Source organism: Cydia splendana, chromosome 26, assembly GCF_910591565.1.
Source record: "Cydia splendana chromosome 26, ilCydSple1.2, whole genome shotgun sequence".
NCBI lineage: Eukaryota > Metazoa > Arthropoda > Insecta > Lepidoptera > Tortricidae > Cydia > Cydia splendana.
In genome coordinates this window covers 10,954,191-11,098,369 of record NC_085985.1, presented here as the reverse complement: position 1 = coordinate 11,098,369, position 144,179 = coordinate 10,954,191, and the positions used below count along the sequence as shown (strand labels likewise).

Below are 144,179 nucleotides of genomic sequence, written 5' to 3'. Positions count from 1 at the left end.
TTTAGAATGTTCAAAAATTATCTGCTCTAGCTCTCTCTGTGTTAGGGCCTGGTTGAATATACATATAAAAAAACCGGCCAAATGCGAGTCGGTTTCAAGGGTTCCGAACATTAAGTCTGACTCACGCTTGACTGCACATTTCTAATAGGTTATAGGTAAAGAACTATTTTGTGTATTTTTTTTTCAAAATTTTTGACCCAGGGTACAATAAAGGGGGGGAGGATTGGTCATTTTTTGGCTACTTTCTTAAATAACTTCGAACCTATGTATTTTAAAATTATAAAAAAAACATGTCCATCTTTGGTCACTAATTTACATATGTGTACCAAATTTCAACTTAATTGGTCCAGCAGATTCCGAGAAAATAGGCTGTGACACACGGACAGACAGAGTGATCCTATAAGGATAATGGTTCAGTTTTTTCGTTTTGAGGTACGAAACCCTAAAAAGACCATCCATCGAGCAATATGTTGCGTTTTACTTACCGTAGTTGCGGGCCCCGGGCGTGTTACCAGCATGCACCACAGCTCATACTGTTTGGTTCTGTACATACTACGTACGCCGTAGCGCTGCGATGAGACATGTTTATAGAGACCGGGTACTTTACTGTGCGATTCAAAACCGGTGCGATTCTGGCGCGGTGTCGTTTGGAACCGCTGTCAACTTGCATGCGGGCATGGAATGACACCTTTAGTTAGAATCTAAAGGGGTCCACTGATTAACAGTCCGCCGGACGGTATCGGCCTGTCAGTTGTTTGGAACTGTCAACATTTTGTTCTAACTGACAGGCCGATACCGTCCGGCGGACTGTTAATCAGTGGGCCCCTTAAAACAAATAATAATAATTTTCTCTTTTATATTGTGGGTACCGCTTCTATGCAAAGCTTTGCTTAGTTTTTGAAGCGATTTTTTTATTGAATTTTTAAAACGTATAACACACAGTAAAGTGCCCGCAGTAGATCCGGTCGATGGCGACCCCCCAAATATTTTACGCCAACTAACCCCACGTTTAAATTGTATTTTATTATTATTACGTGTACCGCATGCGATCTTCCTCACTTTTGGATACCCTGTGAATGTGTTCCGTGTTCTAAATGTATAATAATTTCCGCGTCCGTGGAGTTTCGCCCCGTGTGGCTCGGCGCTCGCGGCCGGCGGTGACCAATCAGCTCGCGCGTCGCGCCGCGGCTCGGCCCACACTAGGCGAAACTTTACAGGCGTCTTGCCACATTTATTTACCATTTTGGCCGCTAGCAACTCAGCTTTGGTATTTTGTAGATTGGTTTTAAGATATGAAATAAAATATTTGGCTGGTCGCTTTCATTATTAGATCTTGGCTGTTTCCTAAGAATATGCTCTTGTGACAAGTAACAAACAGAATATTGTTATTTTTATGAGTTTTGTTAAGGGTTGCGGTTATTAACACTAGCTCTTACAATTGTATGTTCGTTTGTTTTAATGCAGGTTTTTCTCTCGTTCCTGTATTATATATACTTATGATAAATATGTCGTTCTGTTCATATTTCTATATTTTATACTGTTATTATTATGTTTAATATGTTATTTTAAAAAGTTATAAGGAATTTTCTATGCTAACATTGTAAATTCTGGAAATGAAACTAAAAACATAAAAAATAAAAAATTCCTTATAATTTGTCATCCATACCTACCATTCTTATAATATGTATACTTTTTCGGCTATTTACCTACTCATTTGAAAAGCTCAGAAGAAAAAAAAAAGTAAGAAGTGCATCGATGAATATTATTTTTGTAGTACCATCGGCCACACTGTTACCTGTCCATCGGTGGACCTTATTTCCAAAGGCATATGGGCCATTTTATTAAAAGTTGTCCCCTAATCTTTTTTTCAAATTTTCGAATTTTTATGTTATTTCTACTCAGAATCATGAGCTGTTTTGATCCTAATAGGAGAAAAAAAGTGTCCCAAAATTTCCATACAATTTTCGATCTTTCCATTCCGTGATCGCCATACAAAGTCTATGAAAAAATGGCAACGGAATGGAAATAAAAACCTTGGGACCCTTTTTTTCTCCTACTAGGATAGAAAGAGCTCGTGATTCTGAGTTGAAATAACATAAAATTACACAAATTTAAAAAAGAAAGTTGTGGGGGACTACTTTAAATAAAATGGCACATATAAAGTACACCGATGGACAGTTAAGAGTGCTGCTGCTTGTACCTACAGTCAAAAATATCGAACACATATAATATATTTATACCTTTATACCTAAGTTGAACTGTCAACTATGTATTTATTTATTCTTCACCGTTTTAGCATAGAGAAATATAAGTAAAGAAAGAGTGGTAACTCCATACATCAGTTTTCTTACCAAAACGCGAGTTATTTCGTAGGCGACATCTAGCGTCAAGTAGTGGAACTATCAGTACCGCTACCACCAGATGTCACAAGTGTCGCTACTGACGAAAGATGTACTAATAAAATAATTTACAACTGATATTATAAGCAGAAGCAGTTGAAAATAGACTTCCGGCTAATCCGGTTATAATATTAGCTGAAAATTGTTGAGCATTAGAGTTTTCGTTCGTAGCGACATCTAACGTCAACTAGCAGTACTGATAAATTCCGCCACTTGACGCTAGATGTCGACTACGAAATAACTCGCGTTTTGGTAATAAAACTGATGTAATGGAGTTCTCTCTTTCTAAACTTATATTTCTCTATGATTTTAGTTATTATTTTGTACCGTTTCCGTTATGTTATATTATGTATATCGAACGAGACGAGAAACACGCTGCTACCCATCACCCGCCTTAACGTTTTCGTTTGGTTTATGGTTTAATAGTTCATGTAGAGTTGGTGCGACACTTTACCGATAACAAAGAGAATAGAGTGTATAGAGAGTTATTGTCATGGTAAATTATGTAGCCACAGTAAATTTACTGCCATCTTTCGACATAAGATTAAAAATTTTAGAACGCCATTTGACTTTGATCCTTATTCTTTCACCGATACGTGTTAAATTTGTTAAATGTCAAAAAGTAACGCCATCTACTCGAGACTAGGCCAAAGGTATGGCGACGTCGCTCCAAAAGATTGCACCATGCCTTTAGCCTAGTCTGAAGTAGATGGCATTACTTTTTGATATAAAGAAATTTAACACCTATCAGTGAGAGAATAAGGATCAAAGTCAAATAAATGGCGTTCTAAAAGTTTTAATCTTCTGTAACACTTTAAACTCTCGCGTTTTGTACACATATTTAATGATACAAACGGGTCTACCGCGATATAATTTCATTGTTTTTACCTTATATTCCGACGTTTCAGCTGAGTTTTAATCTTCTGTCGAAAGATGGCAGTAAATTTACTGTGGCTACATAATTTACTTTGACAATCCGCCTCTATTTAATATTCTCTTTGATAACAAAGTCGTGCCGGTTCTGTATGTCTTAACAAAGTGATATAAGGGCGCCCACAGCTTGTCGGGTGCATAATAAAGTAATTGATCTAAAATTGGGATACATTAAACGAGATAGTACTCTAATATTATAATTGAAATCACGTATAGTGCTGCCACCTAGTTTGAAAAGGTTATAATCACAAAAATGTATATTAAATTATTATTTTGTATTTCGCAGTTAAAAATTAAGTACTTACTCTGTAAAGTTGTTTATGTAAATTTTAATATATTTGAAAGTATATAATTATGATTATCTGATGACAGGAATAATATTATAAAGAGTTTCCTCTCAAATATTTTCCTACTTGACGTCATAATTTATTTGAACCTTTGGTATTTTTTTTAATGATTTGGTTACATTCATTTAGAAGTCTTTTAAAGAAATATGGCCAAAGATCTATTAAAAATTGTACAGTAGTAGCACTATCCATGATCCCGGCAGCATTATACCGATATTTGTATCAAGCTTTCGTCACACAGGCGCGTTTTCCGGGCGGGGCGTGAGCGTTTTATATACCTATAAAACCACGCGCCGCCCGCAAACGCACCCTGTGTGACGGAGCCTTCAGATCAACCCGCTCCGCGAACCCGTTCGGCTGTGGCGTCCTTACCGAGTGTGGAGTAGACGAGTAATGTGGTGTGCGTTGGCAGATGGGCGGCGTGTACGCGGGCCTGCAGTACCCGCCGCGGGGGCCCTTCGCGTCTCCGCCGCACTACATGTCTCACACGCAGGTGACTATACTTTTTTTAACTAGCCTATAACTCCTATAAGGTGTCCCACTGCTGGGCAAAGGCCTCCCCCCTAGACTTCCAATCCTCTCGATTATAGACTGACCGCTTAAATGAGTCCTCGCCTGCGCGGTACGGGGGCGACACCCGCACCTTCCCCGCCCCCGCACGTCGTCCTACCCCGCCGCCCCCGTACCGCGCAGGCGAGGACTCATTTAAGCGGTCAGTCTATAACTGCAGCATCCGTCCAGTTGCGCTGAGAAATGTGTCCAGGTCGTCCCGCCATCTCTATACTTTACTTTCAGTATAAGTTTTTTGATAAGAATGCGTAGGTTATATTGAAATCTTGGTCTTTTCCGATTCGTATAGTCTTACGATTTTAAAATGTCGGAATCCACTTGAGAGATCTGCCGATGAATGGCATTGTTTTCTTTTGTTAAACCAAACCTCTAATTACGTGTGCTATCTATTGTCAACTAGCTGTACTGATAAATTCCGCTACATGACGCTAGATGTCGACTATTACGAAATAACGCGCGTTTTGGTAAGAAAACAGTTGGAGTTGCCACTCTTTCTTTACTTATATTACTCTATGTTTACGGCCAGCGAAATGTGATGCCATTAAACTACCTTCACGTTAGCACTTTTTTATAATATAGAAGGCAAACGAACAGAATCGCCTGATGGAAACCGATACTTAGTCTCAAAGATGACCTTTTTGAGTATTGACATATTGTTTAGGTTTATTTTATCCTAAAGGGGCCCACTGATTAACAGTCCGCCGGACGGTATCGGCCTGTCAGGAACTGTCAAAATTTTGTTCTGACATGTCGATCTCGATACCGTCCGGCTTTACGCGAAAAATGTTAATAATGTATAACAGTTTTGAATGATTCACGGTTATTCATATTTCGACGCAGTTACATGCATCTTGTTCACGGGTAACTGATGATAGCGGGTGGGTGTCAAAAGTTGTGTAGACCGCGCTCGGCCTACCCTCATTCGTGCGCGTCGGCTGCGTTCGCTTTTAACGTTACCAACAGACGCGCTCACACTCGTTGGTCTGGTCACGTTCACACTCGTTGGTCTGGTCACGTCACACTCGTTGGTCTGTCCAAAATGCATGTAGCTGCGTCGAAATATCGGGAGTTCGAAAACAATACAAAATGTATAGTTTGTAGCTTTCTTATAGACCCCGATGGCTAATCCTTTGTCTATTGTTAAGTAAAACCGCTCGTGCCACGTGCCACAACCACCTGCATAAAAAAATCGTTCGTTCACTTTGCAGGTAATTGAATTACAACTCCTATGGAAATTGCAATAAGATTCAAAATTAACTAATGGATAAATATTTTGTTAGGATGTGTGTGGTCCGTTCAACTCGCCGCACCCAGTACTAACCAGTCTAAAATGTGTCATCGAGATGCGTAACAAAAGCGCGTTATCGGAGAGCGCACCTACACTGGTTTATTGAGCGTTGGACTAGCCCGCGCTCAGGTGCCAAATAGAATAATTAAGACCCTTTTTTGCAGGTAAGTAGCAAGTGCGGCTTTACTTAACAATAGACAAAGGATTAGCCGTCGGAGTCTATTAGAAAGCTACAAACTATAATCACGGTTGATATCCCGGTCGATATAAGTGGGTTTACTAATATGTGGCCGAAAATTGTATGGCAAATTATCACTACCCAAACTATTTTTCCCATAGTATCATTTGGCAAAACTATCAGATGGCAGACCAATGTTTCGCATATATAACATGTCGCAAATGATTATTTACAATATTATTGTATGGCAAAATATTTAGTTGGTCGTGTTTCAAAATGTCTTTTATTGTTATGTCGAATGTATTGATAGGCATAAATTATTTTTCGCCTAATATTGTGAATAACCTACCTATCCCTGGGAGCAGATTCGTTTTTAGGGTCATAAAAAAAATAACCCTAACCTACCTTCCTACCTATCTCTGGGAGCAGTCTCGTTTTACGGGTCATAAAAAAATAACCCTAACCTAATTATCTCTGGGAGCAGATTCGTTCTTAGGGTCACCAAAAAAAAAATAACCCTAACCTACCTATCTCTGGGAGCAGATTCGTTTTTAGGGTCATAAAAAAAAAATAACCCTAACCTATCTATCTCTGGGAGCAGATTCGTTTTTAGGGTCACCAAAAAAAAAACCCCTAACCGATCTATCTCTGGGAGCAGTTTCGTATTTAGGGTCATCAAAAAAAAATAACCCTAACCTACCTATCTCTGGGAGCAGTTTCGTTTTACGGGTCATAAAAAAAATGCTAAATATAGTTGTGATCCAATAATAAGTATGCGAAATTTCAATTTGGGCAAACGTTATTTAACAATAAATAGTTAGGTAAAGCCTGACAACAGTTTATTTGACCCTCGCCATTTTGCGGATTTTCAATGGTACTAATTTCTTTTACTGGCAACAAGTACTCTTTGACAACGAGCGTTGGATGTCATCGAATGTCACCGATGTAAACAAACGGAAAATATCTACGAATATATTCAAATATAAACGGTTTTATAACAAAAATGCCAAAAAAAATTACCAAAGATGCGAAAAAAATTGTAGTGAATGCAATCAAATACTTACAGCTTAAAAAAAGACGAAGGATTACATAGCATTCCAATAAACAATGTTTTAAAGTTGGTTGTTGACATGACCGGTATTGACATTTTATAGTGCGGTTTTATTGAACTGGTTAGTTGTTAGGTTTGAACTTTAATATTTCATTTAAGGTTTATGTAGATCGACGATAAAAATCCTATAATCGAATTGGAGACTGAATGTTTTATAATCGAGGTTGGTGGTCCTGAAAGCGACACAACATCTGATGAAAATCAGACTTCGTCAGAGTCAGAAAACGAAGAATATAATAATAATTATTGAATATTTAAAATCAGATTTTGACGAATAGGTAAATTGAAAGAACCGAATTCTCTGTAAGCAATGTTTCTGACATTATACGAGTATCAACATGAAGCCAATGCCCACTACCCCGACTATACATGACGTACGCACATTATTGCCATACGTAAGCTGTTTGCAGCGACACTATCTCAGGGTTAAATAAACTGTTGTCAGGCTATATAATAAAACATTTGCTTAGTAACAATTTTTCTAAATAAATCGTGGTAAAATGAACATCTGCTAAATAAAATTGTGTTCAAATAAAAATTATGCTAAATAATAATATGCTAAGCATTGGTTTGCCAACTAAAAGTACTGCAATAAGTTGGTTGGGAAGTGAAATTAGGCGAAAAATATTTCGGCGAGATGGCAGTACACCATATAAGTGTGATAATGTATGTTGTTCGTAGCGGGCTGAAGGCGGGCGGCTAGAGCTAGCGCACGGCGGCGACGGCGCGCTGTCCCCGCTGCAGCCCACCCCGGACTTGCACCATGCTCCTCTCTTGTTACATACAGAGGTACAGTACATACATACACAAGTTGACCAGTCAACAAGCAAACAGACGTTTTTTTTTCTATGGACTTGAGGGCGGTGCTGCCCGTAGCCAACGTCACAAACAGACGTTGGTTTTTGTAGTAATACATATATTTATAGGCCGGTGAGACACAGGCTACTTTGGGCTAAAAACGTTCGACTCAGGTACAGGCAGCAGCAGAAGTTGCTAAGCGGGCCAAGTGTTCAAAATGATGTTGACACGACTTTATTGTTAACAGAATAAGAGCGTGTCAAGGTAATTTGGAACACCTCGCCCGCTTAGCAACTTCTGCTGCTGATGGTACCATGTTCATTTGCCTCGATGGTGGAAGTGGAAGGTAAAGAATTAAGTTCAATCAAATCATCAATCATTTGTCTTAGGCCCCGTTCGCACGACAGCTTTTTCGACGCGCGTTAAAAAAGCGTTTGAATGACACATATGGATAACCATGTATGTATTCACACGAAGGCGGTTTTTAAGCGCGGCGCTTTTTTATCGAGCACTGTTCGATTTTCGGCGTTGAGCGTGTATCTGTTCTCACAAGCGTTAAAAAAGCGCTGGCGCTGCTGTCAGTTGGCTGTCAAGTGTCAATTTTTGGTGTCGATCGTAAAAATTATTATTTGTTTCACCTTAAAAATGTCAACTTATGCTTACTAATTCCTGACATATTCAAGCTATATTCAAATAATACGTCGTAATAGCAAATAAAGTATGGCTTTGCTGAGATGCGTACGTGGCAGTACGACTCACAAGTGATTTTTAAGCGTTCATATGAACACAAATATTAGAAACTATAAAAACGAGCCAACGTCGGGTTTTAACGCAACGCTGTCGTGCGAATGGGGCCTTAACGTCTATTGCAGACGATTTATGGTGTAACACCGGAGAGACACCGATTTTGATGGCTAAAAAGACCGATGCGAGACCGACATGGTCGACCGCAGGCCTGACAAGAGAAGTTTGGCACGGCACTGAAACGCCTTGTTGTCGTTTTTGCCTCTTGTCAGCGAGTGCTCATCACAAAACTCGAGACGCGCCACAACACATTTGCGCAATTCCGTCCGTTCTGCGAGCCTCTCCCGGTCTCTGTGAAAAGCAATCATGTCCCTCTTTGCGCAATCTTTAAAACGAAGCAATGGTCTTCCAACGTTACGTTTTGCATTCGTCCGCACCAAGAAAAACACGACGACGTAGTCGAGAGGGTTCCATCCTGTGCACATACATGACCTGGCCAACGCAGACGACTCTGTTTGAAAATAAAATTAGTTCAGATCCTAAATGAATACCAAATATTCCTAATATTACATTTTAACTATAAATTAATATTTTCGGAAATACCTAATTATAAATTAACTTAATAACACAAGAGGAACACGAATCAGTTAAAATTTGGTGCCGTGACCAGGGTTTGCTGATGAATTTCATGTCTGCGGAACTTTACCTATGTCCACTAGAGTATTACGAGTAAGAGACTCTTAGTTTAGTAGAAGAATATATGGACTACTTGCATTTATATATATAGATTATCTATTATAGACACAGCTAGAACAAGCCGGTATCGTCTCGGGTCGTTCCATTCGTTTTTCGTCAAGTTCTTAAATTAGTCCTATTCTGCTTTCGTCACGCATTCTACATTGAAAGCCACCGACGATTGTGACGAATGTAGAATGGGTGACGAAAGCAGAATATGACTAATTTAAGAACTTGACGAAAAACGAATGGGACGACCCGAGACGATACCAACAAGCCTTCGTTTTAGTAAGATAGTTAATTTCCTTTACTTTTTGCGCACAACCTTTCATAGAGTTAGACTACCCAACTAACATTAGGCGCTAAATTTAAGGGTTAGAAGAGATTTATATAAGCGCCTATTTACTCTTTAGGTGTTGTTAGTGCTCTAAAAATAGGAGTTATAGCCGGCTATAACCCCGTTTTAACCCCGGATTGGGCACAAATTTTATCACCATAAGATTTATAACAGTGCTACAGTAGGGTTAGCGGATAAAAAAAGAGACATAAGAGCGGTATAGTGGAGCTACAATAGTGTTAATTAATTCTTTAGGAGCTAGATGGGTTGCATATAGGTGACTACAAACTGTTGTAGTAGAAGAGCGCTAAGGTAGTGTTGTAATAGCGTTGATTAAGTATTAGGATTTTAAAGGGTGCCAAATAAGCGAATACTAACTACTTGAGTAGTAGTGTAGGGCCATATAGATGATACTTTCAGCTTTAGATGGTATATTAGCATTTAAAGTCAATATTTGTAACACTCAAGAAGGTAATTGCACATTTTTTCCTTAGCCCTATCTGCTTTGGTTGCAGATGTTTCCATTTTGTATTATTATTCGTAAGCTTGCTCTGTGACAGCTTGAAGTGAAATGCAATGGCGGATAATTAAAAGCAAATAATTATTTTAGTTCACTGATGCAGGAGTTATCTGCGGATTTATGATCGCGAAATTAATTACACTGTCAAAAACTATATGTATTACTAACAAAATTTTAATGGGCCTCTGATCCTTTGCATATTTATCTGAATATAATATTGTTTTATTTGTGGTCCACCGTATTTAATTTTCGAAAAATTACTCAATATACGTGAAGTCCGGTTTTAAATATAACAATACTAACATTAGGTCAATATTGAGTAAAAGTATCGATTTTTATGAAGTATTTACGTTCTAATTAATAGTTTTTGTTTTGCTTATTGATTCATCGGTCATCTTAACATGGCGCTATAGGCTTAGGTTCTAAGTAAGACTCTAATAACAGTATAAGATGTACTAAGGTATTGAATAACGCTCGTCTGCGACTACATGATCGATAATGGTGACTCATAACTTCTCTTTTCGACTGTAAGTGATACAAGAGAGTTAAGTAGCGATTATGATACACGGAGCTATAAAAGACTTTTTATCGCCTGTTTAGAACCTCAAGTGAAAATTGCAGCTGCTTATTACTCATATAGATATTAAGGTGGTAGAATTCACTTTGAGCTATAACACTAGCGGCTTAAGACGCATTATAGCGGCCAAAACGGCTACTGTGGATCTTAAAGCTATACATGGACCTCTTAAAGACCTTGATGTCACCAGAGCCTGTAAGCTTAGAATATGTTGCTATTCTACAGCCGTTCTATGTCTTTAGGTGATAAAATAAGTGCTAAGTGTCGCTTAATTGTTTGTTGGGTATGATAAGTCTGTAATGGCTTTGATGGCACACGCAGTGCAAGTGTTATTTAAGCCCTCGTATGCCGAGCGCGGATCCGCGTACGAGGAAAATATTAGAAAAAAATAATCACGGCACACGAGAGGTTAATACGTCATAATTTCTTAGACGTTTGACATTTAAAATAACACTTGCACTGCTGTGTGCTTACACAAGTCTGCAACGATTTTGATAGCACGTCAAAATCGTTGCAGACTTATGTTGTTTTAACTCTAGTTACACTTTTTTTTTTGATTTTAGCCAATATTTTTCTGATTGTAATCTTTTTCAAACTGCATTAATAAGTGTACAAATATAGTCCATATTTGTTTTCCTTCGTGTTTACACGGAAACGTAGGAACGTGTCTTGCTATGTCAGTCAGTCTAAGTACACAAAGTACTGAGGTTGATTGAAGTAGCATGACAGATACGAACGTTTCCGAGAAAATACGATGGAAAACAATTTCGCACTACATCTGTATATATTGTTTGTATTGTAGCCCCGAGGCGCGGCGTTAGAGTTGATGCCGCAGCACGCGCGGGCGGCGTTGCCACACCACCACGTGAGTTTTTTACAAGCTTTTATTTACTCACATTTATAGACGGGTGTAACCCGAAAATTATTCAATTACTTGTATTTACCGACGTTTCGACACAGGTTTCACTGGTCGTGGTCGCGGCTAACTGATCTGGTGATCTCCCAAACTTTTCGTCGGGTAGTTGCACAAATCTGTTTTGACGTTTTGCTGGGACATCAGTTAGCCGCGACCACGACCAGTGGAACCTGTGTCGAAACGTCGGTAAATAAAGGTCATTGAATAAATTTCGCGTTAGACCCGTCTAACTATAAATGTGTTCAAAACGCGAAAGTTTTAAATATTATTAAGCTTTTGTTTAACTTGCAATGTATGTCACTCTTAAAATCCCTGTTTTTTCGTATTTAAATGAACCAAATTTGAAGTTTTTGGTAGTTATAAGGCCTTTCCATAATGGGACATCTACTAAGCACGTTTGTAGAACATGGTACAGCAGCTCTTCTAAGAAACTGTGCTACTATTGTCTCCTGGCTGATGGGACAGAATAACAAGTAATAGTTGGTCGACCCACCTATGTACTTAAATTTGTAACTATGTTTGTACGGGTCATTTTCCGACTTCCAATGAAGCTGAAAATTTTGCATACATTACATATACAAGTCGGGTGACAATCTGCCTGCGGATCAGAAGATTCCAGGTTCGAATCCTGGCAAGGTCGCCATGTAATGTGGGGCGTTCGGGTAGTAATGAATACTGTGAAAGTCTGCTGAATACTGAACATCTTTATTGAGTAAATTGGTGCTTATATACTAGTGGCCTACGTGAGTGGCATTTAGGTGACCTTTATGAAAATGTAATTAGAATTATTGTTTATTTTATTAAATATATTTTCTATTTATTAAATGTCACCTTAAATGTCACATGACGTGTTGACCTTAATACTCAACACGTCATGTGTCTGTCAACTCACCGTACAGCAATATTATGGTACCATCGAGCTGATCTGATGATGGAGACAGGAGGTGCCCATAAGAACTCTGTGTTAAAACAACGCAACCTAATTGTTGTTGGGGTTTTTAGAATTGTCTCGATGAGTATTAGTTGTCTGTCGTAAGAAAAGTACAGTCAGTTTTGGTACAAGCTTATTACTTTGACTTTATTCTTATACTTATTTTATTTTTATCACTAAGGGTACCTAAGGGGGAATTTCTTATTGGAATTCCTTCTAAATGAATGATTTATTTATGTACGCGGGACGAGTTTTGAGGCGAGACGTCATTAGACGTCATTAGACTTTGATGTCGAGACTTTAAACTACTGAAGCAGCGGTCGGCAACCTTTTAGCAGCCAAGGGCCAATAGTAGTTAACGGAAGTGACGCGGGCCGTACTTTGTTAATATTTATGACTTTATGAGACATTGTCGTTTGTCACTATTACATATCAAATAGCCAAGGCGCCTCTCGGGTCGCAAGTGACAGTTTCGCGAGCCGCATGCGGCCCGCGGGCCGCAGGTTGCCGACCGCTGTACTAAAGCATCGTTAGTGCTCACTAGTAGTTTTAGGGTTCCGTACCCAAAGGGTAAAAACGGGACCCTGTTACTAAGACTCCACTGTCCGTCTGTCTGTCTGTCGCCAGGCTGTATCTCATGAATCGTGATAACTAGACAGTTGAAATTTTCACAGATGATGTATGTTGTAAAACAAGAAATACTAAAAACAGAATAAAATAAATATTTAAGTGGGGCTCCCATACAGTAAACGTGATTTTTTTGCCGTTTTTTACGTAATGGTACGGAAGCCGTCTTATCCGTCATGCGCGAGGCCGACTCGCACTTGGCCGGTTTTTTATCTAGTGCAGGGGTCTCCAAACATTTTTTACCTGAGGGCCATATTTCGCCTCAGAAAATTTCGCGCGGGCCACCGTCGGTTTTTGCGCCGGGGGAGGGTGTCCGGTTGCTGCCGTTAGGAACAGTTCCACTCTCAATGAATGCTGAACCCCCGGAGCCTGGCTCCCGCGGGCCGGACAGTGGGCACTCGCTTTGGGGGTCGGCGGGCCGGATTGGAGCGCGTCGCGGGCCGGGGTTCGGAGACCCCTGAACTAGTGTTATGATATTCGTATATTTGACGGGTAAAACTCGTACCTTGTACCCTGAATGCTGGGTGTGGGGTCGGCTAACGGGTGCAGTATGTGCCGCAGCGGCGGAGCGCGCTGGGCGGCGTGGGGGCGGGCGGGGCGGGGGTAGCGGGCGCGGGCGCGGCGCTGCCCCCGCCCCCGCCCCCCGGCCTGCACGCGCGCGCCGCGCGGCCCTACGTGCGCCACGCGCCGCGCTGGCCGCACCAGCACCAGCACCAGCACGCGCTGCACATACACGCGCAGGTACGTACATCCTCCCCACTGAGCACGCTGGGCTGTGGCCGATTCCCAGACCCTTCGGGGTTGAGTAATCCATAGCAACCATAATGTGATTTATAGTGTTGAGTTTTAAAATATATTTTTATATAATATGTATGCTAGTTTTAAGGTATTTATGTATGGGCCATTAGTTGCCTGTGAAATAAGTATTTTCATTCATTTACTCCATTTTCGAGTCGAAAGTATCTTTGTGTGACGACCGTGCCTTTGAACGGACCGATCACGGCCCGGGACCTCGCTCACCTCGTCCCCCGCACCCCCGTACTTTTGGCTGCATCGGTTTCATGAAATGATTGCTCTAAACTCCGTCCAGAGGATTCCTAGTCTATTCTGAACACTGACGACTCTGACCAGTCAAATGTCAAATTTTCCATGCAATAAAATTTAATGAATTAACGGTAATTTGATGCACCTGGGGTTACCAGATCCAGTTTTGGAATTTCCTGACAAAATTCCTGATTTGACAGTATTTTTCCTGACGCTCATATCGCCGACGCTCATAAGCGATACCTAATATCTATGTATACTTCATACATTGTTTAAATTTGATTTGTTTAGGATTTATGTAAGTAAATTAGAATAATATCACTTTTTAGGTACATAATAAAAAATCTGTTAATTCGCTTGTAGTGTGCGCTAAGCCACGCACACTCTTACGTAGCCTTATTATTATATATACGCTAGCACTTAGGAACATTAGCCAAAATAAAGACATACTTATAACCGATTGGTTGTCATAATTAACGTCCCACACCACATGGCGACCCTGCCAGGATCGCCATGTGAGGTGGGTCGTAAAGACAAACAACTGCTTGCTATGATATTGGTATAATGCGCTCTCAAATAATACATGTGTCGCCTTATATACTCTAACACTGTACATGTGTGGGTAAGGTATAACACACACTACACACTAAAATTCCTGACATTTTCGTATTCCGGCCGCCTTCCTGACAAACAGCCAAAATTCCTGACATGTGGTAACCCTAGATGCATCTGACCCTTATAACGAATTTTTTTTTAATTTAAACGCCTAAAGGGATGAAATGAGGTTGAAAATGTATGGATGAATCCACTTTTAAGTCACTCGTTGCCGATTGCTGTGATTAGGTATATTCTCTTGTTCCAGTCGTTGTTACATGTTTCATGATATTTCAATGATATAAATGCATTTTTTTATTATAAGCTATTTCCAATAAAGGCGTTAACAAAACAAGTAGTGTACTAAATAAAGGTAGTGGACCCCGCAGTAATTCCTCAGCCAGAAAAAACTTTACAGTATGATAAAGTATCAATAAATAAAAAAAATTGTATACATTTCCAAAGAATAATAATAATAGAATTAAAGTAAATACCTAAAGTCTTAAATCATTAATATCTTTTTATGGAAAAATGCTCCGTTCAAACTTTCTTCACCGGACATATATTCATGTAACGTATCAAAAAAAATATCCCAGCAGAAATACCTATATTAATAAAATATAATTTTTTGGCGTGTCTTGGACCGGAAAATTGCTCCGTCAAATTTTTTCACTGGAATGCCATTTTATTGCAGTTTATACCTACAAAATGAAAATCGAAAAAAATTATTATGTAACTGTACTATTTTCAGAAATTACCTTTTTACTCGCTGTGGAAAATTTCTCGATCCATTTTATTTACTGAATTAAGTTCACAGTTGTCTTTCTATTCAACTATAAAAACATCAAAAAAATAACGAGCGTATTAAAAACTAAACAGAGCAGTGTATAGGGAGCGGGGTGTACAAGGGATGATATTTCTTTTGGATATTTTGGATTTAAGTGTATACGTGACTACTTAGTACATATTTAAAAAGAATTCAGGCTGAGAAATTTTCTACTCTCAGTTTTTAATAGTTCTAAAATACATAAATTTGGGTATGCATTTTTTTTTTATTTTCTTACCCACTACGCCATATAATATTCTAAGATCATATAAGTGAAGAAAAAAATGACAGAGCAATTTTCCGATGAAAATGAGCGACAACAAAAGGAATTATCATAAAAAAATATTCTCATGTTTGACAAAAGTTTTAGATTTTTTTCTAGGATTACATACTGATACAAATAACTTTTTTGGTAAAATAATTTTGGACGGATGAATTACCCAGTTCAATATATAAACAGATTTGTATTTTTACGTATAAATACCTAACTTGTGTTTTTTTTTTTGGATATTTATATGTTAGTTTCGGCTCATACTATACAATAACCAAGCAAAATTTCATCGACTGAGAAATTAATGCATGGGTTCCATACAACAACTTGCTTCATTTACTACACTAGAGTGTGTTAACAATACTTCGTATTATTACTATTTATTTGTGTGTTTTTATTATTTTTTGTAGTATGATAAGTACAGAATAATGACAAACTAGTTATTTACGATACAATTGCGGAAAAGAGGAAATTCGAAACGAGTGGCGATAAATTAAAACACAACCGAAGGGAGTGTTTAAAATCGACACGAGTTGCGAATTACCTATTCCCACATGTATCGTACAAGGTTTTACATTACATTTACATAGCACATTACGTAACTATTACAAATATTTAAATTAATAAAGTATTGTAAAACGTATGATAAATGCGCGAATAGCTAATTCGCCACTCGTTGCGAATTTCCTATTTCTCGTAGTTGGGGAGCCGACGATGCTAAATGTGTAGTTACTCGAGCGTCGTACAGACCTGTTGGAATCGAAATATTAAATATAAGAAGAAAAAAAAGTTATATAAAGTTTTTTTTCCAGCGAGCAGGAGTGTCTACAATTTTTTTTACATTTCGGGAGGTTAGTGGAGGGTTAAAAAATCGTTAAGCAGTTTGTGGGTTTGGTCGTTTTTGTCCAAGTTAATGCTATATTTTTTCTATAACTTAATGTAACACTTATTTGTAGGCATTTTCTTAATCTGACGAACACAAGTTTGACGCCATATTTTTACATTGTAGCCGTCAGTTTAAGGAAATGCGTACAAATAATTATCAGATTTAGTGATAGCACAATTATAGCGTTAATTTGGACTAATATGACCAAATCCACAATCAGCTTAACAATTTCTTGAACCCCCCACCAACCGATGGCTCATCATAGACGGCTAAAAGGGGTAAAGGTAGACTATACGGGATAGCAAGCGCTCGAGTAACTACAAAAATCCCCTCTTGGGCTCCCGTACTATCGCGCTTGTATCGTAATGCAGTAATAAACGTTGTGTGTGTGTTGGTGCTGCAGGGCGGCGCCGGCGGCGGCGCGGGGTCGGGCGCGGGGCTCATCACGGCCGTGTCGCACGTGCCGCAGCTGCACGTGCCGCTCCCCCCACCACCCCCCACCTACCAGGTCACTACCACTCATTAACATACCGCAGGAACACACTCCCTAAAAATATGGGTGCACAAATGATCTCAAAAATATATCCCATAGCTCTTATGTCAGCGAATTAAGAACTATGGGACATATTTTTGAATAAGTTGGCTACATCCATATTTTTACAGTTGACTGTACGTATGTTGGCGACAAATGTCAAATTTCAAGATTAAGCTGAATCGGACCAAGAGGCAAACCCTCCAGTGTACGACGGCGTGCGGAGTGTAGGGAACGTGCATGAAGTGTAGGCGGCAGCACCAGGGCCCGAGAGAGTTTACTGGCGCAAAAGGTAAATGTCAAGCTTAAGTTTCTGATTTACGCCACTAGATGGCAGAACCCACAACGCGCAAGTTAGCGCACCAGAGAAATAACTCTTCTATACTTCCCCATGCCTTAAATTCCAAAAAAATACATCTTACCAAATAACATGTAATTCTCAACGCAAAGAACTAAAGGTCAGGGCGATCGGACCACTGTTCCAAAAGGTAACTACATACTTGGAATTATGTTTCAAGCGATGAATTATTCCACTATTTCTTTCAATTATATATTTTTTTTGTTTACACTAATATTTCTTGTAACATTAAAGGTGTTCCTGAACCTCTTGGCGATGTTCCCGCTGTCGCCGTACGCGGAGGCCCGCGCCGGCGGCAGCGAGGCCGGCGACTCGCCCGAGACCGAAAACTACGAGGCGCTGCTCTCTCTGGCCGAGCGCCTCGGCGAGGCCAAGCCGCGCGGCCTCGCGCGCCACGAGATCGACCAGCTGCCCAGCTACAAGTTCTGCCAGCAGACGCACCAGGGTGGGTACATTGGTACGCGTAACTGCGAGGCCGACCTAATTATACATACTCAACATTTGCACTTTTGTTCTTTTGTTTTGTGTTGTCACTCATCTCTCTCGTAAAAGCGCCCGTCTTCTTACCACAGACAAAAAACGAATTTAACCGATTTTCAAGACCAAAATGATGAGAGTTTTGTAAGGAGCACTAATTAGTATTACCAAAGACATATGTAACTTCGTATAAGACGAATAAAGTCTAAGGAAAAAACGTGCCTCGGAATTCAAGTAAAAGTCATTCTCGAATAGATGCCGCACACACCTTTGGCCTATCCTCGGCTAGATGGCGTGACGACACCGTTTCATATTTAACAATTTTAACACATAGATATCAGTGAATGAACATGGATCAAAATGATATAAAAATAATAAAATAATTTATCCATATATATACATTTTTTGATAACTTTATACGTTTTCATTTTGAGTTTTAGTCGTGTGTCGATAGATGGCAGTAAATTTACAGTGACTACACAATTTACAATGACAGGACCCCTCTATACTATTTATTCTTTTTGGTATTACGTAATACGTACAGAAGACCTCATTAACGACCCCTGTTTAGGTAGGCTCAAATAACAAGAGGGGACTTGTTATACAAGGTGTCCCAAGAAGTAGTGATATACTGAAGCTGGGAGGTAGAGGACCTAGAGGGCTATCTGAATCACCCCCATGTATGTTCCGCGATTTTTCGTATTTTCGGAGTTATGAATTTTTAATTTTTCACCTATCGCCGAGTACGATGAGATTTTTATTTATGGTGACGTGAATTATTGCGGTAGATGCTTGATTTTTTTGTGTGCTAAGCTGATCGATAGGCCAATTCAGTATGGTAACATTTACTATCGTTAGATCTTTGAATGGAATAAAAAAAAATATACAAAAAATCGCGGAACATACATGGGGGTGATTCAGATAGCCCTCTAGGTCCTCTACCTCCCAGCTTCAGTATATCACTACTTCTTGGGACACCTTGTATATGATTTAAATTTTTAACAAGCAGAAACGTCTGCTAACGATGCTACTAAACTTCGAATAAATTTAAAAGTGGAAAAATGACTGTCTTGGGTGAGACTTGAACTCACGGCCTCTGGATCGATACTCCAGCGCGCTGCTCTGCTGTTGTATAAGGTTACGAGCAGGCGTTGGGAGCAGTAGTTAAACACCTTACGTCTGATAGTATAAGAACGTATTAAGCTAGGGACACACTTATCCCACGTACGCAACGTATGCAATGCATTATGAAATCTGGACCCTGATATTTGTATGCTTAGAAACATACTTGTCATACGCAATGCTATCCCACGCGTCCCATGCAACGTTCGACCTGTCGCGCCAGATCGGCGTGGGAACGTGGAGGGGATAATCACACGCTTTCACACGCGTACGATCAGTGTGTTTCTAGATCTTACGTTCCTAGCGCGTCAGACATCAAACAAACCACGCTCGCGCTGCAAAAATGGGAGATGAACAACTCATCGAATTGGTTAGGCGATATGCCATTTATGTGTGGTATTCGCCAACATTTTCTCTCTCCTTATTTATATCATGAACTCAATATCTTCTCTCCTTTCTTTTTTTTTCTTTGTGACACGGAGATATTCATTTAAAAATAACAAAATCGTCTTCAAATTCACTCTTAGAATCGGAAAACATTGCACATTAGTGCACCCGGAGAACTAACAACAGCGTCTGATGTCAATACACGTCGTATACGTGGGACAAGTGTGCACACAATCTCTCCCACGTTGCATTGCATACGTTGCGTACGTGGGATAAGTGTGTCTCTAAATGCCTGCCTATATGCACACGTTAGGTTGCGCTGACACAAGCAATATGGGTTTATGTCACAGTCAACCACAGTGTTACTGTTAAACACTGAAAGTGGCTAATTGCCATATTGCAGTGCCAATGTGGTCATCTCTGCTCTGTCTGTCGCTTACAAATCTCTTTGATTTTAAAACAAACCTGAATTGTTTTTTGTGTACGAATTATGAAATTAACGTGATGTGTGTGTGTGTGTGTGTGTTGACAGGCGAGCAGACGTCGTGCGTGGTGTGTATGTGCGAGTTCGAGGCGCGGCAGACCCTGCGCGTGCTGCCGTGTGCGCACGAGTTCCACGCCAAGTGCGTCGACAAGTGGCTCCGGGTGAGTACTATACTAACAAGGAGGTGTACCCAACTGGCCGGCTCCGATTTGATTAATATTTATAGATGGTCAAGCAAATCTTGTCAGTAGAAAAAGGCGCGATATTCAAATTTACTATGAGACGATATCTCTTCGCGCCTACATTTTTCAAATTTGCCGCATTTTTCTACTGACAAGATCTGCTTGACCAAGTATATATATGTTATAGAGTAGTCTAAAATAACGGACACGTATTTTTTTGTAGCTGCTCATACCTAATTTCCTGGGAGAAATTGGCGTCCAAAGTAATTAACTAGAAATTTGCTTGAACAGAACTCTCTACAGAAGTTAGAGCGTTTTGTCACTTTTCAGTACTTTGGAGGCCAATTTCTCCCAGGAAGTTGAATATGGGCAGCTAAAAGATACCTTGATGCGCGCTTTATTACCGTTCCTTTCCTTATTGTATATACCACATCGGTGGCAAACAAGCGCATCGGCCGCCTGATGGTAAGCAGATCACCGTAGCCTATGGACGCCTGCAACTCCAGAGCAGTTACATGCGCGTTGCCGACCTTTTAAAAACCTGTACACTCCTTTTTTTGAAAAACCCCCCATACTGTAGACTCTCGGGAAAACGTTTCCTTGTCGACATCACTGTTACTGACGTCACAGGCCTCCATAGGCTACGGTAACCGCTTACCATCGGACGGCCGATGCGCTTGTTTGCCACCAACATGTTAATAAAATAAAAACTCCATTATATCACCAATTAATAAGTACTTATTTTGCGAAGCTAATGACAATTGTCACAAGAAACCTTGGAGCCGCCATTAACAGGCGTTCCCCTCTGTCGAAAATAGGCGGCCAATGGTCAACCACATGTCAACCATATGTATGGACTGACGTTTATCTGATATGACGTACCTATACATTTGATGTGCCCCTCCCCCGCAAAAAACGGCAGACTATTTTGTACCGAAAATTTTAGACATGGCGTCTCCGTTGGTTATATCCTCTAAGCAAGAAACACAACAATTGGGTACTTTCCTCTACTTAAAATAAATTATTTCACACCGTGCACGAAATAAAGCACTAGATCATTATTAGAAAAACATAGATAACAGTTATTTTAAAACACAATTTCTATTTAATAAATCGGATGGAAGTATAAAAAGCAGGTGAGGTTACTGTGACGTCACTACACACTCTCTTCATATAAATTCCATATTAGCAAATCGTTGTGACAGTTCTAAAAAAGAAGCTTATTTAACTAGTAGGAAAGTAGCCAATTGTCGGTAATTCTTGACAGCAAATGAGTTCAGTGTCGGAATTTCGTGACAATTGTCGCACCTGTCACCGTGGTGGAATAGGGGCCTGATTTGTCTTTTAGGTACTCCAAGTTCAAGTACCTATTTTCTATGTATGTATAGGGTCATTTGAAATTTTTTGTACCTTTGTCTAATTTTTTCTTAACATTCTCAGTTTCTCAACGAAATACAAAAATGCAAATTTTTATAGCTAACATTCGTAACGAAACTGAGAAAATTAAGAAAACATGTGATTATGATTAAGTTTATGATACAAAAAAATTGCAAATGACCCTATAATGAATATTACTGTGTCCTCAGTCAAACCGAACGTGTCCGATATGCCGCGGCAACGCGTCCGAGTACTTCAACAACTCGGAGTGACTCGCCCTCGCCTCGGCCGCGCAGCTCCACTCCCGCGCCTAGTGCCCTGTGTGCCCCGAGTGCCCCGCGTGCCCTCTGCGGCCTCTGTGCCCCTGTGGCGGACGGCTACACTCTTACTATTACTAGTTCTATCACAAATAAAACGTATCAAAGCCTTATCTCACTAAAATAGATGTTCAACTTGAGAAAAATTTCCACATTTTGAAAACTTCTCGGAAACTTCAGGAAAATTTAACAAGAAACTGAGGAAAGTTCCATTTTGGAAGTAGAAAATTACGATTCCTATACAGAAATATGATAATTTCTTTTTTATTTAAAAACAGAATCTAAACAAAAAAAACAAAGTTCGTAATTAAGCATAAAAAGTAATTTTCTAGAGTAACACAAATATTGGATATTTGTTCCTGAGTCATGGTTGTTTTCTATGTATTTAAGTATTTATATATTATATATATCGTTGTCTGAGTACCCACAACACAAGCCTTCTTGAGCTTACCATGGGGCTTAGTCAATTTGCGTAAAAATGTCCTATAATATTTATTTTATTTTATTGGATTGGGTAAAAAATATAATAAATGGATATGTATATGTATTTATGAAAATCAAACTTAGTTGAAATGAGAAAATACCAATTCACATTACAAAAAATATGATATGTCTGACATAATATTAAATCTAAGGTCAGTTTTTAAATATTAATTAAACTATAAATATTTAGTTCAATCCAGTATCTGTTATAGCATAAGTTTTGTACTCCAAAGTGTTAGCCGTCCGCCTTACAGTTACAAATAAGTTAAACAATAGATATAATGCTATTTTTACGAGTTACCGTACCCGGATAGACCCTCACAGAACTATATAGCGAGTGTAATGTAAGTATACATCCCCCTAATTTGCGGGGATACTGGCAATTTCCATCCAAATCCCCCCATCTTGGGGGGTTTTGGTAAATGTGTATTATAATGATAGTAACGCTGTAAATACGTGTGTGTGTGTACGTCATCTATTTTGTTGTATGTAGTGGGGTGTGTCGTGTATTTTTTAACGTGCGAAGTGCCGCCTCGCTACGGTCGAGGTGACGCTTTTGAGCAATAATTATGTTAGAATTATTAATTATTATATGTTATTTCTTATCTGCATCGTTTCTTAGATTGATCAATGTATTGAAGATTCATTAAAAAATATATTTGTCCTCTGTGTAGGACAAATTTGAATAAGATCAAATTTTAAGGACATTAAGTCCAAGACAAAAAGACATCGTTGTGTGCTAAGACATTTAACTATGTGATTCGCTGTTTAAAAATCTCCTTGGCAAGCTTTCGTCGAGACGCAAAGTGGTGCAAAAATATCTTGGGCCTGGTTTGACAGAACTATACAGTATGTATCTGAATGAAAAGCAATTACTCAAACCCGTTAATGTTTAGGTCACACTAAGCAACTTTTACTATGGGACCAACCCCGAAATCGCGAAAAAAAATTGAGTCTCCCATAGGAAATTTCAACATCAGACCAGCAAAATGTATGAAACATCCAATTATTTTGCCGCTTTTTCGAGGTTGGTCCCATAGTAAAAGTTGCTCAGTATGACCTAAACATTAACGGGTTTGAGTAATTTCTTTTCGTTCAGATACATACTGTATATTGCACTATATAAGGTGCTAACAAATTAGTCACGGATATTTTTACAGCTGATAGTACTCGGTTCTCGGAGTCCATTTAAGTATGAAACATCATTGGTTTCGTTGTGTTTTTTTGGAGAAAACTGGGAAACAAATTTGCTACGTTTAAACACCCTGTTAATAAGATAATTAAATGAGACCTCTTTAGACATTCTAGAACCTTTTTAAACTTGACGTGACGTGACATGACAGACAGTGCTAAACATCTTGACAAGTGCATAATAGGGATGATTATTTTAAAAAATAATTATAATATTTTTTTTTGTTCGGTAAATGAAAACAAAAAAAATATATACAAAGGTTCCTTAATCACAGTTAAAAGTCAATTGTTTTAATGTAATGTATTATCTCTTAAAATATCCGTGACTAATTTGTTAGCACCTTATATATGTATTTTACCGTTAAAATCGTGCCTAAAATATTTTGCACCACTTTTCACTCATTCCTTTGCCAAACATTAAACTGTGATGTTAAAGCCTTGGCTTTAGGCGCACCTCTGGCCGAAGACTCTGCGGCAAGGGGCAGCGGACCGGCGGACTTAGTGCACCGGCTTTAGTCTAACCTAAGGTCCCATTTGTTGTCTAAGACAAATTTCGTGGCTCGATTTTGACAGGCGATATGGATAACGCTATCTAAGGCTGCGTTCTTTCTCTTTTCTTGGCAAAAAAAGGTGAGTTCAAGCCTCGATCGCACCCAGAAGAGTAGAAAAAAAAATCTTCAGAAAAAATACAAAAAGAGCGTTTCACACTATGATGTGTAGATGTAGTACATAATTATTTTCCATAGTATTTTCACTGTAACGTACGAACGTGTCTTGTTATTTCAGTCATTTTCGGTAAAAACTACTGAGGTTGAATGAAGTAGCATGACAAATACCAACGTTTCCGAGAAAATACGATGGAAAACAATTATGCACTAGTGTCATTCTATGGAACTTGCTAACTATGTAAACAACCCGCCATATTGAAATTGTCTCTGAATGATGAATTTACTAGTGACTTTTGTTTACATAGTTAGCAAGTTCCATAGAATGACACTTTACATCTGTATCTCAGATACAATGTCATAAAAGGGGATATGCGGTAATGTTAGCTGTCAAACGTTGACAATGGATGACGGTACCAGTCAGCAGCAGAAGTTGCTAAGCGGGCCAGGTGTTCAAAATGATCTTGACGCGACCTTATTGTTAAGAGAATAAGAGCGTGTCAAGGTCATTTTGAACACCTCGCCCGCTTAGCAACTTCTGCTGCTGACTGTACAGCGGCCGTTTGACTCGAGGCACGATGTTTTCTTAGACGTAGCCTCAGTCTTTGGCCTAACCCTCCTTCACCTTTTATCACGCGTTGTTCCGATTGCCCACTATCGGTGTGTCTCTGACGTTTAAAGTCATCACAATTTTTTGTCCTTTATATAGTACGTGACGCTACATTTGTTTGATTGCCAAACGTCCTTTTGGTGGGACAAATTAAATCCTTCGATTTCAAACGTTGATGGTGATTCTCGATATAATTTCGTATAAAAATCTAATAAATTGCGATTATTTTGTAAGACATTTAGAAAAGTTCTTTAAAATACGTCTGTTCAGGTCGTTTTGTTTAGTTTTTTGTTCGGTCAACTAGTTTCTCTTTCTTTATCCGATTGATTGGCTGAGATTGACGGCCGCCGGTCGAAACGTGCTCGTGCAATAATGTTAAGTTTCGTTTATCTGTTTGTTTGTCCCGAGTTAAAATGTCCAACTTATTATTACTAAATATGCGTCAGCTTAACGTATGACATATCGTTGCTAAGGATTTGTTTGGGCTGAAATGCGTTAGTTGATCTGGTTGTCTACGTGAAAATCATACACAGAGGATGCTTAAAGTACCTAAGTAGTGTAAAATATTATAACACCATGACAACTGCCATAGATGGTGCTATACGTTTTCTGGTAAATGCATTGGTGAACGTTAGCGCTTAATAATATATTTACCGCCTAATGTTAGATACTGTGTATCGCCATCTACATCAGCCGTCTTTGCGGGTTTAATATGTTACGCTACTTCTTTTCGTATTCCTTTATATCGTCGGGTGACAAGCAAAAATCACTAACTAACACCATTGAAATTATTGGACAATAAACCGTGTTACAAGTGTAATAAAGTGCATTGTTACTTTAATTTTTTGATAGCACTTAGTGACTTTTGCTTGTCGCCCGACGATATATAGATTAATTAAAAAGATATGTCCATTTTGCTAACAAATTCGTTGCAAACATTGGATAGCACGGACATATTGGTTTGACATTTCAGTTTGAACACGCTTTAGCGTTTTTGTTTTCGATGTGTAGCTGGCAATAAGTTACAAGCTAGGATTATGGTTAATGTACAATATGGTGGAATAGTTCTTGAGTCGATCGTTGGGGGTCATCCATTAATTACATCACACGTTTAGGGGGAGGGAGGGGGTCAAGAAAGTGTGACATGTTGTGACAAGGGGGAGGGGGAGTTACAAACTTTGGGACGTCACTTTAACTTCATCAGTAACCGAAAATGGATTTAAATTATTTAATTCCCTGTACAGTTAAATAACAAGTTTTTGGAACGATAATCGTTTTTATTACCTAGTTTAATTTTCTTTCCTAATCAGTTTTGGGCTATAAAATTACTAATATTTCTTGTCAAAAATATGTTGATAAAATGATTTGCCGACTGCGTTGAAAAAAATTGTGACGTCACACCAGGGGGGGAGGGATTTGCCAAATGTGACCAAGTGTGACAAGGACGTAATTAATGGATGACCCCTTGTGCGAAACCGATCATGTGTGGACAATATTAAATTGTTTTCTATGCAGCCGGTATATTTGTATATAACACTAAAATACTAAATATAATTGATGGAATTTAATATTTCAAATTACTTTCACTATTAAATACTTGGATAAAAACTGCATTACCAATACATAAGTCCTTGTATCTCATCATCATCATCATATCAGCCCTTTATCGCCCACTGCTGAGCATAGGCCTCTCTTCTAGTACGCCACTTGTCCCGGTCCTGAGCTAATCTCATCCAGAAGTGACCGTAATTTTCCGGATGACGTCCATCCAATGAGCCAACGGACGCCAGGCGCTTCTTTCATCCGAAAGCGACCATTCTGTTAACATTTTAGTCCACCTGCCATCACTCTGCCTAGCAACATGTCCCGCCCAATTCCACCTCCTTCCTTGATTCCTTTATATTATTATACACCGTGTTTTTTTTGATTTCCGTTAATTTCAAGGGTGCATTCCTGAGCTTAAATCAAGTAACTTTCTCAAAGACACCGATGTTCTAATTAAGTCCATTTCGGAGATAATCCATAATTTATTTTTTTCCTATAAGGCCTCTACAAGCGTGTACACTTGCCTTAGGGCCGGCTTACATATTGATTAGTGTTTAGAATGAGTTCATACATTTGCTACTAAACTTAAGTACAATCTCGGTCGATTGATGTACGAAATGACATTGATATGTCACAGATTTCAATTGTTTGGTTGAGTTAAATGTAATGCCCGTGTTACAACAACGCTATATGCTACATTTAATTACTTTTTAAACAAAAAAAAAACAAAAAAGAAAACAAAAAAATTTTTTTTTTTGAAAATTAACTATGCCATTTAGTTCTTATAAACGTACTTAACTATACCCCGAAGTTAACGGAATTCAATAAAAACACGGTGTAGATACATAACCTCCCAAGTCCCTGCGTACAATTTTTGTACATATTCCAAAATTTATTTTGAACTTTTATTGTGTTACTAAGGGTTCCAATTTCAAAAACAAAATAATTGCTTCTGGGTCTCAGGGGGATAAAGTACGTATTTTGAATGATTGTAGAATAAAATAAGTCCCACAATTAATAAAAAAACTATTGTGCTATTTGGCAAAGCTGTATGCCGCTACATCTGTTTTAAGGTTATTGAATTTTAATTTTTTTAATTCCTACTTTTTTAGCCCATGCCCATTGGGCTTTATATGCCAAAACTTTTCTATGGAATAAAAGAATAAGAATAATTTCATTTATTCATGGCAAACTAAAACTACATTTCATACAAACGTATTACAAAATGGCTTAATAGTTTCACTAGACTTATATCGACCGGGATATACAAACGATAAAAACGGTTCATATCCCGGTCGATATAATTAAGTCTATGCAAGAGTATGGGGCTGTCCATATATTACGTCATCTATTTTTGCCGATTTTTGTGACACCCCCCCTAAAATCATCCAAAAATCATGCTTCAAATGACCCAGTTTCCTTCTACGTCATACTACCATCATCCGATGTCCAGACCACCCCCCCCCCCCCCCTAATTTGAAATGACGTAATTTATGAATAGCCCCTATTGTTGATATGAATCGATTATAGAAACCAATTTCATATTTCCACGCGTCGGTAACCCTGTAAACCCTTCTCCGAGTCGCACAGATACGTTCAATATTAAAGGACTGAGGTGAAGTACCTAATAATGTTTGAAATGTATTCAATATATTGACTCTTGACGTGTAAGGTCACAGAATAAATAATAGTACTACCGTACAGAAAGGAAACTTCCTACAAAACCGAAGTTTGACAGCGGTTCAGGGTCGAATCATGCTGCCCTTTTCTAATATATGGCACTATCCCTTTCGGCTATTTAGGGTTGTCAAAATTCAAGCCATTATTATCTGTGGTCGTGCACGCAAAAGGACGTCATGTTGTGTGTGTAATAATTGCTCGGAGCAATGCTGAGCCGAGCGGAGCCGAGTTTGCCCGAAGTCAGGAGTTTCGCACCCCATCTTTACAAGCCAAGTTCCAAAAATATTTGTACATACCCTTATTATTAGTGTATTAGAGGCGTGTAAATATATTTTTGGAACGTTGGCTTGAAAAGATGTGTGAGCTCGACTGTAGCCAACAGCCTATATGATAGGTACCATATGTACACATCTCTTAGAGCATTTAGTAACTGGAGATGTCATCGCTGTCATTTTCTTTACGAAACAGTCTGCCGATTTTTGCGGGGGAGGGGACGTCAAATGTATTGCTATTTCTACGTGAATTGTACGTAACGTACAAATAGCCATACAAAAGTTTGCACAATTGTGCAAGTTTTTCGGCAGAGGGGTAAGCTCTTAATGGCCACTCCAGTTATTAAATGCTCTAAGACACACCTACATTAATAGACTCCAGTCCATAAAGTCTACATATCATCTTCATAGAGAAATGGGTTGTGTAATAGTCCTATCTGAAGCACAGTGCGGCTCGGAGGCCAGTGCCATGTCCCCAGCCCCTGCCCGACTCCGGCTGTACACAAACAATCGTCAATTCAATCATTCTTTATAAAGGACAAATATCGATCTCCGTATTTACGGTCTAAAACATCCGTGTCCTTTAAAATAGACATTTATGTCCATTAAAAACTAAATATGACAATGTCCTTTATGTAGGATTTTCTGACTATGTTGTGTACGGTACGGCCGGCGCGCGGCGACGCTAGCCGTAAGTCCGCCTCTAACACTTGTGTAATATCCATGTTTAGGGGGCGTTTGTCAAAGCTTCTATTTACTTGCAACACTCAATAAAACCTTATGTGATATCCTTGAACAAAACAGTATCACTATTTTATATGGTCTTCAACAACAATTCCACTTTACTAAATGTTACTTTGCGAGATTATATACAAATGTATCCAAATTAGTTTATTCTTAAAGAGTCCCCTCAATCATTGAAGAACAGATACCATCATCATCAATTCATCAGACATCTGACCTGCTGTAAATGGGACGAACTGTGAACAAAAAATATCCCAAACCGGGCTAACAGTCTTCGAGACACCTGAAAACACAAAGTGTCATTCTATAGAACTTGGTAACTATGTAAACAAACCGCCATATTGAAACCGTCACTGAATGATTTCAGTGTGGCGGTTTGTTTACATAGTTAGCAAGTTCCATAGAATGACACTTTAAAGAAAAGTTTTTAAAACGAATTGAGAAATATCTAAGAAGAATAATTTCTATAGTTATTTGTACAACAAGAGATCAAAGTTTGATATTTCTTCGAGTGCTTATTTTGAGTCCCGTGCAAGCGAAAGATTCTATAATAGATTCACGAGCGTAGTGAGTGAATCTAATTTAGAATCTTGAGCGTAGTAAGGGATTCAAAAGCGCACGAGATGTAAATAACTTTGATCTCGTGTAGTACACAAAATTTTTCACCCTAAGCAGTGAGAACATACCTAGAGGGACAGAGATAATAGAACCCAAGTATCGAACTTGTATTAGACCCCGCATGTTGAAATGACATTTGGCTATAAAGGTCACTTAAATGTCATTTTGCCTCACTCAGTGAGCAAAATGCGATTTTGCTCACTGAGTGAGACAAAATGACTCAGTGAGCAAAATCGCATTTTGCTCACTGTTTTTAAGAAGCAAAGTACCCTTGTTCGAGCTGCTGAGGTGAAAAGAAGTTTTGACAAACGCCGCCCGCGTCCCCCGCGCCGCTTCCTTACATTACGTTACCTATTTTAATTCGTTGTGTTAAGTTAAATACTTTAGTTAGTTAGGAGGTTAAATGCATTTCCATCGTGTAGGCTTTCAGTATTTCCTTTTGTTGTTTGTTTTTCGGGTGGCGATTGTGTTAATATTGTTTTAAAAAAAGAATCAGATCAAGAACTTACACATTTTGTATTGACTTTTGGCTAAGTGTGGTCGTTGTATCTGCTCAACTATGACTGCGTCTCTTCACTGATTTAAACTTTCACGATTATTAAACATTATCAAAACTACACAACGGGACTTAATCGCGTATTTAAGTTTTGAGATTTACCTCCGACGTTTCGAGGACGGCGTTGTCCCCGTGGTCTCGGAGAAGACACCACCATCTTCTCCGAGACCACGGGGACAACGCCGTCCTGAACTGACGGTCCGGTCAGTCCCGTTGTGTAGTTTTGATAATGCGTCTCTTTTGTTTTCGATTTTACAATCACACTTCCTCCAAGTGACTTTTTTCGTACATAGTTACTTATTTTTTGGCTCCGTCATGCTTCTTTCTAATACCGTCCGATGTTTGCCTGTCGCCCCCGTTGATTCCTGTTTTCCCCTTGTATTTAGGCTAAAAATCGTACAATGAAAGCAATAATATTATCGCGTGGGCTTGTATCTAACCGCTAGCGCTTTAGTTCAATACTGAGGTATTTAGGAATATGTCCTTCATAAAATACATAACATGCGAGATCAGTTAACATTAATATGTAAGCTTCGGTGGTTTTACTCACCATTAAGTGCCAAAAATTATGATAAAAATATTGAATGTTCATTCGAATAATTATAAAGGGACAGAGCTACGCGTTATTTTAAATGTTAATTTATTTAAAATCAGTTGTACATATATACACAAACTCTCTGTATTGAACTAACGCTCAAAGACATTTTATGAGGAGAATGTCAGAAGAATCATTTCACAATATGTATTGAATTTGAAAAGGTTGTTCATACGATCTCCTTATACATCTGCGTGTTACTAAACCACGCGACTGCGTGTACAGCGTGCGTAGGGACCCTTGGGAACAATAATATCAGTTTTGTTAAATCAGAATGATTGTGATTATGGTGAATTTACAGGCATTTATTAATGAATGGCAATAATGTTATGGTTAATGGTGACATTGGGGTTGCTTTGCTGTTTACCTAAACAATCTTGACGTGTCTTTTAATTGAAAAACACATTTTAAAAATAAGTTACGGTAAATATGTAACAATTATGAATCTAATACGATCATTTATATTCTTCTGCTTTCATGAGTAATAGTTACTGATTTATAAAAAGCGTTTTTCAATTAAAAGACATGTCAAGTTCGCTTACCTTCTTTCAAGTTCTTTCTAATGCTAAAAAAACGAACTATAGTCAAAACCTCTTGTCCTTTATAAAGGACAAAATTGGATCATGTGCGGTGTGATATAAAATACACTCTCATCGGACCGGGTTGTTTTATAATTTATTTTACCATGGAGTAATATAAGTAAAGGAAGAGTGGTAACTCCATACATCAGTTTTCTTACCAAAATGCGCGTTATTTCGTAACTAACGTCAAGTAGTGGAACTATCAGTACCCCTACTTGACACCAGATGTCACAAGTGTAGCTACTGACAAAAATGTACTACTAAAACAATTTAGTCAATTTACAACTAATTGAACTAATATAAGAAGCAGAAGGAGTTGAAAATAGAGTTTTGAGTAATCCGGTTATAATATTAGCTGAAAATTATTGAGCATTAGAGTTTTTGTTCGCCGCGACATCTATTGTCGACTATCAGTACTGATACATTCCGCTACTTGACGCTAGATGTCGACTACGAAATAACGCGCGTTTTGGTAAGAAAACTGATGTATGGAGTTACCACTCTTTCTTTACTTTTATTACTGTATGATTTTACTTAAGAAACTGCAATGTCCTTTAGTACTTTCAACCGACAACGACAAATGCCTTGTTTTTAAACAAAGTAACCCCAAATCATCCAGGTTTTGTTAACCTGCCCAGAACTGTACTGGAGTTGATTATGTTTGTTTAGCCTTATGTTTTATACTGGCCAAAAAAATATAGATTTATCATCATTTTAATGTCAATTACCTACAGTTTGAAATATCTATGTTTGTAGTAGAATATTATGTTCTATTTTGACGCCAAATATTCTGTTCAGTAAAATTTCTTTTATTGTTTAATATGTTCTAAAAATACGATTTCAAATGTCCTTTATATAGGACATTTCAATTGTAACATCATCCTATATAGATGCTTAAAAGATTTTAAGGATCAAATTAAATAATTATTGAGCAGAGTATCATGGACAAGCATGTCTTATAAAAGGTGTTACTTTATTAGTTGCAGATATTTATACAGCTGATAGTACTCGGTTCCTGGAGTATATTTAAGTATGAAACATTATAGCTTTTACGATATTTTTTTGGAGAAAACTGAAAACAAATTTTCTACATAAAACACCCTGTTAATGTGATTATTAAATGTAAACTTATTGAACAGATTCTAGTACCTCTTTTACCTCACCTAACTGTCTAGCCACTTCATCCTATAACCTTTTGCAGTTTTCCCGCCGAAACATAATGAAATTTAATTTTTTTGTTCGGTAATTTAAAGTTAATTGTTTTAAAGTATCATCTGTTAAAATATCTGCAACTAATAAAGTAGCACCTTATATACTCTTACCCGAATATGTACCTTATAATTACAGGATTTAATCCGTTTTTTTCTTTTAGCCGAAGAATACTTGAACAATCCTATGTCGGTGTTCCAAAACGAAACTTCGCTGTCACATTTATTTGAAACTAAGCATCACGTGTTTTGGAACGACCCCTTTAGACGGCGGTGTCATTGACTTGAGTTGTGTGAACAAGACAGATAGTCAATGGTCCTTGTCGTTATAGAGTGTTATAAAAGTCCAATCCAGACATTAATTCATTATATGTATGTAAAAAGTAAAAGAAATGAAGTTTAATTAGGTCTTCGCATAGCATCGTTCACAAAATATCAGCTGGGTGTTTTCATTTTAACGTACCTACAGTCAGTTACGGCCAAAGTGGTCAAATATAATTACACATACATATTTTAACAAGCCCATGTCTAGCTGATATTTTTGAACAACTTTGTGGCTAATTACTTGAGGATAATATGAGGTCATTTTTATATTAGATACCTACTTATAGTTATTCGTTTTGGAACGTTGCTCTAGCCAATGTTGTCAGCCGTAGTGGAAGTATTAATTGTGCTAATTTTTTATTTTATTAAACGCACTGCTATTGTATTTACAGTTATTTCATTTCCCTCGTCTTTCCTTCTTTATTTTAAAGTACTGTGATGCGAGCTGTACACAATCGTCGAGAGACCCTGATGGCTCCTCTACACGAATGGCCAACGCCGGCCAATCAAAGGGACGCAGCCATGCGGTAGACTGAGATAGCAATATCACTTGCTCCCTCTAATGCATAAATGCGTCCCTTGGATTGGCCGGCGTTGGCCATTCGTGTAGAGGAGCCATGAGACAGGCCGGGAACCAGTGTGTACAGTCAGCAGTAAAAGTAGCTACGCGAGCCTAGTGCTCTAAATCAGCGGTCGGTAACGGGCGGCCCGCGAGCCTCCCTGGCTATTTTGTATATATGTATAAACGACAATGTCTGATAAAGTCATAAATATTAACAAAGTGCGGCCCGCGTCATCTTCATTAACTACTATAGCGGGTCAAACAAGTTTGTCAGTAGTCAGTAGAAAAAGGCGCGAAATTCAATTTTTCTATAGGATGACAATCCTTCGCGCTTTTTTAAATTTGTCGCTCTTTTCTACTGACGGAAATGGCTTGACAGAGTATATGTGGCCCTTGGCTGCTAAAAGGTTGCCGACCGCTGCTCTAAATGATTTACACACGGACTCTAATGCCATGAGAATAAGGTTCTGTGTAGATTATTGTGAACGTGTTATTCTGCTTAGCTACTTCTGCTGCTGACGGTACAGAGGGGCTACCGCCAAAACCGAAATTCGCAAATTACGGGGATCTTTCTCTTTTACTCCAATGAAGGCGTAATTAGAGTGACAGAGAAAAATGCCCGCAATTTGCGAACTTCGATTTTCGCGGTTATAGCCCTGTACATGCCACTCCCTTCTCGTCTCGTCTCGCGATTCTCCGATCGGGTCGGAGCGGTGCAGACAGCCGTATTCGAACAATGAGATACGTCAAATACTAGATATTGAAACGATATGGATTGGATATGTCAGTGTCAAACAAGTGTCAAAAGTGACGTTTTTGTTTCAATATCTAGTATTTCACGTATCTCATTGTTCGAATACGGCTGAGAGACTGCAAGAAGCCCTCGACGAGTGTGGAAGCGTCATATAACTAGTAGCAGCATCCAAAGTATTCAAATAGTTTGGTACGCGTGTACCGACGCTGTGGGTATTCCCACTAGTTACCACCAAGTTGTTACCAGTGGTAACTACTGGGAGTTTTTTTCCCACCTTTAACCACTGGTAATTAGTGTAATTACTGGGAAAAATAATTCCCAGTTATCACTGGTAAAAGTTGGGATTTTTTTTTACTACCAAAATTTTGATAAAGTTCAATACTAATAAAGGCATATCCAGACTAGTAAATTTTTCGCCAATCTGATTAAATTGGCCCATCGAATCAGGACGTGCGGACGCAAACACGCAAAATTGCTCGGAGCCATAGAAGGTAGGATCGTATAGAAGTGGTATGTATACGCGTGCCTCCGTGAGGGACAAACATACGCAAATGCGACACTGTGATTGGTCGAATTCATTGGTTGCCCACCATAATCCATACTAAAAAAACGGTGGGGAACAAATAAAATGTGAGACTGTGACAAGGACAAACAATAATAGCTCTTTCGCTGCTACTCCTACTGAATGATACATAACATTATCCTGTTCGGTCACACTCCCCACCCTCATGCCAGATCCAGTTTTAATACTAGATTCATGCTCGGAGCAATGCTGAGCCGAACGGAGCCGAGTTCGACCGAAGTCAGGAGTGTCTCCCCACTGCCCGTGCGAATGGGGCCTAAACAAGCGCCGACGCTGCCGTCAGTTGGCTGTCAAGTGTCAATCCTTCGTTTTTAGGGTTCCGTACCCAAAGGGTAAAACGGGACCCTATTACTAAGACTCCGCTGTCCGTCCGTCCGTACGTCCGTCTGTCACCAGACTGTATCTCACGAACCGTGATAGCTAGACAGTTGAAATTTTCACAGATGATGTATTTCTGTTGCCGCTATAACAACAAATACTAAAAAAGTACGGAACCCTCGGTGGGCGAGTCCGACTCGCACTTGTCCGGTTTTTTTTAGTTGTGGACCATTTTATGTAGATTACTTATGTGTGCATTGGTCATTACACACATCCCCTTTCTTATTGCGCGCTCGCTTACAGCTCGCGCGCACAATATCGCCTCGTGTGTAATGACCAACGTAGCACACTTGTATCACAAGGTACTATTATGTGACAGCTACTCCATATAAAAACTAACTGTCATAGGAAGTATAGGCATAGGGAGCCTCATTCGACGCGAAAAGTACCTATAGAGTTTGACCAAGATAAGTCTGCAACGATTTTAATAGCACACGCAGTGCAAGTATTATTTATTTATTTTTATACGTCATAATTTCATAGAAGTTATACGTTTAAAATAACACTTGCACTGTTTAAAATAACACTAATAACATAATAGATAAAATTTATATTCAACCATAACTTGTGACACAAACAATGGGGTTGGCAACCGTCAAAGGTTTGCATAGATGGCGCCATCAAAGCTTGTCCCTGTCTCTAGTTGAGTTCTATGAGATTAAGCCATTAAAGGGCTAGCATCCAGGGCATAAAATTATATTTAAAAAAAAACAAGAACTTGACACAATTCTAGGGATTGACAGGGCAAGCTATGCTGGCGCCATCTACTACTTCGCCCGGCAACCCCATTGGCAAAGAAAAGAAAAAGTAACATACAAATTAAAGCTAATAGAGATTTACATATTTTTAATTTAGTTTAGGGTCGTGTGTTGTGTTATAGAATAGGAAGATACTCGAGATATTGGGAAGGGTTCCGCCGTGACGAGGTAGAACAGACCTCCTCAACTACTAGACGGAGCACACAAGTCAATCGAGGTCACCACACATATGCTCTCCCGTACAAATTTAGTATGGCAGAGCGACCACTTATTTCAGTTGCGCCCACAATTAGGACCACTCCTCGAGTATTTTAAAAACTATTTATATTATTAAGCTTTAGGGGTGTTCTTGGATTATTAAAATATAAAATAGCGGAGAATACAACTCTATTGTGCTGCTGGATTCGTAGCATTTTACATATAAAATTGTACATATGTGTGCTGACCTCATGCTCTTTGTAAACGCTTCATAATCCGGTGTCTGTGTAGTCTGCGATGTAGCCTACAGCAGGGGCCTTACCATGATGTCCTTATTGCGATTCTGATTAGGACCTGAACTGAATTGCTAAAGGACGGAGCTATATAACTTATATACTGCCCTCCTAAGACCCACTTGCACCATCCCACTAACCCGAGTTTAGGCGGTTAAACCGTTAAGTTAGTGTCAAATTGTACCATGGTAACTCCAGGTTTAATCGGTTAACCCCTTGTTAGTGAAATGATGAAAGTGTGCCTAAGTCGAATACGGCTATCTCAAAAACAAATGATTTTGTAAATGGAATTCTCAGTAATAGAAACTAAAGTATAAGTTAGCAATGAATTTTCTTTTGAGATAGCGCTATTTGGCTTAGCAGGGCAGTATAGCTCCGTCCTTTAGCGATTCAGTTTAGGTCCTAAACTGACATCATGGTAAAGCCCCAGGTCCAGGGCGTTAGCCGCGATAGCTGAAGATGTTGGTTCAAACCCGCCCTCCGCCACTGGAGGGATGTCACTTAATTAATTTTATTAGTCATCTAGCTCTTCATCTGTATGTTCCGCCTCATGATTTCGCAACTGACGTTTATGTCTGCATTTGTAGTCGCAGTAGTTGCATTTAAAGGGTTTTTCACGTGTATGTGTCATCTCATGTTTACTTTCTGACGGCACCTATAGTCGCAGTACGCACACTTGTAAGGCTTCTCGTCTGTGTGGGTCAAGAGATGATGATCTAACGAAGCTTGCGTACAACACTTTTTATCGCATTGATCACACTTAAACGGCGTTTGACCAGTGTGTGTCATCTCGTGAATTCGTAAATGTCCTTTGCGACGGCTCTTATGGTCACAGTACCTACACTGGAAAGGCTTATCGCCAGTGTGAATCATCAGGTGTAACAGTATACCTGATTTCTTTTTACACTTGTAGCCACAGTGGCTGCACCTGAAAGGTTTTTCACCGGTGCGTATAATCAGGTGAGCCTGTAACTCCTGTAAGTTTATTTCATCATCAGATGTGTAATCAAGAAACTGCTTCTTACTAGAGTGTTTCATTCCGCTTCGTAGATTTATTTGGCGATCACTTGTGTATTCCTTATCCCTGTATTTAGGTTTTTCGTTTTCCAACCCATAATCTTCTCCGGTTGAATTGTGTAAAGGTGAGTGAATGTGTACGTGTTTCTTCAAAACCGACTTGTTCCTGAACCGTTTGCCGCAATGGTGACATTGAAAGATTGTGGTGGTGACGTTAGGTGTGGGTGCGGGCTCGGTGGTGCGCAGCTTGTATGTGCGGCGCCCGGCCCAGCAGGTGCGCCGCTCCGCGTCCATCAGCAGGCGCTCCAGCCTGACCGAGCACGAGCGGCCCCAACCAGCCGAGGCAGTCGACCTTCTGCCCCGGCTCGACACTGCCGCAGAGGAGACAAGAGTGGATGCTGCAACATAAATGGATATTTGTAATAACTATCCAAAATACCAACCTATTAAACGTGTAGGCGGGGCGTTACATATTTCTCAATTTGAGCATCATAATTTTTATTTAATTCTAGACCACAGAACTGGTAATTTTCGTGTGAAATTAGGAGTATAAAGAATAAACTGAAATAAATGTCATATACTAAGAAAAAGTGACCAAGGCCTGCAGGTGCCTGCCGTGATAGCAGAGAACACTGGTTCGATTCCAGCCTGGGGCACTGGAGGCCTTGGTCACTATTTCTTAGTATATGACATTTATATCAGTTTATAATTTATATAGTAGTGTTTCTACTTGAAATAAAAAACGGTCACCCATCCAAGTACTGACCACTCCCGACGTTGCTTAACTTTGGTCAAAAATCACGTTTGTTGTAGCCCCATTTAAATCTTTATTTTATTCTGTTTTTAGTATTTGTTGTTATAGCGGCAACAGAAATACATCATCTGTGAATATTTCAACTGTCTAGCTATCACGGTTCGTGAGATACAGCCTGGTGACAGACAGACGGACGGACGGACGGACAGCGAAGTCTTAGTAATAGGGTCCCGTTTTACCCTTTGGGTACGGAACCCTAAAAACGAACTAAAATACTTTCTGAAAATAATTTAATTTGTTCTAATACTTCTAAGAGTAAAAAGAATACCTGAAATGCTGAATATTCATAAAATTATTTATTTATTTATTATTTGTGAAGCAGGCAGGCAGTTGAAATAACTGATAATGCCTGTATCCAGAGCCATCAACCGAGTTTTCAGTGTTGAGTCGAGTTTGCATTGTGCTTGTCTAGTTTATTCTTAAACTCATTGACACTTTGCCCACTAAACTCATTGAAAATGCGAGGGTTTCAAAGCACGGGGGATAAATGTACTTAGCTGCAGATGTAGTGTATAATTATTTTCCATCGTATTTCCACGTGTCTTGCTATTTCAGTCAGTCTCAGTACAAAAAGTACTGAGGTTGACTGAAGTAGCATGACAAATACGAACGTTTCCGAGAAAATACGATGGGAAACAATAACGCACTACATCTGTACCAAGTGAAACACAGTTTTTAGTGGTAAAACATTCCTAGTCTCAAAAAACCTGGTATCTCAATCTCAACACAACAACCTGGATACTTATAAGTGACAATTTTAAATGCTACCTACTAGAATTAATTTGGATTCAATTTGTAATATTTTATGGCTCAATAGAATTGAGATCTATATGGGTGCCAAGTTCTGTGCTGTGTAGAAAATCCTGAAATTATAAAGGATTTTACTTGGCTAGTTTTTACCAATAAACCAAATTTTAGAAAAGTAACATAGATAAATATAATAGCATTAATAGAATATACATAAAAACTAGCTAAGTCTAATCCTTTATAATTTCAGGATTTTCTACACAGCACAGAACTTGGCACCCATATAGATCTCAATTCATTTGTTGGCGAGTCCACAACAACACATATTCTTAATATTGAACTTGGCTCTCATTCCACATTTATGTTTTTGTTGGGAATAAATCTGGAAACAAGATGGCTAGGTTAGAGGTGGAGTAGATGGTAGTATGTTTACATGCCTGCTGAGACTCGGCAAGCATCAGGGATGCAGTTATGTGTCAGAGGGAGCAAGCCATATTGCTATCTCATTCCACCGCCGCATGCAAACGCATGTAGAGTCTGTGTGGAAAGAGAAGAGTCGTAGAACGTATTGACTCCCATACATTTCACAACTCTTCTCTTTCCGCTCAGACTCTAACACACGTAAAAACCGGCCAAGTGCGAGTCGAACTCGCGTTTCAAGGGTTCCGTACAATAAGTACGACTCACGCTTGACTGCACATTTCTTATAGGTTTTCCTGTCATCTATAGGTAAATAACTATGTTGTGTATTTTTTTCAAAATTTTAAAGCCAGTAGTTTTGGAGATAATTGGTAATTTTTTGGCTATTTTCTTAAATAACTTTTAACCTATGTATTTTAAAATTATAAAAAAAATATATTAGAAATTCTCAAGATGAGCTGTTTCATTTGATATACAGGGTGTCCCTAGCCATTGGACAAAGCCGAAATGTACATATGCATTACGGTATTTAGAACCAGTATACAAAGTATCATAACAATCGGTGTAGCGGTTACGAAGAAATTAACAAATTACGATTTTTTTACTTTGGAGCAACCTGTATGTGTTAGTAGCTCCTGAGGTAATAAATAGTATGAAACCTTTGACCGTTTTGATTATCTTTTTTATTTATGACATTAATAAGATTCTGACTTTTGACAAATGTCATCATTGCTGCACATTTTCAAACAAATTGTCAAAAGCACTGCCAATGATTAATACAATACTGTTTCTTTTTGTTGTCGATTATTGGAAATAACTTTAATTTTTTTGCTTTTGTTCTAATTAAAAAAATATTACCATTAGAGCATTTCTTAGAAGTAACCCTACGTGGGATTTCCAATGGCTAAGGTCACGCTGTATAACACGATATAGTTTGAAAAACTTTATTTTTTAACCTTCTCATTTTCCCCCAATAGTGGCCCCCATGTTTAAATTCATTTGTTTACGTTACATATCCATCTTTGGGTCACTAATTTATATACATATGTGTACCAAATTTCAACTTAATTGGTCCAGTAGTTCCAAGAAAATAGGCTGTGACAGACGGACAGACAGACAGACAGAGGCACGAGTGATCCTATAAGGGTTCCGTTTTTTGCTTTTGAGGTACGGAACCCTATAAACATAGCAAAATAGGGCGTAATAATATAATAGGTTAGTGTAATATCTTTACAGCTATACGTGCTTGGGTATATTTTATGAACCCACGAGTTCCGCCTGGTCCGTGGCTGCACTTGCGGGCTCCTTCGCCCGTGCCGGCGACATGCTGCCAGTATCAGCGCCACTTTATCTTAACTTTATCTCTCACAACACAATGGCCGCGTCACAACTCTTATGCAAAAGTTATATTATTATACATAAGGCTCTTACTCACCAATACGCATGATACTGATGATGTTTATGAAACAAGAAAAATTATAAAATAAACAACCACGCTATGTAAAATGGTTTTTGCTGTCACGCCCATGTCACTGTCAACGTCAGTCCTCAAGTATTTATAGCCATAACAGACAGGCGTACCGGACCGTGATCTTGGTCCGGTTCGATCGTGTATAAGGTCCGTCGCACTTCCGTTAAGGACACAGCTATAAGTCAGAGCGAGAAATAGATATTTTGACCGGACCAAACTCGCGGTCCTGCACGTCCATCTGTTACGGCTTGATAGGTCGCAACTTGGTCGTAACGCATTCGCAACGAAATTGCAACGGTTCTTGCAAAAATAACCATAAAATAACTTAATCTGCCGTTGTCTAACCTGTGGTGAACGAAACTGTCAAATTGAATTTGACAATACAATTGCCATTATTGCCGAATTTGTTCGCGAGTCATGTCTAATAATCGATAGTTTACTTCCCTTTATTATCTAAGTAACTATAATACATTACTAGCAACCCGCCCTAGCTTCGCACGGGTTACCAAATAACAAACAAAATTTTAATATAAGGACATTCTTACACAATTCCATAGTCGAACCCGGATCGCAAGCCGCTATAATGGAGGCAAGCAGCGTGTCCACGGAGTTTGTCCGGGTAAAGGAAGAGCCTGTGTGGGAGCATAGCGCGGACGAGCTGACAGGACCCACGGAGCATGCTGTGTTGCTGCCTGAACAGAGTGAGTTTTCTTATAGGTAAAGTAGTTTCTTGTAGGAGAGATAAGCAAGAAAAATGGAGCAAAATCGTAACGTATTGGTACCCAAGAGGTTGCACACCTCCGTGTGCAACCTTCAGCCAGAGGAGACCTCGAACAAGATGGGAGGATGAACTCAAACTCACAGCAGGCCAGAACTGGAGAAGAGTGGCCCACGACAGACCCCAATGGAAAGAGCTGGAGGAGGCCTTTGCCAAGCGGCACACTGAGCTTAGAGACATACTCTAACTCAGAATAAAAGGGCTTAATAGATAGATAGATAGATAGGTTTTACATTAATTTAGTGGAACACACTAGGCACTAGGCTAAGCCTGTCCCGTAACTGGGGTTAATAAACAAACAGTAGTAGTAATCACTTTATTGTGCACAACACAGGTAGGCTTGTGCCTGCGCAGTCACTACAGAGAGCGCTCCACTCTCTGTCAATGGGTCAAATGAACTATTTTGGTCTTTTAGTTCAGTTCAGTCATTAGAGCTGGAATGAATATGAATCGATTTTACAGTAGTTTTTTAAATATCTTTGTCAACTGAATAGACTAGATAGCAGTTATTTTTAAATCCAATATCTATTTAATAATGAGCCTGTCAGTTAAACGCAAAATTTGACAGCTCCGAACAACTGACAGGCTGATATCGTCTGGCAAACTGGTAATCTGTGGGCCCCTTAAGAGGCCGTCAAGTAGGTATGTTTAAAATGTATATGTATTACAAATTACAACTAACATATTTTTCTTACAGTAAAAATCGAAATCGAATTTGAAGAGCAAAGACCAGTGCGTGTGAAGGAGGAGTCATCGTGTGAAACTAAACCTGTCGAGGGGCTGGCAGTGAAGCTTGAAGGGACTCCTGAACTTTCTGGTGAGTAGGTGTTAGCATAGAGAAAAAAATACATAGATTGCTCACTCCATACATCAGTTTTGGTACCAAAAAGACTAATATTTTCATAGTCGACATTTAGCATCAAGTAGCGGAATTATCAGCACTGTATTAACAACAACATAAGACTTTCCGGTCGGTGCTACATTGTCACTTGACAGTACTACTACGGCTACTTAGCAGTGCTAATAATTCCGCTACTCGATGCTAGATGTTGACTATGAAAATATTAGTCTTCTTTAGTGTTATTGTAAAGAGTGCTCACTGAGTGAGCTCAGTGAGCAGTGAGCATTCATGTCTTACTATATTTCTCTATGGTGTTAGTAACAAACAGTACACTCTACCTGACCATTCGTGCACCTTATATCATTGCTAAAAACTTAAAAAATGTCAGTAAACAGTTTGCACGATGGTAATGATATGTGTAGCCCCACATCAATGGTAGAAATTTCACCTTCAACATTTATTCAGCAAATAAGCCCACTTAACAAGGGCACTTCTACATTTTAAGCGAGCACAATTTTTATAGCATTAAGAAATAATTAAATTTAGATTTTTATTGTGACATTTTATTATTTATATTCTTGGCTCTATTTTCATTGTAAATATTAATAAATTATTGTTATTCTTATCTTATGTTATTGTAATTGATTATGTAAGTTATTGTAATATAATGTAAATAGGTTTTAAAATATTTTGCATGCCTTATACTAGTATAAGGTATTGTCATTATCAGAACATAATACTATTGACTCTACCATCTTATCCGTACATAATGTTAAGCAAAATGAACGCATTTAATTTCATTAAAAAAACACAGTTACATAAAAAAATAAAAATCTGAATAGACGAAATAGTGGTCTTACGTATAAACAACAATGTGTTGCAGGTTTAAACCAACCAGTTGTCATCAAACAGGAGCTCGAACCCCCAGAGGCAGTAGAATCGCCGCCCACCAGCCCTCCGGATGAATCAGAAGTCGCGAGCGCCGGAGCGGCTGGCGACCGACAGACAGACGACAATAAAACCGGGACCTACATTTGCGATACCTGCGGCAACACATACCAACAAATACACTACCTAATCCAGCACATTCAAAGGAAAGCTTGCAGTCACACTGCAGATAAATGCTACGCCTGCGATATATGCGGAAACAGATTCGCAACCAGATCTAGTTTGAACCAACATAGACACACACACGCCAGCACAAAGCCGTATTCGTGTGAAACTTGTGGGAAACAGTTTACTATGCCAAGTTATTTAAAAGCTCATGAACGAAGGCACGTAGGTGAAAAACCATACAGTTGCGATATATGCCAAAAAGCTTTCGCGAAAGTGAGTGATGTGGAAAAGCATAAACGTATCCATACAGGCGATAAGCCGTACTTTTGTGAGGACTGTAATAAGAAGTTCGCGCATTTGAGTGATTTAAGTAAACATAAACGAACTCACACTGGAGAGAGGCCATACTCATGCGATGTTTGTAATAAGAAGTTTAAGATTTCAACTCATTTAAATACACATAAGCGAATCCATACTGGTAATAAACCGTACACATGTGACTCGTGTAACAAGCAGTTTTACGATGAGGCCTCTTTAAGTATGCATAAACGGGTTCACACTGGGGAGAAACCATTCTCGTGCGACATATGTGAAAAGGAATTTACGCGCAACAGCAGTTTAATTACTCATAGACGAATTCATACTCATGTGTTCTTTTGCGAAATATGTAAAAAGAATTTCAAGCAATTAGCTAATTTAAAGAAACATTCTAAGAGACATACCCGAGAAAAGACCACTAAACTAAAAGGTAGGAAAAAGGCATCTCCTGAAATTATAGAAATCCTATAGAGAGTGTAACAAAAAAAGCATATTTGTAACTATGTTTTCGCAGGACTGATCAGAAACACGGAACTGCGCTCCAGAACTAGAGTTGTAGATGTAGGTGTCAAGACCGCTAAGCTTAAGTGGGACTGGGCTGGACATGTCTGCTGCATGCACCCTGAAAGGTGGGCCAAAATGGTTACGGAGTGGGACCCACGGAACACCATAGATGGTGCTAGCCGGAGTGCAGGCAGACCGAAAAGGAGATGGCGGGACGACTTGGACGCATTTTATCCGGATTGGCGGGAAACTACAAAAGACAGGGCTGAGTGGAGGAAGCGAGGGGAGGCCTTTGCCCAGCAGTGGGACACTTAACCAGGCTAATTAAAAAAAAACTATGTAATTGTTAATTTGACATATACATTATTTAAAAAAAAAAACACGATTATTAAAATCACGTCGAATAACAGTTGCAGAGAAAACCTGCGCGTTAAGGTTCAACACATGAACACAGAACTGAAAGACGAACAGTTAAAGTGAACATTTTATGAATTATAGTTATTTTGTTTTTATTTCTCAACTTTTCGTCTGTGTTTGATAAGAATCTGGACTGTTCTGCTCTATACGGCACGACCGCGTTGGACCCATGATTTATGACCACCAACCACACCACAGGGCGGACACGCCATACATAGGGTTGCCATACGTCCCGTATATACGGGACTGTCACCGTATTTAAGTACCACGTCCCGTATTTTTACTGGTCAGAGCCCTGCTCAAGTAAAGCGACTTACCCACACATACACAATGACGCGTGTACAGAACGTGCCGCGCACACATATAAACGCAAATGATTTTTGATGTATGGCTAGGGTTGCCATAATTGTGGTATTCACAATTATGGCATGCATTCATGTCGCGGCCAGTCGCGGGGCGAGGTGATGCGAGTCGGGGCGGGGCGGTGCGTGGCCGTTCTGTATGATAATACTATTGCTATTACTTATTCTGTGACCACACACATGGAAGGTTAAGGTGTTAATTGACATCTGAATTCTTTTATCCTAAAATATTTATTTCTTTCCTATTGTGATATTATGTAATTTAAGCCAACATATTGATTTATGTTGAGAGTACCTTAATTAGATACTATAGTTAATTAAATTAGGATTTACTTGTGTGTTTCTATATCAATGTGGATTTATAAAGTCTAATATAAGTAAAGATACATGTCGATTGTTGCCTTTTATTTACTCACTAGCTTTTGCCCGCGACTTTGTCTGCGTGGAATTAGTGACAGCAGCTAAAGTAGTAGGTATAGCGCCTGGATAATGCTAATAGTAATCATTCAATTCGCGCATTGCTTACTTCAATTATTAGGCAATTCATTAACTCTTTCAATTCCACCCTCCTTTGCACTCTCTTCAGGGATGATTTCCGACATAAAAACTATCTTATGTCCTTCCCCGGGAGCCCGGGACTCAAACTATATCTATACCAAATTTCAACTAAATCGGTTCAGCGGCTTAAGCGTGAAGAGGTAACAGACGGACAGACACACTTTCGCCTTTATAATATTAGTATGGATTTGTAGGCTTGTGCCTGCTCGTTGACTACAGAAAGCGCTCCGCTCTCGGTCAAACGAACTAGTTCGGGCTTTTAATTCCTTTAGTACCGTTCAGTTGTTGAGAGACGAGAATGAATAGGAATCGTTTTTACACTCGATTTTTTTTCAGTCTTTGGTAACTGAATATAATTCAAGTTGTACGATATGATTTGTCGATATTAAACATTATAACAACTTACCACAATAAAAAAATGGGACGTAATTAAATAATCATTGATCAACAACTGAACTGCAAAAAAAAATTGCCATTAAATAATTTGGGCAGCATACAAAAATTTTGCTGACAAACAAAAATCGAGCTACAACTCTTGTTCAGTAAACAATTCAGAAACGGTCAACATTATAACGAATATCGATCTGCTTAATAAATAGTTGAGCCGCGAAATAATTATAGCTGCTTTGTTACTGCACACCGTTGTATGGGGACCTTGCACTTTGAGACTATGCGCTGAAACTTGGCACAGTTGATTCTTAGCTGGTCTTGAGCAGATACAGATCGGGAGCCGTCGAGAGCCACCTCTCATTTAGTGAGGGGGGAGGGGGAAAGTTCGATGCTGCCGCGCTTCACATGGAGCAACATTTCTCTAAAACTATACCTATTAAGGAATGTAATATATCATTTTCGGATAAATTAAGGATGAGGAATCTAGTTTCGGAACAAAAACAATGCACTTTCTAACAAAAAAAAAGCATAAAGTAGAAAAGACTAAAAAACGTATTTTTGATTTTTTCATAATTACCAATTTTTTTTTAAAGTGTAGCAGGAATCTGAAAACAAAAAATACAGTCGTAAAGCTACACTTATTACGTTTAAGAAAATATATAGTTTAATATACAAAACTGTTGATAAATGGGAGATAAAAAATAATATTAAGCGTGGGTCAGAGTGATCTCAATACAAAATATTATGAATGTGGGAAAGTTACTTATAATTTGTTCTACAATCGTTTATTTTTCTTGTTTTTTCGTAAATAACTCGTAAATGGTAGCCCACAGCAAAAAAATATCTTTTACGTAAATAATCTGTTTCAGATTTCTTATAAAATAAGTACTACTGTTTTTCGGTACCATGAATATTAAAAAAAATATTGAAGGGAGAAAATAAATACTTAGGTCCCCTTTTTTAGTCATTCGTAAATAACTCGTAAACGAAGGCCAATAGCAAAAAAAATTTTAGTACATGAATAATTTACATAAAATTTCCTACAAAAAAGGTCATTCGAACTTTTTCGCTAGGATCAATATTAAAAACGATATTAAAGAGAGAAAATAAATTCTAAGGTCCCCTTTTTAAATATTGATCCTAGCGAAAAAGTTTGAATAACCTTTTTTGTAGGAAATTTTATGCTAATTATTCTTGTGTTAAAATATTTTTTGCTATTGGACATCCTTTACGAGTTATTTACGAATGACTAAAAAAGAGGACCTTAGTATTTATTTTCTCCCTTCAATATTTTTTTTAATATTGACCTTAGCGAAAAAAAGGAGCACTTATTTTATAAGAAATCTGAAACAAATTATTTACGTAACAGATATTTTTTTACTGTGGGCTACCGTTTACGAGTTATTTACGAAAAACTAAAAAATAAACGATTGTAGAACAAATTATAAGTAACTTTCCCACATTCATAATATTTTGTATTGAGATCACTCTGGCCCACGCTTAATATTATTTTTTATCTCCCATTTATCAACAGTTTTGTATAATAAACTATATATTTTTTTAAACGTAATAAGTGTAGCTTTACAACTATATTTTTTGTTTTCAGATTCCTACTACACTTAAAAAAAAAATTGGTAATTATGAAAAAATCCAAGATACGTTTTTTTGTCTTTTCTACTTTATGTTTTTTTTTTGTTAGAAAGTGCATTGTTTTGGTTCCAAAAAAAAATTCCTCATCCTTAATTTAACCGAAAATGATATATCACATGCCCTAATAGGTACAGTTTTAGAGAAATGTTGCTCCAAGTGAAGCGCGGCGGCGTCGAACTTCCCCCCCTCCCCCCCACTAAATGAGACGTGGCTCTCGAGGTCTCCCGGTCTGTATCTGCTCATGACCAGCTAAGAATCAACTGTGCCAAGTTTCAGCGCATAGTCACAAAGTGCAAGGTGTCGTGCACTAACAAACTAGCTATTATATGGTCCGCAAGATTTAAAAATTGGTTGGTAGAAAAACATGTCTCTAAGCAGTTTAATTGAGACGTATACATATTAAAGGAATGGTCCAACCAACCAACTGCTACTAGTAAAGTGGGTTAGACTAGAACTGCGACCTTCACAGAAACCAACTGCTACTAGAAAACAAAGTTAGTGGGCATAAGTTTTTTGAAGGACAAAATGAAAGAGACGTAGGTAATCAAATGATAGCCAATATTTTTTTATTTAAAAAATCAGCTGATCCGCAAAGGGGATAGGTTAGGTTGGTTAGACATTTGCTGATCAAATGATTATTCAGGTAACCAATTTATGCGGTGCGGATCAGTTAAATTGTAATCCAAAATTAAATAATCCGTTTACCCCCTGATTGCTCAACAAAATTTGATTAATGGTGGATCGCTTACTGCCGCTCAAATAATGAATTTGCCAAACAAATTAATTTAGAGAAGCTCAGTACCTATGACATTAATAGCGAACTGGTTTAGAAATACTTGCTAACCGTAAGTTACTGACCAAGTATATCTTTTGGCTTACCAAATATATATTTTTATTCATCAAAATAGGAATATTTTGCAGATCGATTAAATGACACCCAAAAAAAATTAATGTATAAAGTGTTATTCTATGGAACTTGCTAACTATGTAAACAACCCGCCATATTGAAATTGTCTCTGAATGACACTGAAATATGAAACCTCGTCTCACGGTGTTATTTCATCTCGTTCGCACAATTTGTGTCAGCGACATTGTGAACCGTTTCATTCCGTTCGTTTTCTGTTTCACTCAGTCAAGCGCTCTCCAATCCCACGGGACTAAAGGACCTAAAGTCCGATTGACAAGAGCATACAATAAGATTTAGTTCCTTTCGGTCCTTCACGGGCTTTTCACGGGATTTCATTCTTAACAGTTTTTAGTTTATGACTGACTTAAGCCTATTTTTTATTTTATTTAGTTATTTATTACACAAGAAGTTACAACTTTTTTGTTAAAGACAATGCTCCCAAAACTACATTTTGTTTGACTGTGGAGTCTCACTATACTATACTTAATTAAATTTAAATATTATCATAGTTTACATTCGGAGTTAAAATAGGTAGGTATATCATGAATACACTGTAGGGTAATACATGACTGTTTTTAAATCTACAAGACTGTTTTTAAATCTATTTTTTTTGGGCTCTTTTACTATGTCCGTGGGCAAAGTGTTCAGTAAATAGGGTAAACGTTTATTTAGTGTCCTCATTAGAGAAATAGGTAAAAGTTACTCATTTACCTATTTCTCTAATTTTCACGAGTAGGTACCGGAAGCTCAAACCCGCATACACAAGTACTTTTCCAACTTTTTAATTATATAGAACCGTAAAACCTCCCACATATAGTCCAATACTGCAACTATGGTCCCAAGTTCAAAAGGAAATTAAGTTATCAATACCAATGTTCCTTTTGGTTTACTCAGAGTCTTTTCTTCCATTTATTAACACAATAAATACAGTAAAAGACACACCTGAACGAAAAAATTAACAGTTAATTTTGGAGGTTTTTTAAGGTAGGCAAACGACTACTAGATGGCATCAGGCGGCTCGTACTCGTATGAATTTTTCGGAAGTTAGGTACGAAATATTATTTGATATTTACCAGTCGCTCTTTGGTGAAGAAAAAAAACATCGTGAGGAAACCGGATTAATCCCAATTACCCTCTGGGTTGAAAGGACCGTAAGGTTCGTAATCGCTTTCGTAAAAAGTAGTGCCTATGCCAATTCTCGGGATTAGTTGTCCAACGAACCCCAGGCTCCCATGGGGGCCGTGGCAAAATGCCGGGACAACGCGAGGAAGATGATGACATACTTTTATTTTGCTTATTTTTCACTTTATCAACTAAACGGCAAATGGTGGCCACATTTTTCGGTTTGGGTCCATACAAAATGTATGTGAAGTACGACTTTCACTCAACCGATTTAATTAATCTAAAATTTTATATAAATAATATAAAATATAAATATATATTAGGTATTAAGTATATTCAGTCAAAACTACTAATAAACTTGTGTCATCCTAGTATTTCCAACACGCGGAAACTGACATGCAAGACCGTGTTTGAAATATTAAATAAAACCACTATATTAATATAATTATATTTATTTATAACCTGGGCATTTAAATTTTAAGTTATACGGCTAACTTAACTAAGTTGTTTGTTTTCTGTCAAACCATTTACGTTTGACTGACTGAGCATCAGTCTTTGATGGAGCCTCGCCAACATGTAATCGTTTATGAGTCTTTAAATAATCCGGTCGGGCAAATTTCTTTTCACATACGTCGCATGAATACGGTTTTTCGCCCGTGTGTATTCGTCTATGAAGATTTAAATTGCTTAATTCACTGAACTGCTGCTTACATACTTCGCACGTAAATGGTCTTACGCCAGTGTGGGTTTTTTTATGTCTAGTCAGGCCATTGGAATTTGTGAAGCGCTTTTCGCATATTTCACAAGTGTGTGGCTTCACGCCGGTGTGTATTTTTTTATGTCTGATCAAGTAACTAGAATTCGCGAATTGTTTATTGCATACTTCACAAGTGTACGGCTTCACACCACTGTGTAGCTTTTTATGTCTGGCCACGTGATCCGCACTCGCAAATAACTTGTTACAAATGTCGCACAGCAATTCCTTACATGTATTTTCTCCTATATGGCTTTGTCTGTGTTTCACTAAAGCGTTCTTGTCATCGAACTGTTCTTCACATATTTTACACAAATATGGCTTTTCACGATTATGCGTCAGTTTATGTTTCTTCAAATCAGTAGACGTTACAAATTTCATTTCGCAGAGATCACAAGAATGTGACCGGTCACCTGTATGATATTTTTTATGTATAACCAGGCCATTCCATCGCGCAAAGTGCTTATTGCAGATATCGCATGAGTATTTTTTCTCACCTGTGTGAATGCGTTTATGTAAATGCAAAATACTTGCATGCGCAAATTTCTTATTGCATACTTCACATTCGAAGGGCCGTTCGCCGGTATGTATCCGCCTATGGTTTGTCAATTCCATTGAACGCAAAAACTTCTTTTCGCAAAAATCACACGAGTAGGGTTTCTCTTCAGTGTGTGAACGTTCATGTATAGTCAATTCACTTGGGCGTACAAATTGTTTTTCGCACATATTGCAAGAGTAGACTTTTTTGCCTTTATGCAGCCGTTTATGTACAGTAAAACGATTGTAGAATGGTTTTGTTTGTTTGCTATGTTGCGCGTCAAGGACGGCAGAGGGCTCTGGTTCCGATCCTGGCTCCGGTTTCACGGCTATTGGTTGGTTAGAATCTGAAACCAGACATATCTATATAATTATCGAAACTGCTCATCGAGTTTCGCGGGAATCTGTTTATAAATGCGACCTGTAGAGGAGATCATCCGAAATTATGAAAGAATTTTGCCCGGAGACCTTCGCTTTCGCTCCATCAATTATTATTATATTATTAAGAGATCAGGTAGGTAGTGAAATGGAAATCTAAAATCATCATAATTTTTAAAAGTTGTTAAAAAAAGTTTTATCATTTGAAGAGGACAATGTGTGTTTTAATTATTTGCTCGTGTTACAGATTAGATTACATTAGATTAGATTAATTTATTTCTTATTGAAAATTACATGATATTTAACAATGTCACAATGTTTCCAAATAACATGAATTCACAAAAAGATCGTCAGATTGTAAACAATAACACATTAAAATAATTAAGAATTAAGTAAAAAATATAAAACAATCAAATAATCATAACAAAAATTAAAAGTAAAAGTCAAATACAGTAAAATAAAATGTCAGAGCATAATAAACATACTAAATACAATGTCAAAATATGACCAATGTATGTCAAAATATAAACTATGTCAAAAAATTATCTCTTGCAGAGTATAAAGCGGTCAAAATGTATACAGGGCCCACCTGTCTCCTGTATCTCAAGTCCTTATTCATAGAAAATCACATCGAAAAATCATCAATAATGTCGGGAAACTTATCAAAATATGACTGAAAAAAAATCCACAAAGCTACCAACTCGGTTTGGTAGTAACTAACAGTGTTTTTTCTCAGTAGTTACCAAATAGTTCTAGAATTGTCGCCAGTGTTAACTGTAAACAATTTATTGACAAAAAATCTTTTGCGACACATTTTTATTATATTTTTATTTTTATTAACGAAACAATTTCACTAACATAAGTGTCGTACTTTGTAGTGGTTTTTTCCAATAAAAATCAATTTCACTAACATAAGTGTCGTACTTTGTAGTGGTTTTTTCCAATAAAAATAGTCAAATTATGCACTATACTTTTTATTTAAACTATATAGAACAACGCACAGTACATTTTAGGAATATTAGAGAAAAAAAAAATTGCAAATTAACGTCCGTTCGGTATGACTCGCATTCGGATCTCTGGTTGGTGGGGCAGTCGCTGCCCCGCGCGCCCTCACCCCGAGCGCTCGGTACTTGTCGGCAACAATAAGTATGCACTTTTCTATACAATTAGTATGGCCATACACTTGGGTATTTAAGTTAGGGCACCGACCGTACCACGAAAGCGAGTTGGTGGTAACCGCTGGGATTTTTTTTCTCAGCTGTTACCACTGGAAACCAGTTCCAATACCAAATTTCCAGTGGTACAGTCAGCAGCAGAAGTTGCTAAGCGGGCGAGGTGTTCAAAATGATCTTGATGCGACTTTATTGTTAAGATTTTTTATTTTTTTTATCATTTTTTTAAACTCTACCTATGTTACTTACTATCAGATTTTTTTTAAGTCTCTATGTAACTTAGTAATACTTAATACATATGTTTAATTTAAGATTCTAGAGATAGTTCGAAAAGTGTATACATGTTTATGAATTGTATGATACTGACTATGTATTAACAGTATAAGGGCCAGTTGCACCAACCACACTTGACAGACTGATCAACGTCACTCAGCGGTTTACTATGAAACTTTACATACAAACGAACGCTTTACCCTTGACAGACGGTTTGGTGCAACCCACCCTAAAGCCCCCCATTCACACTCCTAATACCTTGTAGCCTGCCTCATTGGGTAGGATTGTGTATGGGGGTCGCGGACTACGTGCCGTCCTACAACACCAAGTAGGATGCCTCTTGGGTCCTACAAATCCTGCAAGCCCCGCCCACCGCTGTAGTCCGCCGCGTAGGATTGTTTTTTAGCAGTTTCTTTTCCCACACTCTTTTTTATTTTTATCCAATAACAAGAAAATACATAGCAGAAGAGCTATTTTCTTTTTTTGAAATTGCACGTAACATTTTCAAGAGTAAGTAGACCGACACTTGTAAGAAACGAAGCAGTATTGAAGATGGACGGCAAAACAGTACCGTGTGTGAGCTATTTCTTGCTCCGTAGTCCTGCAAGACGTACTACAATGTAGGAGGGTGTGTGAGCTATATCCTACGCCGTAGTCCTGCGAGGCGGATTACAATGCAGGAGGGTGTGTGAGCTATATCCTACGCCGTAGTCCTGCGAGGCGGACTACAACGTAGGAGGGTGTGTGAGCTATATCCTACGCCGTAGTCCTGCGAGGCGGACTACAACGTAGGAGGGTGTGTGAGCTATATCCTACGCCGTAGTCCTGCGAGGCGGACTACAATGTAGGAGGGTGTGTGAGCTATATCCTACGCCGTAGTCCTGCAAGGCGGACTACAAGGTAGGAGTGTGAATGGGGGGCTTAAGTGTCTTGGCATCCTGCAGCTGTAAACTTAACCTAGTGTTTGTCTGAATAAAGAATTAGGGTTTGGATAACAGTCGTGGATAAAGAAAAAACCGGGCAAGTGCGAGTCGGACTCGCGCACGAAGGGTTCCGTACCATAATGCAAAAAACGGCAGAAAAAACGGTCACCCATCCAAGTACTGACCCCGCCCGACGTTGCTTAACTTCGGTCAAAAATCACGTTTGTTGTATGGGAGCAGCCCCACTTAAATCTTTATCTTATTCTGTTTTTAGTATTTGTTGTTATAGCGGCAACAGAAATACATCATCTGTGAAAATTTCAACTGTCTAGCTATCACGGTTCGTGAGATACTGCCTGGTGACAGACGGACGGACGGACGGACGGACGGACGGACGGACGGACGGACGGACGGAGTCTTAGTAATAGGGTTTTACCCTTTGGGTACGGAACCCTAAAAAGATAAGAGTGTTTCAAGGTAATGTTGAACACCACGCCCGCTTGGCAAGTTTGCTGGCTGTACTGGATCTTACTTGGTGGTAACTGGTCGGAATAACCTGATTGTCTGATTGGGTCAAATACAGTAAGATAAGAAAGACATCTCACCTTTGGGCCGTGCACTCTCCGTGCTCAGCATAAGATTGTCCTTGACCTCATGGTCGTCCTTGACCTCATGGTTGTCCTTGACCTCACGGTCGTCCTTGACCTCATGGTTGTCCTTGACCTCATGGTCGTCCTTGACCTCATGGTTCGTGTACTGCTCGGAGCAGGAGGGCTCTTGCTGTACAGCTTGCCCCTCATACTCTAACTTAACCTCAACTGTGAATAGTTTATGTCATTACAGGGTGGCCCAAAAATACGTTGACAATGGTTTATCTAATTATTTTTTTAAGTACTTACGTAACTAGTACAAAGTAAGTAAAAAAATAAAAGTACAGTCTTTTTATGCAACAAAAATTGATTAATTGTCTTCAAAATAGCCTCCTTTCGCTTTGATACACAAACGCAAACGTTTGTTAAAATTTTCAACGAAATGCCGCAGCTCCTCCAAGAATATTTTGTCCCATTCTTTGGTAAGTGATGCTTTTAGAGCGTTTATACTTTTGTGTTTAGTAGCAGGGATGTTGCAGATGCAGATTTTTTGACATCCGCGGATGTGGATATTTAAAGGCTCACATCCGCGGATGCGGATGTCAAGATTAGGTACTTAAAAAACGTCAAATACTACTTTTCTAGTAATTACTATTTTAAAAAAACGATACGTTTAGTATTTGAGTAAGAATATAGAAGCGTTATATTTAATAAACAGTAACTTGGCCGACTTTTCTGGCTTTAGACGATTTCGTTATAGGTAACGACAAATTACCTAGCACTTACGCCGCCGCTAAGACGTTCCTGTACCGACTTGTTCGACATCCGCATGCAGATGTAGAAAATAATGCGGAAGTTCCGCGGATGCGGATGCGAATATTCGCAACATCCCTGTTTAGTAGCACAGGCCCTTGTCTCTAAGATTGACCACAAACTATAATCCATTAGATTTAGATCAGGCGAGTAGGGTGGCCACTCTTTTGAACTTGTGAATCCAGGAAAATTATCTATGCAACACTGCTAATTTTCCCGGATTCATAATTTAATTATTTTGAAGACAATTAATTTTTGTTGCATAAAAAAACTAGTTTTAATTTTTAACTTACTATGTACCAGTTACGTAAGCATTTAATAAAATAATTAGAAAAAACGTTGTCAACGTATTTTTGGGCCATCCTGTACTGAAACTTGTATTTATTTAAATAAGACTTATAAATACACATCGGTAACTCATGGCATTTAGGTAGCACTTAAAAGATTAGTTTAATTAATTTCCTTTTTTTAGTGGTTTCTTTTTCTCGACTCGTATAGGAAGAACATTATCACATCACTAGTCTGTGCCTGTTACCTAAATGCCACGAGTTACCGATGTGTGCTCATCACTAATCTTTTAAGTGCTACCTAAATGCCACGAGTTACCGATGTATACTTATAAATGAAATTGTATACTATACTTTTATTTAGGGTTCCGGACAGCTGTGTGGATTTTCAAAATTTAAATAAATATTATAGGACAATTTTACACAGATCGACCTAGTCACAGTGAGCTCAATAGGGCTTGTGTTGTGGGTACTAGACAATGATATATTATACAGATATATACAAATACTTATATACATAGAAAACATCCAGAACTCAGTCTCCTCTGATTCCTGGCAGAACCTGCATGTCGCATCTTGTTTTTCCCTATTTGGAAAATGTGTTTGTTCAACTTACAGTGTCCAGTCAGAATTCTAGTCACCGCGCAAGTTTTGTGCCTTTTGATGGTGTTAGAAAACTCACTATATGCAGGTGACGGCACATTTGTCTCCTCTAGACCATTCTCCCCCAGTTCCATCTTCACGATCACTACTTCCACGGACCCACCGTTTTCCTCCATTTCAGTGGTTGAATGAGATCATAGATCTGTAGGTCTTATACTCTGTAAAAAAAATTAAACAAATAGTTTGTACATTTTCGGGTGGTTATAACATTTATTGATTAACCAACCAAATACAAAACCACCTGGATCTGTCACTGAACGACCTGACTTTAACCTACATTATTTGATCATGTAATGTTTTCATCTACCCTCAACTGGCTTAAGGAGCCATTTGAGGATAGATCTTGTTCACTCTTTTTGAAATACCTAAAGATACAGACTATAGGTGCTGGAAAAATATATTGCCATCGATAACTTCGTTTTAATTGGGTAAGATCATAGAATTAGTTTGAAACCAGCGTGACAATCACAAGTCTGTGGGTAAAATACGATTTTATGCGATAATAATTTGGAAACTAGGATTTAAGAACTGACGTCGGTACTGTGAAGAGCGGACTCCCAAATGGTATGAACTGTATAGTAACGGATAAAGTGTACTATTATTAAAAAAATATAGAATAACAAAATAGAAAATAGTATGAAAATCATATGAAAACACACTTATATTTACATTTTCGCATAACCTCTACACAAGCAGTTGACAAGTGATATGACCATAGATCCATAGATGGTAGGATCCATGGATATACTAAATTTTTTTTTATATAGTTAGCTGGCCGTAATAGTGGTAACACACTATCGCACCGCACCAAGGTCATTGTGCGACGCACCGATAAGTAAGAGCGAGAAAGAGATATCGCTTTCTCGCTCTTACTTATGGGTGCGTCGCACAATGACCTTGGCGCGGTGCGATAGTGTGTTACCACTATAAGCCGAGCACTTTTATTTGATACCAAACTCGACCATATTTCCTTGCAAATAAAATGACCAGAATAGCAAGACCCCTCACAAACGGCTTTTTGGCCTTCTAGCTCAATAACCCCTTGATCGAGACTGCTCATAATTTAATGACTAAAATATAATGCCCTCGACTACACGTTTACCCAATTTCATTCAAATTAATTTAAGTTATTATGTATCAAACTATCTTCTGACAGTTCAGCTTCAATCAATCAATCAATCAATTTTTGTGTATTATGGCTCCATCAGGGCTTGATGATTCCGCCAGTGTCGAGGTTGGATAACACACGGCCAGTATGATATAGATCGTCGGTGATGTATATACGGTGTTCGGTTGAGTATCCATCCACCCTACAAACAAACACAAGCCATTCAACCTACGGACAACACGACCACTTCCAATAGTTAAAGACGTCATAAACCAGACAACGTTTGTTGTGTATGTATATAGATATATGTATGTATATATTATTAAGGTTATTATAATATTTACTAGATTCATCACCTGTCAGTATACCATACTTCACAGTTTGAACTCATTCTTAGTTAGGAATTTATTCAAAATATCACCAAATGTGGAATAAACTAGGGTTAGGAGGAAGTTAATATTTATTGGACGGCTTATCTCACGTGGGAGAAAATCATATATTGGATGACGTATTAAGGGGCATTCCAAAAGTATATGGCTAGTAGTACCTTCGTCCAGTCCACACTCACAGATCGAGCTGTCCCTTATTCGCATCTTGGCCAGTTCAGCTTAAAAACATCGAAATGCCGGGACGTGCCGCTAGCCAGCCGCGTGTTCAAAGTTAATGTAAGAACTTCGCTCGCTCGTTCGAATACCTTTTTATTTGTGTTTATGCCCAAATCATGAATCTAGTATTTTAACTGGATAAGGCATGATGGGTGGGGGGAAATGAGCGAACGGGATAGTCTTATGTACCTTTCAGTAGGAGTAGCAGCGAAAGCGCTATTATTGTTTGTCCTTGTCACAGTCTCACATTTTTAGGGTTCCGTACCCAAAGGGTAAAACGGGACCCTATTACTAAGACTCCGTTGTCCGTCCGTCCGTCTGTCACCAGGCTGTATCTCACGAACCGTTATAGCTAGACAGTTGAAATTTTCACAGATGATGTATTTCTGTTGCCGCTATAACATCAAATACTAAAAACAGAATAAATAAAGATTTAAGTGGGGCTCCCATACAACAAACGTGATTTTTGACCGAAGTTAAGCAACGTCGGGCGGGGTCAGTAATTGGATGGGTGACCCTTTTTTTTTTGCCGTTTTTTGCATTATGGTACGGAGCCCTTCGTGCGCGAGTCCGACTCGCACTTGCCCGTTTTTTTTTATTCCCCACCATAAATTAGTATGGGTTATGGTGGGCAACAAATAAATTCGACCAATCATAGTGTCGCATTGCCTTTGTTTTGTCCCTCACTTAGGCATGCGTATACCACTTCTATAGGATCCTACCTTCTATGGCCCAAATACATCAATAAGATATATTTAGTTCAGACTTCCGGTTTGAGCGCCATCTTGAATGGAATCCTTTGTGATAGATTACTTTGTTTTTTGCTCATTAATATTGTTTAAAGTGTAATATCGATAGCCTATTATACAGTAAACTAATGTGGTAATGTGCAGTGAATGGAGAATTAATCTTGAAGCACGTTTAACCATCATTTTGGAGTTAACGGCCGGTTGTCCATGTGTTCCTTGTAAAGTTCGCTATCGCTTTACAAGAGCTAAATCACCAATGAGAATGGATGTGTAATGGATATGACCAAATAACTGGAAGAAGCTTTTACTTAAAGTATTTTGAAAATGAAGACTACTGAAGACATTACTATCGGAATTGACCTAATTATTAGGTCAATTCCGATTATTATCAGGCTAATATGAATAGTATTTACTAAAGGCCGAGCCACACCGGCTGCGTGTGCAGCACGCTGCGTGGCGTGCTCTGCGTGACGTGCGCAGCACCCCTGTCACACCGGGTGACGCGCACGTCACGCAACGCACGCCACGCAGTGTGCTGCACACGTCACGCAAGCGCACGCTGCAGCTCAGTCATGCGTGCAGTAAAATAAAATACGCCTGCGACAGTACCTACATCATGTTATTATAACTCCCGTTGCAAATGGAAGCAGCTCAACTAATGCCGCCATTGCAATTAGAGGAAAAAAATGTCTCATATTTGAATCGAGATAATTGAGAGTACATAATATTATTCACCAACGCACAATAGTTCACAATACAACAACCTTGTTTTCCAATAGTATCGTTAATACCTAACATCGATTTGTTCCCACAGGCCAAATAATTTTTTTATAAGACGTATTTTTTGTAATCTTTGTGCTATGTTGTAAATATACATTCGTATTGACGAACGATTTTAATTAGTTTTTCTTTTATCACTGAATCCATATTAAAAACCAGCACGCGCACCGGCCGAGTTGTAAATAAATACAAGCGAGCTGCGCGTGTACACGCACAGCACCTATGCAGCACCGAGCTGTGCGTGTCCGAACCTGCTCGGTTCGCCCTCTCATAGGGAACGCAGTTAAACACAACGTCATCACTGCACGCAACGAAGCGACGTTGCCGCTCCGCTGCGTGGAAGCGTGCACGCAGCACGCAGCCGGTTTGTCTCGTCGGAGCTGCGTTGCGTGCAAGTCACGCGTACGCGCACGTCACGCACACGTCATGCAAGCTGTGTGTCCTCTCGTATGAGTTTTCGTATTATACAACGCATCGGGACGCGTACGTGCACGTGCACGTCTACGCACACGCATCCGGTGTGGCTTGGCCTTAAAGACGTTTACCGGATTGAACTTACTGAAAAGACAAAAAATCTACTTATGACTAGGCAGTATGGCTTAGAGCTTTAGCCTGTCCTGATGGACGAAAAAGAAAAAATATATATATATATATTTAGTTCACATGACGACTACTAGATGGCGCTATTAGTCAAGCATAGAGAAATATGTACGCATAGAGTGCTAATTCCATACATCAGTTTTCTTACCAAAACTCGGGTTATTTTGTAGTCGACAGTCGGGAGGCGATGATTGACGAAAGAACCGTGTCCCGATTTGGGCCATGGTGCGTCCATTAATGAATCGCATACTAACGGATAGGGCTTTACGCTTCGAGCAACACCGGCTTCCGAAGGCTTTACGAGTACATTCACGGAAAAATAGTTTCATTGTTATGTGAAGTGGGCATACGATTATAGGCAACCCAACACTGGTGGCTTAATTGCCGTTTATATATCTGAAGATTCTTCATGATTTGGATACTGTCAAATCTTATAAAATATGTCTCCCATTTCTAATCATGGTGGTTTTATTGGTTGTGTTAGATGCCACGCTTATTACCAAATAATGTACTGATTTGGCCCGGTAGCAACGAGATCGTACCGTGTATCAAAAAAAAGGGAAGAGGGGAAATGGTCGGCTCCCCAGGTCCAATTTATTCTATATTTCTTCATGCTCTTAGCAACTAGGGCAAGTTATATATAGTCGCACCAATAAAAGTCTGCAGCGGATTTGATAGCCCACGCAGTGGAAGTGTTATTTATACGTCATAATTTCATAGAAGTTTGACGTTTAAAATGACATTTGCACTGCGTGGGCTATCAAAATCGCTGCAGACTTTTTACGGTCTAACTCTATCATTTTTGTATAATTTAGGGGCGAGAAATTCATTTTTGAAACAATCGTTATACCTTTTCATACAAATAAACCGATTTTTGCACAAAATGAAAATTATATGTATTTTTTAGGACTATTTTGGCCTTTACCATCACAGTGTGGCGATTTGTACTAAATAAAAAATTGTACAATTTAGCTTATTTATTCCTCATTCTAAGAAGTATCACTTTAAAATAGGCACTCACATATTTTTTTGTGAATAATAATTTGTAGCGCGTGGCGGTGACGATTTCCATTTAAATTGAAGTATGGCCAAAGTCAAACATAAAAAAAAAACTGAATCTGGCATTTGTAAAGCATGAATACAATATTTTAAAATTTTACAGATAAATTACAGGCGATATTTTTTGCTAGCAAGGTATGCCCACCAAATACGCACATAAGAACGATATAGGCTATGCACTATCTAATGGTATATAAGTTACTTCGGGACGCGTCATGGCCCAGAACCCATACTATCCGGGACACGGTTCTTTGCGACTGACCCGCGATCTAGTAATTCTTATCATGACAACACTTTTCATCGTAAATTAGATCCTTGCATTAAATTATCGTCTCACTGTACGAGTTCGTTCTATTATAACCCCGCGATCTTTCTGTTGACGCTTTGGCATTAATTCTTGCATTAATATTGCCATTATTTGAAATAATACCATTGGCTTTAATTAACATAATCCGCACGATCTAGGTAAAGCTTAGAGCATTTAATAATAACTGGAGTCGCCTTTAAGAGCTTATACCCCTCTGCCGAAAACCTTGCACGGTTGTGCAATCTTTTGTATGGACTGACATGGTTATGGTACGTTATGTAGAAATCATGTAGGAATAGCAATAAATTTGACGTCCCCTCCCCCGCAAAAATCGGCAGACTGTTTTGTACAGAAAATGACAGTCAGCCAGCGTCTCGAGTTACTAAATGCTCTAAGAGCTTAGAGCGATTTTTGCGGGGGAGGGGACGTCAAATGTATTGCTATTTCTACATGAATTGTACGTAACGTACAAATAGCCATGTCAGTCCATACAAAAGTTTGCACAATTGTGCAAGTTTTTCGGCAGAGGGGTAAGCTCTTAATGGCGACTCCAGTAATTAAATGCTCTAAGTCTAAGAGGTAAAGAGAAAGAGGGAGGTAAATAAAACAAGTATTACTTGTAAATAGTCACCATTAGTATTAAGATTATTGCCATGCCCTAACAGGGTATCTTGTACCGACTTTATAATGTTTTAATACCATCCTACGTAAAAATGAACATGGACGCAATATAGTATTTTATACAATCGTGATATAATAGAGAGCTTTTCAGTCGAGTACCGTGTTTAGACAACGAAGCTTGCTGAGTTGTCTAAGTATAAAGGTACGAGATTGAAAAGCTTGATTATATCAGTATTGTATACAATACTTTTTCTACGCATCAATAAAAATGCCTAATACTTTAAACTAGTAGAATCATACAAACAAACCAAACCAAAATCTAAGATACGCAAGCAGCCGCGATACCTTCATACTGGTACGCGCCCCGGCGGGTGGTCAACGACACCTTCTCGTAACTCATGAGGCCCTGGTACTTGCTCCGCGCTAAATTAAATTTTTAGACAGCTGTTTTCTCGATTTCGGCCACCGTAGCCTATGGAGACTAACAAGCAACGCTAAGTGGTTTTCGTAGTCTATGGATGTTGCTATATTAAGGGTGTCACATGCGCATTTCTGACTTATGAAGCAATTGTTTCTACTATACAACCTAAAATAAATAATTATTTTGAGCTATGGTTTTGTTTCGTCCTCTTGATCGCGGCTAGCTGCATGTGATTGGTCAATTTCATTATAGTTGACTAAACTGCATCGAAATGAATATTATAGTTGAGTTGGGAGCCCATACATTAAAAATACCCAATTGTAGTTTGGTATAAGAAATCTTAATTCAAGAATTACAGTCCACGAGTAGAAAAAAAGATATATGCATATATGTGTCGCTTAACTTCAATCAAACTCGGGTAAATCCATTCGACCCTCTCAGCAAATATCTACCCTATTACCTTTTCTTAATACCAAAATCGCATAATCTGACAGATGGATTTACCCGAGTTCGAAGTTAAGCGACTCATATATGAAACCAGTGTATTATTTTGACATTATATAATTTTACAGACATATATAATTACAAATTATATTTTTCAGTGGTTGTTTAGTGGATTTCAATACTTTGTGAGTTTCTTTAAGTATACAACAACATTTTAAGTGATAATTATTGTGTAATTCCAGAGAAAAGCGTGATAATGTCTTCGGGAAGTGTTTGTTTACATGATAGCACAAGTAAGGATGAATACATTTTACAGTGGTTCTAAACTCTTAGAGGAATTAGTAACTGGAGACATCATGACTGTCATTTTCTTTACGAAACAATCTGCCAATTTTTGCGGGAGGGGACGTCAAATGTTACTATTTCTACATGATTTGTACGTAACGTACATAGCCATGTCAGTCCATACAAAAGTTTGCACAATAGGCCTGTTGCAAGTAACAAAGAATCATGGAAATAATGGTTTCAAAGAAACATATATGTTAATATGATTCTAAAAAATGGCCTAATCTCAGTATAAACTGAAGGATTATTAAGATATTCAATAAAATAAAAGTGCAAAATTCTCCAATCGGCCATTATTACTGAAACGCCAATCAGAAGCGTTCCAAACAGTGACGTCATCAATCCATAACATATTTCTTAGAGCAACATAGACAACCTCATTGACCGAAATCTATACGTCCTCACCAAAGAGTTCGAAAGGTGCAAAAAAAATATTATTTCGCCACTAAACATTTATTACGTACAATAAATATTATTACACGATATAAAATAGATATCTATTTGTTATTATTTAAATAAAATGCTAAATAATACGATATTTCAACAACAAACTTTTAATTATTTGGCTGAATGGAACTATCATTGCCTTGTTGGCTGTCGTAATTAGAAAAAATGAAAAATTAAAAAGTAAAACCGGCGCTCGGTGATTTTCACTCAAAATTTACATGTATCTAAATAATTCATCTTAAACTGCAACCGTGTGAGAGTTTTTGTGTAAAATGAGTTATTGTGATAAATTGTTGTAATGTATTTATCATCCCTAATCGTAATATATGGTGCTGAATTAACAATATCATTCGGATTCAAGGGAAATTCGTAACTGTAAGTATGTAAACAATGTCTACCACCCTACCACCAACTAAATAATGACGTCACAAATGGCATGCGAGGCGTTTTCGCGCGATGTTTAAACTAGCTATAATAAAATGCAATTATCTATGTTAAATCTTATGAGTATAGCTGAAATATTGTGTTTTTCGGAACCAATACAAGTGTACCGACAATAATAAAAGGGATTTCAAAATTTGTCATCAGGCCTATTGTGCAACTTTTTCGGCAGAGGGGGTAAGCTCTTAAAGGCGACTCCAGTTATTAAATGCTCTAAGACAAAACTAAATTATTAACTAGCTTAAATTTAAAATCTATTTAATATTCAAACATAAAATATCTAAAAAAAAAGGTCTCTTAAACAAACCCTGTTAATTAATATTGGAATTCATTGGAAATTAGGGATGGCAAAACTATCTACCGCGGAAAACCCTAACTTCACCGTTCGTGCCCGACTTCCACCAAGTAAAATATTAAAATGATTTTAAGTAGGTATTCATTGAATTCACAATTAATATAGCTGCATAAATAGCGTTGTAAAATCCCGCACTTCGCCTATTTATAAAGAAAAATATACTAAAACGTAATCTAATTAATTTGTTGAATTACCGCTTATAATACGATTTACAGTGGAAATCGGAAATTAAACTTACGATTTAATACTAGTTAAGGCGAAGTTATGTACAGTCACGCTACGTGATTCAACATTTAGGGTTCAAACTAAATTAGACGTTTCATTGGGGGTATCGTCTTGGGTCGTCCCATTCGTTTTTCGTCAAGTTCTTAAATTAGTCCTATTCTGCTTTCCTCACTCATTCTTCATTGAAAGCCACCGACGATTGTGACGAATGTAGAATGAGTGACGAAAGCAGAATAGGACTAGTTTAAGAACTTGACGAAAAACGAATGGGACGACCCAAGACGATACCTCATGGGTATATATTGGACAACCAATTTAATTAGTACCCTAAATGGCTCAACCTGTATGGTACCTGTTAGAAGCGAATTTAAGGTACAGTAGGTATATAAAAGGTACATAATTTTTGCCAACCCTTATTTTTAACCTCCTGAGACTAAACGTACATTACAATGTACATATTCGTGCAATCTAATTTGAACCTTTCATGAACCAAATAAAGTAGCATTCCTTATGTTTCAATGCTTTTTAAAACAAACGAAATTCGTTCCTATTTACTTATAGAATAAGGTTCAAACTAAAAAATTTAAGACTTTATATGCTGGGTCTTACGAGGTTAATGAACTGTAACATTGATAACGAGGTTTCCTCAAATATTTATTTACAGCTAAGAAGTCTAAATTTTTAACAAGCAGAAACGTCTGCTAACGATGCTACTAAGCTTCGAATAAATTTGAAAGTGGAAAAATTACTGTCTTGGGTGAGACTTGAACTCACGGTCTCTGGATCGATACTCCAGCGCGCTGCCATCTTGGCCACCAAGACCTCATCCAGCCAGCAAATCTTTCCACCATATTACGGGTCAAGGGGACCCTGGCGACATCTACCTTAAAAGCGTTACACTTCTTAAACGGCTACCGTGTTACGGCTATGGTGGAAAGATTTGCTGGCTATGGATGAGGTCTTGGTGGCTCAGATGGCAGAGCGCTGGAGTATTGATCCAGAGGCCGTGAGTTCAAGTCTCACCCAAGACAGTAATTTATCCACTTTTAAATTTATTCGAAGCTTAGCTAAGTAAATAATAAAAATAAAAATCATTTATTTCGTTCCACAAAAATCCATAACAAACAGGTTAGTCGAACATATACATGCAGGAACTTGTTTAAGACTATGTTAGTACTTACTCAACTTATTAGATATCTTACTACATTTCGTAAGGAGCTAAGGAACGGTGCAGGTTCGACCAGTGCTGCATATAGCGACTATCGAGCCTACCCGCTATAACACTCAGGATACTGTTGCTACTGTCAAGCACTCTGCGACTTTCTTATTGTAGCAGAGAAACTGTCTACCTGTGCGTCCGCGAACATGCCTGACGCGCTGCAGAAGCGTGGCAGACGCAACAGCACCCTGAAGGTGTTGTTGTTGAAGTCGTTTCGCGGGTATGTTTTCTCCTATGTAACCTTGATTAAGCTGATTGCGCAAACTGCTTCTGGCATATTTCGCAACTGTATGGCTTCTCGCCAGTGTGTGTTCTCTTAATTATCTTCTTCTTCCTCGCGTTATCCTGGCATTTTGCCACGGCTCATGGCAGCCTGGGGTCAGCTTGGGGGTTGTGCACAAATCACGCGAGGTGTTTTCGGCTACTTTTTGACCCCCCTGCCCCTTGGTGACATTTGGTACGGTTTTTGGCTACCCCCCTCCCCCCTATATAACCTCACGTGTATTTTTTTGATTTTTTTCTATCCGACCGGTCAAGGCCACGCGCTCCAAAATTCGCTATTTTGAAGTGCGGAGTGAAGATTTATGTTTAACCGAGAATACCTTCGAGGTCTCCTTACACCCCCCTCCCCCAACGTGATCTATCGTGATTTTTTCGATCGTCTCCTATCGAACCTCGCGTGATTTGTACACAAGCCCTTGACAACTAATCCCAAGAATTGGCGTAGGCACTAGTTTATACGAAAGCGACTGCCATCTGACCTTCCAACCCAGAGCGCCTAGGCCCCTAGGCCCCTAGGCCTTATTGGGATTAGTCCGGTTTCCTCACAATGTTTTCCTTCACCGAAAAGCAACTGGTAAATATCAAATGATATTTCGTACATGAGTTCCAAAAATCTCATTGGTTACGACCCGGGACCTGAACCCGCGACCTCCGGATTGAAAGTCGCACGCTCTTACTGCTAGGCTATCAGCGCTTAGAGAACATCTTGAACTCGTGCTGATACAACGACTCTACTATTTACCATGTTTGTAACACTCCTTACATCTTTTTTCAATTTTTCAATACGTTCTTGAATATCTTTAGGCAATGCTCACTCCATACATTAGTTTTGTTACCAAAACGATTATTATTTTCGTAGTCGACATCTAGCGTCAAGTAGTAGAATTATCAGTACTGCTACTCGACAATAGATGTCGCGACGAATGGAAAGACTAATGCTCAACAATTTTCTGCTAATATTATAACCGGATTAACCGGAACTCTATTTTCAACTCCTTCTGCTTGTAATATTACTAATATTAGTTGTAAATTGTCGAGCGAAACACTTCGTCAGTCGCAACATACGTGCCATCTAGTGTCGAGTAGCAGTACTGATAATTCCGCTTCTTGACGCTAGATGTCGACTACGAAAATAATAGTCGTTTTGGTAACTGATGTATGGATGGCAATGTCTAACTGTGATACTTTTTGGTATGATACTTTAAACTACTTAAATATGAGTATGTCGTTTTACATATGTCGCACGAGTACCCGCCGCTATGAGTTTCACCATGAGCGATTAAACTAGATTTACTTGTATATTTTTTTCCGCATATTTCGCAGACGTAGGGTCGTTCGCCAGTGTGAACCCTCGTATGAATAGTTAGAGAATAATTATCGTAACATTGATAACCACATTCGTCACAGGAGAACTTCTTTTTGCGTATGGTATGAGTCTGTCTATCTTCTTCTTCTTCTTCCTCCTCGCCTTTTCCCGTTACACGGGGTCGGGACGGGGTCGGGGGGGTTGGGGTGGTATGAGTCTGTCTATGTCTAGTCAAAATACTGTTATATCTAAAGCGCTTATCGCATACATTGCAAACATACGGTGTCTGCGCAGTGTGCCTTCGTTCGTGTTTAGCAAAAGCGCCACGCAACGCGAATTGTTTTGAGCACATAGTGCACTTGTATGGTTTCTCACCCATGTGAACTCTTGTATGATTCGTCAGTTGATACATAAAACTAAACGTTTTATCGCAAATTTCGCAAGGGTACTCAAGGGGTACGTGTGTCAACTCGTGCTCGAATAAAAGCTTATTAGTCGTAAATTGTTTTCCGCACGTTTCGCAGGAGTATGTTTTCGTTTCTGTTTCAACGATTTTCAAGTTGTACTCGTGTAGTTGCATATGTGAGGTAAAGTAGAATATTTGATTGAATGTTTTGCCACATGTCTCGCATTCGAAGACTTCGTCGATGTCTTGCGGAGTGCCCGCTACAGCCATTCGTTGATCAGCAGCGTTCTGTGCCTGACTCTCTGGTGATTGGTTCTGGTCAGAGATGGACTTGTGTTGAACTTCGCACTTCTGCAGTGGATCTCTTTTGGTGAATCCTGTTTGGTTTGCAACTGAAACAAAGAACGTGACGTTTTCAACCAAAAGGTACCACATAGTCGGTTGTCAATAAGGCTGATTTCAAATTGAAGCTATATGGAAATAGTGCCTTATTGACCGACAACCTTTTGGTTTGCAACTGAAACAAAGAACATTTTAACATTGTTAAAACATAAAAGTTATCTACGAGTAAAACAAGAATTTTGTCAAGGAAGTTCCGGTATTCATGTCCGTGTTTTTAACGTATAAATAAAGTCAAAGTCAAAATATACTTTATTCACGTAGGCCTAGGAACAAGCACTTACGAATAGTTATTAGGTACATATTATCTTAATCTAATTATCAGAGCAATTTATTGATGTTAATATTATTCCATAATAACATTGGATTATTATACAGATCAAATTTAACACTAAGAATTTCACAAAAAGATCGTAAAACATAAAAAAAATTGTATAGCAACTCACCTCTATGCTGGGTCTCTATATACAGCTCGGGCGCAAGCTCTGCCTGTGCGGAGTATAGCCCGGGGCTACAGGGTCCTGTGTCGGAGCCCGGGGGCTCCTCCTTACATACTGATTCATCCTTTACCTGTTCCTTTTCTACTTTAACTGCGAATAAACATTATGGTATTTATTAAGAAGCTTGGTATTATACTGTATTTATTAATTAATTTTACAATGGAATTATACATCTTAAATAATTACAAAGAATAACTATTAGTCAAACCCGTTCTTTATCGCTTCTGGTGCAAAAGTGCCCATAATACTGACGGCATTACCCCGCTGGATGGCTATGGACAGCCTCTGCACCAGAAACGATTCGGAGCGGGGATCCTCTCCCTTTTGCCTGAGTCGACGGCCTATGTCACGCATAAATTGTTTCGCGTCAGCACCCCAGCAGCCCGCCGTTTCCACCGCAAAAGGGACGAAAATATACCCTGAGCCCAAGGGAACATACTTTTGGCGCTTCATCGCCGCCTGAGACTCGGCCGCCGCTCCGGCCGCGCGTGCCGTGCGACTGACATGAGAGGCGGCGAAGGTGCTGACGCACGTAGCGTCCCAGACCAGGCACCGTCCTCTCTCCCACGGCACTAAGGTTAGGCCATCAGGCCGCTTGCCGTCCGTGCGACTTAGACCCGGAGGCTCAAGTACGGATGGAACACCCGCTGACCTGAGCGCCCTCTTATAGAATCAAACTTCAATTTCTATGAATTTAATTCAGTTTTATTAATTATTCTTATTTTGATGAGCTTATTCATGTATCTCCAGTAACACAATCGTATTCCCTCCGAAAAACATATCTGACAGTTCTCCATAAAAACTGAACATAGTCATAAACACAACAACCACAGATTATAAAGCCGGGTGCATACTACACGGTTTCACCAGTATAAGGCCACGTACAGGATATTCATTACTGTGATGCTTACACTCTGGACGATGTAGTTCAAGGCATGGTCACGCGGATGCCTCCCGACGCATCGACGGTAACTCAATGCACGATGTCAGTCAGCCCCCACCGTGGAACCGCAGATGCATAAGTGTGGTCGACATACATCGCAGCCCAGGCGGAGAGCGACGGACACCCGCAACGAGTCACCGTCGAGTAACGCACCCAACCCAGTTGAGGTGAGGGTAACGCCTGCAGCCAAGCCCCTAATTCCGGCCGCGACACTGCCAGAAGCCTTGCGCGGTCCACACCCGAAGCGTTCCCCACCAGACCGTCCAAGGTGGCCTTACACCCTACATCGTCCCACGCGCGCTGGAGTCTTGGGTTCTCCGGGACGGACGCACCTGGGTTGATCGCCAATGGCCTTACGAGGGTATTCATGTTCGTGTTTTTAACGTATAAAGGCGACTTGCACCATTTACTAACCCGGGGATAACCGGTTAAACCTGGAGTTACTGTCGTTACCAGTACAATTTGACACTGGGTTAACAGTTTAACCAGTTAACCTTGGGTTTGTGGGATGGTGCAAGTGGCGCTAAATAAAGCAACTCACCCCTATCCTGGGTCACTATATACAGCTCGGGCGCAAGCTCTGCCTGTGCGGAGTATAGCCCGGGGCCACAGGATCCTGTGTCAGAGCCCGGGGGCTCCTCCTTGCATACTGATTCATCCTGCACCCATTCCTTTTCTACTTTAACTGCGAATAAACATTATGGTTATTTATTAAGAAGCTTGTGGTATTCATTAGTAGATTATATAGGAATGACATAAAGGACTATTTTCCAATTGTATTGCCTTAGATAAAATATTTATGAAATGAAAGCATTTATTTCGGATACAAATACATCCATATTATGTTGGCAATTCCAAATTATTTGTTGAACATAGGTAGGCCTTAAATATACATATAGTAAGTATGTATCACTATGCTTCGCCATATGGCATACAAAATAACTTATATAATAGTCAGTTTTTTTAGCATTAGAAAGAAGGTAAGCGATCTTGAATTAATGACGTATCTTTTTATTAAAAAAACTTGTTTTAAATAAGTCATAGTAAATATGTAACAGTTATAAATCATATACGATTATTTACATTCTTTTGCTTTAACGAGTAATATAAACTAATTTTTAAAAGCGTTTTTCAATCATTTTCAATAGAAGGACACGTCAATATTGTTTACCTTTTTTCCATATTTTATACTAGCCTATTAAGGTGTCCTACTGCTGGGCAAAGGCCTCTCCCCTTGTCTTCCACGACTCCCGACATAGCGCCTGCTCTGGCCAGTTACTGAGAAAGGTGTCTAGGTCGTCCCGCCATCTCCGTCTGGGCCTGCCGCGTCCGCGCTCTCCTTCTGGCATCCACTTGGTAGCTACACTAGCCCATCTGTCTGGATGCATGCGGCAGACGTGACCGACCCAATCCCATTTGAGCCTAGCAGTCTTCTCGCCGACGTTAGCAATACGGGTTTTTGCGCGCAGCGGTTACCTTTTTTTCTAATGCTAAAAAAAAACGAAGTGCAGAGCCGCGAGGCGCGCCAGCTTTTGGCCTTTATTGCTAACACAATAAGGGTTGTATTAGATGATTTAATAGATAAAGCAACTCGCCTTTATCCACTATAGACTGTACGTGGTCTGGCACGAGCCCTGCCTCGTCCTGTTCATAGTGCCCGGGGCCTTCACGTCCCGTGTCGGAGCCCCAGGGCTCCTCGCATACTGGCTCTTTCTTCACCCGCTCTATTTCTAGGATTGCAAATAAACATTTGAGTTTAAACTTTAAGTCACTAGGTTTTTCATTTCATCACTTAACACATTCAGTGCCGAAAACCCGACTATCGGGTATTTTATGATTTCGTTCCCAGGCCGGATGACCCAATAGTCAGGCTCGTGGTACTACTGCTTTATATGACGAAATTGTTGTGGCGGCGCGGATGTCTTATTTGGCTGGGTGGCAATTAATGTGTTAAATCTTGATGCCTTATACAATGTGGAAAGATAAGTCGGGCCCTGGAGGGAAACTACCTTAAATCCTTAAGTTGGCTCATTTTACTTAAAGGAGACATTCCTTTATTTTTAAAAAGAAACAAAACTGCATTTAAAGTTTTTTAAAAATTTGCTTGTCTCGACCGGGAATCGAACCGAGTAAAACTTCCAAAAAATATACACTCGGTATTTTTTTCCATTAATCGATCCAGTTAAAGTTAATGATAACATTTCTCCAAGAAACATTAGATCTTACACTCGTCTGTCGTACAAAATATCCATAAAATCGAATATTTAGTACTCAAGAATATTTTTAGACAAGCGAAATTGAAGAAAAAAAGAAAAATCTTTGAATGCAGTTTTGTTTCTTTTTTAAAATAAATGAATGTCTACTTTAAGTAAAATGAGCCAACTTAAGGATTTAAGGTAGTTTTCCTCCAGGGCCCGACTTATTTTTCCACCCTGTATAGTGTTTGAAAGGTTCGAATTAGATTGAAACAGAGTGTAGGTGCATTTTTTTAGCACAATGGGCCTTACGAGGGTATTCATGTCAGTGTTTTTAACATAAAGCAACTCACCCAGATGCTGGGTCTCTATATACAGCTCGGACGCAAGCTCTGCCTGTGCGGAGTATAGCCCGGGGCCACAGGATCCTGTGTCGGAGCCCGGGGGCTCCTCCTTGCATACTGATTCATCCTTCACCTGTTCCTTTTCTACTTTAACTGTAAAGTAAAAATGTATTTGTGGAACACAGGTACAGTTAAGGTCTTATATATAAAATAATAAATAGAGCTCTGTGTTTTGCCTATTGGCGTACAAATATTAAACTTAAAAATAATGGTGACTCATTAGTCTCATTACAAGTATGTTAAGAGGGGGTAGAGAAGGGTAAATTTTCAGATTTTGTCAAATTATTCTTTGAACCTTTATTTATTTATTTATTTAAACTTTATTGCACAAAGTATATACAAAAATGTACAAATGGCGGACTTAATGCCAAATGGCATTCTCTACCAGTCAACCATAGGGCCAAACAGACATCTACAATTGGTGCAGAGAGAGAAATATACCTATTCAGTGAATATAAAAAAAGCAAACTATACATATAAACTACATAAATAAATAAAATATATATAAACTACTACATATTTATACAATACATACTATAAATATAATAATGATGGATATTATTCGAACTCTTGTTTTAGCAAATGCTTACGCAACAACCGCTTAAAAGAAAACTTACTTGGAGCTTGTCTAATATTTAGAGGGAGTGAATTCCAAAGACGACTAGCCTGGACGGCTATCAACTCAATGATATCCTTAATAACCATTTTCCATCTCTTTCTTTTAGGCATTCGGGAAATACTGAATAGGCGTTTTTTAATTTCTGTATCCAGAATTAGATATCTTAACATAAATCGTTATTTTTAATAAGTAGCAACGGATTGCTGATTTCCTAGTTTTAACTTATTTTATATGAGGCTTTCGAAAGATGATAGTAATTCCTATTTTATTGCAGGAAGGTACATGTGTCATACCATTTTTTGAATCTGCATAACATGCTCAATAGCTTGACGTTATTCGCCCATTACTTTTTTGTAATTTTATTTCACGACAGGTGGTCAAAGTCGAAATTAATGTTTCGCTCTGAATTTAATTCAAGATTAAACCCGTACATTTTTGCATTTTACATTGTTTATCGATAAAAAACCTATTCTGTTATCTCAACTAACTATTCATGATGCCGTACACATAAAAAAAAAATAACGTTGAGACCTTTCCGAGTGCACACTAGCACTAACAATGTTAAAACGAGTCAAAATTAATGAAAAAACTTAATTTGGCAATAACTCGAAAACCGTGCCACTTTTACTGGGGTCATGTTAAGTTGGTTTGGGTCCTCTTGGCCTGGTCTACCTCCATGACACTGTGAAGTGTAACTTATGGGACACCCTGTATAGCCACTAAAACTCGCTGAGACTGCAGGTCGACTCTTGATAAAAAATATATCATTGAATTAACTTTAACTCAAAGCACGTGATAGCTCTTTAGAATAGCAACAAAACTGGGTGAAACTAAGTAAAGATTTTTATTGCTCAAATTATGTGAACATTGCTTCGTCTTCATAAATAAAATTTTAATAATTAAAATTGTTTACGTTAAAATGTGAAGAATTTTGTTGATAAATTATCTATCTAGTATATTGACATTATGTCATATATGTTTTTAAAATGACGTAATATGAATGCCAGCACAATGAAATTTATTCCAATAAGAAAAAACAAATCTTCAAACTTTTTTTCATTTTGAATGAATTAGGAAGAACTAGGAAGAAACTTATTACACTGATTTGGTTGTGTTCGTATATTTTTTTTAATAATTTGTTATATTTTTGAAGTATTATGACTTGTGAATAAAAACAAATCAAAATTTTAATGACTCTAGATCTCCGTGTGACATTATTTATTTACCCTATTTATTTTGAACACAGTTTTTCACTGGTATCATCATTCGTATACGGACATGAATTTCTGTCAATATATATGCCACAACGAAATATCAAAATGGGACGCGCAAGTACGCGACCGCTCCGGACGAGCCCCAGCATTACTATACATATATTATTATACTCTTTGGGCATCTGTATCAAAGGAGAATTTTGACAGATATGGCGGATGTATGGAAATTTTACGAAAGTTTACATTTAAGATTGAATTTCTCTGTTGCCTTTAACGCATTCACTGCCAGGGGTCGTGGCCTAGGAACAAACTTATATGACGCTGAACGCACGTGTGCGTTGGGAGCAGTGAATGTGTTCAGAGGAAAAATAGGAAAAGGCTGATTCGTTGTAGCCCAGTTATCTGGCTTACAAAATTACTCGATATTATAGCTTGAGCATCGATTTTTTATACAAATTTTACTAAACGCTGACACTCGTTCATCTCATTTTAGGTACAACTTTGCATGAGTGTATTTATTATATTGTAAAAGATTTCAGATTTTCAAGGGTGATTCGTTGTAAACACACTCTTTGGGATAATAATGACATTTATTTTAATTTTTTTTATCAAGAGATGTGAACTCTAGCGACTAAACGGTGACTGCCTTTTTCGCTGATTTTGCTCGACGCAGTCTTAACAATAAATTATTACAGTTAAAGAATAGCTATGCCTACTAAGAAGCGTACGCCTGCCGCCCGCACGTTCCCCGCCACCCTTAGTCGTCCTACCCCGTCGCCCCCGTACCGCGCAGGCGAGGACTCATTTAAGCGGTCGGTCTATACACACTGTTTTGTACAAGTAAGTAGACATAGGCTAGATATAGATTATTTGTTGTACCTTGAGCGTTAAATTGGTTCTCATCCGGTTCCATGTTAGGTGGAGCTGTAGTTGGCTGGGCTGTTAGAAAAAAAATGGATATTAGACATTGAAGCATATTAAGAGTAAATAAATAAATAAATATTATAGGACATTCTTACACAGATTGACTAAGTCCCACAGTAAGCTCAAGAAGGCTTGTGTTGTGGGTACTCAGACAACGACATATATAATACATATATAAATACTTAAAATACATACATAGAAAACAACCATGACTCAGGAACAAATATCTAAGAGTAAATATAAGAGTCCGCTGGCTTATGCACCTGGAGAGGATGGGGGAGGATCGTGCTGTGAGAAGAGCGTATGTGGGGCACCCGGGGGGAAAACGTCCGTCTGGGCGTCCTAGATACCGCTGGAGTGACGAAGCCGAAAAAGACCTGTCCGCCCTCGGAATACCCAACTGGCGTGAAGTGGCGCAGAATAGGGCAGAATGGCGCTCTCTTGTGTCAGAGGCCAAGATCCTCTTTGGGTCACTGAGCCAGTGATGTATGTATGTAAATATAAGAGTAAATTGACAAACATTGACAGGAGCTCACCAGGTAAGCGCAGGGTTGGGACGGCATCTGGGCTGAGCCGACAAGACCATGTTAAAAAATTCAGCTCAAAGTGAGCATGGCACACTCTCCGCCTTTTGTAAATATAATCGGGGTCTAGTTCCTTCATCGAGCCCACCGCCTCCACCCACGCGGAAAATCTCGGTAGGTCCCTTTTTGGGTTGGGAAAGGAATGCAGCCGCATTCCGTTAGCACCTGAAAAACAATAGTTATGACAAAAAAAATCATTTATTTCGGACCATAGAATCTATATCGTAACTAAATTACATTAAATTAAAAAAAAAATTAAAATTAAAAAATATATATGATGGCAAGAATTGACAACTTTTAACCTTTTGGACGCCAATGACCGATATATCCGCACCGCAGGTTCAACGCCAAAGACCGATTAATCGGTCACAGACCGCAGAGCAACATACACCTACGTGCATATGCATAAAGTTCAATTTCAGTTTTGACACTTCGGTGACGTGGCGTCCGAGTGACAGCTTTTGTGTTTGACACGGCGTCGAAAAGGTTAAAAGATGTAGCGCCGCAGTCGGTCAGTCAGCTTCTACATGGCCAGACCATGACATCCACGCATAGATGTACAATAATATAGAGTTGAAACGGGGGAGGGGCCAAACGACCGAACGAGATGCACTTATGGAACTTTCAGTAGGAGTAGCAGAGAAAGCGGTATTATTGCTTGTCCTTGTCACAGTCTCACTTTTTGTTTGTTCCCCACCATAAATTTAGTATGGTTTATGGTGGGCAACAAATAACCCGACCGAATTACGTAGATGTTTTTGGTATGTTGTCAGGAATGTTAAAACGTGTTTTTAATATTGTCGCATTGCGTATGTTTTGTCCCTCACGGAGGCACGCGTATACCACTTAGGATGCTACCGGGCCGCCGCGTCCGCGCGGCGCAGCGCGCCGCAAATAAAGCAAAGCATACTAAATTTACGGTGGGGAATAAAAATGTGAGGGGTGTGACAAGGACAAACAATAATAGCGCTTTCTCTGCTACTCCTACTGAAAGATACATAAAACTATCCCGTTCGGTCATTTACCCCACCCCGCATGCCTTATCCAGTTATAGGTACTATCTGAAAATCGTAATTCAAGACCAAAAAAAGTAAGACAATGTTGCCACTTTTTACTAGCGCGTCTCGTATTTATGTAAAAATAAGTAAGTAAAAGTACTTTTTTAAATCGTAGGAGTAAAATTACCAATAAATAAATTATCTTAGCGTGATTATTTATCAAAAGGAATTTACTATTTAAAAACAAATTATTGCAGTGGCAACATTGTATACTTTTTTTGGTCTTGAACATAGAAGGTAGGATCGTATAGAAGTGGTACCCAAGTAACAATTTGTGGTTCTATAGTAGTCGATAGAACGTTTCCCAAATACCACCTAAGGTCCTATAAAAGACCAAAGACGATTGTATAAAGCCGAAATGGCGCATCTTATGTGCCATTCAGTGATATAGTAGACCTGTAGCAGTGTCAGTCGTGACGTTTTAGGTCTATAAAAGTGATGTGATGATCACTTTTGTGATAATTTGTTGTCAGTAACGCCATTATAGTGTTAATTTATACTATAGTGGCATTTGAGATTCCATTATAGTGCTTGTTTTATACTATAGTAGTATTTGAAATTGTATTATAGTGCTTTTTTATACTATTGTAGAATTCATAGTTCCTTTACTACGAAATTTGTTATCAAGTTTTCCATCAACTGTTATGAGTGGTTTTGTTGTGTGTTTACTTCACAAAAACGGTACTAAGTAAAATGGTGATAAGTAAAGACTTTATATTAATATGCGCCATTTAGATGTCGAATAATTCGGTCCTTAGTGCAAAAAGTATATGGGACGGAAGTTTTACCGTTAGAATAGTATTAGTTTAATGAGGAATCTTAAATGCCCCTCGATTTATTTATGTTTTTAATAAAATAATTTAATAAAATATTATGATATTCACCATAGTTACTACTATACAGCCAAGAAGTAAATCCGACGCTTTTATAGGCTAACTATAGAACTTACGACGAAATATTCACCGCCATCATGATTAAAATTAGGGTTCCTAAAGAATTTTGCTGTGACCCAGTTACACCTACAAACTCTTTAGAAAGATATAGGATTTTTTTTTTAATTTAGATGTAGTCATTACTGTTGTTTCCTTTTTCAGTGTGATTGGTAAAAAAAATGTGCTAATAATAGATGTCGATAAATATCTAAACCGTCACGATTTTATGCTTGTATTAAATCATTGATGATAAATCTCACCTACAGTCACTAATATCACTGGGGTCTTTTTTATCAATTCATTAAAATATAAAAATATTTTGTACGGAACCACATTATGTGGCTTAGGCCTGAACTTATATAAGCCAGATATAAGTAGCCATTACAGATCAAATTTATCATTTACAAGTAGTCGTTTTCTACCTTTATGTATCTAACTCGGTTTATAAAAGACATAAAAACTCAACTATAACGCTGTTGTCTTTTAAAAGAAAAAACAAAACCACTATACAACAGTTTTGTGATATAAAAGAGTCATTGTGACGTTTACAGCGATGAGATATAATAGGGATTTAAAAACTACTAAAGCGCTTTTTAACGCTATAAATATGTCCAAAAAACGCTACTATGGAGCAAAACAGTTCTATAATAGTGTTCATATGACTACTAAAGTATTATGTACTATAGCAGTGATATCTAAAGCCACTATATCCTAAAATCGTTGTATAGTTGGGTTTTTGTCACTGTTAAAACACAAAACTATAGCGGCTTGCAGGGAACCTTAATAGCGCAAACTACTAAAGTATTATGTACTATAGCAGTGATCTCTAAAGCCGCTATATCCTAAAATCGTTGTATAGTTGGGTTTTTGTCACTGTTAAAACACAAAACTATAGCGGCTTGGCAGGGAACCTTAATAGCGCAAATTAGTTGCATAAAAGTGATTCCAAATACTATTATACAGTAATATTGCTCTATAGTGGTTATATTTGAACCTGTTATAGTACACGCCTATAACGGCTCTATAAAATGATGAAATAAACCTTTACATCAATTGCTTATAGAATATATTAGCTGTATAAGCCTATAGAGCAAAAAGGTGTTGCCAAGCGCTTTTATACGACAGGTGGTCACCTCTGAAACCTTAATACGACGTCTATACAAGCTTTTAGCGATAAAAACTAAAATTATAGGACTAAAATGTTACTTGGGTATACGCGTGCCTCCGTGAGGGACAAAACATACGCAAATGCGACACTATGATTGGTCGAATTCATTTGTTGCCCACCATTATCCATACTAAAAAAAAGGTGGAGAACAAATCAAATGTGAGACTGTGACAAGGACAAACAATAATAGCTCTTTCGCTGCTACTCCTACTGAAAGATACATAAGACTATCCCGTTCTGTCAGTTATCCCCACCACTCATGCCAGATCCAGTTATATCCTAGATTCATGGTCTTGAATTACGATTTTCAGTTTAGATTCATGGTTTAGACCAGGGGTGTCCAAACTTTTTTACCTGAGGGCCATATTGCGCCTCAGAAGTTTTCGCGCGGGCCACCGTCGGTTTTTGCGCCGGGGGACGGTGTCTCGTTGCTGCTGTTAGGAACAGTTCCAGTCTTAATTAATGCTGAACCCCTGGAACCTGGCTCCCGCGGGCCGGACAGTGGGCACATGCTTTGGGTGTCAGCGGGCCGGATTTCACCCGCGGGCCGGGGTTTGGAGACCCCTGGTTTAGACTAAAGTGTAAAGTTAGACTAAGAACTTCTTTTGGTCTAACTCTTGTAGTGCTTTAGGCAAAACTAACCGGAAAATAGCATGAATTATAAATATTGTATCATGTTATGCCACAGAATAAATAATAGTACTAGGTACAGAAGACTCACTCCCTAACAAAACGCGTCTGTTACGATCAGCACAGATATGGCCGCTAGCTGGCGACAGCGCCACGCGCGGCTTATGGCTTTCCCCAAAATTGGGGCCGAACGGATATTACGCGGTCGGACGGGGTTTTAGCTACCTGTAGCAAAGCGACGAAATCGCGGAGTGAGCCACGCCTGGTTATGAATGTTATGATGACAATTCTTTGTATGCAAGACAAAAGAAAGTATACAATGTACAAAGGCGAACTCATCCCTATCTTATCTTATCTTATCTTTGACATCTATTGTAGCTTGCATAAAAAAATACGCTTTAGAATCCAGCGTGAGCGATTATTATACATCGAAGTTTATAAATAAATACAGAAAAACACATCATGGTCGCGCGCCGCGCCGGTACAGGCGTGTTAGCACTATTATTTTAACCTTTTGAACGCCACAGACGGCAATTGACGTCAACGCAAAATCGTGACAACGACGCCAAAGACGGCATTTGACGTCGATCGTTTTTTGATGAAAATCTACTGAAAAACACCCCACTTTTAGGTTAGCATTATTTATTCACAAAACTATATTTTACCCCCGTGGCGTCAGTGGCACGGCAAATGGATGCGCCGTTTGGCGTTCAAAAGGTTAAATGTTCCCGCTCGATATTTTACTTACGAGAGTTGCTGCATCCCCGAACACAGCAAATTTTTTCAGATGCGGCCATTATCTTCGCCGCCGAGTTGGCCGTAAAACTAAAAAAATAACAAGTCACGATATTCAGAAATGTTTGTTTTGAAAATCAGGTTACCTAGTGGAAAGTCAAGTCAGTCAGTACTGGGTTAATTGTCACCTTTTCGCCGCCACGTTAATGAAGAAATAAAGTGTCATCAGCACCATGTCAAAAATTGCTCGTATACAAATATACAAACCTGACCAAAACTACGACTTGATATCAAGTCGTGGCGTGTGGGGCACGAAATGATCGGACTTCATATCAAGTCAGTGGCGTCGAAAGGGTTAAAAAACAGTTTAGGTATTTTGTTTTATTTCATTGCAGTGACATTATGCCAGTACAATATGATTTTATGTAGCAAAAATTACAAAAGTATAGCCAGTCAAACAACTGTGACAGTAGAAAAACACGCGAAATTCAAACTGTCTATGGAAGGATAACCCATCATGCTTATTTATTTTTCAAATTTGCTGCTTTTTCACAGACCATTAGGCGCCATTCGCACGGCAGTTTTTTCAACGCGCGTTAAAAAAGCGTTTGAATGACACAAATGGATAACCATGTATCTAATCACATGACAGCGGTGTGTCTTCCTTTTATTTCTGACACTATGTTATTTAGCAAAAAATAATCCTTATGATGAAGCCTTTCAATCGGTATGATAAAACTACAGGCTGATGTTTTTTTTCGTGTAGCGGGTTCGATTCCCGGTTCAACCATGTAATTATTTAAAAATCTATGAATGCAGTTTAAATTGTTTTTTAAATTAAAATAATGTCTTCTTTCAGCAAAATATCCTATCTACGATATTTAAGGTACTTTCCCTTGATGTCCCATAGTCTTGGGACACCCTGTATACCATTGTTGTATGGGAGTTTTTAGTATTTCTTGTTATAGCCGCAACAGAAATACATCATCTGTGAAAATTCCAACTGTCTATCACAGTTCATGCCTGGTGACAGACAGACGGACAGTGGAGTCTTAGCGATAGGGTCCCGTTTACCCTAAAATATAATTGGCTTGCAGAAATTCTTGTAACACTGAAAACCCACTTAAAACTACAATTCTACTGAATTATTTCAATTCAATATAGTATCTTGCCCATTATTTTCAATCAAAACTTTACATCTAGACCCATTTTCAGAAAATATGAAACTTTTTTATTTAGATAAAAACGAGAGTTAAGAAGTTAGAATGAATACAAAGTAATAAAAAACTATTTACACTGAAATTTGGTTTGTTTCCTATGAATATTTCCAAGAAGCTTTCTAACCTTTTGGAAACTTGCACATCTGACAGAGAATAACACTTACTGTGTTCAGGCAACAGAACGATACGGTTGTCCGCAGTGTGCTCCTGGTCGGGCTCCGCTTTCACGCGCACTTACTCCGCAAGTACTCCCTCCATCAAAGCGGCACCGACTGAGATAGATAATAACATTAATTAGATATCATTTAGATATGCAGCAGCAACATGGCTATGCTGGCATAGCTTGACCTGTCAAAGTGTCAAATTGAAGTGTCAAAGTGCCTAATCCCTAGAATCAAAGAGAATATAATCCTAGAATTGTGTCAAAAATTTTTTGTAATACCATGGATGCCAGCTTTTTAAGCCAAATATTATAAAAAAAGCTAGTATGTTTTGTCTCTCACGGAGGCACGCGTATAGCACATCTATAGGATCCTACCATCTATGGCGGCGTCACAGAGGGCCTACCGCAAACCACGTTCTACATGCTGGCTCCCTGTCACACTTAAGTACGAAATTACACGCGCGACAGAGAGGCAACCCGTTCAACGTGGTTCGCGGTAGGCCCTCTGGCGTCACATCACATCTGTCAAGAGTCAAGAGCAAGTCAAGAGTGTCAAGTGTATGCGTATATTGCGTCCGTTTCATGATATTCTTTTGAGTTGTTTCTTGTTATTTTTTTACTAACTCCAATTTCATATGGGTCAAGTCATTTCTTAATAATGTCAAGTTCTATTCGTCGTAAAATAAAGAACTTGAAATATACGAGTTATATTTTCTACTTAGGTAACTTGAGACGGAACGTCTCTGCAAGCAAAACATTGATCGCGTTAGCAGAAATTGATTACTGATCACTGAAAATGTAGAAGTTACCTACTAATTTGAGATACGGTGCCCGATAGTATTTTACAGTGAGGATAGATTTAGTAAGAACCTCGATATAAACATATATATAAACAGCAAATCTTGGGGTTTATTTCGTTAGTGGTTTCACTATAATGGAGGCAAGTGCCAGCGTGCCGCCGCAAGTAAAACAGGAGCCAGAATGGCACAGCGCGGAAGACGAGGTGTCTCCGAGTGTAATACTGTTACCAGAACATAGTGAGTATTGACTATTGCCATTTTACATCACATTATTATCATATCATTCTCTTGCCCTTGCCCCATTCACTTGGCGCAACATGTCTTTCTCTTCCACACCTCTCTGTCGCCCGCCATTTCATCATTCACTTGCGTTCGTTTCATATTATCTCACACAGTCCATCCACCTTTTCCTCGTACTTCCCGCCACATTCATTTGTAATCCTTTCACATTAGTTTGTACTAATAGGGCACGAAATATCATTTGATATTTACCACTTGCTTTTCGGTGAAGGAAAAGATTGTGAGGAAACCTGCATCTGTGAAGAAATTCAAAGGTGTATGTGAAGTCCCCAATCCGTATTGGGCCAGCGGGGACTATAGCCCAAGCTCTCTTGCGAGTGAGAGGAGGCCTGTGCCCAGCAGTGGGACTTATATAGGTTGAATTATTATTATTATATATTATAATAGGAAGCGGTGGTGGCTGAGTGGATATGACGCCCGACTTTCAATCCGGAGGTTGCGGGTTCAAATCCTGGCTCATACCAATAAGTTTTTCGGAACTTATGTACGAAATATCATTTGATATTTACCACTAGCTTTTCGGTGAAGGAAAACATCGTGAGGAAACCTGCATACATCTGCGAAGAAATTCAAAGATGTATATGAAGCAAGGACCGGAAAACCCCTCTTTACGCTTAATCCTATCAATTCGGTAACCCAATCGATTCGGTTACCGTATCATTCGGTAACCCTATCATACTGTTACCTGATTGTAATGGTAACCTTATTGAAACGGTAACCCTAACCTTTAACCGAGTTAATCTCAAAACCCCATCGCGATAGGGTTTTTGTTAAGGGTTTTTAACAGGTTTTCATTCAGTTATGGTAACCTTTATTATCGGTTGCTTACTGGTTTGCTACATTAAAGTAGTTTTAGTGATGTGCCGTCAGAACTAAAAAAAATACTAAAAAAATTGTTTATTTTATTTACTTTATTTATATTTTGTTGATTTTATTGACTTTATTTATTAAATTTATTAAATTAAATTTATTTATTTAATTGATTTAATTTATTTAATTTATTTAATTTATTTAATTTATTTAATTTATTTAATTTATTTAATTTATTTAATTTATTTAATTTATTTAATTTATTTAATTTATTTAATTTATTTAATTTATTTAATTTATTTAATTTATTTAATTTATTTAATTTATTTAATTTATTTAATTTATTTAATTTATTTAATTTATTTAATTTATTTAATTTATTTAATTTATTTAATTTATTTAATTTATTTAATTTATTTAATTTATTTAATTTATTTAATTTATTTAATTTATTTAATTTATTTAATTTATTTAATTTATTTAATTTATTTAATTTTTTTTTTTTTTTTTTTTTAAGAGTCCTTACTCCTACGGACGAGCGTATTTTGCAAAATGCTTCCTTTTTCATTCAAGATTACGACGTAACTATTGCTATTTATTCAAAAACTGATAATGTACATAACTAATCATTTCTTAAACTACGGGCTGAATATGTTTAAATTTTCATTTTATCTTTTTAAACCTAAAATAAATGAGTTTTCCTGAGAGTCTTTTTCAAAATTTGCAGTGAGAAGGGTCGTTTTGGTTCTCAATTTTGCAGCAAACAAGAATCATTGGGTACATGAATGATTACAATTCAATTCACCATATCTTGAATGAGAGGCTGAATTGCTTAAAAATCGAAGATTCATTTAAAAAACATGATAAATAACCCTCCGAGTTTTCTTAATTTTTTTGGTGAAAACAGGGTTACAGTAAATTTTTTTATCGAAAATTGGACTTATTTTTTGCCCCGAAAATAGTATTATATCAAACTGTAACTTTATGTTAACCCATAAAAAAAAACCATAACTATAGGACCGACCTTGCCGTGAATATTTATTTTTTTAAAAGACGTATAAATCACGCCGCGCCGACGCCGCGCGCTCATTCTCCGCCGAGCGCGCTTAGGGGACGGACCTGTGCTCAATCGTCAGGCATTCGTTGCGTTTGTAAACATCGGAGAGTTCCGAGAAGTGCTGTATACTGCGATTAGAAAATCTTGATCCAAGTAAGTACATTTTTTACACCATATTTAATTTTAACAACCGACTCTCGCTTATATGATAGATTTTCAGTGTTACTTAAATTATGGTTAGAGTTTGCATTATTATTATACCTGGACGACCTGGACGATGTACAGGTTCCCATGATGGTGTCAGGAGTTGGTCACCAGAACTTCTAATCTGCTCATCGTAACTCCATCGTGTTTGGGCTAAATAGATTGGCTCCGACGTGCACCATCGGTACAGATAAGGTAGGTCCAGGGTCTCATGATGGAGTCAGGAGTTGGTCACCAGAACTCCTAATCTATTCATCTTAACTCCATCGTGTTTGGGCTCAATAGATTTGCCGTGACGAGCACTATCGATCTAGATGAGATCCAGGGTCTCATGATGGAGTCAGGAGTTGGTCACCAGAACTCCTAATCTACTCATCATAACTCCATCATGTTTGGGCTCAATAGATTTGCCCCAACGAGCACTATCGATCTAGATGAGATCCAGGGTCTCATGATGGAGTCAGGAGTTGGTCACCAGAATTCCTAATCTACTCATCATAACTCCATCGTGTTTGGATTCAATAGATTTGCCCCAACGAGCACAATCGATCTACATGAGATCTAGGGTCTGATGATGGAGTCAAGATTTGTGCACCAGAACTCCTAATCTACTCATCATAACTCCATCGTGTTCGGGCTCAATAGATTTGCCCCGACGAGCACTATCGATCTAGATGAAATCCAGGGTCTCATGATGGAGTCAGGAGTTGGTCACCAGAACTCCTAATCATCATAACTCCATCGCGTTTGGGCTCAATAGATTTGCCCCGACGAGCACTGTCGATCTAGATGAGATCCAGGGTCTCAAGATGGAGTCAGAAGTTGGTCACCAGAACTCCTAATCTACTCATCATAACTCCATCGCGTTTGGGCTCAATAGATTTGGTAGTTGAGTACAGATGTAGTGCATAGTTGTTTTCCTTCGTATTTTCTGACTGACTGAATTAGCAAGACACGTTCGTTCGTTTCCGTGAAAATACGAAGGAAAACAATTATGCACTATATCTGTAAGGAAATTTAGTAATTACTGTATGATTTCTTTATTTTTAGGTCGATTTTCTCAGAATAGAACGTAAGCATTTGGCTATAGGCAGAAAACGTAAAAATCAAACTTTTGGAAAAGTGAAACGCAAATCTGTCGCAGCTATGATCAAAAAAAAGAAACAAATGAAAATGTAAGTGTGTTTGGAATCATTAGCTTTATTACATAGAGACACATTGTAAGTGCTGGAACCTGATAATAATTTCTAAATATTTCAATTACAGTAATAGTCACGAAACTCCCTGTCATGTGGATTTAACGACTCCAATGCCTAAACAGTCGTTGGCATCTGAGCAGTCGTCTGCAAATGATGTAGCTACCAAGATGGACATCAGCGTAGACGTGTGCGCCGATTAAAAAAGGATCGGCGGCGGCGTTTGCCTAAAAATCGGCGGCGGCGGCGTGTTTTCGGCGTGAAATCGGCGTGACCTTGACTTTCGGGTTTCTTAAGAGAAATCATTAATTTGTTGTTTTTCTTGAAAATTTTATCAACGCAGGTTACTGGTCAGTTAACAACGTATAGTTTGAATATGCTGTGAGTAAAAAAGGGTTTGTAAATGAATATAGCATAGTTATAATAACTTGTTTACCCTAGTAACTGGCTCGCATTAAAGAGGTTACCTGGTCCCAATGACCTTCGATCCGATCTTTAACTCCGTTTTCTCAAGCTTTCCATGGGTATTAAAAATGACGTACTTTAACAAAACAGAACTCCACATATCCTTGACATTTGTTAGACTATAGTGGACTTCTATGGCTTCTTTTTAATGGTTTTCTTGTCGTACAAGCAGGCTCACTGAGACGTATCTTCTTTCTCGTATTCTCATTGCTGAGGCTCTCGACCACATGTAATTTGTCTCCATTTCGTGCGGTCATAAGCCGTATGGACTGCACGGTGCAGACTGCCGCAAGCCGACCTCTTCATAGCGTTCGACCATATCACACATGCTCCAACTCGAGCACGTTTGCCACCATTCGGCTTAAATTCATGTGTTTCTCCACATCATGCGTTGGATAATATGTCCGAACAATCTAAGGGCTCACCCATGGCATGTTGGGAAGAGATGAGTGGCGATATAGAGCTCTTTGAGAATGGAGGGGTTTGTTCTTCTAGCAGACCAAGGTATAAGCAGCACTAGCAGCAGTCTTCGTTCGTTCGTTAACAGTTAACGGTGAATATGTCGTAGTCAGGTCATATAATCCGCCGTATTACATTACGGCTAGCCGTTTTCAAAAACAGGGGCGTTTTGAAATGCGGCGGTTCGACGATTAGCCGGATTGTCATTGCGATACGTTCTTCAATAAGGCGGCCTACGTTTAGCCGCATCGTACTACTATTTAGATTGTAGAGTGACCAGGGGCCTATTTCTCGTACGTTACAAGTCTTGTAATACAAGTGTGTATCTATGGTAACGCTTGTATTTCAATATTTTTTACACGTTTCCGTTTCACGTAAATGTATAATTGTTACAAGAGCGGGGATAAAAGAGTTTTCACAAGTGTTGTTGTTTCACAAGTTGACAAACACTAGTAGATATTATATACTAAAATAGTAATTTCGTTTCTCAAAAGCTGTACTTTATACTTGTAGCTTGTGACTTATCACGAAATAATGAGGAGTCTCTATAAACTGCTAATATGGGTTTTTGGTAAAAATCGATTAATAAATAAATGAAGATATTGCATTTTTAAGATCTCAAACGTGTAAGTTTTTAATGCACTTCGTTAAAATCAGTAATATTATTTAAATTTAGCTTTTATTCTCCAAAAATAAACAGTAAACTCATTCCTATGAAATTATTATAATTGGGAAAGAACCAGTAACATAATAATTTTGTAACGAATTCACCCGTATTATAAAAAAAAACGGACCCACCCTGAAGCTTGTAAACATTCATAGAGTGACTGACGAAACTGAGTTTGATTTTACACTTGTAATTGATAATTTTGAGAAACGCGTTTCATTACTACTTGTATTATTATACGCTTGTATATTCCGAAAACACAAGTCAGCCATATTATTTTCCTCTTATTAAGATTATGATGTATAACAGTGACATTGACATTAAGATAACATTTATAATGGCCATTGCATTTCCTTTTTGCATAGTAAACAAACCTATTTTCTAACTTTAGACAGCCGCCTTGTAGCACTTATAGTAATCATTCCTACGAGAAACAGAATTAAAACACACTTGTACAATGAAATTTTAAATGTAAGCTTGTAGACTTGTGAACTTGTAACGTACGAGAAATAGGCCCCAGTTCTTTCGGTCGCCTACGTAATCGGTGTTTGACAATGTTTGCAATTTAATTTATTTTTATCATGGTCCCACCGCACTACATGTGTTTCTTTTCCAAAACATTCCCTTTACAACTTAAACAGGCGGAGCCCCGCGAAAGCGGGGCTTCTATTTCTGGGCGGTTTGCCCTTCGGGCATCTGAAGCTACCTAACTAACCTAATCTACTTACATGTTTTCACGGACGTCTCACTAAATCAATATGTAGGTAGGTTAGGTTCGTTAGGTAGCTTCAGATGCCCGAAGGGCAAACCGCCAGAAATAGCTCGCTTCGCGGGGCTCCGTCTAGTTAAGTTGCCAAGGAAATGTTTTTTGAAAAGAAACAGTCCGACGAAATCCAGATTTGATGGACACCCCAGCGTTTTTCATAGTTTGTGTTGTTATGTCAGGCAGCGCCACGAGTGTTAAAAATAGGAACTAAAAACTGTCAAAGCGGCGCCTAATGACTCGCTGTATTACATTACGGCTAGCCGTGTTGAAGGACGTATGGCGCCGAATACATTCCGGCGGATTCTCATTCAGCCGCATTCAATCCGGCTAATCGTTGAACCGCCGCATTTCAAAACGCCCCTGTTTTTGAAAACGGCTAGCCGTAATGTAATACAGCGGATTATACGATCCGACTGCGACAAATACTTAGGATTACTCAGTTACTTCAATTGGTGTGTCAAATAGTTTCTGCAACTGGCTATTCAGTTTTATTTAATTAATAATTGGTGTATATTTGACAACTGTAACATAATACAAAATCCATTTTGTAATTCAAAAACCAATTTGGAATAGCTAATTAACAACACTCAAGGTCACGCCGATTTCACGCCGATCATTTATCGGCGGCGGCGGCGTGGTCAAAAAGCCCGGCGGCGGCGGCGCGCCGGCGCGGCGCACACGTCTACATCAGCGCTACAAACGATTCAGTTAGTAACTAAAATGCTGGTCGTTGACATAATATATTCATGTTTGAGGCGTCTTTATTAATGTTTTTATCAATCATGTTCGAATCACAATTAACTGCTTTATTTATTTTGCAGATCCAATCACACATTGAATCATTATTTGTAGATTCTGAAATCGATGCCACATACGAAAACGGCAGTGAGGTAGATTCAGATGTTGAATTCGATTTGACAATCGAAGAGGTAAATATGTCGTTTTTAATCTATAAATGATTTTATGATATTTAATTTCATTTGCTTACTATATTTAAATATTTTGCTTTATAGGATATGACGAAATCAGAAACCCCAACCATAGTTGAAGGGAGACGAGTGGTTAAAATGCAGTATTTTATAGACCAATTAATTGAGATCTCCAAACACAGCAGCAAATTCGGTTGTCAGTTGAACTTCATAGAAATAGTAAATGAAAAAACCGTTGGGCTTAGATCCACTTTTTCGTTGCGCTGCAGCATGTGTAATTCTCAATTTAAACTTCACACAGAAGATACTGAGCGAAATCTAAACGATGTTAATCACTCCGCAGTCTCCGCCACAATTCTTATGGGTTGTGGGTCATCCAATCTGAAAGAGTTTACTGCATCAATGGACTTACCCACTGTAAACCAAAAGGTATATGAACAGTGCCACGAACACCTGCATAGTTGGTGGAAGGAAGCGGCTGAAAAATCAATGGAAGATGCTGCACTACAAGAATCACAAGAAGCCGACAAAATAAGTCCCAACGGGAAACCAATGATAGCGGTTACAGCAGATGCCTGCTGGGCTAAACGCTCCTACAGGAGCAATTATTCTGCACTCTCAGGAGTTGGGGCGATTGTTGGCATAAAATCTGGGAAAGTGCTTCATGTTGGCATAAAAAACAAATACTGTGTAAAATGTGCACGAGCTACCAGTAAAAATACCACTCCGCCTGAACATGAATGCAGTATTAACCACAGAGGCTCTTCTACTAGCATGGAGCAGACAGCAATAGTTGAAGGGTTTAAGGAATCAGTGCAAAAACATGGTTTAATTTATTCACAGTTGATAGCGGATGGTGACGCTAGTACATATAAAAATATAGTAGACAGTCGTCCTTACCCAGGCATACATGTTCAAAAAATAGAATGTTCTAATCATCTGTTGCGGAACTATAACGGCAAGAACATAAACTTATCGAAGGATACCTCAGTACCGTTATCCCAAAGGAAACTTCTAAAAGCTGCTGATCGTATTGATCGTTTAAGAAGAGCAATAAAACAGGCCGTCAGGTTTAGAATGGCACAAAATTCACCATTTGAAGACAAGATAAAGGAACTACGCCGAGATATTTTAAATAGCCCTAGTCATATATTTGGGGACCACTCGAATTGTGACGATTATTACTGTCTGCCTGAAAAAAAACTCGAGCACAATTATGTACCTCAAATACCGGCACTAATGGCAAAATTGATGGCAAACGCGACATATTTAGCCGGCTTCTCGCAAAGTCTTCTGTATAGACTAAATAATAATCGTGCAGAGCAATTCAACTCTCTGGTGGCTAAGTATGTTGGAGGCAAAAGAATCAATTATGCCTTGAAAAAATCATACGAGTTAAGATGTTATGCAGCTGTAGTGGCATTGAACACTGGCATGCCCATCTACACGCTGCATAAAACAGTGACTGGGAAAAGTCCATCAAAACTGACGAAAAAGGTGGAACAGCAGAAACGTGCTAATAATAGCCGTAAAAAAGAATGGAAGCCTAAACGAATAATCGATTCTAAAGAGGCGACTGACTATGGCGAATCATGTCAAAAGCCTGACATGGTACCTGAAGAGTATGAGAGAAGAAAGGTGAGTTAACCATTTTACCGTCATTCATGTCATTTCGTTATTATTCGCGCGTACCTATTGTATATTAACCATACTTACGACCTTCGTTTGACTTTTCTAGTTTTTATGCTTATTATAATAATTAGGACCTAAGAGCGCACATAATCTTACAAATAAATATAGCTTTGATTGATATACATTGAATTGTGTCAAAATATTTTCAATAAAGTTAATATTCAGATAGGAAAGTGAGGACTACGTTTGTATGGAAAGCGATTTCCCGCGGACGTCCACTTTCGTTAACGTTAGTCAGGTTTTTCATTTAGGTATACTATAATAGCTAAAATATTTTTTTAATCATCTTGTGTCATTAAGCGACTGATGCCCTTAAAGGTACTATATTTATAATATATAATGTTTTTTGGTGTATTGTAGGAGGAGTATTTAACGACACTACAAGAGCAGCTGAAGGACAGAGATGTCATAGAGCGTGAAACGATGCTGCAATCAGAAAGCGCTCTATGGTTGGAATTGAGGAGGTGTATTCTGACAGCGTCCAATTTTGCGAAAGTTTGTAAGCGACGCACTAATATAAGTCCAGCGCCCCTAGTAAAGAGCATGTTGTATGGTTACTCTATAGATCACGTTCCGGCTATACAACATGGTAAAAAACATGAAGCTGATGCGATTAAGCAGCTTGAAATGGAGATGCATATCAATGTGGAGAAATGTGGTCTCCACATTGACTCAAAACATTACTTTTTGGGCGCGACTCCTGATGGGTTGTATGAAAATGGCATTATAGAAGTAAAATGCCCAAAATCGGCTTACGGAATTGACCCCGACGAGGCCGTAAAACAAAAAAAAATTAATATGTGGAAGGTGATCAATGGAGTCACGGTTTTAAATAAAAACCATGACTGGTTTTACCAGATTCAGGGCCAGTTGCATATAACAAATAAACAAACATGTTTATTTGCTGTATGGACTGGCCCCAACTTTCCGCTAAAAACCGAAATAGTGCAAAGAGACGACAATTTCTGGGCAGCAAAAATGGAAACAAAACTAATAAATTTCTATGAAAAATGTTTGCTCCCAGAAATTATCGACCCTCGAAAGACCAGAAGTATGCCTCTAAGAAGTGACTCGTTTTAGGGTAAATTTTCAAATACCTAGTCATTTTTAGAAACTAGAAATCCATAGGACTAAAAGACTGGGTATATATGTCGGAGCGTGACTCCAGAAGGACGTATTACAGCGTTATAGTTCATAATTTTAGACGCCTTTATAAAGTCGATTAGCATTGTTTGGCTACGTATTACTTGGTTGTAACGAAATTAATAAAGTTGCGTAGAGAGTAACGCCATCTATTGGCGCATTGTTGTACTAAGATGACAGGTAAAAGGCTTTGGAACGTCAAGTGTTTTAAATTGCGTGAAAGTCGGTACGAGGTGGCATTTTTGTCGTTATGTTGGTAGCCTGGTCGAGCAGGTTTGCCAACTTGACTTTGAGGCGGGAGCAGAGAGGCTCCGCCGCTGGTAGTTCTTCTTGATCGGACCGCGCTAGAGATCGGACGTGATCGTTAGCCATGCCTCGTGCCTAACTCGCCACGTTCCTGAAGGCTTATACCTGAAGGATTATTCTGAAAGTTTATAGAATCCAACGTTCTTTAACCATTTAGCTAAGTGTTTTATTTCTATCGGTATCCGACATATATATATATATATATATATTTTCATTCAATGTATATAAGCTTTAAAAAATAATGTACAACAGTACCTTAAATATGACAAAATATGATGTTTCTGACAAAATCGCATAGGAAGTTCCAAAAACGGCGAAATTTGCCACATTTTCGCGTGTCTCAGTGGCGGCATAGCGGAATAAAATAAAATAAAGACATTGGATATGAATAACATATTAACACATTCAACCTCAACCTATTATGAATAACTTTCTATTTTTATAAAGATCATTTTCTAGAGAATTTATTTAATCATTCCGATAAATTAATGCGTTATTTAATAAAACAAGGTAAACATTTTTATCGTTGTCCCGCGTGGAACTTGTTTTGTTATGACTTAATGATACCCCCCAAAATCTTCTTTGCTTATTGAATAACGGTTAGATTAAATTTACGACGCAATAGTGCGTGCAATTTATTATTTTTGTAAATGTGCAATTAATATAAAAATAGGTAAGAATCTCATTCGATATAATATTTTGGTACGACTACAATGACATTTGTATGGCCGCTTAATATGTGGGTACACAATCGAAATAAAAATGTCGAAATAATGCTGATCCTTTTGTTTTATTTCCTAAATCATAAAAGTCTATACTGATATAAAATCTAGTGTAATATGTAGTCTGTGCGGAAAGAGAAGAGTCGTGAAATGTATGGGGCCCAATATATTACAAGACTCTTCTCTTTCCGAACAAACTCTAGTATGGATGCAGTGTTATGTTCCTGGTGAGTAAGGTTCTTAAAAGCTTCCATAGATGTACTAAATTATTAATAAATTCTTATAAGCTTAGACTATCAGCAATGCGCTTGTGACACTAATATAGTTACAAGCGTTCATAGGCTGCGGTGTTCACTTACCATTAGGTAGGTCGTATAAGTTTGCCGTTTATCATGGTTTGTAAAAAAATTACAACACTACTACAATGACGAATATTACTAGTATTCATAACAAGAGTGATTCGGAGAGGATATTTTTATTATTAATATTAATTTATTTTACACTAGACAGGCCCGCAGCTTCGCTCGCGTAAATGATATAAAAGTTTGTCTTAAGTTTAGTTAAATACCGACATTATTATGTATTCAACCCTGCCAGGGTTTATAACTGTAATAGGGATTTCTTATTTGTAGCCGTTATTTGGATAACTTAAATAATTAGCAAATTTTTCATTACGAAAAGGCAAGATGGTATTTTTTATCTAGGTAGGTATTTATTTTAAACTTGTTTCAACAAAAAAAAAATTATAAGCCTACGTAGTTGCAAAAGCGTTCATTTGATTAATTTCCGCCTTATTTTATTTTATTTATTTATTTTATTTATCAGGTCGCACAAAAATATCTGAACATGCACTTTATCAACCTACATTATAACCTACTATCCAGTGTGTATTTCTGGCCCATCTCGGCAGCCCGTTCCCCGGACAAAAGGCAATGTTTGCCGAAGTCGAATTTCTTTTTGATCGACTGTGAATTCAGATTGACTCCGAATAATATAACTCAAAATAAATTTAAAACAACAAAATACAAATTATAAATAATATGATAATATTAATTTGATTGATAAGTCATATATGGCATAAGTCACTCGTATGGGCTATACACTAAGGTTGATGTTAACAGCTTTTTATTTTACTCCGTGTAATAAAACGCCGAAATAACTGTATACCAACATGACAAAGATAATTTGGGTTACTTTAACTTGCGAATAATTTGGTCTAGTCTGTAGCACCCCCGAAACGAAAACAACCGAGAGTTGCCGAGAGATGGCCGATCGTCGTAAAATAAAGTTATGAAAATTTTATTTGGTTATTGTAAATTAAATACGCATCGAAAGCGATAAATTTTATGCTCTAGTTCTATTCTCATATTTAGATAATAGATTGGAACAGTTTTTCTTAGCATACGTGCGTCGTATTCGAGAAACGTGTCAAAAACTTTTTTAGAAGGCGCCATCTTGCTTATTCCCTCGTTTTTTAAACCGTTCTGGTTTTTCAATTTTATATATATGATGATACTTACAAATAAAGCTTCATTTGCTCAAGTAAACCTTATAAATCAACTTCGTTCTAAATAAAAACGGAGATACTTCTGTTTTATAAAACATCAAATCGAACTTCAGAGGGTTCAGTAATCGTTAATACTCTCGAATTAACTGTGAATATATATACAGATATTTACTAATATTTAAAATAACTTTATTTTTAAACATTTTATTATTCAACTTCCTTGGTGAACTGACTTGAATATGTGACTTGACTTCATGGACGAACTTGTCACTATAATTCCATGACAGAGGTAAAAAAATCATTATTATTTACTTGTCGTTGGTTATATATAACATACATATACATTCTATTGACGACTACCATGCTTATAAAATAAAATAAAGTGTCAATATAACGTTAAAATAAATTAACTTGCAATTAAATTGAAAAGTATCAAAATTATTCTCGTCTGCGTTGAAACGCGCATAGCTTTGCCGGCGCTCGCGTACCGAGCGCCAGCGCCATCTATCGAGTGTTATTTCGCTAAATCGGTGAACGCTCTAAGGAATAAGGGCTCTTAAGTTTATTTAATTTATTAAACTTATTTAATTTATTTATTTTAATTATTTTAGTTATAATATAATAATATTTATAATAAGAACACACCACACAGGTAGGTATAAAGATAAACAAAGGAAAGGCAAAAAAACTTGTTTGTGCTGGAGGCTTCATAGACCGCCCATGCCAACCTCGGTTATTCAATAATAAGTTGAATTTAAGTGTGCGTAAAGATTACAATCCTTTGAACTGGTCAAAAACCTCATAATGAGGTAACTGAATAGACTGGGTTTTTATTTCGGTTACCGGTAACAGAGGTTAACTCGATCTGATACGGTTACCGAATCAAAGTGTTACCTTATTAAGCGGTTACCGTTATGGTAGGGGTTACCTCTAAAATAACCCTATGAAAAACCCCGGTTAAGGTAACCGGTTCCTGTCCCTGATATGAAGTCCCCAATCCGCATTGGGCTAGCGTGGGGACTATAGCCCAAGCCCTCTCGCGCATGAGAGGAGGCCTGTGCCCAGCAGTGGGACGTATAAAGGCTGAATTATTATTATATTATAATAGGGCATAGGGCTCTACTATTTTGGTTAAGCTTAACACGATCACAAGCGCCTTTTATTATTTTATTCTCTTTATTTATTTTTCGTCTTAAGTTAGGGTTTTTATAATATGAATATAAAAGTAAAATATAAAAACACTTAAAAAACAATAAAAATACATATTTTTAAATATGTATTTTTATTGTTTTTTAAGTGTTTTTATATAAACACATTATAAAACACCTAACCTAGGGTGCCGCCAGCAGCGGGGCAGGGCCCAAGCTACCGGTGGTCAGGGCCGCAGAGAGAGGAACCGGCGGACTATCCGCGCCGTGTCCAAGATCACCGCCTTCTGCATCTGACCCTTATTTTATTTATTATTAGCGCAAGCTACACAAATCGCCTACAAACAGATCCGCCTAGCAGGCGTTCGCAGTGGATGTGGTAAAATAAGTATTTGTAACTCTTATAGTGTACATGCTTTTTAGGGTTCCGTATTCCGTACCCAAAGGGTAAAACGGGACCCTATTACTAAGACTCTGCTATTCGTCCGTCTGTCATCAGGCTGTATCTCACGAACTGTGATAGCTAGACAGTTGAAATTTTCACAGATGATGCTATAACAACAAATACTAAAAAGTACGGAACCCTCGGTGGGCGAGTCCGACTCGCACTTGTCCGGTTTTTTCAGACTACACCCATAATCTTAAGGTTCCGTGACACAAGCGCGTTTTCCGGGCGGGACGTGAACGTTTTATATGTAAAAACGTGGATACATCTCTAATAAAGTATCTAATATTTCAATGATTCCATATTTATAATTGTATTTTGTAATTTTTTAGATAAGATAGATAGATAAATGTATTTTGGAATTTTTTTGAAAGATAAGTTATTTTTATTTCTTGTAATATTTTACACAAAAGTGCCCCTATTTGTTGAATAAATGTTGTGCCCACACTAACTAACATACACACATACCTACTACAAGATCAGGTTAAATAAAAGCTTGTAAAATAAAACTCTATCTGTAAAACCAGGTAACTTTAGTCCACAGCTTATAACTGTGGTCCAAAATCAAGTTCCAATAAAATATTTGTAAGTATTTTTCAAATTATGTTGAGTATATAATATAGAAAGAGCATTAGTGTATTAAAGCTCCAAAATAAATGTAACGAGTACATATCATATCTTAAAGAATTAACGTTAAAAACTGGACTATTGTTGTACATTTATTTTGGAAATTTAATACACTAATTATTAATGCTCTTTCTGTATTATATACTCAACATAATTTGAAAAAGTTGTAGTTGTAGCTTTATGTAGTTTTTAATTTTAGTTTATATTTTTTTTGTTTATATTACATGTATTCCCTTATTACATTACATATGACGACGGCAAGGCTTTTGTTAATATATTTGAAAAATATTTATAAATATTTTATTGGTACTTGATTATAGACCAAATAAAAATTACTAAAAGGTAATATTTGACGTTTTTTATTTAAGTATCTAATCTTGACATCCGCATCCGCGGATGTCTAAAAATCTGCATCGCAACATCCCTGGCCCACATTTACCCATCCGCCAAAAATATTTCTCATACGTTAACATCATTGGCCCCGTAAAATCAGGTAATTATTATAGTCCTTAAATACTATAATAATAATAATTTATTAAGGACTATAATAAATTAAAAAACGATTCGTTTAGTATCTGAGCAAGAATATAGGTGCGTTATATTTAATAAACAGTCATTTTTGTCCGACTTCTCTGGATCGAGACGATTTCGTTATAGGTAATGACGAACTTACCTAGCACTTTCACCGTCGCTAAGACGTTCCTGTACCGACTTGTTCGACATCCGCATCCGCATTAAGCTCCGCATCGATTTTATGCGGATGCGGATGTTGAAAATAATGCGGAAGTTCCGCGGTTGCGGATGCGGATATTCGCAACATCCCTGATATGGACCGTTGCTTTGATAGAAGGTAGGATCGTATAGAAGTGGTATACGCGTGCCTCCGTGAGGGACAAAACATACGCAATGGCTACACTGTGATTGGTCGAATTCATTTGTTGCCCACCATAATCCATACTAAATTTGAGATGTGAGACTGTGACAAGGACAAACAATAATAGCGCTTTCGCTGCTAAGACTGAAAGATACAAAAGACTATCCCGTTCTGTCAGTTATCCCCACCACTCATGCCCAATCCAGTTTAATACAAGATTCATGGTTGCTTTACAGTGCGAGTGAAAGTGGAGGTGGAGTATGAAGAGCCCGCGCCGGGCTTCAGGAGCGCCGAGCTGCAGCGCCCGCCGCCGCTAGCCGGTGAGTATGTTTTTAGGGTTCCGTACCCAAAGGGTAAAACGGGACCCTATTACTAAGACTCCGCTGTCCGTCGTCCGTCCGTCCGTCTGTCACCAGGCTCACGAACCGTGATAGCTAGACAGTTGAAATTTTCACAGATGATGTATTTCTGTTGCCGCTATAACAACAAATACTAAAAAGTACGGGTGCGTATCATAATGAATACGAACTTTTGGTATAATTTCAGTTTACAAACGTTCGAAACGTATACTAATCTTATGTATAATGCACTAAATCTATATTTTCAATAAGTATAACATAAAAAATAATATAACGTACAATATACATACCGCTGTTTGGTGTAACATACAAATAAACTAATTACATTTAATATAACATTAATTATGCATATAAATTAAAATAACGAATAACATCTTACATAAGTATCTGAACAAAACATCAGTAACATTATTTGGATAGCTCAGTATTTCATAGGTCATCGAAACTAATTACTGTCAGAAAAGTAGGTTAGGTTAGAACTGTGACTCCCCAGAAAAAAAAAGGCTACCCGAAAAGTAGGTTAGGTTTGGTTAGAACTGTGACTCCCCAGAAAAAGAACCTGCTACCAGAAAAGTAGGTTAGGTTAGAACTGTGACCCCTCAGAGAAAGAAACTGCTACCAGAAAAGTAGGTTTCGTTAGGTTAGAACTGTGACTCCCCAGAAAAAGAAACTGCTACCAGAAAAGTAGGTTAGGTTAGGTTAGAACTGTGACTCCCCAGAAAAAGAAACTGCTACCAGAAAAGTAGGTTAGGTTAGAACTGTGACCCCTCAGAGAAAGAAACTGCTACCAGAAAAGTAGGTTAGGTTAGGTTAGAACTGTGACCCCTCAGAGAAGGAAACTGCTACCAGAAAAGTAGGTTAGGTTAGGTTAGGTTAGAACTGTGACCCCTCAGAGAAAGAAACTGCTACCAGAAAAGTAGGTTAGGTTAGGTTAGAACTGTTACCCCACAGAAAAAGAAACTACTACCATAAAAATAGGTTAGGTTAGGTTAGAACTGTTACCCCCCACAGAAAAAACTGCTACCAGAAAAGAAGTTAGGTTAGGTTAGAACTGTGACCCCTCAGAGAACGAAACTGCTACCATAAACGTATTAGGTTAGGTTAGAACTGTTACCCCCCAGAAAAATAAAGGGTTAGGTTTATTGCGTGGTATTTGTTTTGTATATTATATTATTTCAATGTTATACATTTTTATACTTATCATAAACGATATTATATGTAAAGTTCATTATACATTATAAAATTATAGAATTCAATGTTATACGTATCGCACGTTATACTTATTGCACGTTATGCCATTCAAAATTATACTAATTGAATTTATATATTCTGAGCAATATATTATAGGTTTGTATACGTTCTATTACTTACCCAAAAAGTACGGAACCCTCGGTGGGCGAGTCCGACTCGCACTTGTCCGGTTTTTGGTATGTAATGCCAGTGACAGATAAAAGGGCAACATACATTTTAAGTTGTACACTACCACAGAATAAATAATAGTACTACCATACAGAAAGGAAACTTCCTACAAAACCGAAGTTTGACAGCGGTTCAGGGTCGAATCATGCTGTCCCTTTCTATTAATATATGGTACTATCCCTTTCGGCTATTTAGGGTTGTCAAAATTCAAGTCATTATCTTATCGTCGTCGTGTCGTGCACGCAAAGGGATGTCAAGTTGTGCCAACCCTAACATATTAACATATTTTATGTAGTTTAGTACTTAAAAAATAAACTATGTAATTTTATTTATTTTTAATGTTAGTTTAGTTTACTTATGGGTTTAATGTTTTTTTCTTGTATTAGTTATTAGCGTTGTTTAACTTTGAACATTAAATAAAGATTTTCCTTGTCGAAGAATAAGAACTGATAGATATTAAGTCTTCGTTTCTGTTGTGTTTATTTTAACATAAACTATGTTTGGTTTCAGCTTTAAGTGACACGTTAACAACGCTAAATCCGCAACACCTACCCGCTTTCCTCACCTCCATGCCGTGTCCTCCTCTCGTGCCGCTCAGCAAGCCCCGCTCCGCTCCGCAACAAGCGGGCCACACCGGAGCGACTGATAAACAAACGAGCGACAACACCGACACAAAAACTTACGTCTGTGACGCTTGCGGGAAAACGTACCAACAGAAATACCTACTAATCCGACATCTTCAACTGCACCTCAAATCTAAGATAGATATAAAAATAAATAGAAAAAAATATGACTGTGGTACATGTGGACTACAATTCTTAAACGAATCCGAACTACAGAAGCATAAGTTAAGCGAGGGTCACACTGGACTCAGGAAATACCCGTGCGACGTCTGCAAAAGAGAATTTTCATGCGCAAACGCCTTAAACTTACATAAAATGATCCACAGCGGAGAGAAACCTTTCCCCTGCGGAATATGCGAAAAGCGGTTCAGACAACAGAACGAATTGGACAAACATGTTATGAGAATGCATACTAATGAACGGCCGTATAAGTGTGAAGCGTGTGAAAAGCTATTTAAAACTGTAGCTGATTTACGTCTACATATAAGGTTACACACTGGTGAGAAACCGTTTACATGCGATATATGTCAAAAAAGCTTTTATGCTTCCGACTCTATGACTAAACATAGACGGGTCCACACTGGAGAGAAGCCATACAAATGTGAAACTTGTGGAATGCAGTTCACGAATAAAAGCGGTTTAACCACACACAGACGAACCCACACCGGTGAAAAACCATACTCATGCGATGTATGTGGGAGAAATTTTTCACAAAGAAACATATTAGTGACTCATAGAAGAACTCATACTGGTGAAAAATTTTCATGTGATGTATGTAATAAACAGTTTACACGTACTTCTAAATTGAAGGTACATAAACAGAAACATGTGAACGAAAACTAGAATAGATGTTCACTATTAGATAAATAATTATTATTTATTTTTTTGCTTTACCTGCAAATAAATCACTTAATAAATTGTGTGTGTGTGTTGTTGTTGTAAGATAAATTAAAATGTACGAATCCATCTAAGATGACTTTTTATCAACTTGGCAAGCGAGCGATTGTAACAAGATCACGTACGTCAAATATGAAAATATGACGTTAAGGGACTATTAAATTGTGAAGCAGTTTATTTTTTTTAGTAATCTGTACATAATAAAACAAAAATACTGCTGTATAATACATAAAATAATAATAAAAATAAAATTTGTTGAAAAATATGAGATTGTTTGAGTTATCTCATTTTTAGTGCAATCTACTTTGAAAAATTTTGAACAATACAATAGGGAGTATTACTGCAATGTTCTGCCGCCAGAGTGCAGCACTAATTTGTTTAGTAAACTATAGAGTAACTTATACATACTAGGCCTTAAACAGTTTTTTGTCAAGTTTTCACTATGACATTGATGCACCAAGGCGGTTTGTTTACTTTGTTTACAGGTGGCGAAAATCGAAATTTCTTTATCTGCCTCTCTATCGATCCAATAGATAAGCAAGAGTGATAGAGAGGCAGAAACCGAACTTTCAATTGTCGTTCACGGTAGGCCATGTGATTGACCTAGTGACGCATGAGGTGTCATTGATGATGTCAATGAGGTTTGTTTACTGTATGTGCTAGTGGTGCCACCTACGCAAAGCTTTGCCTAATATTCCCTATTAGACAATTTTAACTTGCCCTTTTCCACAATGCCGCATTTTATTTTCCATTTTCACAACTTGTTTTTATTAAAAACATAATATCATCTTACGAATAAGTTAAACCAATTACCTGGATTTTATCTTGGGGAGTGAGGGGTGTCCCTTTGTTTCCCATTAAGTTTTAAGTCATAATGTATTGTGTGTCATTTTTTTTACCATATTGGTAATTGGTGAGGGTCAATGGCTCCTCGCTAAAGGCCTGTCTCCATATTGCGCGGCAAGGCAAACTATCGAACATTGGCTCGCGAGGCAGTCGCGCGCAATGGATATAATATCCAGTATTAGTTTTATGTTTGACATATCTCCTTTATTCAATTAGGGTCTTAGGTTAGGATTTTACAATGTGAGTATAAAAATAAAATATAAAAACACTTACAAAACATAACAAAAATATATAAACACATTATAATAAACCTAACCTAGGGTGCCGCCGGCAGCGGGGCAGGGTCCAAGCTGCCGGTGGTCAGGGCCGCAGAGTGAGGAATCGATGTACTATACGCGCCGTGTCCAAAATTACCGCCTTCTGCATCTGACCCTTGATCCAACCACCCAGCGAGAGTCTCTCTAGGTGTTGGTCGAGACTCTTCGCTATGAGACCGTTCGCTGACACGACTATAGGAACAATGATCGTCGAGTCAACATCCCACATGGCGGTTATCTCGTGAGCTAACTTTTAAACTGTTAAACCGTTAACTTTTCAGGCAGTGGCGGATTTGCCCTAAGGCCCAGTAGACCCGGGCCTAGGGAGGCAAAAAATTTGGGGCGGGAAATTGTGACAAAAGATTCGCTGATGATGATGCTGCGAAAGGGGCGGCTATAGGACCTGGGGCCTAGACCGGCAAAGACTGCAAATCCGCCACTGTTTTCAGGATTTTCGTAAGGTTATTCTGTAGATAGGTTAGGTTAGGTTTGTTTTATGGCAATCCTGAAAAGTTACGCGTTTCTGAGAAAAAACAATTATGACTAACGATAATTCGGACAAACAATACATTATGACTTAAAACTATTTGGGAAACAATAGAGACCCGTAGTCAGGAAGTATCTCCAATCTAACCTCTGACAGAGGTTTTTCTATGGGGGACAAATATCTGTAAAAATGGCAAATACACAAAAGTGGAAATTCCATGTAACTACCTCAAAATGAAGTCAAATCAAAAAAGTTAAATGTTGAACAATAGTAGTTTGTGTTACAGGGGATCAAAATGATATATTTCCGTCAAGGGCGTACATTGAATCCTGAGCGTAATGAGGGATTCAAGTGTTAACGCCCAAGACGAAATAATTCCCTTAAATACCGTGTGACACATACTGCTTTTCACATCAACTATGAGGAAAATAAAAAAATCTTAGTGTTGACAAATTATTATGTTTCAAAATATTATTCGAGCTAAAAAAAGAATGCATAAAAATAACAAAAACAGTGTCCTACAACAGAAAAGTTCCACTTTGATCCCCCCTAGCAGGGAGGAAAAGTGCCACTTTGATCCCTCCTAGCGGGGAATAAAAAGCCCTTTTCCGAATAGGTGATGTGAAAAAGACAATTTAATAAGGTATTAAATAGCTTAAAGAAAAAACTATGAATATGAGAGACACCTCATAAATTCTCTCAGAAGACGCTGTCCAAGTGTTAAGATAGATGTAATATAAAAGGCGAAAACTGGAATTCACTCTTTTATTTTAAATACCATTGTTATTAATTTTTATAAAATATATAATGCACTGCTTAGAAATAATTACAAAGTATAAACATAGATGGTAGTATCCTATAGATGTGCTATACGCGTGCCTCCGTGAGGGACAACACATACACAATGCGACACTATGATTGGTCGAATTTATTTGTTGCCCACCATTATCCATACTAAATTTACGGTGGGGAATAAAAAAAAATGTGAGACTGACAAGGACAAACAAGCATTATACTTTACAGTACATATGGTCCTACTTTACTGCCCTAGTGCGGTAATCAGCACAATACGTGCCCAAGTCGAAAATTTAAAGGGCCATATGTGCTGTAAAACGTACAATACACGTGCGAAAAGGTAATTGGCAACTCGTGTCGATTTAAAACACTCCCTTGGGTCGTGTTTCAATTTATCGCCACTTGTTACGAATTTCCTACTTTACGCACTTGTATCGTAATGTTGTTACGTAATCGTGCGCTACAGTACAGTGGGCTAGCTTATACACATTCCTTTAGTCCTTCAGCTTACCCGTCAACGATGAATTCTTTTGAATAAGTTTACGTTTTTTACTCACTTGTTTTTAGTCACTCGCTCGACATGGCACTGTCAGTGCTTGAGAAAGGAGACCTAGGCTCTCCGAAACATGTCGCGCGAGTGACTAAAAACAAGTGAGTCTAAACCGTAAAATTATTCAATGTTAGTATGTTTCACAACAGTTTAAATTCGATGAATTCTTTTCTCATGTTTCTTCAAATATTTCAACACTGCAAACTGTTTCTTGCATACCTCGCAGGAGAAAAGCATTTTGCTCTCATGCATACGTCTATGGTTCGCCAAACTATTCACGTCCCAAAATTCTTTTTTACAAAAATCGCAGTTAAATTTTTTTGCACACACGTGGATTCTTCTATGCTTACCTAAGTCACTTGAAGTCCTAAACTGTTTCTCACAATCGTCACACTGAAAGGGTTTCTCATTTGTATGAATTCGTTTATGTCTGTTCAAAACACTTAGCTGTGCAAATTGTTTTTTGCATACTTCGCACGCGTACGGTTTCTCACCAGTGTGGATTCGCCTATGCCGCGCTATGTCGCTGGAATCTCGAAATTGTTTCTCGCATATTTCGCACCAAAATGCCTTATTTCCTGTAGGTTGTTTTTGTTTGATTTCCGAATATGTATAGTTTTCTATAGGTATACATTCAGTGGCGGCTTTTTTTAGGTGCTGAATTAAATCATGTTTTTGTTGGAATGTTTTGCCACAGGTGTCACAGTTGTAGTCTTCGTCGTTGTCGGTTTGTCGGTCGCCAGTGCCGCCCGGGTGAGTCTCTTCTGTGTCCCGTTTGGTCTGCTGCGTGACTGACGACGAGTTTGAAACTGTAACCACACGATTTTTTTATGTTGTTTGAAACTTAATAACATTTTTTTTCATGTGATCATTTTAATTATTCTTTTATAAGCTTTTATTTTAGGTCGCCGGAAGACGCTGGATGCGGGTCGCTTCCAACCGGTACGTATGGAGGTCCAAGGGGGAGGCCTATGTTCAGCAGTGGACGTCTTATGGCCGAGATGATGATGATGATGATAAAGCTTTTATTTAAACCTCCAGGTCTGTTTGTATCACCTCTCAGTTTCTGTACATTGTGTACGACATATGCAATAAGTTTATTATGACTGTTTGTGTTCTAATAAAAAAAAAAATTGACTTGCAATATTTGTATGTAGAGTTGGATCAAGAAAAGTCTGCAACAATTTTGATAGCACACGCAGTGCAAGTGTTATTTTAAACATCTATGTAATTATGACGTATAAATGACACTTGCACTGCGTATGCTATCAAAATCGTTGCAGACTTTTCTTGGTCTAATTCTACGTATGTTTGAATTTTCAATTTTCAATCAATCAAATAATTTATATCAATCAATTAAATAATAGGTATTTAACTGATCACCAGATATAGTAAAATTTTACATAAAAAAAAATATTTTATCACCAAAAATAATAAATTATCACCAAAATTATAACTTCATTTTAATGTGAAATGATAACCAAATTTTTACATCTTGCGATCCTATTAAAGAAAATGACACCAAACTAGTAAGTTAATCCAAAAATAGTAAATGATCACCAAAATTAGAACTCTATTTTAGTGTGAAATTATAAACAAAATTATAAAAATCTTGCTATTCTATTAAAGCAAATGACTCCAAAATAATCATTGTAAGCCCAAAAATAGTAAATGACCACCAAAATATTGACCACATTTTAATTAAAAGTTCGTCAGTCGGAGTGGACCCCAAGGGGACCTGCAGGACTCTCAGCTCTGGCTTGCCTTCATTGGCCGTCCAGAGAGGAGTCGCTAGAGCTATATGCTCCAGGGGTGGAAGTGAAAGATGCATAAGACGCGAGTTGGCACAGTGGCTGGTAACAAGCCACTAAACAATTAAAAATATAAATTAATTTTGAAATATGTAATAAAATAATTTGATTTGGTCCCTGAATTATCACTAGTAGTGTTAAGGAACTCGCATCGTAAGCTGGCCCCGTGGTTAGAGCCCCGTCATGCGCAGGGCTCAGAGCGTCGCTGCATGGGCATGCTCTGTTACCAAACTTGTGACTAACATAGTGTTAACTCACCGTCGTAATCTAGCCCTGAGGCTAGAACCCTGTCACGCGCAGGTCTTCGCGCGTCCGCATGGGCATGCTCAGTTACCAAAGTTGTCACTAACTTAGTGTTAACTCACCATCGTAAGGTCGCCCTGACGCCGCTAGAGGGTCGTAGTCACGCGCCGGGCTCCGCGTGTCGCTGCACGGGCTTGCTCTCTGTTCCACCAAAGTCTCTTCCACCTTTATTTCGAATACTGTAAAACAAAATGTATGATCTTCAGTCAGTCAGGTCAATATGGGTATAGTATTTTTCAAAACTTATGGGTACTCAGACAATTTATAACTCTATAACGCCTAATCTCGCAAAATTGTATTGAGATGACATCTATCAGCATACCGATAGCTTAGGTAAGTAATACCGGGGCGAGTAGGTGTAGGTGTCACAGACAGTTCCCTATGCCGTGGATCCATGGAGAAGGAAGAAACAGCCTCTCACGTGGTGTTGGAATGCAGCGGAGTGGCCCCATACAGGGAAAAACATCTTGGATCTCCGAGAGACCTCCCCGAGGAGCTGGGCTGGCAGGACTAGCCCACCCCCTATCATGCAAAATAGGCGCAGGACGTCGAGTTGCGGAAAATCGCCCGTACTACAATACAATACAAACAATACCGGTGGTTCATAATGATTTTCACGCAATTTTATTGTTAAGAGAATAAAAGCGAGTTAAAGTTCTTCCCCTCTTCTCCCACTTAACTGATGACATCTGCCTTAATCCTCTAAGTTTGTTTCAGTGATGTTTAATAGTCTTTATAATGTAAAGTTCGTTACTCGTTATATTGTAATGTTTAGATAGTTATTTCTTCTCTGATATTTTTCACTGTAGCTATAGGAATATGGTGTTAATTAGTTTGTAATATTTCCGCTCAATTGTAAAACATGCTGTGTACACTTGTTTTGGATCTCGTGCTAGATTTAAGCCATAATGTGCAATTGTATTACTTACCCATGATATTGTACGATGTCTGTCTAGTGTACCTAATAAAGTAAAAAAAAAAAAAAAAAAAAGTAATTTTGATCACCTCGCCTTTCTTCTGCGCCGCTCTACTATTCCTTATACCTAGTCGGTCCATAAATTCTGTCACAAAAGTTTAACTAAAAATGTTATAGATACATTTCCCTTATTATTCACATACATACATGGTTTAAAAGCTTATTTTATGATACATTACTTACTATATAATTCAACGTAATTTATTGTCTCAGTTTTGCATAATTTTATATAATATTTTAAAAAATTCATGATAAAAACACCCCAAAAATATGTTCAAGGTATTTTGATCCATATTTATTAATTTATATTTTTTTAATGGTTGAATCTTACATAAAATAAAAGCTAGGTCTTTCAAATTTATTTAGATATATAATACAATTGTATTGGAGTGCTAAAATTACTACTGTACATGTTTTACCAAATGTACTTGTTGTATGGCAATCAAAAATAAGCGTGTTACTGGAAAGCGTCCTAAGTTGAAAGGGTATTAGTAGAATTGCAGACTGGTCGAATAACTAAATGCTGGTGACAAAATAAAGTTCTAATAAAGTAGTTTCATACAAATAAAGAATTAAAAATTTTGCCCGCTCCGGTCACACACTGCCCTACTCGCGCGATAATTGCGACTCTCCTGGCTGGTCCTTTTGTGCCAATAAACCGACAAAATAAGGAGCGGTGGGCATAATAAGCGGCATGGCGAGCAGCGTGGCCACACTATGTCTCTGCCTACTTCCCAGGCCGGGGTATTATAAAAATAGAATATAGAAAACATACTGTGTTCCCCTTCACTGTGCCACTCAGATTCCTCCTTCACTCGCTGCGACACGCTGCCATCGCTTGTCTCCATTGAAGCGCAAATGTAGACAATCCCACTCCGACAAGCCAGGTTCCCAGCGTTCCTTCTACAAAAAACTAAATTCAATCATGCATTTTATTTATTCTGTGATTCAACCGAACATTGCAGGCAAACTGTAAATACAGTTTTGCAGGGATCTGTATAGATTTAAGCTCTGTACTGTGTATTAATAAATAATAAATAAAATAAAAAAATAATTCTCGTCTCCTTGTCAAAAGTCTATACCTCGACATTGGCAGAATCCACCTGGATAAACTTAGCGAGGAGTAAAAGTCATGAAGAAAATAAGATACTGAGAATTGTGATATAAAATTCAATTAATTAAAGCAAGTGAATGTAAACAAATAGAGCGTCGACGAAAAAATGACATTGACTTGACAAGCTGACAGATTGCCACATAAAATGTTAACAGACGGCCGTACTAGACTTGATCCGGTTAACTTTGGGTACGCTTGTTTGTTACAAGCGGTTTAAATATATTCTCGCGCGAGCCGAGCCACGAGACCAAAGCATGGTATAATAATATACTCCGCCTGGTACTCCATTCCCGTCTTTTCTAGGTCACCTAACTGACACGGGCCTACGTCATCATGCGACAGCGCTATATGATAATATGCGATAGCGCTATATATAGCGACCATGTTGTTGTGACGTAGGCCCGTGTCCAAGGCCTATTGACTTCCTTGAAACGATGTGACCCTTCAAAATTGTATATGTGTTGTCCGTTCCCAGAAGAGATTGCCAGTAATTAACATAAAAATATTTTACTACAGCAACATTGCTGGAACTGGCTTTGTCTATACGATTTCTAGGAACAAATGAAATTATTTTATCAAATATATTTTGATTTGTATTTTATGAAGTAGTCATATGTAAATTATTATTTATATTTTGATATATGTAAATTGTTATCTATTATATTTCAGTTTGTCTTTGTCTATGTTCATAAAATCTACGAAGGGTAGACGTGCCTCTACCCTCCTTAATAAAAAAAAAAAAAAAAAAAAAAAAAAAAACTTTGTCAATAGGCCTCTTTGATAGGCCTTGATTTGGGTCTGGCCGGTAAGAACATAGGTCATTACAAAAGTCTGTAATGTCAATGCTGTCAGTAAAGTAATTTAACGGTTATTTTGAATCTTGATTATCTTGAAGGGGTTGTCAGTTGAGTGTCGATCGCGGTTGATTTGAATTTTAAAATATTTTAAATCTCTGGCGTTATCTTTATACCCAGCTGGTGAAATAAGTGCTAAATTTAACTAATTATATGTTGCTATTCCAATTCTTGTGGTAAGACGTATTAGTTAGTGCATAAAAAGCGATATAATTTTCTTTTTTATCTTGTAGGGTGGTTGCCCATGGCAACCATAGTAACACCTCATGAACGAGGACGTTACTTTAAACCGTCCGAGAGATGGAGAACCCAATCGTTCTTTATCTTTTAGCTTAGCTCATCATGAGAATTTCGAGAATTCACATCTGTCTGAGTCTTCTACTCCCGTTTTGGAACGAATTCATAGGCGCGAAAGGGAGAAGCGTAAGGAGCTTCATGAAAAGGATCGTAACGACAAAATGTCAAATAAAGATAAGGGGGCCCGCTCCAGGTCCGGCAGCCCCCCTGATAGATGGTCGGATGTTTCGAGTATGGATTTTAATCAGCCCCACTGCAGCTCAGAGGAGAGTCAAATCCCGCCAGGACAACTATCGATGGCGCAGTCTTCAGTGTTTACTCCGCCGGCTCATTTAATAGACTCGCAAGAAAATAAAACTCCCTCTCAGTCCCCTTCCTCCCCTCTTACCCCAATTGGACGCACTAAATACACAACCAATGATCAAGGTCCTTTTTTGGTATACGTTCAAAAAATAGAAGCGGCTTTAGATTCGGGAACAACTCTACACCCAGTGACCTTTGGGCGTTTCCTGCAAACGCGAAAAAGGGAATTTCCCAATATTGTTGAGGGGTCGGTTAAAAGAATTGGGCGAAATCGGGTATCAATCTGCTTCCACTCCGCTGAAGATGCCAACCACTTCCTAGAATCTTCCACTTTAACACACAGTCACTACAAGGCTTTTGTGCCATCTTTTAATGTCTCAAGACTGGGACTGGTGCGAGGAATTCCTGCTGACTGGTCCCCTGAGGAGGTGCTCGAAAATCTTAAGGTCCCCTTAAACTCGGGAGGCCCCGTCCCCATTAAAATTAGACGCCTCAATTTTAAAAAAACCAAACAAGACGGCACTTACTCGTGGCTTCCATCCGAAACTGTTATTGTCACTTTTGACGGCCAAACTCTCCCTAAGAGGGTATTTTTATGTCTGAACTCTCTAGTGGTCGAACAATATCAACTCCCTACTATCCAATGTTACAAATGCTGCCGGTATGGTCATTCGAAAGATAAATGTAGGTCTCTCCCTAGATGCTTCCGCTGCGGAGGTGCTCATCAGGGGGACAATTGTAACGGCGATGGTGAACCTCAACCATTCTGTTGTATCTGCCCTCAGGGGTTGGGGGCAGGTCACACAGCCAACAGCAAATCTTGCCCCGAATTTGTTAGACAATCAAACATTAAAAAAACTATGGGGGATGAGAATATCTCCTACATTGAAGCCTCAAATCGTCATGCTAAAGTCTCTCACAAATCTTACGCCAATGTTGCGGCCTCTTGCTCTTCTTCTCCCCAACCGCAGTCTTATAGAAAAACTATTTTCCGTCAACCCCGCACGCCTCCTCACCTCGAAAAAGGGTATGATAAAAGAGCTCATGATGCTTTGACAAGGGCCCCGGTTGTCGAATCCAGACCGGTCTTCCCTAATCAACCACCCCCTAAGGAACAATTCATAGTTTCAGAAATTATAAAGTTGATTTCTTCCTTCGTAAAAATTTTTTCTCCCGCCAGCCCTTTGGCTAACCCTTCTTTGATTTCCCACGTAGCGCCTTTTATTTCATCTCTGTTAAATCATAATGGACCAAGTAATACTTCAGTGGAACAGTCGCAGTATCAACAATAAAAAACAAGAGATACTTTACCTTATCAATAAATACAATCCAGCTATCTTGGCCATATCAGAAATATGGCTAAAGCAAAACTCCAATTTCAAAATCCCCAGTTACTGTTCTCTAATGGATTGCCGGGCTGATGGCTGTGCTGGAAGTGCCCTTTTCATTAGAGACCATATTTCCTACTTACCTATTTCACTGCCTAATAATAGTCCTAATTTCCACGCAGCTTGTGCTCGTGTGGAAGGCATTACATTTTTATCCCTTTATATTCCTGATCCTTCTTCTAACATCCTAAAGTCTCTTAGGAAGTTAATAGAACCCCTCCCCCAACCTATTATTGTTCTTGGGGATTTTAATATCCACCATGCTTTAATATGGGGTTGTGAGAAAAAAGATGACGCTCTAGGAGAACAGTTTCTACTAGATATATTGGACAAATGCAACTTATGCCTACTAAACTCGGGTTCGCCCACCCGACGCTCTCTCCCTAATCAATCAGCTAGTGCAGTTGACTTATCCCTTTGCTCTCCTTCTCTTGCATCTCGAATTTCCTGGGAAGTCCTGGACAGCACTTATGGAAGCGATCATTTCCCTATTTTACTGTGTCTTCCTTTTGGTTCCTCTAAAAGACCTTCAATAACCTATCCCCTTCTAATATATAATATCAACAACGCAGACTGGGATAGTTACAAAAAACGTCTAGAGTATGAGACGTTACATCTTCCTCCCATCACTCCACACTCTATAGAGCTTTGTTCCGACGCCTTAATTGCAGCCATTAAGACGTCTGCGGATAAGGTCTTTCCCCTTAAAAACACAGTTGTTGGCAAACTGGCTTCTCCCCCGTGGTGGGACAGTGACTGCTCTAAGGCTATCAGGGCTAGAAAAAGAGCAGAGCGGGAGTATGCTGTAAATATGTCAAATGAGAATTTTGATTCACTGAAAAAAACCATGACGGATACCAAAATCTTGCTTAAGAATAAGAAGTCTGAAGGGTGGAAATCATTCTGTTCCTCTTTAAGTCCCTCTACTCCGGATACAATTGTTTGGAACAATATCAGAAAATTTAGAAGATCATATAACCCTTGTAAATGTCCTTACCCAAATTCTTTACAATGGGCTGAATCTTTTCTAACCAAAATAGCTCCTCCATATGTTCCTGGGGTTCTTGACTCCACTATAGGTTTGCTGAATAACCATTCATCTGACCCCCTAGATCAGTTGTTCTCACTTGTGGAGCTCAGGAATGTGTTGGGAGCGGTAAAAGACTCCGCCCCAGGACATGATGGTATTCCCTATTCGTTTATTGCTAAAGCTGGTGACCGATTCCTTAATTACTTCCTTGGCCTAATTAACTCTATTTTGCTTTCGGGCCGGCCCCCTCGGTCCTGGAAATCTCAACTGATAATGCCCATTCTCAAACCAGGTAAGGACCCAAATGACCCACAATCATACCGACCTATAGCCTTATCGTCCGTTCTAACTAAGATTTTAGAGCATCTTATCAAGAACAGATTGGAATGGTTTCTTGAAAACCACGAATTGTTAGGAAAATCTCAATATGGGTTTAGAAAAGGTAAAAGTACAATTGATAGCTTGGCTATTTTCACAACGGATATAAGACTAGATTTTTCAAAACAAGCTTCGGTTCTTGCAGTATTCTTGGACGTCGAGGCTGCTTACGACAATGTTCAACTTTCCATTCTCCGAGAAAAACTCTGTAATTTGAGAATACCTGCGAGATTGGCCTGTCTTGTGGGTAACCTACTTTCCGAAAGGCAAGTTACATTCCGGGGCAAAGACCCTCACATCAACCCTTCTAGACTGGTTTGGCGCGGATTACCACAGGGATCTGTCCTGAGCCCCCTACTGTACAATTTTTACACTCATGACCTGGAGCGGTCTATTTCTGACTGCCAAGTACTCCAATATGCAGATGATCTTTTAATTTACTCCTCAAATAAAAACCTAGTTTCTGCCAGTGAGTCTATCAACATGTCACTTCAGTCTTTAAATAACTGGCTCTCTAATAATGGTCTGTCCCTGTCTCCTTCTAAATGCTGTGCAGTCGTTTATACTCGTAAAAGAGCCCTGCCTAATTTGAATGTTCCGATCAACGATTCTAATATTCCCTTCCGTCCCTCCTACAAATTTTTAGGAATTAATTTAGATTCTAAACTAACCGGGGACCTACACTTTGAATATTTAGTTAAAAAATGTGAACGTGGACTTAACACTCTCAGATGCCTAGCGGGAGTTTGGTGGGGTTCCCATCCTACTTCCCTGAAACTAATTTATAATGCTACTGTTCGAAGCATATTAGATTATGGCTCCCATCTCTTGGTACCAGGGAATAAAGCTGGATTGAAAAAACTTGATCTAATCCAATCGAAAGCCCTAAGAATTATTTTGGGTGCAATGAGGTCTAGCCCAATCAAGGCTATGCAGGTAGAGTGTGTTGAGCCTCCCCTCGCTTTGCGCCGTCAATTCTTAGCGGATAGTTATTTTTTCCGATCGCTACAATTCTCGTATCATCCTATCATTCACCGTTTATATGACCTTAAAGCAGTGTCTGCCCTTAATCGTCTTGACCTACCCTGTCTTGTGAATAGCCTAAGAAAGTTTCAAACTCTCAAAGATCCAGTTTACCATACCCGCCGACTACCTTTGTATGAATTTAACTACGCGATTATCATTTACCAGCCCCGCGTTATTCTAAACTTCGACATTTGTCATAATGATCCTCATGCAGATGAGTACCTCCGCCAGATCCTTACGCGCGAATGGCATGACTGGAACACTATATTCTGTGATGCGTCTAAATTATCACCAACTGGCTGTGTGGGAGTAGGAGTTTTCCACTCTCAATATAACATAGTACAAAAAATTAAATGCCCTCCTGAAACGTCTGTATATACTGGAGAATGTATTGGCATTTTGGAGAGTGTGAAGTTTATTATTCTTTTCAAACTTAAGAAAGCTATCATCTTTTCAGATTCCCGTAGTTGTCTACAAGCACTACTATCTAACCCGTTTTCGTCCAAATTCCACAACCCAATTATCCTCCAAATTAAAGAGAATCTTCTAATTTGTAAAAAAAGGGGGTTTGAGGTTGCCTTGATCTGGGTTCCGGGCCACTCAGGGGTCTCAGGGAATGAACGAGCTGATCGGGTAGCTAAGGAAGCCGTGGTTTGCGGTGACAAAACGCCTTTCAGGAACTATTGTTATGATTTAGTCCCTCTGGCCTCTAGTTGGCTTTTCCAAGCCTGGTCGGCCAAGTGGACTGCCGCTAATCGATCCCGAACCAAATCTTATTACCTTGTACAACCTGATGTACCAAGAAAACCTTGGTTCTCAAGGATTTTTATCCCAAAACAGTTCTGTTCCATAATTATTCGAATGAGACTGGGCCATTGCTGTTCTCCTGTCCATCTGAAAAAAATCCATAGTCGAGACTCCTCGCTGTGCGAATGTGGGCAGGAGGAAGGTGACTTAAATCACATTTTTCTTGCATGCCCTTTATATAATCATGATTATCTTTATACGGATCTTTTTCACCTTAAAGTTTCCTTACCTACTTCTATTATACAATTGATTAAATCCAAAGACAAATTTATATTTTTAGCTCTAGCTTCTTTCTGTGAACTTAATAAATTGAAACTTTGATATATACCATTTTTGAAATCAGCAACTATTATTCATTATCTCATTATAATTTCTAAATTTTCGATTTATATACATATCGACATGACACTGGCTACTGTAATAAACGCCATATAAAAAAAAAAAAAAAAAAAAAAAAAAAAAAAAGTAATTTAACGCAAAAATATCATATCAGTTTTCATATAAAACGATTTATTCACTTGAAATATATTTATTTAGGTTCCTATTAATTTTTAAAATAAAAACTATTCATATGTACGAGCAACATATCTAAATGCGTCTTCGCACAGACAGGCTTAGTTAAAATTAAACCGTTGTCTCTCTTCCTTCCTTGCTGTATCCGGCAATGGCGACTTTATCAACAATTCTTATCCGGATTATGAAAAGCCCTAATGTGTGTGTGGAAACCAGAAACAGCGATAATTTCAAGGTAAGAAATATATTAATATTTAAATAAAAATGAGCGTACTAAATTACCAAATTCAAATATAATAATTTAATCTTACTATCCCCGTAAACCCGCGGACGTTATATCGCGTCCGAAATTATAATCAAAATTCATCATAGATGTAAAACTTCACATTGTTTGAGCTGGTAAATTTAGACCCTAGGAATTAGCGACGTTAGTAATTAGGAAGTTAGATTATATTGTTTAATTTGTGACTATTTTGTTTTAGAAATTGAATCAATCAAATTGATGGCTTGAGCGTGAGATAATAATATATTATAATCCTGGGCCGTCATATGATTTCTTGGAAAAAGCTCAAAGGGCACGTATCTGCCGCATATCCAGACTAGTTTCCCGGTGATCAAGAACGCCGCGCGGAGCTGTGAAGCAGAAAATGTCCGATAACCGGATAGATGTAACAACAACTTGTAACCATTTGCCATATCAATGTATGTATTCATATGTATTACTCCTAACATATATACAGTAATGCTAATAGGAATGAAAATATTTATGTCTTAATACGTAACTTTTTGTTACCTTTTATATTTGACGAATTTCTAAATATAGTACCTAATCATTATCTTTTAACGTATTTTTTTATTTATTTGTGATATGCTAATTTAAGAGCCCAACAACGTGCACACTAGCGCCACTGCTAAATAATCGTGATTATTTAAATTTAAAAAAGGGGCCGCTACGGACTGTATTGTGTATTTAAGTACCTTTTGAATACATCAAACTAGTATTTAAGTTGCTGGATTCGTCGATCTATGTGCTCAAAACAAAAACGGCCGTTTTAACTTTGGACGGGTAGATTGACGAATCCAGTAACATAAAAACTAGTTTAATGTATTCAGTAGTGGCGCTAGTGTGCATATTGATGGGCTCTTAAAAACCTGACCCCAACAAAAAAGAAAAAAATACAAAAAGAAATTCCCTCTCCGGGATTCGAACCCAGGACCATTAGCTTCCTGAACTGGATTACTGCCAATACCCGCTAGGCTAAACGAGTTGTCAATTCTAATTACAATGGTATCCTACCAGAGCGCTAGTAGTATAAACGAACTTTTGAAAGGGACATTTTTTTGTATGGAGTTATCGTTCTTCTCCTAGTGAGTATTATATTCTTTGCCCGTGTCACTCTGGGAATGGAAGACCATGTTTTATTAGACTATGGACCAAAGAATATAATACTCACTAGCACGAGACGCGCGTGTAGAGTGCGGACAGAGGGGCTACCGCGAAAACCGAAATTCGCAAATTGCGGGGATCTTTCTCTTTTACTCCAATGAAGGCGTAATAAGAGTGACAGAGAAAAATGCCCGCAATTTGCGAACTTCGATTTTCGCGGTTATAGCCCAGATTCAAGCGCTTTTTTAACGCGCGTCACTGACTTAATATTAGAAATAGACACACAGAGCGGAACAAAAACGTCAACAAAACGTGGGTCAGAATCAGGCTGACGCAACTAGGAACAAAAAAAAGTTTTGTATGGAAAATAGTGACCTAACCATAGCCAATAAAGCAAAACAAAACGTCAGTGCTATTTAGCTGTCAAGTCAACTTAGTCAACTGTCAGCCATATTGCTTTGCTTGTCATGGCGCCTTGCATGTATTACTCGCGTATTTCTTGGAGTTTAATTTTCAAAATCCTTTACCATTTTTAAATACAATCAAATGTGATAAAAACATATAGTGACTTCATAGATTTTGTGTAAATGCCACCGAAAATCAGAGCCTTTAAATGCGAAATATGTGGCAATCTCTACACTCGCGATGTTCCCGAAAAAAGGAAATTCATGGCGAAATTCTCGTTGGATGAAGACCGGTAAGTATTGCTTTAGATACTTTTAGCTTTATTTTGGTGTAAACACACCAAAACACATAGAAAATTTGATATTTCATATCCTTTTCATTGTCAACTAGGGATGTACTACAAGTATCGATAACTTCAGCTTTGTTTGTTTATCAATGTAAATAATATAGTAAGATGAGTGAAATTTCCTGTTAGAATTTGACCAAGAAAAGTCTGCAGCGACTTTGATAGCCCACGCGGTGCAAGTGTTATTTCTACGTCATAATTTCAAAGACGTTTGACGTTTAAAATAAACACATGCACTGCGTGGGCAAGGTATCAAAATCGCTGCAGACTTTTCATGGTCTAGCTCTATCTTGCATGCGATATGACTATAATTAATTCTCCGAAAATTTTCCCAGATCTATATCTTCCTTACAGAAACAGAAACAGTCACATAACTTCCCATTTTACAAGCTTTTATTTGCCTTCACCTGTCCCGTAGTCTGTCAAATCTTCGAGCTGATCTGATGATGGAGACAGGAGGTGGCCATAGGAACTCTGTGATGAAACAACGCAACCTAATCGTGTTAGGGGTTTTTAGAATTGTCTCGATGAGTATTAGTTGTCTGTCGTAAGAAAAGTACAGTCAGCGATAAAAGCTTGTACCAAAAATGAAATTTTTGCCAAAAACTTATTTAGAATCTTCCTTTCACGCTACATTTTGCTTGCAAACTGTAATTATATAACACATTTAAATGTTTTCAGGTGCAAACAGTGGGTCAAATTAATTGGGAACGAAGACCTGGTATATCTTCCCATAGAAAAGTTACATGAATTAAAATTTGTATGCGCAGACCATTTCGAAAAAAAGCTTTTAATAAAAAAATCAATCAACTTAAAACGTCTGCCATCTGCCATACCTTCAAAAAATTTAAAAGCTGATCCACTTCCTGATGAAATGCTGCTTAATTTTCCTTGTCATGTTTATTCGAAAAGGAACATTCCTACGAATCTCGACCCTCTGGCGATCGGTGACAATGAAGTTTATTCACTACCCCAAGTAGAAGCCATCGCTGGGCCTAGTAACTCGGGTAAGTTTTAAACCTTTATTTGACAGTTATACCTACCTCTTTTAGATGAGATGAGTGATTTTAATTATATTTTTACACTAATTTTTACAGAATCATTCATGTCTGGACAGCAGCTGCCATCTCAAGTCATACCATTAAAAAAGCTTGAAGCTATTCCAATCGCTGATGAAACTCTGCTGAATTTTTCCAATAATGCTTATTCAACATTGTTGATAAAAGGAATGACAATGAAGTTTCACTACCTCAAGTAGCAGCTATCGCTGGGCCTAGTAACTCGGGTAATTTTTAAACCTTTATTTGACAGTTATAACTTATACTATACCTCTTTTGGATGAGTAAAGGATTTTTATTATATTTTTACACTTTTAATATTTACAGATTCATTCATGCCTGGACAGCAGCTGCCATCTCAAGCCATGCCATTACAAAAGCTTGAAGCTATTCCAATCACTGATGAAACTCAGCTGAATTTTTTCAATAATGCTTATTCAAACATTGTTGATAAAAGGAATGACAATGAAGTTTCACTACCTCAAGTAGAAGCTATCGCTGGGCCTAGTAACTCGGGTAAGTTTTAGCTTGTATTTGACAGCTAAATCTCTTGAAACGTTTTCCATTAACATATATCTAAGGACGGGCCTTAGGGCACTATGAATGATGCTAGTGCTAGTTCAGCGGTGTGCCTCACGAATTATAGCCAATAGTGCAGTCTAACGCAACTAGTTGCAACCAATGGCAGCGCGCTTGATGCGAACTCATCAACCAATCGCAGTTGGTTGATTGTTGACTGCACGATTGGCTCGAATTCGTGTCCGTGACACAGCTGTACTGGTGGCACTTTCTTATTGCCCGTAAGGCCTATCCTACGTTTTCAGTAGAGTCTGGCTACTGAAATATTACACAAAGTTTTGGCGGGAAATTCATGTTCTTGTTAATAATTTCTAATTAATTAATTGTGTCTTCGTAAACTAAAAGAATCTTGTTTTATAGGTAACTGCATAAGCGCACGTGGAACAAGTTTAAATGTTTGAATAAATATACAGCTTTTGTTCGCGTGCGTGATGCCGTCACGGTTTCTGGTATATCATATGATAGTAGAGATTTTAAAACGTGTGTAGCGTGTGTACAGGGTAAGGCAAGTAGGGTCCCCTTTCCTAAGAAATCTCTCAACAGGGCTAAAGAGGTCCTGGGTTTAAGTACATGCAGACGTCTGTGGGCCGCTACCATCTCCCTCATTCAGCGGTGCGAGGTATTTCTTGCTTTTCATAGATGACTATTCTAGAAAGAAGTTTGTGTACTTTTTAACTAAAAAAGGTGAAGTATTTGATAGGTTCAAAGCTTTAGTGGAGAACCAGACAGGTAAAAAGATAAAATCGCTACGTAGCGACAATGGAGGAGAATTCACAAGTTCTGCTTTTCAGGCGTATCTCAAGAGCAATGGCATCGTGCATCAAACCACTGTTCCTGGCTCCGCTGCTCAGAACGGGGTCGCAGAACGCGCGAACAGGACCGTGATGCAGGCTGCAAGATGCGGGCCTAAGCAACGAATTCTGGGCGGAGGCCGTTAACACGCGTCAAAAACCGCTGTCCTACGAAAGCTGTACTGGGGAGCACTAGCTCCCGAAGAAAAGTGGAGTGGGAAAAAGGTATCTCTAAGTCATTTACGTATCTTTGGTTCTGTGGCTTATGCGATGACTTTGATGCGTTCAAAATTAGATCCGAAAGGCAAAAAGTACATTTTTGTTGGGTATTGTCAGCATACAAAGGGTTATTATAATAGTGACGGAAATATAATAATGTGATATATTTTTAGAACCGGCTCTGAATGCCCTTTCATTTAATACCACACAAGATTGGTTTCTGAACAAAAAAGTTTTTTTTTCCATACAAAAAAAGATGACGTCATAACTCTTCTACTTTTTTTTCTTTTGGTGCTACGGGTCAAATTGATTCAAATGGTCTAAAGATAAATCGTACCGATTTTCATACCTTTAACACCATTTGCAGCTAATTCCCGAATTTCAGGCTGTACCGCTAACACTAGTAGTGAGTGGTAAATCATAAATCATTTATTTTTCGTGATAAACTTATTTTACATACAAAAGTAACAATGATAAGGTTAGACATAGGTACATAATTACATATTGTTTACCATGAAATGGGCTCGCCTCAGCATAATGCCGACCCGAGAGTCGGCGCTGGTCTTCCGGCGAGTCCATTTTTGTGGGCCACGATCACAGCTGTGGTACGTCTGATGATGCCAATTTGACATAAAATTCTCAGAGTACGAGCGATCGAACGAGTACGGTCATAATACATGATTCGTCTAGCTCAGGTGAATGTGATGATCCGGCCGATGCAACTTATATTCCAGAGAAGGAGAGTACGGATACTTCGGACACTTCAACGGGTTCTCCACATTTTGGATTCCTAGCGGGCACGTCCAATCCAGATGCTCCACGGACTATACAAGAAGCACTGAGTGGTCCAGACGCTGACAATTGGAGGGAAGCAATGTCTTGTGAGTACAACTCATTATAAAAAAAACATTTTATTTTTCTTCTCATTTTTTAAATACTTTTCGCGGAGGTACACCTACAAAAAAAATATGCATGAGTAGCCACTAATACCCACTACATACACATATAAAAATATTTGCATAAATCTTCGTGCGTCATGTCAAAAAATAACCTCCGCGAAAAGTATAAAAAAAAACGAGAAGAAAAATATTTTTTTTTTTTTTTTATAATGAAGTATAAGGACATGATGCAGGTTAAACATATCCATTTTGTAGTCTATTTTATTGTTGTCAAATATAATTTTGTTTGGTTTATCTAACTTGAACAGTTTACAAAATATGACACTTTCAATGATACACTGATTATTTTACATTATCTTGAATAACTCGAAAACAAAAACAAAAGAAGATCGAGGACTGATATTAAGCATAGAGTGTTCTTAGGACCTGCCAGTACACCACCTGAAAGAATGACCAAATCCGTCGTTGGGGGCACTTCTTGTTCGCTTAGCCTGCTAGACCCTTTGAAGCTTGTGGGTATGCTAGAAGTATCTTAGAATTATGATGATCGGTGAGCGAGCGAGTGAGTGAGTGAGTGAGTGAGTGAGTGTGTCAGTGTCGAAATTAAGGAACTTTGACGTACAATAATTCTTAAACTACAAGTTCAAATTGAATGTTTTTGAGAATATACCTAAAGCATGTTAAGCCCTATATGTCACTGAAAATTTAGGGTTCTAGCTTTAGCCAGCACAAAATTACAGGATGTCGAATACTCCCATGGAAACAGGACTTAATTTACCTAGGGGCAATCAAAGAGATGATACCTATGATTATAGAGGTCTTGTAGGTTCTCTTATGTATATTGCTATCTGTACCCGACAGACATCGCATACGCAGTTAGCTACTTGAGTCAATTTAATGAATCATTTACTTACAGAGACCCACTGGAAAGCAGCCAAAAGAGTCTTGCGCTACTTGAAAGGTACCTTGGATCTCCGTTTGACTTTTAAGAAAAGCAAGCAGCAGCTGGATATCACTGGATATGCGGATGCAGACTGGGGCAGTGACGACGTAGACCGCCGGTCGTACACGGGCTACGTCTTTAAAATAGGTGAGTCAGTAGTTACTTGGGAAAGTCGCAAGCAAAAAACAGTTAGCCTTAGCTCTACCGAAGCCGAATACTACTCTTTGTCAAATTCTTGTAAAGAGGGTTTGTTTATTAGTACATTTCTGAAAGAAATTATAAATAAAGAAATTGTACCGACAATTTTCAATGACAATTAGTCGCTAAAATTGTGTAGAAGCTCTTTACATCATGCTAGGACCAAACATATCGATATATATACGGCATCATTTTATTAGAGAACTTGTAAATAGTAATAAGATTACTATTGAGTATCTGAATACTAATGATATGTTGGCAGATATACTGACAAAAGCGTTGTGTAAAGTTAAACACAGTAAGTTTGTGAGACAACTCACATTACTGTCATAGGTAAATGCATATAACTATGTATTATATGTAATAATTGTGTTCTTAATATAATTACCATCAGGGTTATTTGTTGGTTTAGTCAAACATGATAGTGATTACATGAAATTAAAAGACTCGTTTATTTTATAAACATTTATTGAATTACATATGTGGATAACTGAACTTTGTTGATACGGTGTAGCGAAAGTTCAGTGCATATGTTTTTGTTAATTTACTTTTTAGGGTTCCGTACCCAAAGGGTAAAACGGGACCCTATTACTAAGACTTCGCTGTCCGTCCGTCCGTCCGTCCGTCCGTCCGTCCGTCCGTCCGTCTGTCTGTCACCAGGCTGTATCTCACGAACCGTGATAGCTAGACAGTTGAAATTTTCACAGATGATGTATTTCTGTTGCCGCTATAACAACAAATACTAAAAACAGAATAAAATAAAGATTTAAATGGGGCTCCCATACAACAAACGTGATTTTTGACCAAAGTTAAGCAACGTCGGGAGTGGTCAGTATTTGGATGGGTGACCGTTTTTTTTTGGCTTTTTTTTTTTTTTGCATTGTGGTACGGAACCCTTCGTGCGCGAGTCCGACTCGCACTTGCCCGGTTTTTTATTTATTAGAAGTGTCGGTCACTACTTAAGTTTTGTGTTTGTGTGTTTAAACAAGATTGCTTTGGTTTAAGGGCCAGTGTTGGAAAGTGTCTTCGTAAACTAAAAGCATCTTGTTTTATAGGTTACTGCATAAACGCACGTGGAACAAGTCACAGGGTAAATAATAGTACTAGGTACAGAAGACTCACTCTCTAACAAAACGCGTCTGTTACGATCAGCACAGATATGGCCGCTAGGTGGCGACAGCGCCACGCGCGGCTTATGGCTTTCCCCAAAATTGGGGCGGAACGGATGCACTTTTAACTACCTGTAGCAAAGCGACGAAATCGCGGAGTGAGCCACGTCTGAACAAGTTTAAATGTTTGAATAAATATACAGCTTTTGTTCGCGTGCGTGATGCCGTCACATTCGTTTCGACCTTTCTGCTGAACAGCCTAAATTTGTAATCAGTGCTTATTCCTCGACAATATACATCTTCATATGGACTTATCATAGTTTCCTTTACGCCCAGATTTAAAAATTCAAAAGATCTTGGGCTGGTCACACTTTGTGTAGTAAGAATTAGTTTTGATACTAGAAAATATTTTTGATTTTCTGTGCACACATAAGGTACCTAAGGAAATAAATTAAATATACGTTGACGTGCACTCAAAGTCAGCGCACATAATTTCTACCACTATGCAAAGTACAGTCAACGACAAACAGACATGTTTACGATCCAATGTTTTGATTTTATTGATATTTTCCAGAACTTATAGTTTATCCGTTTCTTTACACACTTATCCTGTTTATGAGATTATGGTATTAATAAATTCACATACTTTAATCAAAGTTATAGGCAAATGTTAGAACTAGCACTTAAAGTATCAAAATATATAGAGCACCAACCTACTAAATTTTTTACGCTTGTAAACATTGCAGTTTTTCGTTATACAACGCTTCACGTCGACTCCGCACATCATCGTAATTGTTTACGAGCTTAAATAGTAGTTTGCGGACCTCACTCGGTATAGTAATTATTAATATTATTTAAAATAAACCCCTTATAAACCGCAAACAATTTGAATGAATGACATAAATTGACAACTGACTTTTAGCTTTTTTTTAAAATGATAGACAATTGGTGATACAACAAAGAAATATCTGTCAACAATATTTGGCTGGCCAGACTCTATTTAGATTATAATTATATGCTTTGAATATTTACAGAATCATATATGCTCGAGCAACAGCTGTCAGGTCAAAGATTAAGTCACAAATAAATATCCCAATCACGTAAAAGGAAACGGTGACACAGTTCAGGTAAATAGAGTTAATAATGTTAATATACTTGGTCAAGCAAATCTTATCAGTAGAAAAAGGCGGAAACACAAATTTTCTATGGGCCGATAACCCTTCGCGCCTACATTTTTAGGGTTCCGTACCCAAAGGGTAAAACGGGACCCTATTACTAAGACTCCGCTGTTCGTCCGTCCGTCCATCCGTCTGTCACCAAGCTGTATCTCACGAACCGTGATAGCTATCACGATCTCCTTTGGCAGTCTATAGCACAACCACATCGCGTCAACTCTGTGCACACTTTCCAGTGCTTTTCTTGTGTAGTCCAATTTTTGAACATTCACGACTCTTTAGTGTGGACTACGGTCAATGAGGCTGTCTATGCTGCTGAAAGGTTACGCGCGTTTTTTTAAATTTGGCGCCCTTTTCTACTGACAAGATTTGCTTGACCATCTATATATGATGCACCAGTCACCTGCAATAATGTACAGGGTGAATATAATAGGTCCTACTCAGCAACATTTAATATGGGACTAACCCCGAGATAGCGAAAAAAATTTGACGCTCCCATACAAAATATCCACAAAATGTTAAATTGGTATTTTCGTGTAAGCAATACATGTAGACAGCAATCCCTGCCGTAGTCGAGTAAACATATTAAAATGATATAGGTAGACCCTTATTGGCCCAGGGCCTGGCACTAGAAATATTAGAAAAATGTAAAGTTATATACCAGTATAGTGAGCTGCGAAAATGCATGGAGAAATTATGAATGAATTCATTGATAAAGTCGCCATACACTTTTACGGATACAGTACTTCTTAATAATTATCAACATTTTACAGTACATTATGGCCCTTTAAACTTTCGACATAACTATGCACGTGTTGTGCCAATTACTGCACTAATAATATCATTTTTTAATTTACAGACCCACCTACATCAAGACAGTCGCATTTACTGGATCATGATTATTGTAAAAGAAACAAGAGCAGCTTCCAATCACCTAAAAGAAAAAAGTTATCTGCTACTACAGGTAAACTCTGCTTGTGTTTCTGTTTTCTTTTGCGTTGTTTCCTTTTATTGAGGTGTGTAATATAGTATTTGTATTGTATTGTCAAGTTTGAGTCCTGATGATGAGATCCATCAGGAATCGAATGGACTCCTTAAATATGACAGGCATATATAGGTATTGTGATTTTAGTTTCACTTCAATAAATCAAGCATAATATATAATATGTTTAAAAAAACCGGCCAAGTGCGAGTCGGACTCGCGTTCCTAGGGTTCCGTACATAAGTCCGACTCACGCTTGACTGCACATTTCTAATCTAATTTCCTGCCATCTGTAGGTAAAGAACTATTTTGTGTATTTTTTTCAAAATTTTAGACCCAGTAGTTTCGGAGATAAAGGGGAGGGGAATGGTAATTTTTTGGCTATTTTCTTATATAGCTTCGAACCTATGTATTTTAAAATTATAAAAGAAAACATGTCCCTCTTTGGGTCACTAATTTACATATGTGTACCAAATTTCAACTTAATTGGTCCAGTAGTTGTGACAGACGGGCAGACAGACAGACGCACGAGTGATCCTAAAAAACGGAACTTTTTCCTTTTGAGGTACTGAACCCTAAAACGTGGCATTTGATGACGTGGAACTGCTGATGATGATCAGATTGAAATTCTTCAACGACGCCTAGTTCACGTTAGGTTTTTAGCAAACATCTTAGAGATGGTAACTCCTTATTACCAAATGTAATAAAATATTTTATTCATAATTACAGAGGCATCTACATCGAGACAGTCGCATTTACTAGACCATGATTATTCTAAAAAAAAGAAGAGCATCCTCCAATCACCTAAAAGAAGAAAGTTATCTGCCAAAGGTAAACAGCACTGTGTATTTACATAAAGATTTCAAAATCAGAAGGATCCTTCCGTTGTTTTTCAGGGTTCCGCACCCAAAGGGTAAAAACGGAACCCTATTACTAAGACTCCTCTGTCCGTCTGGCACCAGACTATATCTCATGAACCGTGATAGCTAGACAGTTGAAATTTTCGCAGATGATGTATTTCTGTTGCTGCTATAACAACAAATACTAATAAAAAATAAGTTCAAAAACTAAAACCCGACTACTACTGCTAATCGCGCTGTAAAAAGTATGAATTGAAACAAGAATTCTTATCTAAAAATATAATACAGGAAATATAGTCCCCAATCCGCATTGGGCTAGCGTGGGGACTATAGCCCAGCAAGCCCTCTCGATGAGAGGAGGCCTGTGCCCAGCAGTGGGATGCTTATAGGCTGATTTTTTTTTAAATTCATTCTTCTTAGGCTAGGGTTTTTATAATATGAATATAAAAGTAAAATATAAAAACACTTACAAAACAATAAAAAATACATATAAACACATTATAAAAAACCTAACCTAGGGTGCCGCCAGCAGCGGGGCAAGGCCCAAGCTACCGGGGGTCAGGGCCACAGAGAGAGGAACCGACGTACTAACCGCGCCGTGTCCAAGATCACCGCCTTCTGCATCTGTCCCTTGATCCAACCACCTAGTGAGAGTCTCTCAAGATGTAGGACTCTTCGCTATTAAACCGTTCACTGAAACGACTATCGGGTCAATGGTCGTCGAATCAACATACATACAAATTATTATTATGTATGTCTTTCCCATCACGGAACAATGGTGTTCCGGACCTTTGGGAGGCGTGCGCGGAGCCGAAGCCAACACGTAGAGGCCCTTTTGACACTTTAATGAAATGTAAGGGGTACACCGAGCGGATGCTGCCCTTGCCCGTGTCATGGGACGCACGCAGAGGCAGCACCCGCCAAAGTGTAAGGGCTATTGAGAGTTGATGGTATCTAAAATGAACTAGGATATTGGGTGAAAGCGATGGACTAAGTACTGAGCTATAGGGTAAAAAACCGGACGCCTGCCTAATAAAACGGTATGCAATTTTATTTCCGGCAGACGGTGACTCGCCCTCACAAGATGGGCCCCCACAAAAAGCGACATCTAGGATGGCTCAAGGGCAACACCTGTGTGAGCGGCTCAGGGGTGTCGAGAGGTGTGCGCCGCTTTCTACCCAGTGGCTATTAACAGCCACTGTGCCAACTCGCGTCTTATGCATATTTCACTTCCTCCCCTGGAGCTTATAGCTTATAGTTCTGCTGGGTCCCCTTGGGGTCCACTCCGACCGACGAAGACACGCCGGAGACGGAGACCCTGACCGACTCTCGGGAGCACTCGGGTCCGTGGGGTCATTACTCCCCAACAGCTCGCCACAAGATGCCCTGCGGGCTTATTATTATTATTATTTGTATGTCTTTCCATATCTCGGGACCATGGGGTCCCGGACCTTTGGGAGGCGTGCGTGGGGCCGAAGCCAACAGCACAGAGGCCCTTTAAGACAAGTTTGATGTTGTGTAATACACCAACTAGAACCCATTCACGGGTACAAATAGATACCCGTAAATCGGTCCCAGCTGGCGTAGGAGCTATTGTAAATGCAATGGAGAAGAGTGCCGGTTATGGTGTTGAAGTTTGGCAGGTCAAAAGATTGGGCTATTGTCGAGAGGTCCGGACACCTGCCATAACAATGTTTCTATACGTTATCGAGGCAGACGATGTCTTGCCACTAACTAGGTGGGCCCCTGAAAGTCGTCGTAAAGACGACCAGGAGCAACACTGATGTAAGCGGCTCAGGGGTGTCGAGAGGTGTGCGCCGCTTTCTACCCAGTGGCTGTTATAACAGCCACTGTGCCAACTCGCGTCTTATGCATCTTTCACTTCCACCCCTGGAGCATATAGCTCTAGCGACTCCTCTCTGGACGGCCAATGAAGGCAAGCCAGAGCTGAGAGTTCTGCTGGGTCCCCTTGGGGTCCACTCCGACCGACGAAGACACGCCGGAGACGGAGACCCTGACCGACTCTCGGGAGCACTCGGGTCCGTGGGGTCATTACTCCCCAACAGCTCGCCACAAGCTGCCCTGCGGGCTTATTATTATATTATTATAATTTTTTTTAATTAAAAAATAGCACGTAATATAATTTACTATTTTCTTTATATATTTACAGAGATTCAAAGGATCGCCGTGGTCGTATGCCACGCAATTATAAACTTTAAGGTAACGTGGCATACGACCACGGCTATCCTCTGAATCTCTGTAAATTTATAAAAAAAAAATAGTAAATTATATTACGTTATATTTTTTAGTTTAAAAATGATAACATAAATAATATTTCCAGTATTATATTTTCAGAATTCTATCTTGTTTTATACTTTTTACAGCGCGATTTACAGTAGTAGTCGGCTAGTCGTGTTTTAGTTTTAGAACTTATTTTTAATTTAATTAATTTTGGGGTCATGCTTTCGTACTGATGACTATTTGAAGCATAGACTAGGAATCCTCTAGACCGAGTTTAGAGCAATTATTTCATGCAACCGATGATGCCAAAAATGCGGGGGTGCGCGGGACGAGGTGAGCGAAGTCCCGTGTCGTGATTGGTCCGTTCAAAGACACGGACGTCACACAAAGACACTTTCGACTGGAACATGGAGTAATGCGTGGCAGAGGGGGTAGTGCGACTATGCTCAGTCTGGAGGATGTTTTGTTTGTGATTTGAAGTCACTTTATATTACTTTTTCTCAAAAATGGACGGCAAAGTCGACTTTGCCGTTTAAAAATAGGTCGCGAAGCGCGTAGTTTATGGTCAGTCAAAAATTAAAAAGTTAAAAACATTGCAGTCTCGATTTTGGGACTGCAATGTTGCATACAAATTCCATTATTTGTCGAGTTCCAAACTTTTTAAAAGTTGAAATGGCCATATCAAATGAAGGCACAGGCCCATTAAACAGCCAAACAGATGATTAGTACCGCGACTATTTAACTGTCTCAAATAGGTTGACGTATTTTCGGCAGAAAAATACACTTCTATTTTTTTTATTAAAAAAATAAAAAGGCGGCAAAGCTAATTTTTTCAATTATTTCTACTTTTGTCTGTGAAAATATATACGTAAGAACGTTGCTTTTGTAAAATATTCCTATTATATTTATATTTCTTGCACCATTTTTGAGAAAAGCACTATATATGACTCGGCTGGAAGGCTACTTGCTGGCTTCGGATTCAATTAAACGGACTCCCAAGGTCGTCCGTTTAAAACGAATCCTCAGCCTGCAAGTAGCTACTTCCGAGCCTCGACAATAATGTACTATTGCGAGGGCGTCGTCAATACAGAAATGCACACAGAGCGCCGCATATATCGGACTACGCCCGACTCCTTTGGCTTTGGGACGCGTACACCGCGCCACGTACGTTGGGCTACGCCCGAGTCTTTTAGTATATGACGCTCATAGTACATAATATAATTATATTAACGTTCGTGATGACTTTATGACCTCTAGAGGGCGCCGTGTTCAAATTGTAGTGACGTCATATAACCTATAACCAGCGGACGACTAAGGGCCAGTTGCACCAACCACATTTGACAGACTGATCAACGTCAGCCCCAGCGCTTTACTATGAAACTTTCCATACATAAAAATTTAGCGAACTCTTTAACGGTTTGGTGCAACCGACCCTAAGACGATTCGAATGACATATCGTTTGTCAAATTATAATGAGTACTTTAGAAGTTATGAGGGAACAGATGAACATAAATATATACAAGTACATACCCACATACATACCGGTAAAAATCATAACCCTCCTTTTGCGTTGCCGTAGTCGGGTAAAAAGTACAGAACCCTTGGTGGGCGAGTCCGACTCGCACTTGTCTATGTTTGTTACTCCATACGGCAAAGTGCGAGTCGGTCGCGCGCACGACGGGTTCCGTACCATTACGGCAAAAAAATCACATTTGTTGTATGGGAGCGACACTTATATATTTATTTTATTCTGTTTTTAGTACTTGATTGTTATAGCCTCAACAGAAATACACTGTGAAAACTTCAACTGCCACGGTTTATGAGATGTATCTCATCGCTGGCGGCTGGCTGGCTGGCATTTCCATCTCCATGTAGCCTCGACAGCGATTTAAAAAAAAATATCTGCATTTAAATAGTGGTAAGTATTTGTTGAAATTGAACTGCTCATGAAAACTAGAATGAATGAAAATCCTCTAAGGCAGCGGTCGGCAACCTGCGGCCCGCGGGCCGCATGCGGCTCGTGAACCTGTTACTTGCGGCCCGAGAGCCGCCTTGGCTATTTTGTATGTAATAGTGACAAACGACAATGTCTCATAAAGTCATAAATATTAACAAAGTACGCCCGCGTCAGCTCCGTTAACTACTATTTGGCCCTTGGCTGCTAAAAGGTTCCCGACCGCTGCTCCAAGGCATAAGATTTTTGAAAGTCTTTGACTGACTGACTATGGTTGAAAATAATTTAAATGGCATTGAAAATTATTTATTTCAATTTATATTTTATCAGAAATAAAGAAGTATTGTGGTATTATTATATTATGGAAATGAACTATTTGATCTTTATTTTTATGTTTTTCGTTGAAATAACTCGGTTAAATAAGGTATATATTTTATTTTTACAGATTTACAAGTGACACCAAGAAAAAGAAAATTATTAAAAAAAAAATGATTTCTACAAGCAGAAAATAACAACATTGCGTGAAGGAAATGTATTGCCGCGCATAAAATCATTAGCTCTGAAGACCTTAATCACTGCGTATTTACGCAACAACCGTAGAAATGCGCGAGGAAAGAGATGGAGTCCAATTGAAAAAGCATTGGCAATAGCAATTTACAAGAAATCTCCCAGGACATATCGTCATTTGTTACAACTGGTGGCCTTGCCCAGCATTAGAACATTGCAAAGTCAACTACAAAAAATGGAATTAGAGCCGGGCATCAGCCCGATTATATTAAATCATTTAAAAAAGAAAGCCACAGCAATACCTGAAAAAGATAGGCTGGTCGCGTTACTTTTTGACGAGATTGCTTTAAAAAAGCGTCTGATTTTAAACACCAGATCAGATAAAGCTGAAGGATTTACGGATTTAGGAGAAACTCGATACAGAAGTGCAGAAGTGGCAGATCACGCCTTAGTTTTCATGGTACAAAGCTTACATAAAAAACTGAAGCAACCGATAGCCTACTATTTTGTTAAGGGGACGATATCAGCGCAAAACCTTGCTGGTATTATTAAAGACATAATAAAGGCACTTGCTGATATTGGTTACACGGTGGTTACCACAGTATGTGACCAAGGACCCACTAATATTGGCAGTTTGAATTTACTCAAAAGGTGGTGTGGCATCCCAACTACTACCAATTATTTCATATTGGATGATAAGAGAGTTTATATAATGTTTGATATTCCGCATTTACTGAAATCGGTGAGAAACAATTTTCATAATGGAGGAGAAATTGTAATAAACGGGAGAAAAGGAAAGTGGTCTCACCTACGAGAAGTGGCAGAAAAAAATAAAAGTACCTTACATTTCAAAAAACTAACAGCCCTACACGTGAATCCTACATTTCGGTCGAAAATGAAAGTAAAACTAGCTGCTCAAGTGCTCAGTAATACCGTCGCTGCTATTTTAAAACTCATGGCTGAGAAGCACGGTGATGATGATGTTGAGAAAGCTCAGGAAATCTCGGTTACTGCCCATATCATAGAAGATCTTGATAGGCTTTTTGATTGCACAAATGGTCCCTCGTCCAGAAAAGACATTATCAAGGGCCGACGAGAGAATGTTTCCAAGAAAACTAACCACGTCGAATTGTGGAGACATTATAAACAAGTCATGAGTACTATGTATTTCCTAAAGACTGATAGTTTTTTAAGACTGAAGAACGTCCGATGCGTACAGGGATACATTACCTCCTTATCATCACTGGAAGACATTTGGAAGTATGTTGAATCGAAAGGATTCAAGTACTTAAATCTTCGGCAGCTAAACCAAGATAGCTTAGAAAACCTTTTCGGAATGATAAGGCAACATTGTCCCACAAGTCGAAACCCAACGTGCCATCATTTCACAGCCGCCTTAAAGTCAAATATATTGACAAAATTAAGCACGCCAGTAGGTAGAGCAGCAAATTGTGAAGAAGATGATAATGAAGCTATTATAGATTTTGAAGATTTCTTCAAAAGTGTCAAAATGACTGAAGAAATGGTAATACCTGAAGATGTTCAAGCTCCTGTTTTACACTTACCAGAAGAAGCTGAAGTGCCAGTTTTACATTTACCTGATGCTTTTGACTTTCCTGAAGACGATGCAGAATTTCTGCAAATTGAAAGCAGTCTTTTCGAATCGTTCGACAAACAGCCTACCGTATATGTCGCGGGATATTTAGCCTCAGTGGTTTTAAAACATATATATACGATGGGAATGTGAGAACTGTACGCGAAGCTTAAAAACTGAAGAGAAGGAACAATGTGATTCAGCAACGTATAGTTATATTAAACTTCGGGAGTGGTGGCCAGAGAAAACAAGTCTTACGTATCCAACATTAAATCTTTGCGTATTAGTAGATACATTTACCTCATATTTTGAAGCTGAAATCAAACCGATTCTTCATGAGAGACATATTACTGAGAAAGCTGTCATGGTGATGCTGACGAAATGTGATAATATGCTATGGATATGTAATGATCACAAAGCTCGTCTTCTCCGTGTACTGTTAGTTCGTCTTAGTCATCTTTTAATCCGAAACGAATGCCATAGAGCAAATCTAGCTTTCGTTAAATCTGAAGAACCAACTGCTGACATTATCAAAAGGTCACAGAAACAAGGTACATCAAAATAATAAAACAATAAAAACAGCTTGTCATGGATAAAGCCAATTACTTAGAGTTAGTCCAAAAGTTCTGTCAAAAAGGTTTTTACTGATAAAAAGGTTATAGGTAGGTACCTACAGTTTCCTTATTATTCGTACATATACGTATAATTTAAAAATTTATTAATGGTGAATTCATTCCAATATATTTTTTCTACTCGTCGACTGCAATTCTTTAATTAAGATTTCGTATACCAAATTGCAATTGGGTACTTTTAATGTACGGGCTCCCAACTCAACTATAATATTAATTTCGAAAAAAGCCATACCTTAAATTCATTATTTATTTTAGGTTGTATAGTAGAAACAACTTCTTCGTAAGTTAGAAACGCGCATGGTACACCATTAATATAGCAACATCCATAGACTATGAAAACCGCTTAGCGTTTCTTGTTAGTTTCCATAGGTTACGGTGGCAAAATTGAGAACAAAAACTGTCTAAAAATTGAATTTAACAAGGAGCAAGTACCAGGGCCTCATGGGTTACGAGAAGGTGTCGTTGACCAACCCGCCGAGACGCGTACGTGTATGAAGGTATCGCAGCTGCTCGAAGGGTAACTTACCTTTGGTTTGTTTAACTATATGATTCTACTAGTTTAAAGTGCAATTTTTGTTGAATCATAGAAATATACAATAGTGATACGAGTATAATCAATCTTTTCAATCTCGTACCTCGCTTTGACAATTCTCTATTATATCACGATTGTATTGTACTATTAACGTAATTTTCTTTTGCAGTTTTGGAGCGCGCTGGTGGCCTAGTGGTAAAAGCGTGCGACTTTCAATCCAGACGTCGCGGGTTCAAACCCCGGCTCGTTCCAATGAGTTTTTAGGAACTTATGTACGAAATATCATTTGATATTTACCAGTCGCGGTAAAGGAAAACATCGTGAGGACACCGGACTATTTCCCATAAGGCCTAGTTTCCCCTCTGGGTTGGAAGGTCAGATGGCAGTCGCTTTCGTAAAAACTAGTACCTACGCCAATTCTTGGACCCAAGGCTCCTATGAACCGTGGCAATGTGCTGGGATAATGCGAGGAAGATGAATTCGCTTCCGCAGGTTTGCATAATTCGCACAAATTTCGTTTTATGACAGAGCGTTAGCGAAGGTCTCCAGTCAGATTTTCCGGATGTTCTCCTCGGCAGGTCGTATTTTTTAAATCGATTTTCGTCTGATTTTCGTGAAATTTTGTGAGCCGGTTTGGTAATTAAGTAGATTTTTTTTTCGTTAGTAAGTACTAAGAAAATTATAGGTACTTAACCCTACCTTTGGTTACTAGAACTAGCGTAAGACAAAGACAGTATGATTCTCTCTGTCTATGTTTGAAATGTGACAGTCCCGTGCCAAATTATTAAAATAGGACATTCTATATCCACTAGACTATTTATTAATTACCCATTTACCCGTTGACTGTCGGAGGGATTTACTTTCAAAGTTTTTATTGTACATAAGAATCATATTTTAATAATTATACGCAATAAAATTCGATTACATATTTTTATTTCATAATTCAAATTCAAAATGGCATATTTACAGCGCGGGCGTACATTGAATCCTGAACGAAACAGGATTCTAAAATAGAATCTTGAGCGTAGTAAGTTAGGGATTCAAGTGTTTATACCCAAGATGGAAATAATGTTGCTACTTATGGCACATACATCTTTTAACATCACCAATGAGGAAATTATTATATTCTAAAATGTGACGTTCCATGGTAAAAGGCACCTTATGGCGGCTGGCGCTTACGTCACATAGCGCCGCAATAATATTGGAGCGGGGTAAATAATAGCGTAAGCGCCAACCGCCATAAGGTACCTTTATCCGTGAGACGTCACAAATATTATATAACTTTAAAAAATATGCTCCTGCTCCCAGCAGGGAAGAAAAGTGCCACTTTGATCCCTCCTAGCGAGAAAAAAAGCCCCTTTTACATCCACTATTCGAAAAAGGGGGTTTTTCTTCTCTGCTAGGAGGGATCAAAGTGTTACTTTTCTTCCCTGCTAGGAGAGATCAAATAAACACTTTAGTTCTATAGGACGTTTATTTTTTTGCATAGATTTTTAGCTTAAATCATACTTTGAATTCTTCGCTTCGTTCAGAATTCTATGTACGCCCTCGCCGTAAATAATATGTCATTTTGCTCCATCCTCCAAAATATTTCTGGTCCACATTTAAGTCCAACCATGTACCTATTAGTCCATTCAAAGAACACTTTAAATAACGTACGACTTAAATGTGGACTCGATCCTAACCTGAGTACGAAATTTGTTGACAAGGAGCCTACGTTTCAACCATACCCATTTTATCGATATCGATAACATTATCGATATCGATAAAATACGCAAGCGTGTAGGTTACTACACTATGTAAGTCTGTTATGTTGGTGCTATTGTTCTTTGACAGTTCTTTGTCGTACATGTTGGTAATGATTGGATAACCAAACATGCACACAGACTAATCAAATCGCTAGTATGGAAGTCCCGTCTCTTAAAACGTAGTGATTATATTCTCTTTGGTCAGAATGACACAAGCGCCAAATTTGCATTGATGATAAAAACGCTTACGTAAATTTTGAGTCAAGATAAATGTTTTGTTCGGAAAAGAACTTACTGTCGTAAGCATTAAGTGTCAAATTTATAAACATTAGTACCAACACTGTTAAAACTTTAAGTCCGATGGCACTAAACGTAACGTCACCATTGTATTTACGTCAAACGAGAATAATGAACGAATGGAGGCCCTTTGGTTCATTTTAATAGGTATTACTGTACAGAAAAACCAAAGTAATAAAAGAAACAAATTTAATTTGATCGCAAGTTCAAATAAAATTAATTCATTGTAACAACCCGTGTAAGTTATCATAAAACAAATTTATTTTTAATAAGTAGTATACGTGTTTAAATACTATTTTCCTTGAAATAAATTCAACTTATTAAATAACTGTGTATTTTAGATCTACATAATACTCTTCGCACTTTCGTTCTTTGCATATAGTGCACGGGGACATTTAGGTCGCTACTGGTACTGATTGGTTATGGTCTTTATCAAAAAAATCCTGTGGTTGTCACTGTGTTCAGACAGTTTTAGCATTTACAGTTAGTCGATGTAAGCCCTTATTGGTCGTGTATATGGGGCTATTCATAAATTACGTCATCTATTTTTGACCCCCCCCCCCCCCGCACTAAAATCATCCAAAAATCATGCTTCGAATGACCCTGTTTCCTCCTACGTCATGCTAGCATCATCCGATGTCCAGACCCCCCCCCCCCTAATTTGAAATGACGTAATTTATGAATAGCCCCTATGTCGGAAACAGGGAAATGGGCCGAACACACAAGTGCCGTTTTGCCTTGTTTAAAACTGCATCACCCCTATCTCTTGCTATAATAGCAGTCTTCTGCACGTCGCATAGGTTTTCTTGGAAATCTCGAATTTAAACATAATATTATATCTCTTTCCCATCACGGAACAATGGTGTTCCGGACCTTTGGGAGGCGTGCGCGGAGCCGAAGCCAATGCGTAGAGGCCCTTTTGACACTTTAATGAAATGTAAGGGGTACACCGAGCGGAGGCTGCCCTTGCCCGTGTCATGGGACGCACGCAGAGGCAGCACCCGCCAGGGCGTAAGGACTATTGAGAGTTGATGGAATCTAAAATGAACTAGGTTATTGGGTGAAAGCGATGGACTAAGAACTGAGCTATGGGGTAAAAAACCGGACGCCTGCCTAATAAAACGGTATGCAATTTTATTTCCGGCAGACGGTGACTCGCCCTCACAAGATGGGCCCCCACAAAAAGCGACATCTAGGATGGCTCAAGGGCAACACCGGTGTGAGCGGCTCAGGGGTGTCGAGAGGTGTGCGCCGCTTTCTACCCAGTGGCTGTTAACAGCCACTGTGCCAACTCGCGTCTTATGCATATTTCACTTCCACCCCTGGAGCTTATAGCTATATTATATCTTATTCTTATATTATTATTATTATTTTATTTTTTTGTAAATGTAATATGGGTCCTGGAACCTGAAATAAATGACTTTTAGTTTTATTTTTATTTATTTATCTTACGAATTCCATATAAAAATAAAAAAGTATTGACCTCACATCGACTCATTAGATTTTTGTTCCTTCACGTCCCTTCTTTGGTACTAACAAAATAATTTATTCAAAACCATAAAATTACCACCAGATTACATAAAATATGTAATGCTATCCAAAGAACTAACCGAAAGAAAGACATTCCATGCTTTTTCCTTGTTTTATCATTGTTATTTTTGCATATTTTTACGACCATTTTACGACATTGTTGACAACTTCACATTTGAGCGGTCCATACAAGACTAAACGAAAAAGTAACGCGTGATCTGTTTTAACGTTACTTTTGCGGGGCCATTTTTGGCGGCTGATTGGGTATCCAGTTCTTATTCTATATCAATGACGCGCGTTGAAAATGATAACGCGTAACTCGACGTGCGGGGCTATGCGGGGCAGCAGTAAAGCAGCACCTATTGAAAATGCTTGGGTGACAATTGCATGCCTGTGCCTGCAAATGTCACCCAAGTAAAGTAAGGTATATCTGATTATATTAGTTAAGTGTATGATGTTAGTTTTTATAATATTTTACATTGATTACGTATGTAAGTAATTATATCAGAGACTCGCACCTGCAGACAAACTGTGTAAACAGTTTTGCAGGGAACTGAATTAGATCGTAAGGTTATTTCTTGTATTAATAATAGTAATAAATAAATAATAAAAAAAAATGCAACGCTTTTTAAGCTGTCGTTTGGCTGTCGTGCGAATGGGGCCTAAAGGGCTGGCATCCAGAGTATTAAAAAATAATTAAAAAAACAAAAATTTGACATATGCATAATTCACAATTTATGGTCTTCCATTCCCAGAGTGACACGCGATTACGTCACAATAACATTGCTACTTTATTTCAACATAACATGTTACATGGGTACATTATACCTATGGTTAATAAGTTAAAATATTTCTTTATAATTTAATAATTTTCATTTATATGTATTTTAGCTTAAATTTTACAATAACACGTCATTTTTAATTACTCGTTAGCAATATCTTCCGATTCACGAAAGAACTTTCAGACTTTCGGGTAATTCTGTTTATACTACTGGCAACACAGGATAGCGCTGAGGACATTTGACAATTCGGATCTAGATAACTTCATGCCCTGACCGTCATCCTTGTCGAACGCGTGTTAATTGTTATTTCCTTCTCGCTCAGTGTCAGCAGTCGCAGAGTTTTCCAAACTTTTCACGTCGTAAGCTTGGTAATTAATGTTTTGTTACGAAAATGGTTGGCTGTTCTATTCGGAACTGTAAGAGTAGGAGTAAAAAGGGCAGTATAATCAGATTTTATACGTTTCCGAATAATGAATCCGTAGCCAATGAATGGCTTCGCTATTGTGGACTGAAAACAATATGTAAAAATGGTATGTATACGTAATTATCGACAATAATTACTATTAATGATAAAATTTTATGTTCTATGTTTGCTTGTTAACGCAAGCAGCCCCCCTAAGAAATTAAAACGAAAATTGCTTAAAGTGTCGAACACCGTTTATTGATTAACTGTGAATTAGTTTTTCAAACGTTTGTCTTGTATAGATAAATAAAGTTTAATTTAATACATTCGATTTGTTTTATTTTACTATGTTTCTACATGAATAACTTAAAATTAATGCCGTTAAAATAATTTTCACTGTTGGTTAAAATTCTCCCACATTTCAAAGTTTGAGAACCTGTAAACAGCATGATGACGTAGGCGCGTGTCAGTTAGGTCATACGCGAATCTCGGAATGGAGTACCAGGCGGAGTATATTATTATACCATGCACAATTTCACAATCTCATTGACAACCTGACAGGGCAAGGGCAAGCTGATGGTGGATCAGGTGGATGGTATTTTACTTGTGATATATTACTGTATTTTGGCAAAGGCCCAAGAGGCTGCTTCTCCAATAAACAAACAGGTGGATGGTGCCATCTGCTGCTGCATATCTATCTCAGTGGGTGCCGCTGTGATGGAGGGAGTACCTGGGGAGTTTGTGCGCGTGAAAGCGGAGCCCGACCAGGGGCGCACTGCGGACAACCGTATTGTTTTGCTGCTTGAGCCCAGTAAGTTTTATTATAAGTAGTTCGTTTTTTTTAGCATTAGAAAGAACTTGAAAGAAAGTAAGTGATCTTGACATGTCTTTTAATTGAAAAATGCTTTTAAAAAGTCAGTAACTATTACTTATGAAAGCAGAAGAGTATAAATCATGGTATTAGATTCATAATTGTTACATATTTTCCGTAACTTATTTTTAAAATGTGTTTTTCAATTAAAAGACACATCAAGATTTTTTACCTTATTTCTAATGCTTTAAAAACGAACTATATATTTTGTCATCTGTGTTTGTCATAAATAATGTATTTTCTTTCTTACTACAGATGTGTAAGTATCCAAAAGGTTAGAAAGGTTCTTAGAAATATTCATAGGAAACAAATGAAATTTTACTGTAAATAGTGTTATTACTTTTGTATTAATTCTAACTTCTAAGCTCTCGTTTTTATCTAAATAAAAAAAGAGTCATATTTTCTGGATAAAATGGGTCTAGATGTAAAGTTTTGATTGAAAAGAATGGACAAGATACTGAATTCAATTTAAATAATTGAGTAGAATTGTAGTTTTCATTGTGTTTTCAGTGTTACAAGAATTTCTGCAAGCCAATTATTTTTTAGGGTTCCGTACCCAAAGGGTAAAAACGGGACCATAACACAAAGACTCCACTGTCTGTCTGTCACAACTAGTCACAAGGCTCATGAATTGTGATAGCTAGACAGTTGAAATTTTCACACATAATGTACAGTACCCTCTTTACCATAAGGGCACACAGGGCCCGTAGATCATAGTAGGAAAATGTTAGTTTAATTCACTTTTTTACTTTCCAAAATGGCCCCAAATTCTTATGTTGTCAAGGGCCCAGCATACTTTAAGAAAGGCCCCATTGTGCTAGTTTTCATCAGTTTGACGGATTAGCAAATAATATATTTCATGTTTAATTTGATACTCACGAAATATCATTTTTATGTAGATATTTATTTTGTTTAGACATTAAGGATTGCAATAAGTACCAATATGTGCAGGAATGTAGGTTTATATTCAAATGATGATGATTTAACACATTCATTGCCACCCAGCCAAACAATTTCGTCATATAAAGCAGTAGTACCACGAGCCTGACTATTGGGTCATCCGGCCTGGGAACGAAATCATAAAATATCCGATCGTTGGGTTTTCAGCACTGAATTTGTTAAGTAAAGTGATGAAGTGAAAAACCTAGTGACTTAAAGTTTATCTTAAATGTTTATTTGTAATTCTAGAAATAGAGCGGGTGAAGGAGGAGCCCTGCGAGGAGCCCTGGGGCTCCGACACGGGATGTGAAGGCCCCGGGCACTATGAACAGGACGAGGCAGGGCTCGTGCCGGACCACGTACAGTCTATAGTGGATAAAGGTTATTTGCTTTATCTATTAAATCATCTAATACAACCCTTATTGCGTTAGCAATAAAGGCCAAAACCTGCCATACAAACTGCCACCAGGCACTTTCTGCTAACACACCTAATATAAGTTTTTACTAACATAATATGGATGTATTTGTATCCGAAATAAATGCTTTCATTTCATTTCATAAATATTTTATCTAAGGCAATACAATTGAGGTTACTTTATGCCATTCGCATACAGGGTGTCCCACGGCTATGCAACATGGAGGGAAAGTAGTTACCTTGAATATTGTAGATGGAACATTTAACTGAAAGAAGACTCAGATGCAACGGATAGTTGTTTGGCCGGATACCGGATACCGGATATTCGGCCTGACCATCGGCCGAATATCCGGTATCCGGCCGCCGAATATTCGGCCAGCGGAACTATACCTACATTACGGTTTTTCAGGTGCGCATTCTGCAGGTTTGACCTGTTTCCTAGTAAACGTTCGCGCGGACTCATTTCTAGGTTCGAAATGAGTGCTCGTGCAAGTCAGTGGAATGATTAAATTGTTTTAAAATAATAAACGTACGATTATGACCGTGTCTGTTTCTTAAATCCAATGTGTTTACTCCGAAATCAAGCAATGTTACTATCCGGTATCCGGCCGGATAATAGGTCACTATCCGGTATCCGGCCGGATAATAGGTCACTATCCGGTATCCGGCCGGATAGTAAAATAATGGCCGGATAGGCCGGATACCGGATAGTAACCGGATATCCGGTGCATCTCTAAAGAAGACATTATTTTAATGTAATAAACAATTTAAACTGCATTCATAGGTTTTTATTTAAAAATAAAAAGGATTATTTTTTGCTAAATAACATAGTGTCAGAAATAAAAGGAAGACCATGAATATCCACCACAACATGGTCAAAAAATCGACAGGGAGCGAAATAATAAAAAGAGTGCGACTTCGTATTCAACAGAATGGGACTAATTTTTAGCATTTGATAAATTAAATTGATTAATTTTAAATTAAAAATGTTAAAGTTCATGGTCTTCCTTTTATTTCTGACACTATGTTATTTAGCAAAAAATAATCCTTATGATGAAGCCTTTCGATCGGTATGATAAAGCTACAGGGTATTTTTTTTTCTTGTGTAGCGGGTTTGATTCCCGGTTCAACCATGTAATTATTTAAAAATCTATGAATGCAGTTTAAATTGTTATAATAATGTCTTCTTTCAGTAAAATGATCCATCTACAATATTCAAGGTACTTACCCTCCATGGGGCTATTCATAAATTACGTCATTTCAAATTTAGGGGGGGGGGGAGGGGTCTGGACATCGGATGATGGTAGCATGACGTAGGAGGAAACGGGGGCATTCGAAGCATGATTTTTGGATGATTTTAGGGGAGGGGGGGTCAAAAATCGTCAAAAATCGATGATGTAATTTATGGACAGCCCCCATGTGGCATAGCCGTAGGACGCCCTGTATAATCTACTAATTAATACCAAGCTTCTTAGTAAATAACCATAATCTTTATTTGCAGTTAAAGTAGAAAAGGAAGAGGTGAAGGATGAATCAGTATGCAAGGAGGAGCCCCCGGGCTCCGACACAGAACCCTGTAGCCCTGGGCCATACTCCGCACAGGCAGAGCTTGCGCCCGAGCTGTATATAGAGACCCAGCATAGAGGTGAGAGTGTTAAATTTGATCTGTATAATAATCCAATGTTATTATGGAATAATATTAACATCAATAAATTGCTCTGATAATTAGATTAAGATAATATGTACCTAATAACTATTCGTAAGTGCTTGTTCCTAGGCCTACGTGAATAAAGTATATTTTGACTTTGACTTTATTTATACGTTAAAAACACGGACATGAATACCGAAACTTCCTTGACAAAATTCTTGTTTTACTCGTAGGTAACTTTTATGTTTTAACAATGTTAAAATGTTCTTTGTTTCAGTTGCAAACCAATAGGGTACTTACTGTCGGTCAATAAGGCGCTATTTCCATATAACTTCAATTTGAAATCGGCCTTATTGACAACCGACAATGTGGTACCTTCTGGTTGAAAACGTCACAAATGTTCTTTGTTTCAGTTGCAAACCAAATAGGATTCACCAAAAGAGATCCACTGCAAAAGTGCGAAGTTCAACACAACTCCATCTCTGACCAGAACCAATCACCAGAGAGTCAGACACAGAACGCTGCTGGTCAACGAATGAATGTAGCGGGTACTCCGCAAGACATCGACGAAGTCTTCGAATGCGAGACATGTGGCAAAACATTCAATAAAATATTCTACTTTACCTCACATATGCAACTACACGAGTACAACTTGAAAATCGTTGAAACGAAAACATACTCCTGCGAGACGTGCGGAAAACAATTTGAGACTAAAAAGCTTTTACGTGAGCACGAGTTGACACACGTAACCCGTGACTACCGTGAGTACTCTTGCGAATTTTGCGGTAAAACGTTTGGTTATATGTATCAACTGACGAGTCATACAAGAGTTCACACGGGTGAGAAACCATACAAGTGCACAATGTGTACAAGACGATTCGCGTGGACTAGCAGTTTAGCTTGCCACGAACGATCGCACACTAGACAGAAACCGGATGTTAGCAATGTGTGCGATAAGGGCTTTGGATATTACAGAATGGATGACCACCGCTTGCCTAAAGCTGTCCTCGACTCGATGATCGATCGATACGAGTTGGCAGTGGGTAAGCGGAAGCGCGGTGGTCAGCACCTGCTCAACAAGGACGTACGACATCTGAGCGCTTGCGCCAACGACCCTGAGCGTTGGGAGGATAACCGCCTCACAAGCCTAGACACAAAACGCCAATTACAGAAGATACCTAAGCCCTCCTACGTGTATTCGCTCAACGAAGCTGGCCAATTTTATTGTCACAGGTGCAACAGAGTATTTAAGACCAAGGTCGGCCTATCCAGCCACATAAGGGCTCACGTCATGTCCGTGACAAAGTCCATGATGTTTATTTAGGTTCGCCGTCATCGAAAACGATGAGGAGGACTATTATATATAGATATTACAGCAATTTTCACTAGACATAGACAGACTCATACCATACGCAAAAAGACGTTATCCTGTGACGAATGTGGTTATCAATTTTACGATAAATATTCTCTAACTATTCATATGAGGGTTCATACAGGCGAAAAACCCTACGGCTGCGAAATATGCGGAAAAATATACAAGCAAATATAGTTTAATCAGTCATGGTGGAACTATGACCTGTTTGTTCAAAAGTTGAAAGTCTATTTAATTGATAAGGCATTCTTTACGGTTAGGGAATTCTGCAGTAAATTTAACATTAAATAATTTCATAAATTGACATTTGTGATGTATGTATAAGTTGTAATGATTGTTTTTTTTTTAAGTGAAAACTTCTTGTTATAAACCATATTTAAAACTAACCAAAGTCAATTCTATTTTCAAATTGGTTTCAGTTGCAAACCAAACAGTAATCGCGAAACAAGATCCACTGCAAAAGCGCGAAGTTCAACACAAGTCCATCTCTGACCAGCACCGATCACCAGCCAATCAGAGACGAAAGGCTGTAGCGGGTACTCCGCAAGACATCGACGAAGTCTTCGAATGCGAGACATGTGGCAAAACATTCAATCAAATATTCTACTTTACCTCACATATGCAACTACACAAGTACAAGTTGAAAATCGTTGAAACAGAAACGGAAACATACTCCTGTTACACGTGCGGAAACCAATTTGCGACTAAAAAGCTTTTACGTGCGCATGAGTTGACACACGTGACCCGTCGGTACCCTTGCCAAATTTGCGGTAAAACGTTTAGATTTTTGTATAAACTGATGAATCATAAAAGAGTTCACACGGGTGAGAAACCACGACCCTACGACTGCGAAATATCACAGTACAAGAACAGTAGGGAATCTTCATAGAAATGTGCCGCTGCCGGCTTGAATGTGT

The 144,179-nt window shown here is 38.4% G+C and overlaps 5 protein-coding genes, 3 long non-coding RNA genes and 1 other non-coding gene across 9 annotated transcripts; 5 read left to right on the top strand and 4 right to left on the bottom strand.

Moving 5' to 3' along the window:
* Window positions 1–36,992: 36,992 nt before the first annotated feature.
* Window positions 36,993–40,992, bottom strand: LOC134803149 (uncharacterized). Its single transcript, XR_010145945.1, has 2 exons — window positions 40,900–40,992; window positions 36,993–37,881 (listed from the first exon to the last, which is right to left on the bottom strand). It is a non-coding gene; the product is annotated as an uncharacterized LOC134803149 (long non-coding RNA).
* Window positions 40,993–41,478: 486 nt separating this feature from the next.
* Window positions 41,479–44,427, top strand: LOC134803344 (zinc finger protein 664-like). Its single transcript, XM_063776143.1, has 3 exons — window positions 41,479–41,636; window positions 42,411–42,530; window positions 43,438–44,427. The coding sequence occupies exons 1-3, from the start codon at window positions 41,519–41,521 to the stop codon at window positions 44,397–44,399; spliced, it is 1,200 nt and encodes a 399-aa protein (XP_063632213.1). The 5' UTR covers window positions 41,479–41,518; the 3' UTR covers window positions 44,400–44,427.
* A 5,847-nt stretch (window positions 44,428–50,274) lies between these two features.
* Window positions 50,275–56,893, bottom strand: LOC134803303 (zinc finger protein 436-like). Its single transcript, XM_063776081.1, has 4 exons — window positions 56,762–56,893; window positions 56,182–56,386; window positions 54,481–54,693; window positions 50,275–51,476 (listed from the first exon to the last, which is right to left on the bottom strand). Exons 2-4 carry the CDS (start codon window positions 56,342–56,344, stop codon window positions 50,338–50,340), a joined length of 1,515 nt encoding a protein of 504 aa, XP_063632151.1. The 5' UTR covers window positions 56,345–56,386; window positions 56,762–56,893; the 3' UTR covers window positions 50,275–50,337.
* Window positions 56,894–65,693: 8,800 nt separating this feature from the next.
* Trnan-auu (transfer RNA asparagine (anticodon AUU)) lies at window positions 65,694–65,766 on the top strand. Its single transcript has one exon. It is a non-coding gene; the product is annotated as a tRNA-Asn (tRNA).
* A 2,067-nt stretch (window positions 65,767–67,833) lies between these two features.
* LOC134803482 (uncharacterized) lies at window positions 67,834–68,927 on the bottom strand. The gene is made up of 2 exons (XR_010145992.1): window positions 68,794–68,927; window positions 67,834–68,340 (listed from the first exon to the last, which is right to left on the bottom strand). It is a non-coding gene; the product is annotated as an uncharacterized LOC134803482 (long non-coding RNA).
* Window positions 68,928–82,213: 13,286 nt separating this feature from the next.
* LOC134803349 (zinc finger protein 239-like) lies at window positions 82,214–101,223 on the top strand. The gene is made up of 3 exons (XM_063776147.1): window positions 82,214–82,673; window positions 97,990–98,073; window positions 100,042–101,223. The coding sequence occupies exons 1-3, from the start codon at window positions 82,571–82,573 to the stop codon at window positions 100,995–100,997; spliced, it is 1,143 nt and encodes a 380-aa protein (XP_063632217.1). The 5' UTR covers window positions 82,214–82,570; the 3' UTR covers window positions 100,998–101,223.
* Window positions 101,224–103,511: 2,288 nt separating this feature from the next.
* Window positions 103,512–108,051, bottom strand: LOC134803374 (zinc finger protein 397-like). Its single transcript, XM_063776187.1, has 3 exons — window positions 107,912–108,051; window positions 106,223–106,339; window positions 103,512–104,855 (listed from the first exon to the last, which is right to left on the bottom strand). Exons 1-3 carry the CDS (start codon window positions 107,982–107,984, stop codon window positions 104,197–104,199), a joined length of 849 nt encoding a protein of 282 aa, XP_063632257.1. The 5' UTR covers window positions 107,985–108,051; the 3' UTR covers window positions 103,512–104,196.
* A 12,347-nt stretch (window positions 108,052–120,398) lies between these two features.
* Window positions 120,399–124,895, top strand: LOC134803475 (uncharacterized). Its single transcript, XR_010145986.1, has 4 exons — window positions 120,399–120,512; window positions 121,447–121,620; window positions 123,815–123,907; window positions 124,815–124,895. It is a non-coding gene; the product is annotated as an uncharacterized LOC134803475 (long non-coding RNA).
* A 17,383-nt stretch (window positions 124,896–142,278) lies between these two features.
* LOC134803110 (zinc finger protein 761-like) lies at window positions 142,279–143,812 on the top strand. The gene has a single exon (XM_063775818.1). The coding sequence runs from the start codon at window positions 142,288–142,290 to the stop codon at window positions 143,212–143,214; it is 927 nt and encodes a 308-aa protein (XP_063631888.1). The 5' UTR covers window positions 142,279–142,287; the 3' UTR covers window positions 143,215–143,812.
* Window positions 143,813–144,179: the final 367 nt, after the last annotated feature.

Coding starts and splice junctions, on each gene's coding strand:
- LOC134803110 (XM_063775818.1), top strand. CDS start 142,288: ATGTTCTTTGTTTCAGTTGCAAACCAAATAGGATTCACCAAAAGAGAT.
- LOC134803303 (XM_063776081.1), bottom strand. CDS start 56,344: ATGGAGGAAAACGGTGGGTCCGTGGAAGTAGTGATCGTGAAGATGGAA. Junction 54,694..56,181: donor TAGAATTCTGACTGGACACT/GTAAGTTGAACA, acceptor AACTATTCACAG/TTGAGGTTAAGTTAGAGTAT. Junction 51,477..54,480: donor GGAGAGTGCACGGCCCAAAG/GTGAGATGTCTT, acceptor GTCTGGTTTCAG/ATTCTAACCAACCAATAGCC.
- LOC134803374 (XM_063776187.1), bottom strand. CDS start 107,984: ATGGAGACAAGCGATGGCAGCGTGTCGCAGCGAGTGAAGGAGGAATCT. Junction 106,340..107,911: donor GCACAGTGAAGGGGAACACA/GTATGTTTTCTA, acceptor TTTGTTTTACAG/TATTCGAAATAAAGGTGGAA. Junction 104,856..106,222: donor GTCAGGGCGACCTTACGATG/GTGAGTTAACAC, acceptor GTGTGGTTACAG/TTTCAAACTCGTCGTCAGTC.
- LOC134803344 (XM_063776143.1), top strand. CDS start 41,519: ATGGAGGCAAGCAGCGTGTCCACGGAGTTTGTCCGGGTAAAGGAAGAG. Junction 41,637..42,410: donor TGTGTTGCTGCCTGAACAGA/GTGAGTTTTCTT, acceptor TTTTTCTTACAG/TAAAAATCGAAATCGAATTT. Junction 42,531..43,437: donor AGGGACTCCTGAACTTTCTG/GTGAGTAGGTGT, acceptor AATGTGTTGCAG/GTTTAAACCAACCAGTTGTC.
- LOC134803349 (XM_063776147.1), top strand. CDS start 82,571: ATGGAGGCAAGTGCCAGCGTGCCGCCGCAAGTAAAACAGGAGCCAGAA. Junction 82,674..97,989: donor AATACTGTTACCAGAACATA/GTGAGTATTGAC, acceptor GTTGCTTTACAG/TGCGAGTGAAAGTGGAGGTG. Junction 98,074..100,041: donor GCGCCCGCCGCCGCTAGCCG/GTGAGTATGTTT, acceptor GTTTGGTTTCAG/CTTTAAGTGACACGTTAACA.